The sequence below is a fragment of the Gossypium hirsutum genome, chromosome A02 (genome assembly GCF_007990345.1).
Source record: "Gossypium hirsutum isolate 1008001.06 chromosome A02, Gossypium_hirsutum_v2.1, whole genome shotgun sequence".
Classification (NCBI taxonomy): domain Eukaryota; kingdom Viridiplantae; phylum Streptophyta; class Magnoliopsida; order Malvales; family Malvaceae; genus Gossypium; species Gossypium hirsutum.
Genome location: NC_053425.1, coordinates 9,022,789 through 9,157,955, shown reverse-complemented (window position 1 = coordinate 9,157,955; position 135,167 = coordinate 9,022,789). Strand labels below are relative to the sequence as shown.

Sequence of the window (135,167 nt, the reverse complement as noted above, 5' to 3'; positions counted from 1 at the left end):
TCGATTAAGGGAAAAATAGTGCAATGCGTATTTACTTCCCCTCATGAAAACATCACATATTTTCTCATATTCTACGTATTCAATCTTGAATACTAGTTTTTCAAATGATTATTTGAATGTATTTGTTAAGCCTTTATATTATCATTTTTTTAAAAGTCATGAGTGAAGGAAATTTGGGGGTATATAATTTGATCTCTTTAGGAGATTCAACAATAATTATAACAAACTTTAATCATGATTATTTTATAAAAACACAAATAGATATTTTGGATCATTTTGTAATATTCATTCAACTACTATTCACTAAGTCAAATTTACCACATATGTTCAAATTATTTCAATTCATATAAATGAACAATTTCTCGAGGATTTCAATATGCTTCTAGCATCCTAAATCCTTCAAGGATTTTAATATAAACTTTACTATATAGTGATTCATAAAAAGTTGTAATAATAACCATTAGACGCAAGTTAAATCTTTTATGAATTGTTAAAATAATATACCTAAAGGTTATTGCATCAACCAAAAAAGAATATTATACCTTTTCATAATCAATGCTAAGACTTAGCGAAATACGTCATATTTTTATTCCGTTTTTTGCAAAACTACTTCAATTGCACCCTCATTGGCTTTATACCTTTAGATATTTTGACTACTGGTCCAAAAACTCCACGAATTTAATTATACTTAAGTTGCGTCTTTCTATTTTGATCAATTTATTTCATATCTATATTTCTCAATAGATTTATTCTAGATCCTTCTTTTATTTCATTATTTCAATAATAATATTACAAGCAAAATCATTTTTAACCATTTTTATTATTCGGTTCCACATTTTCTCGAATTGATATAACTTATCGAGATATCTTATTTCATTATTTTAAAATTCAGTTTCAGATACCTGAATCTCTTCTGGAGTTTTACTTATTAGTTATGTCTTGAGTCTCTTCTAGAACTCCCGCCTCCATTATATGACCATCTTGAATGTTTACTCTTTTACTTTTACGAGGATTTTTATTTTTAAAACTGACTGATCTTCTACGCTTCATCCATGGATTACTTTCTTTTGCATTAATAGTTTACCCTATTAGGACATCAATTCATATTGGAGCATTTTCAGCTGGTGTGTGAGATTTAATGAATATGGCAGTTGATTTGTAAAATGAATTATCTGTTGAACTTCTGGTTCACATTGCTTTATAAAAGGATCTTAGACATTGATAATTCATTTCAAGTACTTTATTAACCCAGCTTTTTATTCTCTCCCCCTAATATTGGGAAAACTGACAACTCTTGTCATAACTAAATATCGAATTAATAGCTCAAAAATATTATAAAGAGACTCATATAAATAAAGATTCTCAATCTCTTATAATGACCCATCTTTGTGCATTATGGTGAAGCAGTAGGAACATATACTGCACATCCAAAAAATTGTAAGATAGGAAATATTTAGCTCTTAACTAAAAATCAATTGTAATGAGGAGTATTTATAATTTATTGGCTTGATGCATACAACATGTAAATCAATACAATCTCATGCTGAAATAGAAAGTTTTGTTCTCATAAGTAATGATTTAGTTATTAGTTGGAGGCATTTGATAAATAATTCAGCTAAATCATTTTGTGTGTGAACATGAGCTCCAAGATGTTCAACTTTTATCCCAATTGACATGCAATAATCATTGAAAAGTTGGGATGTAAACTCACCAACATTAGCAAGATGAATTGTTTTAGTTGTATAATCTGAAATTAATCATTTAAATAAGCAATCTCTCAAACAACAGGTTGCGAGTTGATAACGCATGTGATTATTTTATAGATGCATCTACCAAAATCATATAATATCAAAACCATCCACATGGTGAATGAATGGACCCATATTCATTTCAGAAATGCAAGACATTAAATCTCAACTTTAGCCAATGAATTTCTAAGAACCAATTTTTATTGAGAACAAGTAACAAATGATAATTCTTTAAAATAAAGAATCTTCTAGTTCTTTAATGAATGTCCATATGAATTTTTAATTAATTTTCGCATCATATATGATCCAGTATGGTCTAATTGGTCACGCCAAATAGTAAATACATTTGTATCAATAAACTTCTGGTTTACTTTAACATGTGTTTCAATTGTACTAGATTGTAACAAATTAATAATTTTACTATCATTCCTTTTACTTTGTATCCACATATAAGTGCTATTGTGACATTTAATAATTTTACTATAATAGTTCTTTAATGAATGTCCATATGAATTTTTAATTAATTTTCGCATCATATATGATCCAGTATGGTCTAATTGGTCACGCCAAATAGTAAATACATTTGTATCAATAAACTTCTGGTTTACTTTAACATGTGTTTCAATTGTACTAGATTGTAACAAATTAATAATTTTACTATCATTCCTTTTACTTTGTATCCACATATAAGTGCTATTGTGACATTTACTACTGGAAATGTCTAAATCAATGTGAATATTATAATGTCACTAAGTCAACAAAATAAATATAATTTTCAAACAATTATATGCAATATTCACTTCAAGGAATATGCTAAAATCTTCAAATATCTAAAATAAATAAATTTGCAACTTCAGATGCATCTAACCATAACGAGCTTTAGATAGAATTATCATATTTTATTACTCATAAATAGATATTTCACAATCAAATATTTTACTTCTAACCCCTTAACAACGATGATGACAAATGAAGATCACAGAGATTATAAAATAAATATAAATTAATAACACAATCCTCTCTTTTTCATCTTTTCAAAATAGATATTTATAGAAATAGTGATTCATATGAAATATAATATTTTCCTCATTCACAATCTCAATATAAGATCCATTATAAATATCTTTTAAAACCAATGGATTAACCATCACAATATATTAATATATTAACTCTTATAGAGCTTTCGACTAATTTTGTACTATCAAATATTGGAATAATATTTGTTTGTTTTAGTACCAAATAAGATAAATACTTTCTATCTATAATGATAGAATTTATTACTACATTCTCATATCATTCATTAAAGAATATTAATAGAAACAAAATATTAACAGAAACAAAATATTTAGGCATATGCCACATATGTGGTCAATAATCTTTCATATCACATTGATAACATAAATTATCTTTACCCTTTGAAGAGTTATCTTGAGAACTCTCATTGTTCTCTTATTTATTACTATGTTCCCACTTTTAGTGGTCCATTATTATATCTTTTATTTTCTTTATGTTTGCATTCACTTCAGGGAATGCAATAAATCTAGTAGGATAAATTTCTAAACGCCTCCATTGATTCTTTATTTTATAATCACTATTGCAAAACATGCGTGGATTTCAAATCAAAATCTATCTATTCATGTTGTCACGATTAGTCTCCAATAACATTCTCAATTGCAACAACAATTATGATCTATATATTTTCATTTTTTTCATAATTATAATGTACTGCTACATTCACTTCAGGGAATGAAGCAAAACTAGTGGGAAGAATTTCATAGTTTTTCATTAATAACTTATTATTTTGCTTAGCCATTAGAAGTTATTAGATCGTTCAAAAATATTGTTAAAGTGATTTTTACAATATTGCTACTGCAGGAGCACATTAGATATTTCAATCATATAGTGTAATGTATTCCTTTGGGGAATATATATAATACAAATACGTGAGTATCTCATGTTATTTATATATATAGTTTTAATGTAAAACACATGAAGGTTTTATTCAACATATATCTTTTTTATCTGAAAAATAATATTATATTTTATAAAATTTTGCATCATAAGGAGCTAAAATATAGGGTCTTAAAGAGCTTTTTACAGTTTGATGCAATATTAGCTCTTTAGGAGCATATAATCATTTTATTGTATAACCTTAATGAATGCTTAATTTATTTTAAATAAATTTTTATTTATTCATATAAAAATAAAATGAATAGGTATAAATAAAACATATATTAAATGTAGCAAATAATAAATTCATGTCATTAAGAAATCATTATGGTTAGATAATATATATTATATATCATACCACAACAAAATACAGAATATTATAATGTCAAATTAAAATAATTTTATAGCTATAAAAGTTTAAACATAAACATTTTTTAACCTCTACCTCTTATGACATAATTTCATCTCAAATTTTACAATGATATGAAATTATCATAGACTGGGTGAATATCCCAAAGTTCATGACAAGTATTTTTACTCACATTCGCAATAATCATATATCTTAATCAAAATCAAAATTAAACTAATCAATTCTATTAAAAAATATTTATCTCCACATAAAAATCCCAATAACTAAATGTGTGAAAGGTTTTATAAATTCATAGATATACAAATAGTGAATTATATAAATTTAATTTTTTAATAGAAATCAAATCAAATTTCAAAATAAGTTGATTAAATTAACTTACGTTTCCATGGATGAGAAATAGTGATTATAAATATCTTTGTAATAAAGAGAAAGAGATCATCCCCAAGCAAATATCAAAAAACAAACTTTGAGAGTGAATCTTACTTCTCGATTTCATATAGATAATGACATCAAATCTTTCACCCTCCTTAAGAACAAAAAGTAAAATAAGTTATTTAAAACAATGATAATGTATAATGAAAGAAGAATGAAAAATAATAATCAAATATGAAACATTAAATAAAAAAAACTTCCTGTAAAAATTTTGCATCTTGCCGTAAAAAATATTAAAAATCATGAAGGATAATTTTGATCATCAATAAAATGAACTATCACTTTCAGTAAGATCGTGCTGATAACGTGTTATAAAATAAAAAGAAATGGGGAGAATAAAGAACAAAGAAAACATGAAAGTAATATAGAATGTACTTTATTGATCAAAATGAATGATTACAATTTTCATCAGAGTCTTTATTTATATGCATAAGAAATATTAAAGAAGTAGAGATTTAATTCTAATAACTATTAGAATTTAAAGTACATTAAAACTTTATCTTAATAATGATGAACATCTACTTAATAAGATATTCATAACAATTTTTACAATTTAAAATCAATATTTATCAAACAATTTAGTTATAGTCGATAATTAATTTTAAGTAATATATCGAATAGATTTTTTAACTTAAATTAAGTACTTAAACTTTCAATGACATTGTTGTTAGAAGGATGTAGATTCTAGTGTATGAGTATTTTTTTCAATTTATCAATTAGCGTCGTAAATTAAATAAACAACACAATAAGTTTACAAAATGAATAAAATATATTTATTATAAAATATGTGAGAATATATATTTAAAATTATGCAACTTATATATTTTATTTAACAACAAATTATTAAATATTTACTTCCCATTATTTTATTTTAAAGTTTAATTTTTTTGACTTGAGAAATTTGATTTTAATTTGAAGAATGCATTTCACATGCGTCAAAATCTAGTTACTATTATACCAACCCCACTTTGAATTCAAACTCAACGATACACTTTTCTTCATCTTACTAGCCAATTTGAAAATGACTTCAATATCATATTTTAAAATTATATATTATTACAGCACCATTTTATCTTTTATGATTTTTTATATAAAAAAAGCACTAATTATAATAACTTAAATTGTAGCACCCTAAACCCGGCCTAAACGTTATGGCCGAATCTAGCGATGTCACATAAAAGGGATTTCGAAAATGGAGCTATCTCATTAAAAACCTTAGTTATATAAATCTTTAACTTCTTTCTTAAATTTTCAAACATACATTTTATTAGTCGACTTACCTTAAAACATATCAATTTAGCGGAAGCTTAGGAAAACCATCGTGTTTAAGAAAAACAATTCACATTTTTAGAAAACCCGTGCTTTTGGTAAAATTCGAGTTATGTCACATTTTGTAGTTATAAAATCATAAAATCGCAGTCCAACCCAACTTAGAGTAAAGCAGTCCATAAAGTCCAAATTACATAAAACAAACCCAGAATAAACCATAACATACAAAATTAGTTAAAACTATAACCAGTTCGAACATGTGATCACTGAGGGACTCCGCAGCACCGAATCGCCTAAGACTGTGGATTACCTGTACAGTATAAATAAAAAAGGGGATGAGTTTACGTAAACTCAGTGTGTAACCCAGCAGAGTTAAACATGTATACATACAGAATATAACAAATCAAACAGATTCACATTCGGGCCTGAGCCCATGTCAGATACAGATACAGTTATGGATACGGGCTAGAGCCCATTTCAGATACAGATATAGTTACAGATATGCAATCAGATAACAGAATCCTACCCCCAGCCTCTACACACCATCTCCGACCATCCCTACACACCATGTGGGGTTTAAAACACCCATCTAGCCCTACACACAACGCTGTACCGATGCGGCACATATTAGATATAATGCAGCTGTACTGCCAGATATTAGTCATGATCTACCTTTCAGAACACTTTCTCCAACATATATATATCATCCTACCTGAATCACATTAACAGACATGCATATAGATTTAACTCATAAACCATGCTTCTACAAACAGATAACAGATAACAAATATAGGCATGCTCACAATAGTATATCAGTCTAACAAAACACATAGATTTAGGGTTTAGTAAACCTTTACCAACCCTATGGTAGGTCCACAGTCGATTAGGACGACCCGTGCGACCCTACAAAAAATTTCAGTATAATAGGCCCACATGCCATTGTGGACTGCACGTGTGGGCCCACACGCCCAAATTAGCCTTGCCCGTGTGGACTAGATATTATACGCTCGTGTGGGCCCTCACGCTCAATTTGGCGTAGCCCGTGTAGTTCACACAGCCACACCCTAGTCATCACACGGTCGTCTCCTGCGCACGGCCTGGCCTTCATCGATCACACGACTGTGTTGACGCACACAGCCTACCACACGGGTGACCACATGCCCGTGTGGCGTCGACAATGGCCTTTTTCAGATTTTACTGAAAGTTCGATTTCTGCGTTTCGAGTAGACACCAGGTACTATTTCGATGCAGAATCATTCCCAAGCAACCCAACACCTAAGATTGACCCACAAAGCACTTGATTAGTCACTAAAAATTGAACTAAAACCAAACCCAAATAGCGCAAGTAACTTACCGAAGTAAAAATTGACCCTAGTGCAATAAAGGTTATCAGAATACGACTTCACTGTTCACTACTTCCTCTTAATCCACAAAAATACAGAATTAAACCCCCCACATTACTCACCCAAATGCCAACCAAAGAAGATTATAATTCCAATTTTTATATAGATAACGCCAATCACAAAATGTCCGAGAGTCACTTACCAAAGTCGCACCACGAGTACTGAAATCTTGATAATAAAGGGCTACGACAGCAGTAAAGAAGAAAATAAAAAAAAAGGGAAAAAGAAATGGCAGGGAAAAATAGAAGCTAATGTCAATTAATTGGAAGAATGAGAAAATTTTGGAAAAGGAATAAAAATGAAAATAAAACAAAATCCTGGATAAACCACTTATCCCTTGATTTTCTCCCACTAATCAGTAATCTCAAACTCCTCAGACTTTCAGTACAACTGGAACTCTATCAGATAACCGAACAAAAATATACCACTCTTGCCGACGCAGAGATTCGAATACAAGACCTCTAACATACCAACCCCCTTACACTTGAACCAACAGGCTCATTTTGATATGAAATTACAGACAATCAAACATAAGCCCACTGAATAGAGGTAGGGCTTAATTTCTAAAAGAAACAAAATTTGCCTAAGCTAGTGCTTGAATTTGGGACCTCACACACACACCCAGCACACTTAACTACTGAAGCAGATACACACTTGTGTCACATTTTCACAAAAGCTGAAATAAGAATTTTGGGGCGTTACAACTCTACCCCCTAAAAGAAATTTTGACCTCGAAATTTACCTGATTAGAACAGATGAGGATACTACTGTCGCATTGAGTCCTCAGGTTCCCAAGTGGCCTCCTCAGTACTATGATTCCGTTACAGAACCTTCACTAAAGGAATGGACTTCCTCATTAGAACCTTAGCGTCTCGTTCCAAAATCTGAACCGGCCTCTCCTCAAAGGTCAAATCTGGCCTAACCTCAATATCCTCAATGGCGACTATGTGAGATGAATCGGATTGGTACCACTTCAACATCGAGACTTGAAACACAACATGAATACGGTCTAGCTCAGGGTGTAGCTCCAACTGATAAGCAACTGGTGCCACACGCTTTAGAATTTAATACTGTCCAATAAACCTAGGGCTCAGCTTGCCCTTCCGACCGAACCTTAGAACTTTCTTCTACGGAAAGACCTTAAAAAACAAAAAATCCCCCACAAAATACTCAATCTCACGTCTCTCATATCTGCATAAGACTTCTACTTGTCAGAAGTCGTTTTCAGACGATCCCGAATCAACCTAACCTTATCCTCGGTCTCAAAAACCAATTCAGGACCCAAAACTTGACGTTCACCCATCTCAATCCAACATAAAGGAGTACGACACTTACAACCATACAGAGCCTCGTAAGGTGCCATCTGAATACTAGCTTGGAAACTGTTGTTGTAGGCGAACTCAACTAGAGGCAGATAATCCTCTCAACTACTTCAGAAATCAATCACGCAACTCCGAAGCATATCATCTAGTATCTAAATCACCCTCTCAGATTGACCATCGGTCTGAGGATGGAACGCAATATTAAAGTCCAACATTGAACCCAAAGCTTCATGCAATTTCTTCCAGAACCGAGACGTGAAACAAGAATCTCTATAAAAAAATCGATACTGAAACCCCATGTAGTCTAACTATATCAGAGATATACAACTTCGCTAACTTCTGCAGATAATAATCAATCCAAATTGGAATGAAGTGAGCAGACTTGGTCAATCGATCCATGATGACCCAAACATAATCCTTCTTAGTGGGTGTCAAGGGCAACCCACTAATGAAATCCATCGTTACTCGCTCCTATTTCCACAAAGGAATATTAACTGGCTGCAACAAACCTGAAGGCAACTGATGCTCAGCCTTAACCTACTGACAAGTCAAACAGCAAGCAATGAAATCGATAACCTCATGCTTCAATCCTGGCCACCAGTATAACTCACGAAGGTCACGATATATCTTATTACTGTCGAGATGCATAGCATAAGGGCTATTATGCGCCTCTCTAGTAATAGACTACCTTAGATCATCATCGTTTGGTACACAAATTCGACCACGGAAATAGAGTACCCCCTCATTATTCAATCTAAAATTTGAAGTACTGCCACTCTCAACCTGATGGAACCGAGAACCCAGTGACTTATCCTCCAATTGCTTATCTCGAAACTGCTCAATCCAAGTCAGCTTAACTTACAACTCAGACAACAAACTCCCATCATCAAATAGACTAAAGCGTGCAAACATTGCCTTCAAATCAAACATCACCCTACAACTTAGAGCATCAGCCACCACATTATCCTTTCGAGGATGATACTCTATTATGCAGCCGTAATCCTTGAGTAGCTCAATACATCTATGCTGTCTAGGGTCCAACTCCTTTTGAGTAATGAGGTACTTGAGACTCTTGTGATCGGTGTAAATGATACACCTCTCACCATACAGATAATGTATCCAGATTTTCAATGCAAAGACTACTGCAACCAACTCAAGATCATTCGTCAGATAGTTCCCCTCGTGTGTCTTAAGCTGACGGGACGCATAAGCTATAACCTTACCATCCTGCATCAAAACGCAACCCAAATCAACATGCGATGCATCACTGTATACTACAAACTCCTTTCCAGATTCAAGTTGTATCAGAATTGGAGCCTGAGTCAGAATAAACTTGAACTTCTCAAAGCTCTCTTACAGTGCACCCGTCCAAACAAAAGGGACACCCTTACGTAGAAGCTTAGTAAGAGGAGCTGCAATCAAGGAGAATCCCTCAACAAAACGACGATAATAACCCAACAAACCTAGAAAGCTACATATCTCAGATACAATTTTGGGTTGTTTCCAATCCAACATAGTCTCAATCTTATTGGGATCGACTCAGATCCCCTCAGCAGAAACTACGTGCCCCAGAAAAGTCACTTCCTGAAGCTAGAACTCACACTTGTTAGCTTAGCATAAAGTTGTTTCTCACGCAGAATCTGAAGCACTACTCTAAGATGCTTATCATACTCCTCTTCAGTCTTAGAGTAAACCAGAGTGTCGTCGATGAATACCACAATGAACTGATCTAGATAAGGCTGAAATATTCGATTCCTCAAATCCACGAATGCAGCCAGTGCATTCGTCAACCCAGAAGGTATAACTAGGAACTCGTAATGTTCATAACGAGTTCTAAATGTCGTTTTATGCACATCCACCTTCTTAACCCTCAACTGATGATACCCCGAACGGAGATCGATCTTAGAGAACACAGAAGCCCCTCGGAACTGATTAAACAAGTCGTCTATCATCAAAAGTGGATACTTATTCTTCACAGTTAACTTATTCAATTACTGGTAATTAATGCACATCCTTATGGTTTCATTCTTGTTAATAAATAGAACTGGTACTCCCCATGGAGACACACTAGAACGAATGAAACCACGGTCCAACAACTCTTCCAGTTGAGCCTTAAAGCTCTGTAAGCTTTTTCGGTGTCATACGATAGGGAGCGATAGACACCGGTATGTAGACCCGATAACTCCTTAGAAAAGACGTCTGAAAAATCCCTTACTGTTCTGATATTCCTAACAGAAGAGTCCTCAGAACTAAAACACTTACATATGCTAAATACGCTTTATATCCTTTCTAGATCAGTTTCTCAGCTACTATAGTGGAGATCACATATGACAGATAATCTCGACGCTCACCAATCATAACCATCTCCACATTATCCTTAGTCCTCAGAACGACCTTCTTAGATGTGCTGTGCAAACTGACTCGGTACTCCACCAACCAGTCCATACCCAAAATCAGGTTGAACTTCCTAAATGAAAGCTCTATCAAATTAGCTAGAAATATCTCCCCTTGCACCTCTAACTGAACATCCTTATACAGTTCACTAACTTGAACAGACTGCCCCAACAGACTCAATATAGCAACCTTACTCGTAGTGTTTTCAACTAAGATCCCCAGGTTTCCAGATACAGTGCTAGCTATGTATGAGTGAGTAGACCCTATATCTATCAAAACCAAATAAGGTACATTAAATATAAAGAACGTACCGGTGATGATGTCAGGAGCATCTCTGTCCTCTCGGCGATGTACAGCATAAACCAAAGCAGGCTGTCTTGCCTTAATCTAACCAGCACATTTTCCCGGTACTCTTTATCCTCGGCCTATACCATTACCACCCCTAGCCTAACCATGGCCCTTAGGTGGCTGCTGAACTACTCTCTGCGACTACACGAGACTTGATGCCGGAGCTTGTACCTGATTAGCTCTCAGCGAACACTCCCGAATGCGGTGCTCAAGAGTCCCACATCTCAAACAGGCCCCAATACTCCTCCAACACTTGCCCGGATGGCACCTACCATAATCACTGCACGGTTGTAACCCAACAGGGGCAACAGAAGAAACAGGGACCCCCACTCTAACTGGCCTATTAGATCTGGCATTTTTCTTAAGCCTCTGTACAGAATTCTAGGGCTCTGAATCCCTCTTGTTCTTAGCTCTCTCACGGTCTTTGTTTTGGCGCTCTGCGCGCTTAACATCCTCAGTAATCTTTGCCTTCTCTACCAAAATCACGAACTCACACTCCCTTTGCGGAGCTATCAGAACCCTTAAATTATCTCTTAGGCCGTTCTCAAACCTAACACATCACTCATACTCTGATGCCACCATACCTCGAGCAAAGCGGCTCAGCCTCATAAATTGAGCTTCATATTCGGCCACAGATTGATCACTTTATGTGAGGTTCAGAAACTCACGTCTACGAGCATTAACATAGCTAGCTACCACATATTTGCTCTGAAATGTAGTCTTAAAAAACTTTCAAGTCAGACGGTCAGGCTGAATGCCCTCCTTAACTGTCAACCACCACTGATATGCTTTGTCGCGAAGCAAAGAGACTGCACCCTTTAATTTCTGCTCAGAGGTACAGTCCAGATTATCCATGATCCTCTCAGTGGCCTCAAACCAATATTCAGCCACATTAGGGGCGACTCCTGCGACACCATTAAATAATTCAGCTTCATTAGACTGGAGTCGCTCAGTTACCGACCCTCGACCCCCAGATCTAGAATTGAGCCCAGCAACCCTATCTAAAATCCTCAGCATGGCTTAGGACAGTGCGTCGTCCCTAGCTGATCGACTTTGAGACCTATTCTAAGTAGCAAGTGACACTGGTGTCTCACTCGTGTCCAGATTTGGCATGCTGCTCAGAGATTAGGACTCAGCTCAAGCCCTCTTACGGCCTCTTAGCCTCGAATACCACGTCCACGGATACCTCATGCGTTCATTGTGACTTAAAAGTTTTATCTACATTAAAATTTTATATATCAGTTTCAATATTTATTAACAAATATTTTATGCATAAAGTATAAAAAATTCAGAGTTGTTTTCAAAAGTTTTAGTCTCAATCAGTTTCACTACAGTTTCAGAGTATACTAGCTATAGTCTTTTCAAGTAGAAAATCAATAACTTTTTTAAAATTTTGTATCAAAAATCAGAAATACTTACAGGATCGGCGCCGGAGACTCAGTATACCACATACGTACTTTAGGATGTCTAAAATAATTTGAAAACCAATTTAAAATCAAATTTTGAAATCTAAAATCCACAGCCGAGTTTTGTAACTTGACTCTGATACCACTAAATGTAACATCCCAAACCCAGCCTAAACGTTATGGCTGAATCTGGTGATGTCATATGGAAGGGATTTCGAAAACGGAGCTATCTCGATAAAAACCTTAGTCATATAAACCTTTAATTTCTTTCGTAAATTTTCAAACATACATTTTATTAGTCAACTTACCTTAAAACATATCGATTTAGCGAAAGCTTAGGAAAATCATCATGTTTAAGAAAAACAGTTCACATTTTTAGAAAACCCTTACTTTTGGTAAAATTCGAGTTATGTCATGTTTTGTAGTTATAAAATCATAAAATTGAAGTCCAACCTAACTTAGAGTAAAGCGGTCCATAAAGTCCAAATTACATAAAACAAACCCAGAATAAACCATAACATACAAAATTAGTTAAAACTATAACCAGTTCGAACATGTAATCACCGAGGGACTCCGCAGCACTAAATCACCTAAGACTGTGGATTACCTGTATAGTATAAACAGAAAGGGGGTGAGTTTACGTAAACCCAGTGTGTAACCCATCAGAGTTAAACATGTATACATACAGAATATAACAAATCAAACAGATTCACATTCGGGCCTGAGCCCATGTCAGATACAGATACAGTTATGGATACGGGCCAGAGCCCATTTCAGATACAGATATAGCTACAGATATGCAAACAGATAATAGAATCCTACACCCAGCCTCTACACACCATCTCTGACCATCTCTACACACCATGTAGAGTTTAAAACAACCACCTAGCCCTACACACAACGCTGTACCGATGCGACACATATCAGATATAATGCAGCTGTATTGCCAGATATTAGGTATGATCTACCTTTCAGAACACTTTCTCAAATATATATATATCATCCTACCCGAATCACATTAACAGACATGTATATAGATTTAACTCATAAACCATGCTTCTACAAATAGATAACAGATAACAGATAACAAATATAGGCATGCTCACAATAGTACATCAGTTTAACAGAACACATAAATTCAAGGTTTAGCAAACTTTTACCGACCCTACGGTAGGTCCACAGTCGATTAGGAAGACCCGTGCGACCCTACAAAAAATTTCAGTATAATGGGCCTACATACCTGTGTGGATTGCACGTGTAGGCCCACACGCCCAGATTGGCCTTGCCCATGTGGATCACACAGCCTGGACCAGATATCACACGTCTGTGTGGGCTCACACGCCCAATTTGGCGTAGCCCGTGTGGCCCACACGGCCACACCCTAGTCATCACACGGTCGTGTCTTATGCACGGCCTGGCCTTCGTTGATCACATGACTGTGTTGACACACACGGCCTACCGTACGGGTGACCATATGCCCGTGTGGCATCGACAGTGGCCTTTTTTGAATTTGACCGAAAGCTCGATTTCTGCATTTCGAGTACACACCTGGTACTATTTCGATGCAGAATCATTCCCAAGCAACCCAGCACCTAAGATTGACCCACAAAGCACTTGATTAGTCACTAAAAATTGAACTAAAACTGAACCCAAAATAGCGAAGTAACTTACCGAAGTAAAGATCGACCCTAGTGCGATAAAGGCTATCAGCACGCGACTTCACTGTTTACCATTTCCTTCTACTCTACAAAAATATAGAATTAAACACCCACATTACTCATTCGAATGCCAATCGAAGAAGATTATAATTCCAATTCGCATATAGATAACACCAATCACAAAACGTCCTAGATTCATTTACAAGAGTTGCACCAAGAGTACCGAAATCTTGATAATAAAGGGGTACGATAGCAGTAAAGAATAAAACAAAATCGAAGAAAAGAGCAGAAAAGAAAACGACAGGGAAAAATAGAAGCTAATGTCAGTTGATTGGAAGAATGAGAAAATTTTGGAAAAGGAATAAAAATGAAAATAAAACAAAATTCTGGATAAACCACTCATCCCTTGATTTCCTCCCATTAATTCACTATCTTAACCTCCTCAAACTTTCAGTACAACTAGAATTCTATCAGATAACGAACAAAAATATACCACCCTTATTAATGCAAAGATTTGAACACAAGACCTCCAACACACCAACCCCTTACCACTTGAACCAGCAAGCTTATTCTAATATAAAATTACAGACAATCAAATATAAGCCCACTAAATAGAGGTAGGGCTTAATTTCCAAAAGAAACAAAATTTACCCAAGCTAAGGCTTAAACTTGGGACCTCACACACACCCAGAACACTTAACCACTGAAGCAAATACACATTTGTGTCACATTTTCACAAAAGCCAAAATAAGAATTTTGGGGCGTTACATAAAGATAATTGATTCAATTCAACATATCTTTTATAAATATAATTTTATATAAGATAAACTACAAAAAGAATTATTTATATTTGAAATGCTACATTTTAGCCACTTAAGTTATCGTTTTATTACAAAGTGATTACTCTACAATTAAACTTCGTTATCTCCCTAATGACATTCCTATGTGGCAGTCCAAATGGCTTTTAAATGCCAACTTGGATTTCCAATTGCTAGGATGGAAATAAATTTTTAATTAAATAATTTTAATTTGGGCTACCACGTAGGACATCCAAGTTGGCATTTAAAACTCATTTGGACTGCTACGTAGGACTGGCGTTAGGGAGGTAACGGAGCTCAACGGTAGAGTGATCACTTTGTAACAAAACAATAATATAAGTAACTAAAATGTAACATTTCAAACATAAGTAACTAAAATATAATTTGAAAAAAAATGATTATTTTTATAGTTTACCTTTTTATATAATATATATTTCCTTTCTTCTGTCACATGCATTTTGCATAATATGGAATTATTAATGGGTTGAAGTTTTTTTTAATTTATTATTAATAAAAATCACATATTCATTTTTGAAAATATAATTTAAGAATATAAGATAGTTTTGTAATTCTTTTAGTGTAATTTAAAAAAAAAATCAGTAACAATAAATCTATCTATATTAATTTAAATGGTTCAATTTTGGATCAATAAAATTATAAAACAAAAAATATTTAATACATTATTGCTACACAAATTTATTGCACAATTGGTAAATAATAACATGACAGCTCATCATTAAATATAATAAAAATAGTAAAACACTTATAAATAAATATTAATAACTTTGTTTAAACATATTTAAATAATAATTAATTATAAATAAATATTAAAAGCCTAAACCCTAAACTCAAGAATCTCAACTTTTTACTCGAGACTTAAAATCCTAAACCCTTAAATTTAATATACTAAATTTGAGTGTTGTTAATATTTTTTATAATAGTTACATTTAATGTTTAATTATGTTTAAATGAAATTAGTAATATTTATTTATAAATTCTCCATAATTTTTATTTAATTTAATAATAATATATATTATTATTATTCATTGATGATGCATAATACTTATACATCAACGATGCATCAAATATTATTTATTTTACATTCTAAATAATAAAACTTTTATTCCAATTTCAATTTTCATGAACTTTATATACCTCTGTCGGTTTTTGTTTTTATTTTTATTTTTTATTTATATATTTTAAGTTTTTTAATAATATAAAATAATTTTAAATTAAATAATAATGATGATGCACCAAGGCATGGGTTAAAAAAAAAAAACCTTTTGTGCAATGAATAGGTTGGTTTAGGTATGGCATGGTGGGTTGGTGAGAGATAATGACAGCAGTTTTAATTTTCTCTAAGAATCAGGTCACATTCCAATACCTCTCTGGAAATTCTAACAACCATATCACTTACAATATCAAAACTCATCATATAGTTGGTTTTATTAATATAAACAAACACACACGTAGATACATTCATGGATTACTCCTAACTTTAATTTGTGTTACTTTTTATTTAGTTCCATTTTATATCTAAAATATGATCAATTTAATTAATATTTAAATACTAATTTAAAAGATAAAAAAAAACTATCAAATAGGAAACTATCGAATTTTCTTGACAAATAGAGATTCCATACAACACTTTTCTCATTTCAGCTTTTTGCATCAAATAATTGAATTATTTAATGCATAAAATAAATAAATAAGGCGAAAGCTCTCATGAGTGCTTCCTAATCAATCGACAATACCAAATTGAAATGTAGTAATCTAAAATATTTAAGACATGATATATAAATTTACCATTTTGATTGAAAAACTTTAAGGTGCGGCAGCCTTGCTAAAGAAAAAAAAAAGTTGGTAGGTATGGTAAACAAAAAGACTTGACATTAGATAAATAAACATATCTTACCTGATTTGACACATTATCTTATTTTAAATCATTAAAAAAACATTGAAAGGAGGGAGAGAGATTATTTTGTTTATTTTGACACATCAACTTCAAATTTTTTTTAAATTATTAGATTTAATTTGTTGTTGAAGGCAAACATAAACATGTATAAACTCCAACTTATTTCAATTCCCTCTTACTCTCTCCTATCATTCCTAATAAATAATATTAATTAATGGAATTCAATCAATATTGCCATTACTAATTATGTTAATATTTGACGTAGTATAATGCATTTTCAACCAATCAAATGATGGTATATTATTAAAAATAAAGATAAATGAATTTAGTTTTAATTTTTTTACTAAAAGATTCGACCAAAATTTTATTAATAAAATAAACAAGCTAAACAAAAATGTGTTAAGTCCATAAATAAAAGCCCAAATAAAATGCAACGCTTGCACATATAGCAAAGACGACCTAATAAAATTAAATGGTCTATGAAGCTAAAAAATTAAAAAAACAAAACAGGAAACCTAATAAGTCTTGTCTAGTCGTATCGACAACTGGATCTTCAGTGTGTCGTCTTTTCACGCCCTTTCCAACATTATGACGGTAGCAGTTTCCAAGGGAAGCAATTAATTTTTCCTACTACCTCTTCCAAACAGTTATTCATCTTCATTTTCTTTCAATCCGGTTCTCTAGGCTTCCATTCCTTCGATGCTTGGCCAACAAATTCTAGAAGTCCTCCTACCAGGTAATAGCTATCTCCTTTCTTTAGCGCTGCTTTCGCCAGAGTATGAGCGTAGAAATTTTCTGTTTTGGGTATGAAATGAAACTTTATCTCTTGAAATCTGCCTTTTTTATGCTGAATATCTCTGATGATCGCACCGATGTTCGATTTGTCTATCTCTGTGTTCTGGCATTTTTTAATTACAGTCTTTGAATCTCCCAAAATTTCCAGTTTATTAAGACCCATGAATAACCCTAACTTGACTGCTTGTAACCCTACATGCGCCTCTGCCACAAATGGATTTGCGATTTCGGAGTGGATGGTCGTCTTTGATGCTAGAATTCTTCCTTCCGTGTCTCATACTAACAGTCCTGAGGCCGATCTAAAGGCTTGTTGGTCAAAGGCCACGTCGAAATAAATTGTGACCCCTGATCTTCTTCTTTCCTGTACCGCACCTCCATTAGACTGAACAATAAGTCTCTTCCCTTTGATCCCGTTCAACTCAAAAATATAATTGTAAGTTTGCTTCGTAATGTCCCTCCCTGACACATTTATTTTATCATATATTAACCGATTCCTGCTGAACCAGACTAGCCAAAGTCCGCAGTAAAAACAATGAATCTGTTCAGTCGTTCCCTGATTAAAAACCTAGGTAAGCCATTCCCACACATTCTGGTAATTACAGTTAAGTACCCATGAGAGCTTTAAATGATTCCAAACCTCTCTTGTTGTAGGACACTGCTGAAAAATATGATAACTGTCTTCCTCATTTTGTTGGCATCGAGGGCAAAGAGCGTTATCTACTGTTTTCTTCTGCTTAAGATTGACTAATGAAGGGATAAAATTCCAAGATATTCTCCATATTGTTAATGTAACTTTTGAAGGGATGTATAGCTTCCACAATTTTCTGTAAAAGTTATTAGTCTCGATCTGTAAATTAAGATTACTAGGATCCTCGCTAATATCTTGTAATAGTTTATAGGCACTCCTTACCGAGAACTCACCAGACAACTCTCCCTCCAAACTTGAAAGTCCTCGTGTGCTAACTCTTCCAGTGGGATCTACAAAATTTTCCTCACAATTTTTGGCTGAAAAGTAGTCATTACAACATCTGTGTTCCAAGTTCTATTATTGGTTTCTATTAGATCCAATACTAACTTGATGTTTTCTTGATTTCCATGATGTTGCAAACGGTCTGTTTCGTTTCCTGATATCCACAAATCTCCCAATACAGAAATTTTATCACCTGTTCCAACCCTCCAGCATAAGCCTTTCTCCAGGAGACCTCTTGCCACCCAAACGCTTCTCCAGGTAAGCGAATGTAAATTCCCTAACCGAGCTTTATAAAAATCTGAATTGGGATAATATTTTGCTTTCAAGACACGTGCTAATAATGAATCTGGAAAATTAACAAGACTCTAACCTTGTTTTGCTAACAGCGCTATATTAAATTTTGCAATATCATGAAAACCAAGTCCACTATCTTCTTTTAACAAACATAATTCCTTCCAAACGCACCAATTAATGCCTTTTTTATTTCGACCTTTTTGCCACTAAAATTTAGCTATAATTCCCTCTAACTCGGTACACAAGTATTTAAGGAGTAAAAAACAAGCCATAGTGTAGATAGGGATAGATTGTAGAATGACTTTCATGAAAATTTCTTTTCCTCATTTTGAAAAATGTCTTATACTCCAATTGTTGATCCTTTGTTAGAATCTATCTTTCAAAGCTTGGAAAGACGATCTTTTCTTCCTTCCCACCAAATTCGAAAGCCCTAAATACCGTTCTGGATCTGTTGATCTTCGTACCCCAAGGATGCTTGACTCTGATATTTTGACCCCATCTTGTGTATTTGAACTAAAGCAAACCGTTGACTTTTCATAATTAACACACTGTCCTGAGCATATTTTATATTCTTTTAAAATCGATTTGAGAGATTGTACTCCTCCTTCAGTAGCTTCTGTAAACAGAATGCAATCGTTTGCAAAAAGTAAGAAATAGATGGCCCACTTCGACTTGCTTTCACTCCTTTAAGAATTTTCCTCTTAGTTGCTATCCTCATCAGGCTAGAAAGACCTTCCACACAGAATAAAAATAAAAATAGACTTAAGCGATCTTCTTACCGTAAACCTCTAGAAGGATAAAAATTCTTCCTTATATTTCCATTAAGAACAACAGAATACAAAACTGTGGACACACTTTTCATTAGAGACTCGACCCATCCTGCATGAAACCCCATTTTCTTCATAATCTCTTCCACAAAATTCTATTCAACTCTGTCATATGTCTTGCTCATATCTAACTTTACCGCCATTAGATCCTTTCTTCCCAACTTCTTTTGCTTTAAGGTATGCTGTATTTCATATGAAAGTAATACATTGTCAAAAATCGACCTCCCCGGTACAAAAGTACTTTATGCTAAATCAATACATTTTCCAACCACTACCCGAAACCAATTGGCAATCACCTTAGCTATCAATTTATACAGCACATTGCATAAACTTATAAGTCTAAATTGAGTAATACTGGTAGGGATAGAAATTTTTGGTATGTGCACAATGTTTGTTTTATTGATCAAGCCTAAGTCCATATCTCTGTTCAGTTTCTGAAGGCAAAATTATGAAACATCCTTTCCAATAATGGGCAAACACTTTTGATAAAATAAGGTTGGAAATCCATCATTTCCTAGTGCTTTTGTGGGACCTAATTCTGATAAAACTTCCCGTATCTCCTCATTTGTATACCTTGATGTTAATCTTCGATTGTCTTCTTCGGAAACACAACAATCAATGCCAGATAGAATTTGATCCAAATTTCCTTATGCAACCATCGAGAATAATTTTTGAAAATACGCTCTCGAGATTTCCCCCATCTCCTTATCTTCTTCTGTTATCTTGCCATCTTCAAATTGCATTTTTTGAATCAGATTTCTCCTTTTCCTCTGAGTTGCTTGTTTATGGAAAAATGCAGTATTTTTGTCTCCAAGTTTCAACTAATTTATCTGAGCCCTCTATTACCAGTAACATTCATCTTTCTCAATTTCAAAATTTAACTGAATTTTAGTATCTATTACGTCTGCCAGATTTTCGTCGTTTCTATCAGCTTCCAATAAAGTTGACAATTTAAAGGTTAATATCTCATTTTTAAACTTTCTACTTCTTCCAATCTGCTTTGCCCATCCCTCTAAATCTTTCCTTATATTCTCCAGCTTGTGTAAAAGATCTCCAGTTGAATTTTCCCAAATACTTCGGACCTCCTCTAAAACCATATCTTCCAAAATCCACCAAGCTTCAAACTTAAAACTCTTAACAATCTATCTTCTCTTTCCCCTATCTGTAGAGATGAGTAAAGGACAATAATCTGAAAATGAATGAGTAAAGTGTTGAATTGACGATTCAGGAAACAAAGACATCCATTTTTCAGTCACTACACCCCTATCTAATCTCTTCTGAATATTCGTTTCTGGCAAGTTACCCCTCTCCCAAGTAAACCATCTTCCTAAGTATCCTACATCAATCAAGTTACTATCTTCTAACACTTTACGGAAAGCTTCCATCATTCTCTCATTTCTAGGTAATCCACCTTTCTTTTCAACCCCATATAGAATCTCATTAAAGTCCCCACAAACCAGCCAAGGGTAATCACCATTATTCCGTAAACGTCTCAAAAGATGCCATGATTCATCCCTATCATATGTGTAAGGAGAGCCATAGAACCCTGCAAATCTCTATTTTTCCCATCATCTGTATCATCAATTAACACCTCAATATATCGAATTGAATAACTTTGAAGCATTATATCAACAGCCCCTCGCCATGCTAAATGTAATCCTCCTTTGGAACCAACCGCATCTACTTCCACTCCTTAATGAAAACCATAACTACGTCGAACTTTCTCCATCTGAATACTATTTAATTTTGTCTCTATAAATAAGACTATATGGGGACTTTGTAACCTCAGTGTATGTTGAAGTCTTCGAATTGTTCGTGGATTCCCCAGTCCACGGATATTTCAACTCAATATTTTTATTTCATCCGATCAGCTTGCCTTTTGGAAGCCGTCGATGATAAGTGGTTGATTTTCGGTATCCTCCTATTTATGTTTGCCATAGTGCCAGTCTCTTCAATATCTCCTCTAGCCCCCTTTTTTTGTGTTCTTCCCCCATTAACACATTATCTTCTAAGTCATGATCCATAACATTTTGGATTTGACTAGATACGAAGTTTCACCCCAAGCTGTGGAGATGGCATTCTTCCTTCTAAACTGAAGCCCAGTATAGGGTCAATCGCCTTTATGCTTTCATCTACTTTAGCGATTCCCCCACTGTAAATCCTTGGTGTTGTCCTCCACCATTTACCCTACCAAACACTCTCCCTTCCTCTCTTAGCCAAACACTGTTAATTGCTTAAGCTCTCCTTGATTGGGCATGTAGAGTTAGGTCCCAGCCTATCTCAACAGCTTCCATCCCTAACATCATCGTTGCTTCACAAAAGAAATCACTATGCCCTAACTTGCCACAATAAAAACAGAATAAAGACAATATTTCATATTTAAATCTGACATAAGAACATTTACCACGAACCATGATTTGTTTCTTTCTTTTAAGAGGCCTTCGAACATCAACTTGAACACGTATCCTCATAAAATTTCTATTTTCCTTTCCTAAACTTGAACACTCGTATTTTATAAAGTTTCTTATGAAATTTCCTAATTACACAGCCAAATTTTCAGAATAAAATCCTATGGGAACGTCATGAACTTGTACCCAAAAGGGTGTAGAAATTAAAGGGACTGTTAATGGATCCTCCCCCCATTGCAACTTGTGTAAAATCAATAAATGATTATTAAAAGATCATGGTGATCCCTTTAAAACCTTTTCTATATCCATGAATGATAAATTGGAATAAATACCTTTTCTCCTCCATATCACAAATCTGAACCCCTCGAATGGGATGCCATAAATTAGCCATGGTGCTCTTCATTGCTGGAAAACGTATGATATTGGCTGTTAAAAAACACCCCACCAAGTAGAAATCCTCCTCTTCCCTTTCTCGAACCCGGATCTGCTTGTAATTGCAAAACTGCTTCTTCCTCTTCATCAAGGGATAGTCCGGCAAACTGCTTTTCCATTGATTCGAATAAACAATCTATGCCTTGATAACTTTTGCTAATAACTTAATAAATCTGCACCAACTATCGCTGCCAACATAAGAGAAACGAAATAACAAAGAAAAAACTAGAAAAAATCGTGCCAAGAGGGCAAACATAGTTTAAAATTTTTTAGTTGGTGATATTATTTAGTTTATTAATATTGTTATTATATTAAATATAAATACTTAAAAATTAAGTTATATTAAAATTCTAACTATTCTTTTTCACACTAAAATTTTTTTATGCATTTCTTACTTTTTTGCATTCCCAACTAAATATAATACGACAAAACACCTTTTTAATGTTTGAAAATCGAACGGATAATTCAATCAATTTAATAGATTACAAATGAATAAAATAAAATGAGTATGGCATAAAACCACTTTCAACACGTATTAAAATAAAATTAATTAAAATAACATAAAAATATCAAAAATAAAAATTATGCATCCTATATAATGAATAAATCTATAAATAAAAGATAATTATTTCTTACATCGATGGTATAATTTTTTAATTTCACAAATCACTTGGGATTTTATTATATATTCTTAATTTGTATTTAAAAAAAAGTAATATATAAATATAATATGAAATGAATTAATACTAATTCACTAAGATATTATATGAAGAATCATCAACTACCAAGTTGAGATATTTTAATAGCGGGATCTGAATATCTAATCTCTCCTGCTGCCCACATCGAAATGGTAACCCACATGAGAGTCATAAACTTTAACGGGGTACCTCATACAAGCTCTCATCCAGTTCTATGATCATTGTGGGCTGATCCAAACCGTTGTTGCCTTGCCAAGGGATTTCCGCAAACCTATAGGACACATTTGGCAAAATTAAACCTAGTTAGAGATAAATGTTGAATGGCCTTCCTTAACAGAGATTTAGAAGAAGAAGAGAGGCTTTAATCAGCCACAAACTCATGAAACATTGCCATTTTAATCGTCTATGCTAATGACATGAAGGAGCTACTAAAGGAAGCCGGAATTATGCCGCCCATACATCTCACCATCACCCAACCGTTTCTTTTATTGTCTTTTTTATACATCAATCAGACAACCAGGCAAAATGGTTCTAACTACTTCTTTAGTCGAATAATTCTTTTATACTTTATTTACCATTGTTTCTTTTGGGTACCGACATTAATAACATCCTCAAAACTAACGTCTTAACAGCTTGGTTGAAACAGGTCTCAAAAACACAATGAGACAGGTCCTCTCTTAGGTTGAAATGTCTACCTAAAAAGGCCACATTTTCTCCTTTGGTTTCTTTTTTTTGTTGTTGTTGTCTTACTCAGAAAAAACTCTGGTTTATCAAAAGATATAATAACAATGGTGAAGCGTCAGCCTTTTCTAAAGGAGCAATCACTAGGTAAATATTTTGAGTACCTTTTTCTTTACCTTTAGATTATGATTATGATTATGGTTTTTTGTTTTTGTTTTTGTTTTGTTTTTGTTTTTGCAGAGCAACGACTGGAAGAATCAAAAACTATATTAGCCAAATACCCAGATCGAATTCCTGTAAGTTTAATCACCAGCATCTCTAATTTCATTGATTTTTTTATTATTTTATTTATATAGGAGAAATTTTTATGTTGAGGCTGACATAAAATGATAAAATTTTGGATGATAAAAGTTTTAAAAAAATTTGTTAAAAAAACTTCAATTAAATTATTAAATTTTTGGAGTAGTAATTTTACCATTTAATTAAGGGGCTAAAGGGCTTAAATTAAGTTAATAATTTTTGGAAGAGGCTAGGAGCGTAGTTTGCCTATACTAAGCTGGCCAAGGTTCCTAATTGTTATTAAAAAATATTAGGCATATGAATTGCAATATGATCTTTTCTATTACAGTATCTGATTAATCGAATTTTGGTCTGAGAAGGGTTTTCTTGGATGTAATAATTTTTGGTCACTTTATTTTTGAGTTATTAACCTGCTAACTACAGCTATAGGCTCAAACATTGTGTCAGCCTCAACCATAAATGATGGTTATTGATCACTTTTTTTGTTTGTCTATTATATGTTTGTTTATATTCCAGGTGATCATTGAAAGGTATTCAAGGACAGACCTCCCAGTTATAGAGAAGAATAAGTATTGTTTTCTTTTTCCTTTTATTCTCATTATATATATATAAAGTTAATAAAACTTGGTAAATATTATTAATTGGTTTCTTTTAACTCTCCTGTTTTCTTGGCTCTCAAGGATCCTGGTTCCTCGAGACATGTTGGTGGGTCAGTTCATTCACATTTTAAGTAGCAGGCTACATTTGAGTCCTGGAAAAGCTCTCTTTGTTTTTGTGCACAATACATTACCTCAAACAGGTTAAAAAACCATCTGCATTTCTCTCATTGATGATTCTTACTAATTGATTCATTAAACAAGAACTTGCTGACCCATTTTTTCTTTTTATCTCAACTACGCAGCAAGTCTCATGGGGTGTGTCTATAATTCTTTCAAAGATGATGATGGGTTTCTCTACATGTGTTACAGCACTGAGAAAACTTTTGGCTAAACTCTCCTCTGCATCTTTAATCTTCAATGTAAAACATTGGCAAATATATATACATATCTATGTATGTATTGTTGTAATTGTTTATAGCTCAATTCACCCTATTGATCTGTAAATGATGTAACTATATTTAACTAAAAAAATGTTTATATGACTTGTATTTGCATATTTATGTTTCCTTTTTTATGTAACATATTGGCACTGCACATTGTGTCTAGATATACCTTTTACTCGTGTCTAGATATGCATCGGTCACGAGTGTCTAATGCGAGCCCCGAGTTTAATTATAGCAAAACATTAGTTACAATGTATTGGAAACGGCGTGGACAGTCACCTCAGCTTCCACCATGCATATATCTTTCACTAGGCACCCACTACTTGCATGATAGAAATAAGCCAGAGAAACAAATTTTTCCCACCCACTTTCTTGGCTTGAGCTACTAAACCAGTGACTAACTGCAACAGAAATGAAAATATTATGCTTTTTAATGTACATTCGATTTTCATTTTTGTAAGGATGTTTAGTGAATGTTATTTACAGATGATTTGAGCTTTTTATACCTTTTCCAGCAATGTGCCTGCTCTGCTGTTGGTTCAGAATACGCAAGGTGAACTCTGCAAATATTTTAGAACCGTCCAAAAGTGTGGCAGAATCTGCCAAAGCCAAATACATCGATATATGAGTGCCTAATCCATGCCGTCTTCCTCTGGGAAAAAGATGTATTTTCCTGCATCATAAAGGTGAACAAAATCCCCTTGAAATTGCAATTAAAATCTTAGAATATCGTTACAGCATATCTCACAGTCACAGATAATATGAAGGTATCGTCCTCTTTGGGTGCTGTTGAAGAACCGGCACACCCTCAAGGTTTTGTCCTCATGTGATTGCTTTTCTTTAGTCATGGTTTTGCCTGTTCAAGCATCAAGAGACACCCTTAAGCTCTCTTTAGAGCCGAGAGAGACAAAACCTTGAAGGTGCTCCTGTTATCACCACGATATGCTCTAACAAATATCATAGAGGAGTAGGAGATAAAGTGGATATATACCATTTATGGTTGGCAGCAAAGAATTGTTGTGATTCCTTGTACTCTGAATCTAAATTGGAAAAGTTTTCGATCTTCCAAACATGCTTGGAACTTAAGGCATCCTTTATCATTGATAAGCATTCTCCTTTCCCTGAGGTCATTTCCTTGGTAACAAACACTTCAGCTCCAAACACACAACTGTCATCCAGTAGGTATCCATTGCCAACATCATTAAAACTTCTAATTGGTATCAACTGATCAAATCCCCACTGATGCATTGATCTATGAAACGGCCTTCCTTTTCCCGTGGCATCTAGGCATCAAAATCAGAGGTAAAAAATTCTCTTTTAAAGCATCTCCATTCCACCTATATATCTGAAGTAGTTGTTCATTGCAAATATCAATAAAAACAGTAATGTTGTTTGCAGGGAAATTATAATACCATGAACTACCAAGTAATTGTCCTTGGTCTGATCAAGCAGGAAAAACCGGAAAACAGCGTGGACTTCCGAATCAAGACGAATCAGAGAAGCAACATCTGCAAAAACCAAGTAGAGAGAAAGGTGCTCTTTTACATTTCTACTCTTGTTTCCATGTGGGTACAGCACCAGTTTCCTGTGACCATACACAAATTAAAAGAAGGCTAATTAAGCTAATAAACATACACGGTGTTGAAGAAATTAATGATACCATTTGTATCCACCAGCTTCAAACTCTCCAGATTCATACTTGTCTATGCCAGTCTTTGCAAGTAAAGAAAAGGACATGATCTTTAATATGTAATGTCTAGGTGCTGCTTCTGATATACATCTTCCAACTTCTGCAATGAGAACAAGCTTATAATTAGCTCATAAAAACACTAAACCAGGCATGCACAAAAGGATACCTACCTTCTAGGTTACTATAGACCAAGTTTGCCATGGCAACAAATTTTTGGACACAACTTTCTTTAGAAATATAGCTAATTTGCTATGTATCTGTATGTATATATGTAAAACAGAATCTCATCCTTAGCTTAGAGAGGAATGTTGTGATAAATCAACAAGCTGTTATTATTCTCAACTTGCTTAATGAAAGATGGAGTATCAAGCAATTGAAATTTATTTTCCAAAACCAAAGAAGCAATTAAAATTTGAAGTAAAAGCTTTTAGAGAATATACCATGACCATTGTTCCTTTATTTTACTTGCAGGTTCTGCAATCCATTGAAATGAGAGCAGGGAAAAAATGGTTGTTTGAAAATTCTTACGTGCATATATGTCTAATGACTTGCTTTTTTACAACTACAAGTTTAATACATACTCGATTTCATTTTAAATATCAATTTTTTATTTGAGCCAACAGGTGTTTGTTGTTCCCAGTCACATCCTTCACCCCCCCCCCCTTTCTACGGTTAATATAACAGGCATTCCATTTTGAACTACCGTTTGCTTTTATTTTCGGCTATTATGATGCTCCTCTTTGGGCTTTTTGGCTTTTGCCTCGTAAAAGGATCAGAAACCATTTATGGTATTGTTTGCTTACATGTTATTTCTCAAAATCCTTTAATTGATTCTATCTATGGGACTTTAATGCTCCTTCAAAACCTGAAGATTTAAGGGTTCAAAACCAACTTTAAGGGCTTACTTATTTAGTTTATAGGCTATAAGAAAGAGCTCACTTGTTTTCTCAACTTTTATTCCAATATCATTTTTATTTTATTTTGTCACGATCTAACTTGACCCGCAAAACATAAGTCTTGTCCTAAGAACATGAGCAAAAATTGTCTTCTTTGGGCACCTACAAGTTAAGCTAGATCAATTGTCATCCATTCTGTAGAGTGAATTTATTTATTTGTTGTGATTGAGTTAGAATATCTAAAAATACACTTAAATGTAGTTTGAATGTAACAAACTTCAAGAGACTTATGGGTACAAAAGAAAAAGACAATTCCAATTTATGTTCGCCGGGTCTGCTGACATATTCTGCCGACGTACATACATACATATAGCAGGTTATGCAACTAAACTTCAATGGTTATTGACACTGTGCTTTACAAGAACGAAATATTCATAGCATATATTTTATCCCTGTCTGTTTTTTTTTTCCCTATCATAAAAACATGGTGAAGCAAAAAAAGCCTGTTGTGATTCTCACAAGCACACGACCAAAATGTTAGTTCAAGACAATGAATAAAAAAGATTATTAATAATAATTATGATTAAATAACCCTTAATAAGTTCCTAATCGGGTGGATTAAAACAAACACACGTGTTGGTAAGAGAGAGATACATAGTACTTTGGTGTTTGATGATAAACATGGCTAAATCCCAACAAAAGAAAAAGCTCCACACGGTGTACCTGCGAGACAACCTGATTTATTTCACCAACTCCGAAACTGCCAACATTTTTTTGCAATAAAATCCATAACCCAAATCTCATTACAGTTCAACAAACATATATCATAAACCGAGTTGCAGAAAAAAAGAAGAAGATGACCTTGGGTACACCATCATCTCAAGCATACGGTGAGCCATGGTACTGGGATAACCGCTATGCCCATGAATCAGCTCCTTTTGATTGGTACCAAAAATACCCTGCCTTAGCATCTCTTATTCACCTTTATGTGCCTCACCGCCATGAACGTATTCTCGTTGTCGGCTGTGGCAACTCAGGTACCTACTCCTCTCCAAAATCAATGCATACCCTTTTTCAGATCTCTTAGTTTTATGTACCAAATCTCTATATTTTTTTTTGTTGTTGTAGTGTTTAGTGAAGACATGGTGAACGATGGTTACGAGGATGTTGTTAACGTTGATATATCTTCTGTGGTTATTGAAGCTATGCAAACCAAGTACTCTAATTGTCAGCAGCTAAAATGTATTCATAGCTTGAGTTCTTTATTCAAATCAAAATAAAATACGAGGAAATGATTTTTTTTTTGACAATTTTTTCTTTCTTTTTCTGTTTTTTGTAGATATTAAATTGGATGTACGAGATATGAGTCCTTTTCAAGCTGGTTCCTTTGCAGCAGTTATTGATAAAGGTGTTGGCTTTTTGTTTTTATTTCGTTAATTAAATTATTTTTGGCCTTAATCATTACTGATTTTCATTTGTAAAATGGTGAATTTTTTCAGGGACCCTTGATTCTATCTTGGTGAGTGTTTATGAATTTGTGGCTTATATATGTTCTTGTTGAGATCTGATTTGACAATAATAAGCTGATGCGAAACTTTTTTGTGCAGTGTGGGAATAATTCTAGACAGAATGCTACTCAAATGCTTGGGGAAGTCTGGAGGTATAATAATCATTAAAAGTAACTAGCTATGATAATTGGACTCGGGTGTTAGTGTCAGATATGGTTAGATATTTCCAAGTCTTTCCAAGGAACCTCCCATATCCATGTTTTGGATATGGTGCTTCGAGTCTGAGCAACATAGTTTATTAGACTTGCCTACATTAGAAATTTCTTTTTATGGGTTTTCTTGATCTGTTCACCATATATTGAAGCAGTTGATAACACACTATAGGGTCCTCAAGGATAAAGGAGTCTATATTCTGGTAACTTTACTCACCTTTTATTCCTTTTGCATAAAATATTTGTTCTGCTTGTGTGGCATGGATTTTGAGTTATTTGCATTTTCCCCCATTCAGATTGCAATCTCTCTGTATGTACAGTTATTTTTTTCCCTAACTGTTCTTGCAAGTGCTGCAGATTACATATGGAGCTCCGGTATATCGCCTTGGCTTGCTGAAAGAATCGTGCATGTGGAGCATAAAACTGCATGTGATAGGTTGATTGAATTCCCATTCTGGTTACTATGTTGTCAATACGTTATACTTTTCATTTTTTTATGTGGAATACTTTGTATGCTTGCCATAATCCTTTTGTTATGGGGTTAGGTGGTACTGACTTGTGACAGCTGAATGATCACATCTTGCCTAGAATTGATATAATGTCATTTGCAATCACTTGAATATTATAGAGCATGTAAAGTAATTACTTCAGATATATAACAGATGGCCTAGGTAGGCATCGGGTTTCTTATTGTAGGTAACCATCTCCCATCCCATAATCTTCACCTCTCTGCCTGAGGTTTGAACTTGAGACCCCAAATCGAGAATCTTGGGTGCTGACCATATACTGCTGAGTTGTCACAAGATGTAACGAGCTTATTAAGGAATGATGATGCTTAGACAAATAAAAGAAAATGCCGTAGAATTACTTAGTTGATCTGAACGAAAAGGAAGAGTGACTTTTGTATCTAGTTAACCATTAAGATGCATAAGATCGCATATTCCCTTATGCTTCCTATGAAATGAATGTTTTAGAAGAGTGCTGTGTTTATTTTCTCTCTTGACATAAGTAGAACAGCAAATATTTCTATTTATCTTACTTTACAGCATAAATCACTCCAGAATAAGAACCTGATTCGTGAGAGTAACTAGATTCTTGAAGCCTGTGAAACTAGTTTCATCCTCCATGTATAGTAGCCTGGCACGAATGACATAGTTTTAATCTAGCTCTTTATCATGCAGCGAAATTTGGAGCAGAGGGAAGTTCCGAACAGCCAACAAGGGCATTGACAGACCCAATTCTGTTGGATGAGAGTGGAAGCTCAGTGGAAGATGTACTTGGAAAAAACCCTGACGTCCATTACATCTATGTTTGTACCAAGGTTAGAAAATTTTCTACTCAACGTTTCTTTTGGGTATACTCCAACGGCTAAAACTCAGAACCGGTTTGGATGAAAAGTCTTGCTTTTAAGTGCATCTAGGAGTTGCTTGCCTTGTCTATGATGTGAAACTGTGAATCATTTGCTTTGATTTATAAAGGAACCCAAGACTAAGGACTGAAGCAAACAGCGATCAAAGAAGACGAGGATGTCGAACCTTTTGTGCAATTCTTTTTGCTGTACCTGATTGTAGCAGGCTTTAGTTTCTGTGTTGTTTGTGTCATGATACCATGAGCTATTCAGATTTAATCTGGCCGTAACATGTTAAAAAGCACTTTGTAATAACTGAACCAATTACAGCAGTTGTTTTTGTTATTATTGCTTTCAGGCATTGCCTATAATATTACCTGCTATACCCTTATCTAGGCCTTACATGTTGATATGATGCATGGCCTTTATTGTTGTTCTATAAATTAAGGTGACAAAGAGGGCAGATTATTTTCCTTGCAGCACTTACTAGCTCAATCAATATTCATGTTAGTAAAAGGACTCTTGAGGAAGAGATCTCTAGTTCGAACCAAATGAGATGCACCTTGAGGGTCTATAGGTGCTCAAAAAGGACAATTCTTATTATCGTGTTTGTTGCTCATTCAACTATGGATTAGTTCAATAATGATACCAAAACTGCAGCTTTGTGTTGAACTTGTTTATTTCTTCTCTTTATTTGTATGTCTTTAAACTAAAATGCAGCCTTGCAAGGCTTAATATTTTGAAGTATACTTATCTTCTATTTTGATACTTAAACTATCATCCCATCGCATTTTATTTCGAAAAGTTAATAGTGTCCAGTAATAATGTGCCATATGTGACGTTTTGCCTTACCCTATTGAAGGCCTTGTTGAGTGTTCACCTTGTCAAGACCAACTATTAAATGATAAACAAATCGCATGTAAAGTTGGTTAATCCATTATCATGGAGGTTGAATTAGTTTAACAAGATAACATGTGGCTTAGTAGCGCATACTAGTATACGTGTTCGTAGGAGTCCAAAACTCATCCCTCGAACATATAAAAAGATGGCACTTGTCTAAATAGGAGTGGCTCTCGACATTATTAATGTGAAGCTCACCCCTTTCTCTCTCCAACCTTCTAATTCCCTTTTTCCTTATCCCACTCCTTGATACACATCAACAATATATCAAGCTAAGACAACTATAAAAGTGTTTTGCGACTCAATGCAACTGAATTGAAAAGGAAACATGGGCTTCTAATGCTAATTATTTTGACCATTCTGTTGCCTGTTAGCCATAAAAAAAACCTTCCATGATTCAAAATTGAATTATTTGACACTGCACCACTTACCTGTATTCTGCTTCCAAGCTTCATGTTTTATCCATGGTAGTTAGTACCAGTCATTTCAATCCGTAGGTTCTGTTTTGATAATATATCAGAACTCCAAATTACATTTTCGTTCTGGTAAAAGTTTTGACTGTTGCTAATGATATCGGTGTGTTTCGCCTAGTCGTGTCGACCGGAATAATGTTTACCTGCTACATAACTAATGAATTTGAACAAGGCTAAATAAATACATTATTTTAATTAAATTAAATTACAAGTATATGTAAATATTTATATAAAAACTAATATCTAAATAAGTAAAGAAGTTTATAAAAAATATGTGATATCAATTTATATACATAAACTATCAAGAAAACTCCTAAATAAGAAGAGTTAATTCAAATAAATTTGAAGTTTAAAGTTCGAACAAAAAGTCTAGGTGCCACATGACTTGGAACAACACCTAACTTGTTGAGGTTAGATATGAAGACAGCTTTGGGGAGTGCTTTTGTAAGTGGGTTAACAATTTGATTGGCCATAGAATGTGAGTGATTATAAATGAAATGTAAATCCACCTCAAGATGCTTCATTTTGTTATGCAAAACCAAATGCTAGCTATGAGATGTTGTACCTCGACTGTAAAAAAGATTTTTAGAAGATGAGACGGTGGAAGTCTGAGCTTTTTTACCAGATTCATAACCCAAAGAGTTTTAAAGGTAGTGGTTGCAATTGCTTGATATTTAGCTTCATTGGAGGAGCGAGCAATGGTAGGTTGTTTCTTTGAGGACTAACTTATTGGATTTGATCAAAATAAAGAATAAAATCAATTGTCAGACCGCAATTGGTGTGATCACTTACCCATTCTGTGTTTGAGTATATATAAAGATTTGGATCCAAATGACGAGTGAATCAAAGACCATAGTTGGAGGTTTTTTTTCAAATATTGAAGAATGTGTTTCACTGCTTTTCAATATATGGACAGTGGAGCATGCATAAACTGAGAAAGTTTATTCACAACAAATAAAATATGAAGACTCGTAAAGAAAGATATTAGAGTTTCCCAATAGTTGTATCGGTCACCAGCCACCTCTATACATTGTTATTAAACATGATTAAGCTAAATTTTTAACAAGACAAATTAAAATAAAAACTATACAACAAAAAAAAAACTCGGCCAAGAAGTTTAGACCGAATTTTGGAGGTTACATTGATCACTAAAGTGATCTAAAAGCCATTTACTCGGTCGAAAAACAGTTTGCTAAATCCGAATTTAACTGCTTGACAAATTAAGTTTTGAAATAATAATCAAGCGTCGTTATAAACAATTAGGAACAAAAACCCACGGTTTTTATAATCTCATCTAAAATGGTAGTTTACGAAAAACTAAAAGTAAACTTATACCACAGTTCTTATAATTATTTACAGTCCATAACAACTTATCAAAATAGGAGTTAAAAAGAAATTCTATTGGCTTGTTTTCAAACATGTCTATCCGAGACCTCCGTCTTGCCAAGTCCAGCTTCAGAAACAAGAGTACCTGAAAAAGGAAATTAAGGGGGTGAGCTATGCAAACTCAGTGTGAGTTCGAACTGGAAGAGAACTACAAAAGAAAACCTTTCAAAACATATATTTAACTAAAAGAGAACTCAGACAGAGTACGAAACAACCTATTTCAACAACCAGGTAAATGGCAAAACGTAACACAAAGTTGTCACCCAAAACATACTGGTACAGAACATATCGAACAACACAACCCTTATGCAATTAATTACACAATCTTACGGACAGACTGAATGTGAAATGTATGCACAATACAAAACCTACCCAACCAATCGAACACCACTTAAATCCTCGTCACACCACGAATGAGCTATATCAAGCCTAACCAACCCTGCACACCACATAGGACCTTGAAAGGCCCATCCACCCTACACATCACACTTGTGAAGCTGAGCCACATTAATTTCAATATGTAGTTGAGCTGACATATGTTCAGTACATTATGGTAAACCGTTGTACGAATGCATTGCAGTTAAAACTGCCAAAACGAACAAACTTCATTCTCTTCGTAACCAAACCCAGAGTTTTATGCAAATGTATGCATACAAACAAATCACTAATAGACTCACAGAAATAATGTAAATAACTCACAGAAAAACACACATCAGTCAAACAGAATCAAATGTGCACATATTCATTCGACCAGATACGAAGTCAAGTATGTTCGTAGCTATTTACTAGTAACATCACATAACACATAATTAAACTGATAAATTCACACTCCAATTGCACACAGACGTACAAATCTGAGCTCATCAAAGTCTCTATCAACTTTACTAAGACATAACTGAGAGTTGGAACACTCAGAAACACCAACAAGTCAAAATCCGTCACAAAACAAAAATCTACAAATCAGAGCCACACGACCGTGTGCCTCGGTCGTGTGAACGTGTCTAGGCTGTGTGGAAGCCTTCATGCCAATGTGAAGGAGCACACACCCATGTGAAAGGAGGCACACGGTTATGTAGGCAGTCTATGTAACTCTTTGTCCAAAATGGCTAAAATAAAGTGCAGGGCAGACACTGCTGTGTGGAAACCTCTCACGCCTATGTGCCCAAGGGACATGTCCGTGTGTCCAGAACACACGTCTGTATGAATATCGACTAAGAATCCCCAAATTAGCCACACGGTTGTGTGACCAGGCCGTGTGGCACCAAAATTGGCCCTAAAACCCTAATTTCCATTCTACACGACCGTGCAAACCGCCCGTGTAGAGCACACGCCTTTGTGGCCACCCGTGTGGTCATGAAACCACACCAAAATAGAATGTACAATGTGCCTTTCTTCCTTGAAACGTATTCCCAATAATAGTAGCTCTAAAACCCACCTTGAAATTGATTATAAACCATCATAAAAAACGGTTCACATCCGCTTTAATCCCAAAAACATACAGTTTAATTACAGTAACCTACAAGAAATAGCTAAACTCCATAAAATCCAATATCGAAACTATACAATTTAGAAACACACCTGTAATTGCTGAATTTCATGTAGCCAGATCAGAATTCAACAATGGAAAGGAAAAGTTTTCGAACCCACACCTTAATTTGCGATTAAAATGCCCAAAACAATCGACGCCTCAAATCCACCAATTCTGGAACCCCTGTCGATGAAATTGCAAAACAAAGCAAAAGAAATGGAGTAGAATAAAAAAACAAAAATAAAAATAAAATTTAAGCAAAAGAATTTGACTTCTTTCAAAATAAAAATAAAATTTAAAATAATAAATATTTAAACAAAACAAAATAAAAAATAGTCTCTCAAAACGCACCTAAAGACTTGAACCCAGGAACCCAAGCTAAACTAACACACAACCAACCACCAGACCTGCTGAGCCATTTTGACATTAAAATATAACAACAAACCCAATTGTCTGATCTAGCCACTGACCCTACCTATAAATCTCAGAACTTCTAACCCTAGAAACTGGGATGTTACACTATCTAATTTCATTGTCTTTTAACTAATACTACTTCAAAAGCAACTAACTTGACTACACATTTACACCGTTACAATCCCTAACAATGGCTTAATAACTTGACCACACCCTAACGTGCATGCACTAAGGCTATGAATAAACACAAATACAATCAGAAATATAGTGGTATACTGCAAATGTGACAAGTTAGTTGTAATATTTATAAGTGTTACAATGAAACACTTTAAGTATTTCAATGATCGAAACCAAGAGATTGCTAAATTGGTAAATGTGTTTATCAAGATAATTGCAAGTTAAGTAATTACTAATCTAATTGACTCGGACATTATTGGTGCAAATTCAAATATAAATTGTTTATAAACTAAATGTAAATCATCAACTAAATAAACAAAATGTAAATAGTTTTAAATAATGTAAATGATGAAATGATGGTCGATTGATCAGTCGATTACCCATTAAACTAATGAACCTATACCGATTATATTATTTGCCACTCTTACTTAGGAATCTCCTCTCGGTCTTATCTTAGACTAAAACATACCACCTAAGTTCTCCTCTCGGTCTCACCTATGCATATAGATCTCCTCTTGGTTTCATTATTCGGTACAATTATATTAAACTATCTAATGATAAACTCTCATTTTGATCTCCTTTATCTAAATTTTTCACTAGATGTATCAATTCTAGCGTATGAAGCATTTCGATGTAAAAGAACAACCAAACAATCAAGTATAGACATGGACTTAATCCAACAATCAATTCATCAATTAACTAGCAAACAATATTAGCACATAATAAAGCCTAACACCCAAATAGACATTTCATCGAATAGTTAATATGTGTAACATAAAGGTAAGGGTAAGAAATGCTCATTTAAATGTGAAACCAATGGCACCCAAAAGCTTGATCCATCTCTATTTACAAAAGTCTTCAACAAGAAAAAAAAAGAAAACAACAAAAAAGGAAATCTATTTTAAAAAAATAAAAAAGAAATCCTAATCTGAAAATAAAAAGAAAAGAAACCTAACAAAAAAAATCAAAAGTAAAGAAAGATGATCAGCCACCAAAATCTACTTTCACAAGCTTATAAAGTAGTATTTGTAGTCTACTAACATTTAACCTAACATCAACAATTATGCCCTTAAATGAAAAGTGACTTAAGCTTGTTTAGACACAAAATTGCCCCTACAATTTTTCACCTTGACAAGCTTTAATGCCGCAACACCAAAGCTTGGGTGTCGCAACATCCTCTACAGTAGGCACAATCTTGGCTTGGGGATTCTCGATGTCGCGACCTTGACTAGCTGGTGTTACGACACCCTCGGTAGTGGTCATGATTTCATCACTTCAACAACCACTAGTGATGTTGTGACCTTGGAGGCTTGGTGTTGTGACTTTAGGCTTAATGTCATGACACAACACCCTTAGTGTCATGACACTCTTAACAATCAGCTTCAGGTTAATTTATTATTGAAGTCTTGCACCCTCAAGATAATAGAGGTTCCGTGTCGCAAGATCCTAACACCAATGTTGCGACACCTATGTCAAATGTAGTTTTCCTCAAGGTTTGATCATCGTTGTCTCCTTACACAAGCTCAAATCAATAATTAGACTCCCAATGATATAGTTTTACCAATTTGAGTCTCAAAATAAGTAAAATATAAGTAAAGCTATCATTAACACTAAAATCTAAGAATCGTTAAAAACATTAAAAAAACTCGTAAACTACTTGAAAACAAGCCCGTTAAGTACTTGAGATTGTTTAATTTGACATATCAAATTATGACATATTAGCATGGCAAGAGCTGATAGAGTCTAATATCTTGTTGAAGTTTGTGTGCTTGAAGGAATGAGGATGAATTTCGAATATATAGTGAAACAGGTTAAGAGGAATCGACATTTGAGCTAGATATTATTGACAAGAGATTTTTAGATAAGGAATTAAAATCGCACTCAATATTTGAGCATTTTTTTTCTTAATTTTAGATAAAACTATTTTCAAAAAGAAAAATATCTTAAAAATGTTGACATCTCTAGAAAAAATTATGTCTTTAGATGGAAACCCTGATGATAGTGGTAAATAATGTGGTTTAAGTTTGTTTTGAGTATATGGTTTAAGCCATAGGTAACAAAGGAAACCAAAAACTTTTAATGCTTTGTAATTTGGTTCATCACCAAACAATTTCTGATAGGGGAGTCATTTTGAAGAAGTTTTGTAGGTAGGCAATTTATAAGATAAACTGCTTAATGACAAATGGAGCTCCAAAAAATAGATGGGACAAATGCTTGGTGTAATAAAGTTTTGGATGTTTTAATTATGTGTCTATGGCGACGTTCAACAATAAGACGCGTTGTGGGGTGTAGGGTGAGGGTTTGAGATGTTCTATACCTTAAGAAGCAAGATAAAGTTCTAAACTTTGAAATTCACCACCACCATTTATATAAAATGAAATTTTTTTCCTATTGAAAAAAATTTCTACTAAAGGGTGAAAATTTGAAAATATTAATTGGATCTTATTTTTAGATTTCAAGGTTTATAGCAAATATATATGGTGTTTTGATCAACAAAAAAATAATAGTATAACTTTTTTTTAATTGATAATATTATAAATGGTCCCTAAATCACTAAAAAGTCTTTTTAGGCGTATGTCACTTGACAATGTATTTTGGTAGAAAGGAAATTGATGAATTTTATTACTTGACCAAGCATTACAAAAAAGAAAATATTCAATTTTGGATACTGATAATTTTCTACAAGTTAGAGATTTCGAGGATCACCTATGATATGATGGGATGCACCAGTGACAAGGATCCATAATGATGCTGAAGCACATTGTCAGGATACAAAGTTAACCTTTGCTTCTTGATAGTTGTAAGATCTAAATTTGTAAACACGAGCAATGTAGCTGTAACACCCTCTAACCCCAAACCGTCGCCGAAACAGGGTTATAAAGCATTACTGGACCTATCAGACAATTTACAATTACTACAAAATAAATGACATACATATCTTGATTTAATTATAAAGTCCCTATAATGGACCATCGAGGTCCAAATCACACGTTAGAATCGAATCGAGACTCGTTCGGATACTCCGAATTTTTTTTTTGCGAACTCAATATAACCCCTTCTATAAATATCTAACCTTCCCTGCAAATTCAAATCGAGACCAATCTAAACAAATCAATTCATGAATTTATACATCTCTACTTATAACAAACTAATAATATAAAGTTCTAACATTTTTATGTTTATAACAATCTAACATAAGATGTCTAATTGATTCATTTAAATTACCATTCAACAAAATTGCCCAAAGCTATGATATAAACTATGTTTAAGACATATGTAATTGTATGGAACAACCTTTACCATCATTTATCATTAATATTTATGTATCAAAATAACAACAAATTACAACCTAGGTACATGTCATTTTCAAAAGAGAAAAGTACATCACCACATATTACAGTTCGGGATTGACTTGGATGCCGAGTCGTTAGTCACTTTTGTACCTAACTTGCACACAGAAATAAACTGTACGCTGAGTATGCACTCAGTGGTATTTCTATAAACCAACACTTAAATAATTATAAAATAAATATATAACACTACTCAAATTCAATAACTATTCAAATATTAACCTTTCAATCTAGTACTCTATTTTATTTCAAACTCAGTATCAATCATTATTTTTCAATAACAATTATTTGTTTATTGTTATTCAATAATAATCAGTTATTCAGTATCAAACAATTAATAACAATCAGTTATTCAGTATAGTCATTTAGGCATTCAGTAACTATCAAATATTCAATGCAGTAGTTTAGTTATTCAATAACTATCAATTATTCAATACAGTAATTTAGTTATTCTGTAACTATCAATTATTCAGTACAGTAGTTTTGTAACGACCCGAACTTTAAGGTTATAGGAAAAGTGTATTTTCGGGTCTCTGTTTCTGAAAAATGGATTAGAAAATATTTATTAACAATAATTACGAAGTTAAGTGAGTGATTAATTAAAGTTTAATTAAGTAAATTTAGCTTAATTAAGGATAATTGGATAAAAGATTAAATCGAATATAATGTGAAAGTTTAGTTTTAAAGTAATAGAAAATAAAAAGGATCAAAATGGCAATTAAGCCATACCCATGAAATGAGGCGGTGAATAGAAGAAAAATCAAGATTTTTCTTGAATTATGTATATTATTAAATTATTAAATATATATATATAAAAGAAAAGAAAAACAAGTGTATAAAAATGATTGGTACAAGTGTTAAATAAATATTTGTTAGTAAATATATTTTTATTATAGTTATTATTGTCATTATATATATAAAAGAAACAAAAGAATAAAAAGAAGGAAAGAAACAGAATAGCAGGGGATGAAACAGAGAAGAGAGAAAGGAAGAAAAGAAAAAGGGAAAAATAAGGTTTTAAAGGTTCCAAGTTAATTTGGTAAGTCAATTTAGCCCATTTTCTTATGATTTTTGAGTTTTTGGAATCCTAGAGATAAATACTACTTGTTTTAAGTGGAAATTCTGAAAGTTATTAGATTTTTAAGTATGGTTCATGTTGAAGAAAAAGATGAATTAGGGATGGAATTGAATAAAATTTAAGTTAGAATTAATAAAGGATTAAATTGTAAGTTAAGCTATAAGTTTTGTATAAGAGGGACTAGATTAAAAGAAATTTTAAATTAGAGTTATATTATTAATACTTGATAGTTAGGATGAATATGGAAGAAAAATGAATAGAATTGAAGTATGAAATAAATATATATATATATGAATTTTCAACTAGCAAGAGTTTTATTGGGTTTTTCACACAGGAAGAAAAAACAGAAGTAAGTTATCCGGATGAAATATGAAGCTCTTGTTGAAACTAGAGCAATAAAGTAATAATTTCGGATAAAGTATGAAGAAAATTTGGGAGTTGCAACCAAACGAACATTAGCCATAAATTGAGATAGAAAAAGTAAGTAAATTTAGTTAAGATTAAATTGAAATTAAAGTAGAAATTGAATAAAAATTTGTATTCATTAGATATAAATTAGTAGTGAATTAATGAATATGAATTATTTTAATTCCCGTAGCTAATGTTGTCTCGAAAAATCTCGGCTAAGCAAGGAAAAATGGCAAAGACAAAGGGAGTTAGCTCGAGAAAATACAGTTTGTATTTCTATAATCTGAACTTAGTCATTATTTGTTACATTTAAATACATATGGCAATTGTTAGTGATTGAATTATGATGTTTTACAATTGAAATGGATTGATTTTAGTATGCAATGAATTTATTGAATTTATATTGATTGAAATTATTTTGATTGAATTTATATTGATTGAATTATATAATATATATGATTTATGTAAAAATTTGAATATTGAATGAATGTTATATTGAAAAATATATTGATTGGAAATATGAGGAAATTGATATGAATATATGAGATTGTGATATTTGAATATTTGATATTGAAAAGTGAATTGAATTGTATTGAATTATGAATTAATGTGAATAATTGAAATATATTGTTGAATTGAATGAAATTGTATGAATTGTGAAAATGGGTAAATATATGTGATTATCAGGATGGTATATTGATGAAAGAATTATTAAATTGAGAAAGTGAATGAAATACCCTATTAACTAGTTGGGCTGAGTCGGATGTAATTGGCATGCCATAGGATCTGGAAGTGTACGGGATTTGCCGGCTTTACCGATCAGGCATTTTATGTGTCATATTTCAGGCACCTCGTGTGTCATATCAGGCACCTCGTGTGTCGTTTTAGGCACTTTATGTGTCGTACTGGTATGTTTGGGTTAGAATCCGTGTATCCGTCAAAGTCCGGGTTTGTTAATAGGGGTAAATAAATGAAAAGATAAATCGAGTGAATTTGACTGATTGAGCTATTGGAATGAAATGAGAAATTGAATTGAGAATTGAAATTTAGATATGAGATTGAAAATATGAACCAAAGGTTCATGAAATGATTGGAGTTTGAATTGATGATATATGATGTCACTTGATGAATTGAAATGTGATTTGAGATATATGAATCATATGTATATAGTGAAAGCTATCAAAGATAGTAAGTTGATATGATATAAATGAAATTGACTATTATTGAAATTAATTAAAATGGAATATGATTGATTAGTGCATAGTTGAATATAGTTTATTGATATTGAATTGTGAATAAATTATAGTTTATTGATATTGAATTGTGAATAAATTAAGGAAAGCTATACCGAATAGTAAGAGAAGAATGGAGTAAGTAATAATGGATTTATTTAAGAATTGAACAATTATGTTATTGTGTTTATTATGTGATTTGTATAAAATTTATATGGTAAGTAGTTGAAATTTATCTATGAAATAAATAATTGAATAATTGTAATTGTTATTATGATCTTAAGTATTTGTTATATTATTAAATGTTCGAATTATAGAAATACCACTGAGTATACCTATACTCAGCGTACGGTTTGTTTCCGTGCGCAGGTTAAGTAAAGATAGAACGTTGAATCAGCATTCCAGGCCGATCTCGAATTCAATGAGGTAAAGTGTGTTAATTATGGGTGATGGCATGTACCTAGGGTGTCTTATGTGTGTGTCATTATTAAATTGTAAATGTAAGGATGAAATAAATAAATTTAGGTTGGTTATGATATAAAATAAGATTTGACTAATTTGGTATGAATTTGAATTTGTGTGAGACAATGTCAGATTGATTTCAGAATTCCCTATTCTAAATTGGGAAAATTATTAAAAATTGTATAAAAATAATTATGGGCTATAATTTATATGCTTAGAATCTTTAATGAGTCTATTTTCACGAAAAATAAATGGGAACATCATCCGAGTCCTGTGTTATGAGATAATTAAATTTTAGTAAAGAAAGGTCAAAGCTGTCAGACAGCAGACCAGGGGTAACTTTGAAGAATAAACTGTACTAATGGGCTAAACCAAAAAAAATCTGAAAATTTTATAGTAGAAAGGTAAATGAGTCTAGTTTCAAGGAAAATTAACCGAACTTAATTTGGAGTTTTTTAGCTCCAGATATAAATATTTTAGTGACTGTTGCTCAAGAAGACAGCTTTGACATGAACATAAAAAAATAATGGAATTGTGTGTAATTATTCTGTAAACTCCGGTAATGCTCCATAACCCTCTTCCGGTGACGGTTTGGGGTTAGGGGGTGTTACAAGTTTACCCCTATTAACATAACTCGGACCTAGACGGATAGACGGATCCAACCAACACACCAGTACGGCACATTGTGCCTCATCGGCTTTGCCGAAGTAAACAGTAATAGTGCGGTACTTCGTACCTCATCGGATTAAACCGAAGTAACAGTAACAGTACGACACACAAGGTGCCTCATCGACTCGAAGTCGAAGTAACAGTACGACATTTATAATGCCTCATCGACTCAAGGTCGAAGTATCCCTGAACACTTCCAATCTTATGGCATGCCAATTATATCTGACTCAGTCCGATACAGTTAATAGAGTATTCAATTCATTTCTCAATTCACAGTAATTAATCATTTCAATATCCATTTCACAATAATCACAAATTCACATACATTCAATTCAATATCAAAACACTAATACTTCCCTTAATATCTTTCCATACACATATAATAATAAAAACAACAATTTAAATGTTAAGTTCGGTTTATAGAAATACAAACCGTAATTCTCGAATTACTCTTCGTCAACTTTCTTATTTCCTTTCTTTGTCGAGGTCTCCGGTATTACGTTAGCTATGGAAATTAAAATAATTATACCATTAATTACAGCATTAATTTATAATAATAATTGAATTTCTATCCAATTTATATTTTAGTTCCAATTTAGTCCTAACTAGATTTATCTACTTTTCTAATTTAATTCACACTCTATTTCTATTCAAATTTCATTCAAACTCAAAATTAACTACTAAATTTTCAGCATATTTCACTAATTTCGAATTTTCCTAAATTTAGTCCCTACAACATAAAACTTATAGCTTACTTCACAATTTAATCCCATTATTAATTCTAACTTAAAATTTTTTCAATTAAATCCCTAATTCATCTTTTTGTCCAACATAAATTATACTTGAAAACCTATAAACTTCTAAACTATCAATTAATTTTATCAAAACCTTGTTTTAAAACTTCTAAAACATCAAAATTAAGATGAAAATGACTTAATTAATCTTACCAATTAAACTCCAAGCTTCAAATTCTCTATTTCCCCTTTTCCTTCTTTCTTTCTTCTTTCCCTGCTCTGTTTCGAATTTTGTTTCTTTTGTCTTTCTTTTTATTCTTTTATTATTTCATTTGTTTTATTTATTTTATTAACTTAATATATTATAATTTAATTATTATAAATATCTATCATATAATTAATAATATAATACAAATGTATACATTTACTTTTCTACATTTGTACATGATCAATACCATACATTTATCATGATTTTCATAAAAATCTTATAGATAATTATTTAATTAATAACTATCTTTTTAATTTAATAAAAATAATAAATATCTATTTACTTTGATATTAAGTAAATACATATGTAAATTACAAATGTATATATTTTCTTTAGTACACTTGGATTCATCATCACCTTACACTTGTCACCATTTAATTTATTTGTCATATAAAAAATCTTATAATATTATATAATTATAATAAATATCTATTTAAATAATTATAAATAATAATAAATATCTTTTTACTTTAATAAAAAGTAATTAAATAAATATGTTACAATTGTATATATATTATTATTACATTTGTATATTTTTATCACCATCCATTTGTCAAAATCATATTTTATTTCATAATAATATTAAAAATAATAATATAATTCAATTTAAAAACAATAATATAATAAGATATGCTAACACATAAAATCTTGGATTTTTATTACTTTTATGCCGCCTCATTCCTCTTTAGTAGTTTAATTGCCATTTTGGTCCTCATTATTTTCTTTTAATCTATTATTAAACTTTTACCCTTTATTCAATTTAGTCCTTTTTCCTAACTACTATAAAATAAGCTAAATTCACTTAATTAAAACCAAATTAAACACACCACTAGACTCATAAATATTTCTAATAATTATTTACGAACCCATTTTGTTAAGACGGAGGCCCGATAATTTACTTTTCCGATATCCATGAATTTTGGGTAATTAAAGTAGCTATAGCAATCCTATTGTAATGGGAGGCAGTTCAACTAGGAACCCTATGGATATTGTTGTTGCGATTGGTTTCTTCTACTATTAGGGCTAAGAAAAGATGAATTGGAAGTGGACCTTTAAGCAATGGTGACAACAATAGAAGCTTTTGGTTTATGAAAAGCTATTCGACAAGCTTCTTAATCGTGAGATATTCCTTCAAAATTTTGTTTTGATACCATAAAGAAGTAAAGAAGTTTATGTAAAAGATGAAAGTTAGTTGTGATTTATTCATGGAATGAGCATCTATTTATACACATAAATTATTAACAAAACTCCTAAACAAGAGGAGTTAATTCAAATAAATTTAAAGTTAGAATTTCAAATAAGAAATTTAGGTGCCACATGACTTGGCCAACCAATAATATCTTTTTAATTTTTAATTGGTAAAACAAATTACCTTAATCATTTATGGATGACCTTGTTTTTTAATGTCCGAGATATTTTTTTTGCCGATTATGCCACTGACTCGATGACAAAACTTGCTAAATATGGCAATTATATGACTTTCGTAGTGCCAAGAGCAATGGGTGTTAATTGTGGCACTGCGTGCGGCACTGGAAACACGAAAATATACACACTTTTTCATGTCCTTTTTAACTCAAATTCATGTAGTTTCGGTAAAATTCTTGTCGAAAAATATATAACAATTATAAAATAATTAAATTGCACCCAAATTATGAATATGTTGAATTTTAATTAATTTTATATCAAAATTTGATTAATTTTAATTATTTTCGACAGATTTGCATAAATGGCGAAAAACTGCTTGGCAGATACTACTAGAAGCGTAAAATCGAAAAGCAATTTTGAAGCATCAAGGTGAATTAAATTTTTAGCCTAAGACAGTCCAAATTATGTATATTAATTCATAATATAATTAATTTTATTTTTAATCCAATTTAATTTGGGTTAAATAAATTATTATTAATCAGTTATGAAGCCTAGTTGAGCTGAACCGAGAAAGCCGATCCAACCAAGCACTGGGCAGCCCAAAACTGTCCCACATGCTGACCCAATCAGCTTGTTTGTTTGATTATTTGACTTGCAAAATGGCCCTTAAAGACTCTTTCAATTTGCATTCAAACCCTTCACTATTCATGCCTTTCAAGATTTACCCCTACCTAAAAATAGCATGTTTGAAATCTTCAAACATGCCACATGTGTGGCCGGCCATGGGGGGAGTCTTTGGCTGCTGATTTTGCCTATTTTTAGCAGCCTTCTCAACCTATAAATACCCCATTGGTTGCTCACTTCAAACAAATCTCAACCTTTCTCATCTCTTTACTTCTTTCTCATTTTTCTCTTTTCATTCCCTTGCATTTTTCCTCATTTCCTTTCCCTATTCCCTTGCCGATTTCACCTCTTGAAAAAGAGTCAATCAACCACCATTTGGAGTGGCATTCAAGTGTTCGTGGACGCCTCGGAGCAAACTAGTCAAACCTCGGAGGATCACCGGATTTGATTCTTGTTCCCTATCCTTTTAATTTTGTTGTTATGATGAACATGTCTATGAATATTTATGATGTTGATATGTTTAATTTAATTAATATGGCTTAAATTTACTCCGTGTTAGGTTAATTGCATTTCGTCTACTTAATTTATTAAAATTGTGTTTGTGTTGTTATAGGCCTCGTTAAGATGTTTGATTAAGTAAAACCATGATTAAGTTATTATTGCATTACAATTGTAATGTAACTAATGAATTAATTATTTAAACGGATTGAAATTGTAATTAATTGACACGGTACTTAATTAGTGCATGTTTAATTATTTAAGGTAGCTGAGGGTTAAATTAGCAACGGTATCTAACGATACATTAGCCTTGCATACCTTGCAAGATTATTGTGATTAAACTGTTTCAAGGTAGAAATACATTGTTATCTCATGTAATCTTTTATGTGGTTATGAGATTGAATTAATTATTTGAATTGGCATAGAGATATGTACAAGAGATTATTTTGATTTCATAAGTATGTATGTGCATTAACACATTTGGTTATTAAAATTTGTTTAACCGGTTGAATTGACATAGAGATATAGTCAAGAAATAAATGGATTTTGGTAAGTAAGTATGTTCATAAGTTAGCAAATTACCGAGTTGCCATGAATTTATTCGTAACAACATAAACATGAGTTTAGTAATTCTAAGTTAAGAAATGTATTAATCTAACACAACTATGTCATCTTGATTAAAATCATCTTTTAAAATCGTGCATTGGAACTTTATTATTTTTATTTATTTTACTTAGTTAAAATCCTAGTTTTTAATAACCTCCTCAAATCAATCTTCACCAAAGTGTTTTTAAAATTGCATTCAAAAGTAATTATTTTCACAGTCGCTATGGGTATGATAACTCGACATTTACTTGTCACTTTATTACTTGTTGCGATTGTGTACACTTGCACATTTCTGTCGTTCTAGGCACATTGCTCACGTAATTGCCTCAACAAAAAAACCACCTCTCTCGATGTGGTAGCCTTTAGGATGGCCACCATTGTTGGCCTTATTCAACCTCTACGATCGATTTTGCTTGATCACCCATGAAAGTTGTTGGTTTTAACTTAGTGTCTCTTTGTTTTAATGGTGCTCTACCTTTTTCCTTCTTTGGGTTTGATAATTTTGTCGGGGAGAACACTACTTTCACTATCGAGATTCAAGGCAGAAACAAAGGGTATTCCAAGTTGGCTAGTGATGCGTTATGTTTGAAGGGCTTTGATTCCTCTGTTAGCCTTGATGTCATTGGTTAATGCCAACCTTTGCCACCATTGATCATGAATAGAGTTGCTTTACCTAGTTTTGGTTGAATTTAGTTAAAATTTGATTGCCTTATCTCTTATTGTATTTTAGGGATTTTTGAACATTTGATTGGTACCATTTGTGAAAATAAGTCAAAGTTTATTTGAAATATGAAAAAAAAACTTAATTAATTTATTACCAAATAAAAAAAAAGTTAGGGTAAACTACACTCAAGGTCACTAAACTATTAATAAGTTTACGTTTTGATCACTCAACTTCAAAAAAATATAAAATGATCACTGGACTATTCAAAAGTTTTTATTTAAACCACTGAAATGTGCAAAAATTTTTTATTTAAGTCACTAAAATGTTAAGTGTTTTTTTTTTAATGTTAAGCTAGTGAGCTCCAATGGACAGTTCAACTATTAGTACAGTGGATCAGTACCCATCAATGAGTAGATGTGCATATCTTAGATCCAAATCGATTCGATGCTCAGATCGATAAAGGAAGCTATTTGAATTTTAATTTGTAAATTTATGATATTCAAAAATATTGCATGAAAAAAACTGAATTATAAAAGAGAAGGGGGATAAGAGATTTCATTTGGTGTGAATAGAGAATGCCATACAACAATAATTAACAGTTTAGTGATTTATATAAAAATTTTCAAATAATTTAATGACTATTTTATAATTTTTTAAGGTTGAAGGATTAAAACATAAACTTACAATTTAGGGTATTAACCAAATATTTATTATTAAATGCAAAATTTATTTAAAAAATGTTAATTACAAGAAACGCTCACATGGCTATTGCTACAAAAGAACTCTAAATCTACGCCATTTCTTTCATAAGAGGGAGTAGGAGAGCAAGGGCAAGAGCCGACTCAGCTGATTAGACAGTGGAAACCCCTTATCCATCTTACCCTCCAAAACTAAACTTTTCCCGCCTTATTCTTTTCCGCACCTCTTTAGCAACTTTTTAGGGTTTTGAAGAACTCAAACGAAAATCCAAACAGTCAGCCATGGACCTCACTCAGATTGCTCAGCTACTCGACCAGACGCTCAGCCCCGATGGCCACGTTGTCCGTGCATCAACTGAAGCGCTCGATTGCCTCTCTTCGCTACCACAGTTCCCTTTTGCTCTCCTCTCCATTGCCGCTGGTAAGCCAAATTCCCTCTTCTTCATCTTCTGCTTCCAATCAGTGTACCGTTGATTTCACTCCAAATTATCTCACTTCCTATCAATTTCAATTTTGCGAATCATTTCACATTGGCGTAATCCTTTTTAATGATTCTTGTAGGAGGTCAAAATCAAGGTCAAAGAGTCGCTGCTTCAACTTATCTTAAAAACTTTGCTAGGCGAAACATTGAGGTCAGTAATGGATCGTCTTCAAGAGTCAGCCAGGAGTTCAAGTCCCAGCTGATGCGAACTTTGCTTCAAGCCGAAGCGTCAGTTCTAAAAATTCTAGTGGAAGCGGTACCGATTTTCTTCAATCTTTATATTATATATATTACTTAATGTTAAAATAAATTATAATAGTATATGAATACCTTTGTCTTCCTCGCGGCAGTTTCGGATCATTGTAGTTGCTGAGTTTGTTAAGCAGAATTCTTGGCCGGAACTTGTGCCTGATCTCAGATCTGCTATTCAAAGCAGTAATGTCATAAGCAATGGTGCAAGCAGTGAATTGAGTACCATCAATACCCTTACGGTTCTTCATGCCCTCGTTAGACCTTTCCAGGTGCTTTTTTGTTACTTTTTATTTTTCCACTACTACGTAAATTTAGTACAAATATGATTTGATGCTTAAGGTTTCTAATCGTGAGTCTGTTCTTTATTGAAGTAAATGTGACGTCAACTCAAAAATAGCTTAAAGTAACATATATTTGGAGTTTAAGCTATTTTTGTTTCTTTTTTATGGCAGTACTTTTTGAATCCTAAAGTTGCTAAGGAGCCAGTACCACCACAGCTGGAACTAATTGCAAAAGAAATTCTTGCCCCTTTGCTGACGGTGTTTCATCATCTTGTTGAAAAGGTTGTTGTCTTCAAACTCTCTCTTTTTTTTTTGACTTAATTCTCCTTATCTGTTCAAGAAAAGATATTTGAATCTCCATCATAAAGTATAATGTGGTCTGTAATACAGGCTAGAGCTAACCATGGTAGAAAAGATCTGGAAACAGAGAAGATCCTTCTCCTTATATGCAAATGCTTATATTTTGCGGTGAGTAATATCTTTTATTTCATTAATTCAAACAGCATTGGATGAATTTGTTAGTCTATTAAAAAAAATTTCATTACCATGTAGCTGTACAGACTTCAGAAGTTTAATGGCCTGATTAAGAATTTGCATACAATTTAACCCGGTTTGCCCCTTGTCATGTTAGTTATAGCACCTGTGGTAGCTGTAAGCCCCCAAATGGTAGCAGTTACTTTTGGTTGCTACTTAATCGAAAAGGCCCCATGAGTTTATTTTGCATGTTATGCTATTTTCCTCCTACTGGAACCTCTTTTGAAATTTTGGTTAGCTTTATAGGTGAGGTCGTTTATGCCGTCTGCCGTGGCTCCTCTTTTGTCTTCCTTCTGCCATGATCTAATTTTCATTCTGGGTTCATTGAGTTTGGATCATGGTGATACTTCAGAAGATGAGTACTTGCTAAGGTTGAAGACTGGAAAGAGGGCTTTGCTAATTTTCTGTTCTTTGACAACACGGCACCGCAAGTATTGTGATAAGTAATAATCGGATTTTTCTTGTCTAGTTTTCTACTGTTAATCTATCTGCTGCATTGTGTGATGCCATGCCCTTAATTTTTCAGGCTAATGCAAGACATTATAAACTGTGTTTTGAAGATAGGCAAATGTAGCTCAAATATCAGTGTAAGTTTCATATGTAATTCTTCAGCTATTATTTCCTTGGCTGTCTGGGTACCATTCGCGTGGTAACATAGAAAAGTGTATCGCCTATAAGCTAGTTGCTGTAGAGCTATATTGTAGCATAGCTCCATGATACTACTTAATTTACATAGATTTGTGCTTCTATATAATTTGATGCTTTTATGGTTGTGTTAACACTAAAAGAATGGATTTTCCTTTTTTAGAAGCTTGATTTTCTATCTGAGAGGATTGTTTCACTAGCTTTCGATGTGATTTCACATGTCCTGGAGACAGGCCCTGTAAGTTCTTTCAAAATTTGTTGCTTTCACCAGTCACCATCAGTTTCAGTGCCTTCTTTGTTGCTTTTTTTACTTTCAAATGCTTACTCAATGTGTGTCTACCATTTTTCATTTTTTAGGAAGTTACATGCTAGGTGCTCCGAATTTTATATCCAATAATTTATTTCTTTAACATAACATCATTTTTGTCCTTTGGAAACAGGGATGGAGATTAGTTTCACCTCACTTTTCATTTTTGTTGGAATCTGCAATCTTACCAGCATTGATGTTGAATGAGAAGGTTTTTTTTTTTTTAAATTGAGGAAATGCATCTTCATCAACTATTTGTAAATTGAATTTAGAATAGAAGTTGAGTTAATTGACGGATTTTTGGTGTTTGATTTCTCCCAAGTAGGATATGTCAGAGTGGGAAGATGATCCAGAAGAGTACATCCGGAAGAATCTTCCATCTGAACTTGTTTGTACATTAATAGTTTTTTCTATCTGTCATTGCCTCTTATCTATCATGGTCATACCGAATGATATATTTACCAATTTGTTGGCTTTTATATCAACACTTTTAATTTGTATCTAGGAAGAAATTTCTGGATGGAGGGAGGATTTATTTACAGCCAGAAAAAGTGCAATAAACTTACTTGGTGTTGTTTCAATGTCAAAGGTCGGTGATAGATAGTCCTTGATAAATAATCTCGAGATACTTTTATCTTGATAGAATTACTATTTGTTTAATGCATACAGGGGCCTCCAACTGTGAGTTCTAATAATGGATCTTCAGCTTCATCCAAGCGCAAGAAAGGTGAAAAGAATAAGAAAAATAATCAGCGTTCTATTGGAGAGTTATTGGTGCTTCCATGTCTATCAAAATTTCCCATTCCTTCAGATGCTACTGCTTCTGATCCAAAAATTTTGAAAGAGTGAGTTAATAAACATATTTCACATATTTGTCTCGTTAATAATGAAATTTTGTAGTTGAATGGCTGTTTTCCTTTAAAACATCATGTTCTCTTTCCCTCTCTCATTTATCTGATATCTATTGCCTTTTCTTTGTCTTCTCAGCGAGAGAAGTGGAGGGATTTGTGATAAATTTCTTATTTTCTGACCAGTTGCCTTTCCTTTCTGGAAGTTACTATTTAATTTTCTTCTACTTACCCATCCTTCCCCATCAGTAGTTCTTGACATGCATTTAAATCTTTCTTATTGTATTCTGTTCGTCAACTGTGGCAGTTATTTTGGCGTTCTGATGGCATATGGTGGCCTGCAAGATGTAAGCAAATCTGGCCCCTCTGTTGCATTATTGAAAAATTTTACCCTTAAATCTTTTTTATAATGAAATCTACCATTAATTTTTGTAATCGCTCATTCTAAAAAACAGTTTCTGAAGGAGAAAAAACCTGCATTTACAACATCTTTGGTTAAAACCCGGGTGCTACCATTGTACTCATTTTCCTTCTGTCCACCATACTTGGTTGCTGCCGCGAGTTGGGTGCTTGGGGAGCTTGCTTCATGTCTTCCTGAAGTGAGTCATTTTTGCACTAGTTTCATCTCTTGTTCTTTCATCAGACCAAAGTTTTTTGTTAGTTTAAGCATTCAATTATTCTACTGATTTGCTTACCCTATTATGCTGCTTTTCAATTTGCTTGAACACCATTCATAAAACGCAGTGACTAAATAAATCTCCTTTTCTGTGTTTGTATCCTTTTCAGGAGATGAGCGTAGACATCTATTCTTCCTTGCTCAAGGCATTGGCAATGCCTGATAAAAAGGATACTTCTTGTTACCCTGTGCGAGTCGCTGCTGCAGGGGCAATCGCGGGGCTTCTTGAAGTAGGTCCCCTAATTAATCCGTGGTGTTGGAAGTCATTCTCATTTTGGTTATAATGTCTCACTCACCTATCTTTTATGTTTGTTCTTTTCAGAATGAGTATCTGCCACCAGAGTGGTTAGCTCTTCTTCAAGTTGTAATTAGTAGGATTGGTAATGAAGATGAAGAAAACATTATTCTATTTCAGCTTCTCAATTCTATTGTAGAGGCTGGAAATGAGAATACAGCAATTCATATTCCTCATATTATTTCATCATTGGTTGATGTGATCTCAAAGTCCATACATCCTAGCGTGGAGCCATGGCCCCATGTAAGTATGAATCCCTGTAGCTAGGCTGGTACATTTTACTCTCTTAAAATTTATAGTTTCTGCAAGTTTCGCATTTGCATCTATGATTGCGAAAAAACAGCATGTCATGTTAAACATTTGGGTTTCTGTCAGTTCAATGCCTAAAGTGTTTGCTTTAATTTTGGAACATTATTGTGGTTGAAAATGGACTGTTAAATGTCACTGGGCAATCCCGATTTAGTTGATTAAGTGAATTGCATTTGTAATAGGTGGTTGTACGGGGTTTTGAAGCATTAGCAGTGATGGCTCAATCTTGGGAAGACTTCATGCTCGAAAAGGTTGAACAGAATGACTCAAGTGAAAAGAAGGCATCTGGTCAGGGTGCCATTGCTAGAGCTTTATCAGCTCTTTTGCAACAGGCTTGGCTCACAGTTCCATTGGTTAGTATTCTTCTCATTGTAATATTTGCGTTTTTTAAGAATTGCTCTGGTGCTTGAGCAGTTGAGCATATTGTGTCTCTAAATGGGTTATAGAATGAACATGTTTGACTGCTGATGGTAAAATTTGTATGCAATCATATAAAATTTCTAAATTTTATTAGAACAGAAAATATATTGATTTATAGCGTCTTTAATGCTTTGGATTTTGCTCTTTATATATATTCAAACCATCATCTAGCCTATGTACCTGGTGCAAACTTGGCATTGAATTGAAAATTTTTTGTTATCTGCTTCATAGTTTACATTATCTGTTGCTTTACTTATGCTTTTTATTCATCAGATGATGATATCCTGCTACTGAAAGTTATCTGATTACCATTTTACTTGTGTAAATTCGTGACATATTTACTTTCTCCTTAAATTATTGTAATGATCAGGAAGCTGAGGCATCACCCCCTGCATCATGTATAGATCATTCATCAACATTGCTTCGATCCATTATACTCTCTGTTACTGGAAGCAGCGTAATCGTAGAGCTTAAACTATCAGAATTACTACTAGTTTGGGCTGACATGATTTTAGATTGGCATGCTTGGGAAGAATCAGAGGATATGGCTGTCTTTGACTGCATCAAAGAAGTAGTTAGTTTGCACAGTAAATATGGACTGGAGAGTTTTATTGTTAGACAGATTCCACCTGCTCCTGCTCCACCTGTGCCACAGAGATCCATTATTGAAGCAATAAGTGTATTTGTCAGTGAGGCCATTTTACAATACCCGTCTGCGATATGGAGAGCTTTTTCATGTGTTCACATACTATTACATGTCCCAAAGTATTCAAGTGAAACAGAAGGTGTGCGGCTATCATTAGCAGCGGTTTTCTGTCGGGCAGCATTTTTTCATTTGAAAGGAGTGAGAAGCAAGCCTTCTTCACTATGGAAGCCTCTCTTGCTTGCTATTGCATCATGCTATTTATGTCATCCTGATACCGTGGAGGCAATACTGGAGAAGGAGGGTGATGGAGGCTTTGCAACCTGGGCATCTGCAATGGCTTTTGCCTGCACTCACTCTTCTGAAGTCGGTCTGTCTGCAAAGTCTGAGATAAAGTTGATGGGTAAGTATCTATCTTATGACTCCTGTAGAACTTGGAAAATTCTCACTTTATTTTATATTCATTAGTAAGTATGATCTATATAGTTGCTTTCACCTATTTGTTCCTCATCTCTAGTGTGATAGAGAAATGGTAGGTCTTATATACGACTTTAGCAAAATATTTGTTGGCCTTAATCAGTCACTCCCCTCCCTCGCATCTGCTCCAGTATCTACTTCCTCCACTCCTTGTCCTGTTTTCCCCCCAGTAAATTTAACTGACATCAATTCTAATTATTTTTTTGTGCTCAGTGATGACACTGCTAAAGATGACTGAAAGGTTGTTGGGAGTAGGTAATCCAAGTGGTGGCTTGTTACGAGATTGCTTTACTTCACTGATTAAGACATCAATACAATTGAAAGAACTGGATGAAGAAATGGAAGAGGAAGAAAATGATGAAGAATCTGAAGATGATGATAATGATGATGAGGATGAAGATGATGATGAAATCGAAATTGATGATGAGGTCCAACTCTTAGGATACATGGATTTTATTTAGTCCATACAATTGCATCTTTTTATCATGATCTAATGGATGACAGCTAACTAAATGACAGATAGAGCTGGAAAGTTGGGAGTTGTGTAGGAATTCAGCATACATTAATTTGAAAGCAAATATATGTTTTTTCATTTTTTTGAACAGGAATCTGAGAGTGAGCATGAAGAAACTGAAGAACAGTTTCTGGAAAGGTACGCGCAAGCGGCTTCTGCACTGGAGAATGGTACTGTTGAAGAAGGGGATGCCGAAGATCAAGAGGTTGAGATCGAGTTAGGTAAGCCTTTGGGTTGAACTGTTGTTCTCTATAAATGCTTACTTAACATTTTGGTAACCATGATTGTTAGAAAGGCAGTTTGCCTTACGGAATTTAGGTCTAATTCTGAATTTTATCTCTTTACTTAAAACTGAGAAGTTAATCACTCTACTTTAATTTGTTAGACTTTGGGCTTCATACTTCATGAAAATTGAGAATTTAGTCCAATTGTTGGTAAACACATAAACTTAAAGTGTTGAATTTTGCTAATTTGTTGCATATAAATTGGACCATCTATTTTCAAGTCAGCGATGTAACGATAAGGTATAACAATGTTATCCAATTGGACAACTTTTCAGTTTCCATGATGGATGATCAAATTTTGATAAATTAAAGTAGGACTAACTTTTCAGTTTTAGAGGGATGAAATCATAATTAGACCATTGAATTAATTTGCTTTGGTAAACATGTGATATGGTGGGGGTGACAACAGGTAGTTTGGAAGAAGCTGATGAGCAGAAAATGGTGATATCATTGATAGAGAGATACCACCATGTTCTTATTAAAGGCCAAGCGTTATCTCCTGGGCTTGTTTCAAGTTTCATTAATGCCTTCCCCGACTCTACTTCCTTCTTCCACCAATACATGTAGGCTTCTTTTACTTTATATAAAACATGATATGGTGTTTGTATGGGGTGGAAATTTGTAATTTTTAATATATTCTTTTTACTGGGTGTGGCGTGTGCATGAGTTTTGATTTGTGGTGTTATTGAGATTTGAGAGGGAAGTAATTGCTATACAAATTGCAATCATGGCGTTCTTAACAATTACTCTATTTGTTTTTCCCCGTTTTATACCCAATGCGTCTTGGGACCTTGATTGATGATTTCTCTGATTTGATTGAGGCGTCGGAAATTATAGTTATACGCGCACCGTGCCTTCGGGGTGTTGTTAAAAGAAGTTAATTAGCTTCAGTATTTATACACGGTAAATTTCTATAAATCATAATTACTGAAATCTAGAAAATGTTAACAAGAGAATCCTAAGAAATAAACACCAAAGACTAATTCAGAATAAAACAATCTTGTAACTAGAAGATCGAGTCAATAGAGAATCAATAATAAATCACTTTAATATGTCCCTTCAAATTTGGGTTAATTAACAAACACCTAACTTGAAAATATTAAGAGTAAAGGCTGTTTTAGGAAGTGTCTTAGGGAGTATATCAACAACTTGATCAGCGGCATAAACATGATGAACATTAAGTTCCTTATGATCAGTATAGTAGTCAACAAAGTGAACAAAAACTTTTAAATGCTGGTTCTTCTTGTGAACAAAGTGAGATCATAAAATAAAATATATACATGATCATTGAGTTCAACCCAATCAACATCACTATTCGTGTAGATATTAGAATCACAACAACCAAAATATCTGAAGACCAAAATTTTTTGTATGTTGAAAGTATCGCAAGTCATTTAACTGCTCTTCATTGTAATCCAGATGAATTGTGCGTAAATTGTGATAACTTATTGATAGAGTAACAAATATTGTAGTTTGCCAAGCACTTTTTGAAACTTTGTAGCATCAATGGAACTAGTTCCATCAATTGAGACCAAAACTTTTGAAAAACTCATGGGTGGTTGAACACCTTTGCTCTCATGCATATTTGTCTCACAAATACATTTGGATTGAGATAATAATAAGCCATTAGGAGTATGAATCACTTTAACTCACCAAAATTTTTAATCAGAAATTTTATAGATAGATAAAATGAGATTTTTTGTGAGGAATGTGATGTTTATGGTTGTAATGGCCAATTTTTGGCCCAAGCAAACAAGCAAAAAATAAAATCCACATAACCAAATTCTAAGTCCATTTACAATGTTAGACAGCCCAAAAATCAAAACTACCAAATTACAATAACTAAACCTACCCAAACCCAATACCCAAAACCAGCCCAAATTAGAACTACCCAAACCTAAGCAATTTTCAGCAAAGAAAAGTGGTGATGAACCCTAGCCGTCACCCCACCTTGGCCACCTACGCCACTACCAGTTGTCTGCCACCAGCACACCCACTTGCCTCCACCACTCTATACCTGCAAAAGAAGACAAAAAAAAGGACAGCAAAGAAAAACACCAAAAAATAAAATTCTTTGTATTTTTTCTTTGGATTTTGGGCTATATAAAAGCCCTATGTTCCTTGTGCCAAGGGGCGGAATCGATTGTATTTTGGAGAGAAGAGATTGTATTAGAGGGGGTTGTATTACAGAGATTTTTGGGAGAAATCAAAAGGAGAAAACAAGTTAAAAGGGGTTTGTCCTTATTTTTATTTATTTATTTTTGATCTTCTTTCTATTCGTTCGTTTTATTTATTTTACAAATATTTTTAACAAAAAAAAACTTGCAAAAAAAATATAAAAAAAGGAAAGAGGGAAGGAACTTACCGGTGTTCAGTTTTCCAACATCGTGGACGACTGAGGAAGCCACCGCCGAAGATCGGTGGCCGGAAACTGAATAGATTATTGAGTTCTAGGGTGCTTCTCATAAATTTTTGAAGGTTTTTAGGTCGTTTTAACCCCAAATTCAGGCTCTACTCGAGAAGAGAAGTGAAAAAAGGCCTCAGAAGATTTTCCGGCCACCGTGGACGGCGGCGCCACCGTCGGTGGCCGGTGACCGACGTGACGGTTGATGGCCGGTCCGATAACCGGAGGAGGGGAAGGGTTGAGAGAGTTGAGAGCCTTCTCTCTATTTTGAAAAATGAATGTAGGGTGGTAGGGTAATGTTTTAACTCTTTTTTTGTTGTTTTTAAAAAAAAAAGGTTTTTTTTACGACAAAAAAGAAAAGAAAAGAAAGTATGGTTTTAATTAATAATAAAACAAAATAGTATGAGGAGGTAGTTTTAATTAACAATAAAACAAAATAGTATGGGGAAATAGTTTTAATTAATAATAAAACAAAATAGCATGGGGAGTGTTTTTGATTAATAATAAAACAAAGTAGCATGGGGGGAGTGGAATCAGCTTTTTGCTTGGGACCATGCATGTTACCTTTAATTGGGTAATTTACGCAATTGATCCCCTCCTTTGTGCTAGCCTTCAGTCGGGCCATATTTAAGTTTTTTATATTATTTTAAATTGGCCCTGCAGTCTGTGTGCTATTTCGATTTGCCCCATTTGCGCGGTATTTTAAGATTTGGGGCATTTTTAATTTTAGATCTCGGACATTTATACGCAATTAATTTTAGCCCAAAATTCTGTTTCAATAATTTGTTTTACTTGTAAGTTATCTCTTGGATTTTGTTTCTTCTCTCAATTAAGTCCAGTTATTCTTTTTAGAATAAACATGTTTCTACATATTATTTTGATTTCATACTTTTGTAATTATTATTTTTCTCTTTTCTTTTTTTTACGTGCATACCTGTTTATATGAAATACCTTTATATTATTATTACTACTATATGTATATATTTATAATATTACTAATAGTTTATTTTTTACATTATTATGTATATACCATGTAAATATTTTAATATTATATTATGTATACATTATATATATATATGTATATCTTTTAATATTGTATTTTTATTGTTTTGCATATGCCCTAATATTATATCGTTTATATATTTTTTTTATTTCCCATATTATCTTACTTTATATATTTTTTAACTATATCATGTATATGCTACTACTATATGTCTATTTATGTAGTATTATTAATAGTTGTTTCTAATATTATGATTATTTCTAATATGTATATATTATGTATTTACCTTCAATATTATATATCGTATATTTCTAATACTATTACGTTATTACTACTATTATATTATTATTATATTTTTACCCATTACTCTTTAAATACACTTATTTTACCTTTTCCTCTTCACTCACTATATATATTGTTTACTTATCTATATATTCACATACATAATTTCACACATCATTCCAAAATTTTTACTTGTAATATTACTATTAATATTATTATTATCTTCACTATACTATCGTTCTTTAGTCTTACATAATGATTGTTTATTTATTACTAGTTTTTTTTAATCTCGAATATTTCCTAGCTTATTCGTTATTGTCTTTTTATTCGTTTTATTCATTTATTTGTTACCTCGAAATAAGATTTTTTGCAAATAAGGCAATGCTTGGTGTTTGGAAATTTCGAGAAAGCAGTGCCCTAACTTATTGGGTTGCCACTTTTCTCGTTGAATTCGAATAATTAAGTACTCTTCTAAGTTTTTTTTAGAGGTTTTCTAAATGCAAGCCACTATCTTGGAATTTCAAAGCAGTATGTCCTAACTTATTGGATATAGCATTTTGCTGTTTCGAGATAGAAATTTCAAAAAAGGGATAACTTAATGTCAATACTTTGACGCTAGTGAATCCTAATTTTCAAAGTTAAAATATTTTAAAGAGGACTACATCTTAAATTTTTTTCTTTCGACATTAAAGGCATTTGATAATCAATTAGGTACCAATTTTTGGGCGTTACGAGGGTGCTAATCCTTCCTCGTACGTAACCGACTCCCGAACCCGTTCTTTTATTTCGTGGACCAAAACTAATGATTTTAAAATAAAATGTTTTAAAGGTGAGCCAATCACACCTAAAAAGATTGGTGGCGACTCCCGTTTTCGTTTTTAAAATCGATTCTCATTTTCCAAAACTCGATTTGAAAATGGTTTTGACAGCTTGGCGACTCCACTGGGGAAAAATAAGAGAGTCAGGCCATGTAATTGATTATCTCTTGTCTTAATGTCAGAAATTAAAAATTTTAAAATTTAATCCTCTTTGCATTACATGTGGTTGTATTATTGCATGCTATATTTTGATCGCATTGCATTTGCATGACCGTTGTGGTCACACCCTTAAGTGGGAGTGAGAAGCTACGCCTTCGTAAGGTTTTCGCCTCTGTGCAGGATAGTGGATCACTTTCGGGATACATCCGTACCTATGGTTTCGTGAGATTTTCATCTCCGTGTAGCCATAGGGAAATGTATTCCCCTGAACTGAACTCGATTCAAATGAGCCTATAATGGGTGAGGATCGATGAATCTGCTGGTTCGGGTACCTCAAACTTTAGAACCAACCCCATGTCGAAGGACCATATAAGCCCAACTTAGACATTACCCTTATAAGTTATCGTTGAAATTTATTGATATCATGTGATACTGACTATCTCTTTTCTTTTGCTTGCATGTCATTTTGCATTTACAAAAATATCGGTTCACGGTCAGTTTCTAAGTTAGGAAGTTTTATTATAGAGAACTGACTTCTTGATAAAGTGGAAGGCAACGTTAACGTCCACAGATGGTCCGAGCAAACTCAACTAGAAAAGGGAGATAGTATAGCTGAGGGATACATATAGGAGTTTTCAGATTACACTCGTATTAGCATCACGCAGAATAATCTCCAGGAGCTTAAGGCAATTTGGGATCAGTGGGGCAAAGAGACTAAGCAATTATTCTACGGTAACTATGGAGACTTACCTTACTTGCTTGATGTTCAGATAGACGAGCACTTATTCAGAGCCCTTGCTCAGTTTTAGAACCCGGCGTACAGTTGCTTTACTTTTGGGGAGGTAGACATGGTACCTACTGTGGAAAAGTACACTGCTTTACTTCGTTGTCCCCGGTTTCAAAATGATAGGATCTATTCCTGAGCTCTTTGTGTCCCTACCTTTTGGAAGAAATTGATGATTATTACGGGGATGAGCGAGCAGTGGGTCACGGCCAGAATTAAAGAGAAAGGTGAGTGCAAGTGCATCTCGTGGGGCGCTTTGAAAATTTTGATTTTGACACAGCCTGATGAGACAAAGAAGATAGATGTTTTTGCCCTAAGTTTATATGGATTGATGGTCTTCCCTAGGGCTTTGGGATATGTGGATGAGGTAACCACGGATCTTTTTCATTGACTCAGTAAAAAGGTCACTTCTGTCCCTGCAATTTTGGCGGAAACATTTAGGTCTTTAGGTGTATGTAGGAGGGCTGGTGCTGGTAGGTTTATAGGGTGTGCTCAATTGCTTTTGGCTTGGTTCTACAGTCATTTTCGGTTGATAGATAGGGTGGTTTGTCGGGTTTACTTTGAGGATTATTCACCGTTGAAAGATATAGTAGCTTCAACCAGGAGAGTTGATATTCCAGAAAAGAATTGGATAGCGTTACTTCAGAACCTTCAGTCGAAAGATGTCGAATGGAGGGCTCCGTGGATGATGTGTGGTGAGGTTCTTTACCGATGCGTTAGTTTTGATTGGGTACCCCTATTGGGGATTTGGGGTGTCATTGGCTATGCCCCTTTGCTCGTACTGAGGCAACATGGATTGAGACAGTTCATACCAACGACTCAGGGGTTGGCTCAAAGTGAGTTTGTATATAGAGGAGTCGATTACAAGAGGAGAGTTAGTGAAGTTTCTAGTGCTTGGAAGAAGACTTGTCGATTGAGAGGAAAAGCTATTAGCCCCGCTACGACACCGGAATACATAGAATGGAGAGGTGATAATATCCCTAAGCCAAGTATGGAAGGAGCTCGACCAATGGAGGAAGATTTTCAAGTAAGACCCTCAGAGTTAGAAATTATGAAACAGGAGTTCGAGAGACAAAGCTTGGAGTTCGAGAGGAGGATAGCAAAGCTCGAAGAAAAAAAGATGTACTTGAGTTTGGACGTTGATGTTCAAAAGATGGAAGTCAAGAAAGAGAGGAAAGAAAAAAAGAAGAATGAGGAAGATCGATATGATCTAAGGGAACATTACAAAATGGCACAAGTAGCCTTGAGGAGGGCGAAAGTAGGAGGATCTTCGAATCAGTGGCAGAAGGAGGTCCAAGAAGAAAAGGCTAGAGCCGAGTACTGGGAGAGAAAATTCCAAGAAATGCAGGTGCAGAATTTGGCATTAGAGGAAGAGGATAAAGGATTGAAGACCAAGGTAATTGAACTTGGAAAATCCCTGCGTTGGCACCAAAACCATAATTCTACGGTCGAGTTAAAGGAGCTAAGAAGCAAGGTTGAAGATTTGGAGCTGGCATTATATGACGGTGAACTTCGGGTTGAGCAGCTCAAGGCGCAAGAGGATTATCTGAGGGGAGAGCTACATCAGGCTAAAGAACAGGTCAGAAAAAAGGATCATGTCATTGGTGAAGCCATAGCTCAGATTTGAGAGGTTGCTGAGTATGTGCAAGATTTGGCAATTCGAGCTGACGTATTGAGTCTGATGTATTCATCATCGTCGGATGTAGGACGAAAGTTAGCCCTTTTATTAGATAGAGTTAAAGCTTTGAGCCTTAGGGCGAAATCGTATTTGTAATCCTCTTATATGTAAAGATATTCTTTTTCTAAATAAAATTTTCTAAATCAAGTTGAACCAGAATCGATATTCTTTTTGCATTCATGCATTTGCATCTCATAACATTTCATCAAATTATTTGCATTCAAGGTTATAGAAAGACCCTGATTAGTTAAAGTTTACTTTCCAAATAGGTAGAAAAGAGAGGTAGAAAAGAAAATCTGGAAATCACACACCCCTACGGCACTTGTGCTAAAACTAAGAACATGGATCAAAGGTTCGAGCAATTACAAAAAGATATGCAAGATCAAATGCAAGAGCAGTTGGCCAAAATACAGAATGAAATGAGGGAGCAGATGCTAGAAGCTCAGAGAAACATGATGGCTGAAATGGCTCAGCTGCTAAGAGCCACTGATAAAGGAAAAACTCCCATGGCGATCACTAAGGAGGAGAATGAAGGTCCTCCTCTGGGTTTTACTCCGCCTCATGTGCCCCCGCAAACCGAGGTACCTCCTAGAAGGCCATCTGTCACAGTAAGGCCTCAATATGGGCCAGTAAATGCTGGAATCCCCATAAATTTCCCATCTGGGTTGGGAAATAATTTGGGTGATAGCTCGATCCTATTACTCCTGATCTGGATTTAATGGAGAAGGAAAGAATGGCCACTAAATCCTCAAAACAATTGGAAGATCGTTGCAGGTGGTTAGATGAGAAGTTTAGGGTTTTAAAAGGCGCTGGCAATCATCATGAGATTGATGCCAAAGACTTAATTTTGGTTCCAGATTTGGTGCTTCCTCATAAATTTAAGATGCCAGAGTTTGAAAAGCAAAATGGGACTACTTGCCCAGAGGTATACATAACAATGTTTTGTAGAAGAATGACTGGTTATGTGAACAACGATCAACTATTGGTCCATTGTTTTCAGGACAGCCTAGTGGGAGCGGCGGCTAGGTGGTACAATCAGTTGAGCCGTGCAAGAATCAGTTCATGGAGAGATCTTGCACAGGCTTTCATGCAACAGTATAACCATGTACTGATATGACGCCAGATAGGATCACACTTCAAAACATGAAGAAAAAACCTAATGAGAGTTTTAGGCAATATGCACAACGATGGAGGGAGGTGGCAATGCAAGTACAACCACTATTGTTGGAAAAGGAAACCACTATGTTATTTATTAATACTTTGAAGGCGCCATTCATCACACATATGATTGGAAGTACCACAAAAAGTTTCAAGAATATAGTTATGGCGGGTGAGATGATTGAGAATGCCATGAGAGGCGGTAAAATCGAGGGGGAAATGGCTAAAAGATCAGCCCCAAGGAGAAAAGACAATGAGGTAAACAACATGAATAGCTTCAATTCCAGGGCAATCACAGTTGGACAACCTAAAACAGCTACGGGTGAGCAACAAAATACTCAAAGACAGGAATCGGGTACGAGACAGAATTCGGAGAAGATGCAATTCACTCCTATCCCTGTGACATATCGTAAGCTTTATCAAAGCTTATACGATGCACATGCCGTTGCTCTGTTTCACTTGAAACCGCTGCAGCCACCTTACCCCAAATGGTATAATGCAAATGCTAAATGTGAATATCACGCGGGAATATCGGGGCATTCAATTGAAAATTGCACTAGGTTCAAGAAGGTCGTGGAGAAGCTCATCAAAATTGGGGTTGTAAAATTTGATAGTACCCCTGATACTGAAAGCCCGTTACTGGATCATGGCAATCAAGGAGTGAATGCCATTGATGAAACAAAGAAAAGAAAAATCAAGGAAGACATTGCTGAGGTGAAGACACCTATGAAGGTAATATGAGAGGAGATGGTGAAGAGAGGTATACTGACCTCTAGAAAAGGAGGAGAATGAATAGAAAACCATTGTGAGTTCCATGGGGAGGTGGGTCATATGATCCAAAATTGTGAAGAGTTCAAGGTCATGGTACAAGGCCTTATAGTTAACAAAGAGTTGTAGGTTTCTGAGGGTAGTTCTTATGAAGGACAAATATGTGTGTTGGAGAATGAACAACAAAGAACCAACCAACCGAGAATTATTATTTCCTTTCCAGGGAATAATGAGGAGGGGTCGCAAACTAGGCCCAAAATAGTCATCCGTAAACCCAATCCTTTCCCTTATAAGGATGACAGGAGGGTGCCATGGAGCTATGACTGCAATATAACAATACTTGAGGGGGGGAGTATAGCTAGCGCGCCCAGGGGCACGCAAAATGAAGGTTCTCATACACGAAGTGGGAAACGTTATGACGGGGGGAATATTAGAGTAGAGCCCGCAAAGACAAAAAATGTCAAGGCTAAAAGGGAAAAGGAAACTGAAGTACTCATCAATGAGCCGGTAAATGAGGAAGAGGCTAAGGAGTTTCTAAAATTCCTGAAACATAGCGAGTATAGTGTGGTCGAGCAGTTGCGCAAGCAGCCGACGCGTATATCAGTGTTAGCCCTACTCTTGAGCTCTGAGGTACATCGAGATGCATTGTTAAAGGTGCTTAACGAAACATATGTTACCCATGACATATCCGTTAACAAGCTAGACCGATTAGTAAACAACATCAGTGCTGACAATTTCATTTATTTTAACGATGATGAAATTCCACCTGGGGGCATAGGGTCAACCAAAGCCCTACACATCACTACTCGGTGCAAAGGATACACACTTCCAAGTGTACTCGTGGATAATGAGTCTGCTTTGAACGTCCTGCCGCTATCCACCTTGAACAGATTGCCCATTGACAGTTTGCATATGAAAACGTGTCATAGTGTGGTAAGAGCCTTTGATGGAACTGAAAGAAAAGTAATGGGGCGAATCGACATCCCTTTAGAGATTGGGCCGAATACGTATGAAGTTGATTTCCTAGTGATGGATATCAAGCCCTCATACAATTGTTTATTAGGGAGACCATGGATACACTCAATAGGAGCAGTGCCCTCTTCATTGCACCAAAAATTAAAGTTAGTGATAGATGGTCGCTTAATAACCATCAATGCGGAAGAGGACATCATAGCGGCAGTTACCAGCAAGACCCCTTATGTTGAGGCAAATGAAGAGCTATTGAATGTTCTTTCCACTCTTTAGAGGTCATTAATGCCACCTTTATTTTGGAGGGAAGCAAAGTGCCGGTACCCAAAATGTCTAGAGCCATGAGGATGACCCTACAAATGATGATGGGGAAAGGAGCATTGCCAGGAAAAAGGCTAGGAAGACAGTTGCAAGGAGAGGTTCAAATCCCAAAACTGATTGAGAAGAAGGACCGCTTTGGCTTGGGCTTCACGCCAGACCACAAACACAAGAGGCAAGAAATAAAGAAGCGCCAAGCGAGAAGAAAGACGCGTTTGAATGGAAGAGAAGTGGAGTGGGAACCGATGACATTCCCACCTATATCCAAATCCTTCAAATCAGGAGGAAAGTCATCAAGTTAATGCTGTACACAATGAAGGATTAGAGCAAGGAAGCCTCGAGGGCATTCCCCCTTACGAACCAGGGAGCTCTCTAAATAATTGGATTGCGGAAGACCTTCCTGTAGTCTTTAGGAATTTTTCAGAGTAATTCTCAAAACATGTATGTTACTCTAGAGCCCAGGAGTAGTAAGATTATATTCGTGAAATAGGCTTATGTTCATCTATAATTATTTAAATAAAACATAACTTTTTATCAATTTAAACGAGTATCGTTCTATTTTTATCGACCAATATTCCTTCAAATTCTAGCAATTCTTATTCTTTTATTCATAGCACATAAACAATCATTCTTTGATTCATTCATTCTTTTATATTCTTTCATACCCCCACAGGTCTCTAGATATCAATGATATGAGCGTTGATACTACAGCTCTTAATTTCTCTGGCGAGCAAGACGTGTGTTTAGAGGAACCTCAGGATTTTGAAGATGTTCAAGATTGTGACGTATCCCTCGATCTGTTAAGAATGGTTAAGTAGGAGAAGAAACAAATCATGCCATATGAGAAAGAGGCAATAGAGAATATAGCTTCGAGAGTTCAAGGATATCTTCGCCTGGTCATATCAGGATATGCCTGGATTGAGTACTGACATTGTGGTACATCGTCTTCCGATAAGACAAGATTGTAAACCAGTCCAACCGAAGTTGCGAAGAATGAGGCCAGATATCGTTTTGAAGATAAAGGATGAAGTCAAGAAGCAGTTTGATGCAGGATTCTTGCAATAAGTGAAGTACTCCGATGGGTAGCTAACTTGTGCCAGTCCTCAAGAAGGATAGAAAAGTACGAATGTGTGTTGATTACAGAGACTTGAACAAAGCAAGCCCAAAAGATAATTTTCCTTTACCCCACATTGACACTTTAGTAGATAACACAGCGGGATATTTATTGTTCTCCTTTATGGATGGTTTCTCAGGATACAACTAGATAAAGATGCATCCAGAGGACATGAATAAAACCACTTTTATAACCTTGTGGGGCACCTTTTGCTACAAAGTAATACCATTTGGACTAAAAAACGCAGGGGCAACGTACCAATAGGCCATGGTGAACTTGTTCCACGACATGATGCATAAGGATATCGAGGTATACGTTGATGATATGATTGCCAAGTCGCGTACGAAAAAAGAGCATATTGAGGTCTTGAGGAGATTGTTTGTAAGGTTGAGAAAATTTCAGCTGAAGCTTAATCCAGCAAAGTGTACCTTTGGAGCCAGATCCGGAAAGTTGTTAGGCTTCGTAGTCAGTGAAAAAGGAATTGAAGTCGACTCAGACAAGGTCAAAGCCATACGAGAATTACCTCCACCACGTACTCAGAAAGAAGTTCGAGGATTCCTAGGAAGGTTGAATTACATTGCTCGGTTCATTTCACAACTAATCGAGAAATGTGATCCTATCTTTCGCCTCCTCAGAAAGAACAATCAAGGTATTTGGGATAGGGAATGCCAGAGTGCTTTTGAAAAGGTCAAGCAGTATTTGTTGAATGCTCCAGTATTGTCTCTACCCAGCCCAGATAAACCATTAATACTGTACTTATTAGTGTTCAGTAATTCTATGGGATGTGTGCTTGGCCAGCATGATAAGTCAGGGAAAAGAAGAAGGCAATTTATTATCTCAGTAAGAAGTTCACTGACTGTGAGATGAGATATTCACCAATCGAAAAGTTGTGTTGTGCGCTGATTTGGACAACTCGGAGATTAAGACAGTACATGCTATACCATACCACTTGGCTCATCTCAAAACTGGATCCGTTGAAATACATGATGGAGTCAACAGCTCTAAATGGGAAAATGGCGAGATGGAAAATTTTACTTTCGGAGTTTGATATAGTCTACATAAGTCAGAAGGCTATAAAAGGAAGTGCGGTAGCGGACTTCTTGCTAGTAGGGCTCTAGAGGATTATGAGCCACTAAACTTCGATTTTCTAAATGAGGAGTTGATGTGTATAGCAATGACTGAAAATTCTTCTTGGAGGCTCAATTTTGATGGGGCTTCTAATGCAGTCGGAAATGGAATTGAGGCAGTCTTGGTATCTCCGAATGGCGATCATTATCCTTTTATGTACAAGTTGGACTTTGATTACACAAACAATATGGCTGAATATGAAGCATGCATCATGGGACTTCAAGCAGCTATAGAGCGAGGTATAAAAACTCTAGAAGTATATGGGGATTCGGCGTTGGTTGTTTATCAGCTTAGAGGTGAATGGGAGACAAGGGACCCTAAATTGATTAGTTATCGAAAGGTAGTTTTGGGGTTACTTGAGGAATTTGATAGCATCACCTTCAATTATCTCCCACGAGACAAAAATCAGATGACAGATGCTTTAGCAACCTTGGCCTCAATGATCAAGGCAAATAAAGAAGAAGAAATGAAGCCAATTTAAATAGGTGTTTACGAGGCTCCAGCTCATTGTTGTAACATTGAGAGGGAGGGAAATGACAATAACCCCTAGTATCAAGATATATTGCGATACGTGAGAGATCGTAAATACCCTGAATAGGCCAGTGAAAATGACAAACGAACCTTGAGGAGGTTAGCTTGCGACTATGTTTTAGATAGAGATATCCTGTACAAAAGACGAAAAGACCAAGTACTTTTGAGATGTGTCGATGCTGTGGAAGCTAAGTTAATTCTAGAAGAAGTTCACGAAGGTGTATGCGGGACGCATGCAAATGGGTTCATGATGGCAAGGCAAATCATGAGGTTTGGCTATTATTGGGCCACTATGGAAGGGGATTGCATCAGTTACACCAAGAAATGCCATAAGTGCCAGATTTATGGAGATAAAATTCATGTACCACATTCACCTTTGCATATTATGACTTCTCCATGGCCCTTTTCCATGTGGGGCATGGATGTTATTGGACCAATATCACCGAGAGCTTCGAATGGACATCGGTTTATCTTTGTAGTAATTGACTACTTCACAAAATGGGTAGAGGCTGCTTCTTATGCGAATGTTACTAAGTCAGCTGTGAGTCGATTCTTGAAGAAGGAGATCATTTGTCGGTATAGAATGCCTGAGAAGATCATATCCGACAATGCATTGAACCTAAACAACAAAACGATAGCAGAGGTCTGCGACCAGTTCAAGATCAAGCATCACAATTCTTCCCCTTATCGTCCAAAAATGAATGGGGCAGTGGAGGCCGCCAACAAGAATATTAAGAAAATAGTAGGGAAGATGACTGAAACGTATAGAGATTGGCATGAGAAGTTGCCATTTGCACTCTTAGCCTACCGAACATCTGTCAGAACCTCTACTGGGCCAATTCCATTCTCGTTAGTCTGTGAGATGGAAGCAGTATTACCTATTGAAGTAGAAATACCTTCTCTTTGAATTTTGACAGAAGTAAAGTTAGATGAAGTTGAGTGGGCTCAATCTCGGTATGACCAGTTGAACTTGATTGAAGAAAAGAGGTTAAAAGCCATTCAACATGGTCAGATGTATTAGAAACGAATGATGCGAGCTTATGACAAGAAAGTTCGACCAAGAGAATTCCATGAGGGAGACCTTGTACTGAAAAAGATCCTTCCTATTGAAAAGGATTTTAGAGGAAAATGGATGCCGAATTGAGAAGGGTCGTATGTCGTGAAGAAAGCTTTCTCCGGTGGTGCATTGATCTTAGCAGAAATGGATGGGAAAAGTTTACCTAATCCAGTGAACTCAGACTCAGTTGAAAAATACTTTGTCTAAAGAAGAAGAGAATCTAAGGTGAAAACCCGCAAAGGGCGCCTTGAAAAAAAATCAAAAACGGAGAGGCCAAGGTGAAAACCCGCAAAAGGCACCTTGTGACCAAAAGGGTTTTGAGTTGAAAACCTGAAAGGACAGCTCAAATTTTGAAGAGTACACAGTGATCTTGTTACAAAGAGCGAAGAATGCTACAAACTGGGGCATCAACAGAGTACTTGGGATCTTTTAAACACATTTTGAACTCAAGAAAGACTTCATGGAGCTGGTGTATAGGCACTCAAGCGGTGATATCTAGAGGATCTAACTTCTATCTTGTTTTCCATCTTTAGATTCTACTCCTTCCAAAAGATAGGCCTTCAGATTAATTTCCTTTGTATTCTTTCTTCTTAATTCATTCAAATCCAATTATTCTTAAAGATTTATTCATCTTCCATGTTGCATTGAAATAATGATAAATGAACTAAATATGTTTACAAACGAAGTTTTGCGTATTACTCTAAAATTTCTAGACAATACAAGAAACTAAAATAGGACAATTGTTCGAGAAATTCACGTAAGTAAAGAATGAAAGAACTCGAGGAATTTCTTTTGTCCAGTCTAAAGGGAAAATGAACAAAATCAATGATTCAATTTTAAGAAAAGATTGTTTTACAAACATTCTCAGTGGATCGTAGCATTGGAGGAAGGGTACAGGCCTACAGGCTGAGCGTGAATGAAGCTTTGAAAAAAGAAAGGCAAATGAAAGAATAAATGATGACGTCTAGGATAGGGTTCATATTCATGAAATTTTGCATCATAACATGTTTAATTAGGAACATTTGACTCACTTCGAGCATAGCATCCTAAATTATCAAGCATAATCATTTTTACAGGTTATCGGAGACGACGCACTTTAAAACCCAAAACAGTAGGGTAATAGGCTACGGCATAGCAGATCTGACCTTCATCGAGGCAGATCTAAGATGACAGATCTTATCTCTCTGTATTCGGCGGGGAGCATATCGAAGATATAGTTGATTTGGCTTTCACGTGTTTACGATGAAGCAAATCTAAGATGATTTGTCGTCTCTGTAATGTCAGAGAACGAATCGAAATTTGGCATCTTCACTTTGATGGAGAGCAGACACATAGCAGATCTGACCTTCAGATGTTTATGCTGAAGTGGATACAAGATGGTTTGGCATCCTTGTGTTTACAAGGAATAAATCGAAGACATAGCTGATTTGGCTTTCACGTGTTTACGTTAAAGCAAATCTAAGATGATTGTCGTCTCTGTATTGTCAGAGAACAAATCGAAGTCTGGCATTTCCACTTTGATGGAAGGCAGACACATAGCAGATCTTACTTTCAGATGTTTACGCTGAAGCAGATCCAAGATGACAGATCTTATCTCTCTGTATTCGACAGGGAGCAAATCGAAGATATAGCTGATTTGGCTTTTACGTGTTTACGATGAAGCAAATATAAGATGATTTGTCGTCTCTGTATTGTCAGAGAACAAATCGAAGTCTGGCATTTCCACTTTGATGGAAGGCAGACACATAACAGATCTTACCTTCAGATGTTTACGCTGAAGCAGATCCAAGATGGCAGATCTTATCTCTCTGTATTCGGCAGGGAACAGATCGAAGATATAGCTGATTTGGCTTTCACGTGTTTTCGATGAAGCAAATCTAAGATGATTTGTCGTCTCTGTATTGTCAGAGAACGAATCAAAGTTTGGCATCTTCACTTTGATGGAGAGCAGACACATAGCAGATCTCGCCTTCGGATGTTTATGCTGAAGCGGATCCAAGATGGTTTGGCATCCTTATGCTTACAAGAAGCAAATCGAATCATAGTTGATTTGGCTTTCACGTGCTTACGTCAAAGCAAATCTAAGATGATTTGGCATCTCTGTATTGTCAGGGAACAAATCGAAGAAGCAGATTAAGCGTTTCTGTGTTCAACGGAGAGCAGATCGAAGATATCAACATAACAGTCATGAGTTTGCAATGAGCAGATTGAAGAATCAAATTTGGCGTCTCTGTATTAGACGGGGAGCAGATCGAAGATAATAGATTTAGCGTCTTTGTAGTAGACGGGGGGCAGATCAAAGATGGCAGATATCGCCTTCCTGAGTTGCAGTGAAGCAAATTGAAGCCGTCAAGAGGCCATTTAAAGAAGATCAAGTACCAAGAAATTAAAATTCGGCGAGACTAAGAAAAATTGGCCATTTTGGAGTCTTTGCTCCATTCTCATTACACGACAATGAGCAAAGAGGGGCAGCTGTAATGGCCAATTTTTGGCCCAAGCAAACAAGCAAAAAATAAAATCCACATAACCAAATTCCAAGTCCATTTACAATGTTAAACATCCCAAAAATCAAAACTACCCAATTACAATAACTAAACCTACCCAAACCCAATACCCAAAACCAGCCCAAATTAGAACTACCCAAACCTAAGCAATTTTCAGCAAAGAAAAGTGGTGATGAACCCTAGCCGTCACCCCACCTTGGCTACCTACGCCACTACCAGTTGTCTGCCACCAGCACACCCACTTGCCTCCACCACTCTATACCTGCAAAAGAAGACAAAAAAAAAGGACAGCAAAGAAAAAAACCAAAAAATAAATTTCTTTGTATTTTTTCTTTGGATTTTGGGCTATATAAAAGCCCTATGTTCCTTGTGCCAGGAGGGGAATCGATTGTATTTTGGAGAGAAGAGATTGTATTAGGGGGGTTGTATTACAGAGATTTTTGGGAGAAATCAAAAGGAGAAAACAAGTTCAAAAGGTGTTTGTCCTTATTTTTATTTATTTATTTATTTTTTGATCTTCTTTCTATTCGTTCGTTTTATCTATTTTACAAATATTTTTAACAAAAAAAAACTTGCAAAAAAAATATAAAAAAGGGAAAGAGGGAAGGAACTTACCAGTGTTCAGTTTTCCAACATCGTGGACGACCGAGGAAGCCACCGCATAAAGATCGGTGGCCGAAAACCGAATGGATTCTTGAGTTCTAGGGTGCTTCTCATTAATTTTTAAAGGTTTTTGGGTCGTTTTAACCCCAAATCCGGGCTCTACTCGAGAAGAGAAGCGAAAAAAGGCCTTGGAAGATTTTCCTGCCACCGTGGACGGCGGCGCCGCCGTCGGTGGCCGGTGATCGGCGTGATTGTTGATGGCCGGTCCGATGACCGGAGGAGGGGAAGGGTTGAGAGAGTTGAGAGCCTTCTCTTTATTTTGAAAAATGAATGTAGGGTGGTAGGGTGATGTTTTAACTCTTTTTTTTGTTGTTTTTTTTTAAAAAAAAGGTTTTTTTTATGATAAAAAAAGTTTTTTTATGATAAAAAAAAGAAAATAAAGTATGGTTTTAATTAATAATAAAACAAAATAGTATGAGGAAGTAGTTTTAATTAACAATAAAACAAAATAGTATGGGGAAATAGTTTTAATTAACAATAAAACAAAATAGCATGGGGAGTGTTTTTGATTAATAATAAAACAAAGTAGCATGGGGGAGTGGAATCAGCTTTTTGCTTGGGACCATGAATGTTACCTTTAATTGGGTAATTTACGCAATTGATCCCCTCATTTGTGCTAGCTTTCAATCGGGCCATATTTAAGTTTTTTATATTATTTTAAATTGGCCCTGCAGTCTGTGTGCTATTTCGATTTGCCCCATTTGCGCGGTATTTTAAGATTTGGGGCATTTTTAATTTTAGATCTCGGACATTTATACGCAATTAATTTTAGCCCAAAATTCTGTTTCAATAATTTGTTTTACTTGTAAGTTATCTCTTGGATTTTGTTTCTTCTCTCAATTAAGTTTCAGTTATTCTTTTTAGAATAAACATGTTTCTACATATTATTTTGATTTCATACTTTTGTAATTATTATTTTTCTCTTTTCTTTTTTTTACGTGCATACCTGTTTATATGAAATACCTTTATATTGTTATTACTACTATATGTATATATTTATAATATTACTAATAATTTATTTTTTACATTATTATGTATATACCATGTAAATATTTTAATATTATATTATGTATACATTTTATATATATATCTTTTAATATTATATTTTTATTGTTTTGCATATGCCCTAATATTATATCGTTTATATATATATTTTTATTTCCCATATTATCTTACTTTATATATTTTTAACTATATCATGTATATGCTACTACTATATATCTATTTATGTAGGATTATTAATAGTTGTTTCTAATATTATGATTATTTCTAATATGTATATATTATGTATTTACCTTCAATATTATATATCGTATATTTCTAATACTATTACGTTATTACTACTATTATATTATTATTATATTTTTACCCATTACTCTTTAAATACACTTATTTTACCTTTTCCTCTTCACTCACTATATATATTGTTTACTTATCTATATATTCACATACATATATATAATTTCACACATCATTCCAAAATTTTTACTTGTAATATTACTATTAATATTATTATTATCTTCACTATACTATCGTTCTTTAGTCTTACATAATGATTGTTTATTTATTACTAGTTTTTTTTAATCTCGAATATTTCCTAGCTTATTCGTTATTGTCTTTTTATTCGTTTTATTCATCTATTTGTTACCTCGAAATAAGATTTTTTGCAAATAAGGCAATGCTTGGTGTTTGGAAATTTCGAGAAAGCAGTGCCCTAACTTATTGGGTTGCCACTTTTCTCGTTGAATTCGAATAATTAAGTACCCTTCTAAGTTTTTTTTAGAGGTTTTCTAAATGCAAGCCACTATCTTGGAATTTCAAAGCAATATGTCCTAACTTATTGGATATAGCGTTTTACTGTTTCGAGATAGGAATTTCAAAAAAGGGATAACTTAATGTCAATACTTTGACGCTAGTGAATCCTAATTTTCAAAGTTAAAATATTTTAAAGAGGACTACATCTTAAATTTTTTTCTTTCGACATTAAAGACATTTGATAATCAATTAGGTACCAATTTTTGGGCGTTACGAGGGTGCTAATCCTTCCTCATACGTAACTGACTCCCGAACCCGTTCTTTTATTTCGTGGACCAAAACTAATGATTTTAAAACAAAATGTTTTAAAGGTGATCCAATCACACCTAAAAAGATTGGTGGCGACTCCCGTTTTCGTTTTTAAAATCGATTCTCATTTTCCAAAACTCGATTTGAAAATAGTTTCGACAATGGTTATAACAATATCATTGGCATAAACTAAGAAGTAGATGCAGTTGCCATTGATGTATTTGATGAACAAGGAGGCATATGACAGAGAGTGTTGAAACCCCATTTGCAAGAGAACTTTGGTGAGGTCTTTATGCCATTGTTGCGGGGTTTGTTTGAGCCCATAGATGATCTTAGATAATTTGCATATATAATTTGGATGGATTGAGTCCTCAAATATTAATTGTTGTCTCATAAAGATTTATTCATTAAAAGAATCTCGAAGAAAATCGGTTTATGAAGTTTTCAACGATTTGGCATAGCTATAAAAAGAACCAAATGGATCATAGTAGATTTAACAATTGAGTTGAATATAAAATAATAATCTATTCTTGCGATATCGCTTTATAGCGATTAATAGAGTTATCAGGTTTTTGTTTAACTAGAAATATCTCCTTCCAATTAAGTTAGATTAGGTGGAACCAATTCCCAAGTTCCATTTATTTTAATGCATCAAACTCTGCTTGCATTGACGCTTTCTAAATAGGAATTTTTAAACCATGTTTATACGTCCAGGGAGGGATGAGGTAACATTCTCAGTGTAGTGAACCATTTTTATGGGTTTGAATAAGTTGTTTTGGGATATAGTGATTGTGAGATGAAAGGGAGATTTGGGATCGTGGAGGAAGGTAGAGAGTAGTAGATTATGTTTCAGTTGAAGGAAGGTTGATTCGAGAAGATGTGAACTTTAAATTTTAGATTGGTTTGGGATAAAATTAGATGATTAAAATGAGTGTTAATGATAAATTAACGTAAATTGATTAAAATTATAAAATATGTGAGGACCATGATTAAAAATAAAAAATATATATAATGATAAGGCTTAACTTATATATATATATTATTTTTTATATTTAAAATAAAAATTTATAAAAATTGAAGTCAAAATTTTAAACTTCTATTTATCCAAATAATTTTTTTAAAAAAATCTTTCTAAATCTTCACCCAAAACACATTAAGTTAAAAACTTCTGCTCACTATTATTCTTTTAATTCCTCTTCCATTTTCTTTTCTCTTTAACGAAAACATTCGTTTTCAACCAGCAAGTCGTAGGCCGTTGACTTTAAGGAAAAAAAGCTCTCAAATTAGTACATCCAGATTGCTGTACCGATTACCTGCGTAATAATAAACTATTTATGCTATTGAGTATAACGTGTTCGACAGTTTGTCTCAAAGGAACTCAGCCTATCTACACAGCTTACTGTTTTTAGTATCTTATTACTGAATTTATTGAATCTGCAAATTATGATAAAGGAGTTGAAAGAAGCTTTTCGCTTTGCTGCGTCAATTAGTTTTTGGAGAATGGCCGTGTTTTGGACAATCTCACTCTTCATCTCATACTTCCACTTACACACAAACTGGATCTTTTCTCGCCGACTCCAATCCTACCCACGATGTCATCCTCCAATCTCTGAGTCTCTGACGCCTGTTTGCATCATTACAGGCGTAAGTCTTCTTTCTTTTCACCTCACTAGCCTGAATTATTATTACTAGTTTGTGGTTTCTTTCCTTTTTGTTTCATTCCCTCATTGCTGCAGGCTGCATCAGGACTGGGAGCTGCGGCTGCGCACGCTCTTTCACGGGAAGGCTTCTTTGTTGTTCTTGGTACCCTGCTCTGCCCACAACTTATTTCATTTGCTTTTAATTTTCTGGATGCATCTCGTTCTATTTTGGCTCGTGAGACACGAACTGGAATTGCCTTGCTTGAATGCCCATTGCTAGCCTCTCAAGGTTTGTTTTCACCCTTAAGCGTGCCACCACATATTCGAACCCATATACTTACATATAATAATAGTTTTGTAGAAGGGATACAAATTGAACTAGCTAGATAAGAGGTATATGTTCTGCAGAGTGCACACAAAGCGGTGGCAAAACCTTGAGGACCTGCCAGTAACTAAACCAGGCAATTTTGATTTGTGTCTCACACGTGGTCTAGCAGGCTGGGTCGGGTCATGACATAAACTATCCAGTGATAAACTATCCAGTGACGGCTCTTTACCTGCTTGTGTCTTTAAATTGAGCATCTCACTTGACATCTATTTACGTTTTGTTTCTGCAGTTGGACGATCATCGCATTTGTTATCAAAGGTATATAGATATATACACAGTAAATTTATTGTTGCATGTGTCCTCTCGTTTTATGATGCTGTTTATCCTATTTTTCTTTTTGGTTCTTGTTGTTTATAGATTATGACAGAGATAAAAACCCAGAATAAAGGTGCCCATGTCAAAGCTTTTGTGGTTAACCTGGCATCATTCCAATCAATTTTGGAGTTCAAAAGCTCACTTCAGCAGTGGCTTTTGGATTGCAAACTGCATTGTTCTTTGCAGCTCTTGATTAATAATGCTGGGATACTGGCAACATCATCGCGAACCACACCTGAAGGCTATGATCAGTAATTAACTACTCTAGCTTTGATGCTGCATATTGGTACAACTGTATAATATTCTTTAGTGGTTGGAAAATGTGTAACCTGTGTTAGTGTATACTGTCAGTTACAAGCTGTTAGGTACTTAGGTTGCTACAATGATGGTTACGATGTTAGTTAAGGTTGTTACATGTGCATACAGCTGCATGGTTGTTATTAACAAATAGTCTTTTTAGAATCATCAATATACGATTCTTGTTATCTTCATTTTCTTGGTATATTTTCTCAGCTACCAAACAGGTTGTCATGATCCATTCTTGAATCTTAACAACCCAAATCTCCCAACTGCGAAAAGGTTTAATATGCTACATTTTCTTCGAGTGAATTTTAACCTTACCTAGAAATTCTTACCACTTGCTAGTGCAGATTAACCACAAACTGCCGTTGGTTTTGAGTATTTCCTGTCCTTCGCACCATTTGTTCTTGTGGTCACAATGTCCCTTTTCTGTCCTCAAATTCCTTCTTACAAGTTCACTCGTGTTCCTCAGGATGATGGGTACAAATTACATAGGACCGTTCTGTCTGACCAAATTACTACTACCTCTTCTTAAAAGAAGCCCTGTTCCTTCTCGGATTGTAAATGTCACGTCCTTTACACATCGAAGTGGTGAGTATCTTTCTAGATGCCGTGTATTATATATTCTTCAGGTAATTCATATATATATATATAATAGATATATATATGTACATATGTATATTCTTCGGGGCAAGCATAGTGTTTGAGAAATAGGGGGGAAAGACCCTCATATAACTACATTAGTGCACTTTCCTTCAGTTTTTGATGTACAGGTTGACAAGGAATCTGTTTCTGGGACACGTTTCTTGAGATCAGAACAATATCCATTTGCCCGTCTCTATGAGTACTCGAAATGTAATTCATTTAACATGAAAGATTATTGTGATTGACTTTCATTTCCATTCTATCCATGACATGTAATTTTGTTTCAACAGTATTCTTGATTCTCTTCTCATATGAGCTCCACCGGCAACTTGGCTTGATGGATCAACCTTATCATGTCTCTGTAAAGTATATTTTAAGTGGTTTTTGTTAAACTTTTTCTCTTAAAGAAAAGAGCAACATTCATTTTAACTTTGATGGTCTTATAACGGCTATGGAACATCTTTATTATTTTTCATCTTGAAAAGCATTTGTAATAGGCATCTCTCCACTTTATGGTATGTAATATGGTTTGTTTTGCTTTTGAAGTGCTGCGGATCCTGGAAGTGTAAGAACCAACATCATGAGGGAAGTCCCTTCATGTCTTTCGAGTTTGGCATTTCAAGTTTTGAAGTCTTTGGGCCTTTTGCAGTCACCAAAGAATGGGGTTAGCTCTCTTATTGATGCAGCCCTTGCCCCACCTGTAAGTTCATCTGAGATATATGATTATAGTTTCTTCTTACCAAAGTCTTAACATTAACTAGTCATAAATGATGAATCCAATTATACTGTTAGTCTCCAACGCTGAAATTTGCAACTTAGTTTGAGTAATGAACCTTCTCCATTCTTGTCTGATGGTAATATTGCATCATATCTAGAGGGAAAAAAAATATCTCTGGTGATTTAGTGAACCTATTGATTTCTGACTTTGGTATTTCAGGAAGCCTCTGGGGTATACTTTTTTGGTGGAAAGGGTAGGACTGTGGATTCATCAGTGCTATCACACAATACCAAACTTGCAAAAGAACTTTGGGACATATCTGATAATTTGTTCATGGAAGCAAGCCTTGATTTCAAAGAAACAGCTAGCTCCTAGTCAGATAATTGGTTGTAAAATAAAGGAAGTCAAGACCATGAGGAAGAAATGTGAAGGTGATTTCCAGGAAAAAGGTTTCCCCCTCGTCTACTTTGACTGATATTTGAACCAGAAAACATACTTGTGGCCATTTGTCATGGCATTTGTTGTTTCGGTTTACTCGATCAATGGATTAGAAAGGGTTTCAACCTTAGTAAAATTGTCATTAATTCATATTCAAATGAATTTTATCAAAATTCAGTTTTCTACGATTCACTGAACTACATTTGGAGCGGTAAAGCACTCGTGTTCAAATCTTCAGTTACATTAGTTCTAGATTCATCCCCAAGACATTTTTACTCCCTGTCTCTTATCAAAAAACTTAATTGTCAATCATGGTTTTTTTTTTTAATGATTAAGTTATACTTCATATTTGTTTTACGGTATGATTATACTCAACTCTTATCGGCTATATCTTAATGGTTCCAATGGATGATCAAACTCTAAAAAGCACATATTTTCATATGAAATTGTGAATATTTGACAAATTCAGTAATCATCATTTATGGTAGAATGGGCAGTATTATCTCTTTGAGTTCCATTCATCATCAAACCGTCAAAATGAGCTAGCCATTTCAAGCTATAGTCAATTTGAAAATGTAATGAACGCAGTGTGGGTTGTTAAATGAAGAACGGCTAAAATACTGAATAGGCCATTAATCTTTGTTATTTTGTTGAGATAAACCCTTATTTTTATTTATTTCACTCAAATAAAGTCTTAAATTTTATTTCTATCCAAATGAGCCAATACCCCCCTAACATAAAATCAGCATTTGAAATTAGGTTAAGCCATGGATGTTTCAAATTTCATATTTTTGTCTGATTGTGAGTTTTTAGTTCATATATATTTTGTTTAAATCTTATCATTTTAAGTCCGGAATATATTTTAATTAACAATCTAGTTATACTTATTTTGATTATAATTATTTGAATATATATATTTTTTATAATTGTAATTATATTTTTAATTTAGTTTTAACTTTTAAAAAAATACTTTTGAAATAATGGCTGTATTAAGTACAAAGCTTATTAATTTAACAATTCAACAACTTGTTTAGTAGTTTAGCTATATAGTATTACATAGATTCTGATGTATTTTTATAAGTGCACTAAACCAAATCGAAATTATTTTGTATTTCTCTTATATTTGGAATTTGTATTTTTACTTTTATTTTTATAAATTTAATTTCTTATTTTTCAAATATTAAAATTTAGATATAACTGTTATCAACTTAAAATTCTTGTATTAAATTTATTGTTGTGGAAATTTGAAATTAAAAAAATACTCATTTGATAGTCATAAAACCAAAAAAATTAATGTTTTAATGAATCTAAATTTAATAAGAGAACAATGTTAATAATCAAACTTGTATTTTAAAATCCTAAAAGTAGAGGACTAAATTTCAAATGTATAAAAAGTACAAAGACTTCTAACATATTTTGACCTTATAATTTTATATTTGTAACATGTATGAGTAACCATTGTAATTAATAAATCTCGTTAAATACGGTACTCTCTATTTTTATGAAGGTGTTGAGAATTGGGATAATATGCAAGTACTCCCAAATCAATTTACCTTATAACTTTCAAAAAATATTGGTACATTATTTATGTTTAAGAAGTGGCTTCAATACAATAATAGTAGAATATTTTAATTTTAAGACATATATGTTTTATTTCTTAAAATATAAGTATATGTTATTTTACTAATGAAAATTTTATGGGTAAGAGATAATTTGTTATACATTTTGACCTACTAAATATTTTTCATATTAACAACATATAGCGTACAAAAAAGGTTAGATCGTGCTAGCATGTTGCATATTTCATAATTTCATCTGTGGGTGGAATTGGGATGATCTATACTTTAAAAAAGACATGGAAGAAATAGATTTTGATAATTTTAATAATACAGATTTAGATTCAAATGATGAAAAATTTGGCCAAAGACTAACAGGTGTTGACAATAAGTATGTGTTTAATGTAAAAGAGAGTATGAGTCAATAAATATGGAACACAAGAGCAATTAGATAGAATTGTACAAAATATTAATTTTTCTTCTTATTTTGGTTACTAGTTATATTGTCGAATTTTTTTAAATAAACATATTATATAAGATGATTTGATTATAAGTTTTGTTACTTACTTATAAATTTTCATTATCAAGTATTATTGATAATTTTTTACAATATATTTTTTTAAAATTTAAAATTATATAATTATTTAATTACAATTTATGCTATCAAATATGACATAAAGAATTATAATGTAATTATATTTTGTCAAATACATTCTTTAATATACTCTCAAATTTTCAAATATTTATTTATCAGAATTTTATTATACTATTATTGTATCTCCCTGTGTAGATAATTTTAATTTTCTATAAATTTTATTTAATAATTAATTTCAAAATAAATTTTAATAAACTATAATTACTTGATTTTTCAAAATTATGAAATTTTAATTTATTATTTATTTAGGGTTGGATAAGGAATTTCAATTAACTAGTTAAATTTTAAATATATCATTTAAAATTTAAAAAAATATATCTTTGGTCAAATGTAAATAGTTAATGTTCTTAATTGAGCCAAAAGTGAAATATAAATTAATCATTTTAAGAAAAAATATTAGATATACTGTCAATGAAGTTTTACTCCACAAGTAATGTAGTATAATATTAAAAAAAAGACATGTGACAATTTTTTAAAACTGCTTGTGGAATAAAAAAAATGAGAAGAGATTCTATGAAACTGATCTCTTTCCAATAGGCAATAGGATAATGACAAATCAACTTTTTTCTCTTGATTTTTAGCTTTTTTTCTCTTAAAAAAATTTAAATTCAACTAAAAATATTAAAAATTAGGAGGAAAATTTTGATTTACTATTTTCCTATTGAAAAGAGATAGGGAGTGGAATCACAGTTTTATACAATCATTTCTCGAACAAAAACACATTGCTAATGTACGAAATACTAATCCCATTTTAAATACATCATTTCAAATAAACAAAAAATATAAGTAAATCAAGAACAAATCCTAAATGGAAAGGATATGCCTATCAAATCTTTTAAATATATAATTAAAAATTAAAAAAATAATTATTCAAATTATTTTATTTTTAACTTTTTTTTTATAATTGATCAACTGTAAAATTTAAATTTATTTACGAGTCAAACTTGGAACGAATCAATCTAAAAATTTCATTTGAGAATAAAATAACATTAAATAAATTATTAAATAAATTTTTAGACAAGATAAATTATTTAAATAATTTTTCTATAATGTTATGTCTTAGAAAATAAATTAAATTAAGATATAAGACAAAAAAGAGAAAACAAAAAATAATAAAAATACATTAAAAAATTTTAATATGTAAAAATATATATAAATATGAAAAGCCACTCTTTCTTTCCACTTTAGTTCCTTCTCTTTTCATCTCTCTTTTTGTTCTCCCTGCCCCTACTCAATCAAGTAATTACCAACACACGTTATCATCTCCCACTTTGTGTTTCTCTACTTCTATTCTTCCATCATTTTCCTCCCACCTGACAAAGTCAAAAAAAGAAGCCCAACGTTGACGGCCTCTAGATTTGATAACGGTCAGGTCGGACCGAGGGGATGGTAAAATTTAGATATTTTTAAGGTTTAGGTAGCATCTAAAAATTAGATTAAAATTTTACCTAAATTTGATTTAGATAAAAAAATTAAACTTGAGTCCGATCTATTCGTATTAAATTTTTATATTAATTTTTATATAAAAATAAATTTAAAATTATATAATACATCAAATATATTAAAAATATTAATATAAATGTCTCTCAACAAATTAAAAATATATTAAAAAAATATTTATACTTAAATAACATTAAGATAGTTACAACTTAGTAAGTAAATGTCTCTAAAATGGTAACGAAATTAACAATAAAACAAGAGTTATATGATATCCAAATAATAATAACAAAATAGTAATAATATAATAGCAAAATGTCAACAAAATAGCAACATGAAAAAAAAGAGATAATTTTAGGCCAGGCCTAAGCCAAAAAATCTTATACAATGCCCGACCCATTTAGAAAATGAGCATTATTTTTTTTATTTAAATTCATTTTTCGAGTCTATATTTTTGTCCAAACCCTCCTCCGAGCTTAGACAAATGGTTCAGCTCATGATCAGGTCTAATTGCCTCCATGTAGCTTTTTCGAGCTTTGCATTAGTTGTTGAATAATTGTGTAATTATAAATTATTAAAAAATATATAAATATGATATTGTTAATACAAAATAAAATTTTAAAAAACAATAGAAACTGTGGAGTTAATTATGTTGCAAAATATGAAATAATTGCTCACCTAAATTTCCACTTCCAATATCTGTTTGCAATGGCCAAGCTCTAACCACGGCCACTTACCATGACCGCAAACACAAAATGGATGACATAGATTGATCATTTTCAAGATATTTGCAATATTATGTTCTTTAACACATGCTTTTAACGCATCAAGTTTGCCTTTCTTTCTTTCGTTTTGGTAAATTTTTTTTTATTTTTTAAATTTTCATGTTATGAATTTGAGAGGATTTTTTAAATATTTATTTTGAAAGAGTCGAAAGAGATTTAATATTTAAAGTCAATTAGTTAAACAAGGATTAAAAACAGGTGAAACTCTAAGGGTGCGTTTGGTTCGCTGTATTGGATTAGAGGTGATTGGATTAGAGGTGTAATAGCTAATCCACTGTTTGGTTGAATGTAATGGAATAGAGGCGTAATAGTAATCTTGTGTTTGGTTGAATGGAATAGAGGTGTAATAGCATAATGGAAAAAACTAAAATGACTAGAATACCCTTAGCATAAAATTGTTTTGGTAAATGATTATTGTTATTGTTATTTAAATTTTAATAAGATTATTATTATCAGTAATAAATAATTTAATCATATTTTAACATAATTATTATTAAATATATTTTAATTAAAATATATAATTTATAATAAAATTCTTAATAATCAATATTCTTATATGAATTTACTCAAATCATAATATATGATACTATAAAATATAATTTGAAATAATTAATATTAAATATATTTTAATTAAAATATATGATTTAATAAAATTCTTAATATTAAATATTCTTATATGAATTTTTTAAAATCATAATATATAATACTATAAAATATAATTTAACATAATTATTATTAAATATAAGTTAATAAAAATATATAATTTATCATCATACTATAGATAAATACTGAAATTTGTCACTGTACTTTATTTTTATTTATATTTGCCGTTATTTTTTAAAAAATGAGTAAATTTGTAACTTAATTTTTATGTTATTGAATTTTACCACTAAAATTTAAATTTTATTAATTTTTGCCACTAACTCTTATTTTTTAGTTAAACTCTTATTTTAAATTTATATTGAATTTTTATTTTTTTAAATTACAAATATCTTCATTTAACTTAACGAGTAAATATAATTCTTGACTTTCCTTTCTCATCATCTAAACAAAAGCACAATAAACAAATTGTCAAAAAGAAACCCAAATCCAATAGTTGGGAGATTCAAAAGCTTTCTCCAATAATGTGTTTCTTCTATAAGAAACAATGCTTATAAGCAGCTTGTCAAAGCTCAAAATCTATTTAGTCCTATGTCATACATCCAATGTCATTTGTATATATGCTCCCTCACATCAGCACAAAACACAAGACTCAATATGAAGCATACATGAGAAGAAAACAGTTGGATTGAGTTAATGAAGTACATGCATCTTATGTGTTTTTCTTTCTCAGGGAAAACCTTTCGAGAAAAAAGAAAGTAGAAAAGGAATTAAAAAAATGTTGGTGAAACATTTGAGGAACATGCAAACAAGGTATCCTACAGCTAGTAGTGGTGATGAAATACTCTGCAACAAAATCAGCGCATCTTATAGAATTGAACTCTCGAAACCACACAACGTCGTCCGCTCAATGAATATTTAACCATTATATCAACGTCTCGGGGATTCTTCTTGTTTGGTGCAACAGTCATGCTCCCAATTATTGTCTCCCCTTCACAGATGGTTAACACATCCTCTAGATATAGGACTGTTTGCTTCCAATGGGTAGCTCGCGATCTTGGTCCTGCATTTTGTATTTGCCATTAGCCAAGGCAAAGTTCTTTTAGGCTGGCTTGCTGATTTCTATTCGTAGATAAAATGGAAATGACAAAGGATGGAGAATTTTGATGTAGATACAAACCTGTAGAGAAACCCATCAATTTGTGGCATTTGGTAAACGAAACATCAAAATATGCAACGAAAGCATGGATGTAATCATCACGCTCTGCAATATAGAGATATCAAAAGACTTTATAGATCCTGATACTATGTAGGCCTCAAGACCGAGGCAAGGAAAATAGCAAAACCACAAGTGCATTACCTCCAGAAAATTGTCTTGCCTGAAGTATTTGCATGTAACAGCTTTCCCAAGTAGGCAAGCTTTTGTTCCAACTGCACGCTTGACCATCCAATACCCCTTTGAACATTTAGAAACAACTGAGCTTTTCACTAGCATTAGAGCAATAGATAACAACTAGGTGAGATGTTTACAATATACAATTTCATACCTCAACAATGCTTGGTATCAGTTTAAATCTTGCATCACGAAATTGATCCGTTCCATCTGCAAACTTTTCCAGTAAAGAATCTTTCCTCACTGGCCTTTCAGCAGCATAGTAGAGGACCAAACTATAGTTTGGTTTCGCAGGAATCTGGAAAAAAGAAACCAAAACATATATCCTCTTTGAAAAACCAAGGTAAAATTTGTTGCAACCTAAAAATTAATTCCACAAAAATTCTCCCCATGCTAAAAATATTCCCATTGTATCCTCCAAGGTCGGTATGTTTGGGAGAAAAGTGGAAACTAGAAGTGAATCTGAAGGTCAGAGCATGATCTGCATTGACCATCCAGAACAATAAAATTTGTTAAAAATTTTCAACTTTAATCTTCGTATCATCCACTTAATTACATGGCTATTTCAGGATTAGAATTTCTTCATATGAAAACATCATTTTGTGTTCAGAAATATGGCTTAAGTGTCATTACCAATAACGATCCCAAACCTATTTGTCCTAAGCAAACAACTTTGAGCTTTTAATAGTTAGTTTTCTGCAGGACTAAGCTTTTAAAATAGAAATCATTTTTCATAACCATCTTATGCAATTGTAAAAATTTCCAATGTATTGACAGTTTTGTTTAAATAAATATGCAGATAAAGGAGGTAGAAATGCATCCACATGCGTACCTCGAGATTAATCACAAGGATAAATGGAAGATTTTTTCCGGCATCAGACTGAAAATGAAAATAGCAGTTAGGTCATAATTCATAAAAATGTTTTTCCATCAAGCAAAATCATTCACGATGCCTCCAATATTCTCGAATCAGCCTTTTCCAACAGTGAAGGAACATTTTTGTTCAGTGTGATAGAGAATATGATGTGCTATTTGTCTGCAACATTAGGAGTACATAGATGCAAGAATAGATAGTGTGGTTGTCCCAAAACAAATGATAAAGTCCCTAGCAGCTTGTAGGAGTAGCAAACCATTTGCTAAATTGTCCTATGTAGAAACAGTCCATTCTCGAATTAAAATCTGCAAACTGAAAGAAAATTCTTACATCTATGGATCCGCCAGACATTTCAATAGCTATTTAGCTAAGTCTCATAATACATAGAAGATGTTTGCAGTTCAGATGATGATGCTGCAATGGCTGTGTGGATATACCAGAAAGACGGGACAAGAAACAGACGATTTGGGAAATATGGGGTTAACGAAATCAAGGAAAAGGTAAGGGAGATGCGTTGAAAGTTGGTAATCGCCTTGTTTCTTATTGTTAGATAAAGAAATATAAATGGTTTGAGAAATGGAAATTGAAGGAACTAAATACTGTTGAGATAACCAAAAAGTTCGATAGTTGTTTCATCCAGTCTAAAATACTAATCGAGTTCGGGGAAAATTAATAAAAGCACTACTGAAGGCATCTTTTTATTTCACGTAAAAAAGGAGTAACAAGCATGCAAATTGACTTCCTGATACATGAATCTCTATTCATTCAAACATAAGCAAGGCTAAAGGGGACTTTCTAGGAACAAGATGCATCTTATAAACAAAACCAAGAAAATACATAATGTTTTGCTTAAAATAAAAAAATGAGAGTATTCTTTTAGCATAACAATGGCTAAGCCATAGCATGAAAAACAGTGAAACCAGGAAAGCCATAAGTTCATTTTATAGGTTTTAGCACTCAAAATTGAGACTGTAAAATGCACATAGTAAGATTTCATAAAATTATATTAGCATGGCTAATCTGCAAAGAAATTACTGGAAAGAATTTGAAAAATGTAAATAACAAAAAGAAACCAATCCTAGCAGAAAATTTGCTAAGAATGAAGCAACTTTCACATGACTTTCATAACATTGACACCTTCAAAGAAAGGGAAACAGTACGAAGCCGGTTTAATACCTGAGCTAGACTCTTTGGATGCAATGCAATTTTATCTGTTGCTTTATCGACTTTGAACCAATCAACAGCTATGAGCTTGAGAAGGGGATTTCCACCCATTATCTGCGAAAAGACTTGTAGGTTACTCAATTGATTCTCTACAGAATATTGGCAAGAACAAGGAATGCGAGGAAGAAATTACAGATATAATAAAACCATGGAAGAGGACTGTCAGCTATAAAGTAAAAGGAAAATTTTCATCATAGGAAAAATCATGCTTCCTCATTTTCTGTATTTGAAACTTTACTTGTCCAGCAGAGAATTCATTAAGCAAGATAAATATAGTTAAAAGCAATCAAAGAACTCATACATTAAGAAATCTAAAATTAATAAATGGGCCAAATACAATAATGATTCAAACAAAGAACTTCCAACTACTGAACTGAATGAGAGGGTCTCAACCTTGAAACCAAACAAAGAATACAAGGTAAGACAGAAATACCAGTAAAACTATAAATGTAAAGTCGATTTTGGTTTCTTAATCCAATTTAGAAACCAGACCTGGCAAGATTAGGTAAATGAAACTGCATCACACCAATAGCTAACAGAATCAATATGAACTGACCAATAGAAACATATGTATCAACTCAGGATGAGAGCATAATGAATGAGTAGAACTACACACGAAGCAGACAACTGTCATTCCAATTTGTATCTCAATTTTCCATTATAATAAACCAGATACTCTTAATTTCATGCTTTGATGATATAAGATGATAAGAGTGCACTCAGAACAAATAAAAACAATGAAAAATGCATGTCAAATGATTAACAAGGGTAGGAAAACCTCACCTTGGCACTATTTTTTAAGTATGTCTGTCCTCTTATCATAAATCCCGCACCACCAGGAGAAGTCCAACAATTTGTGTCAGCATCATCCTTTCCTTTATGGAGAACACTGTTGAATTGACTTGGATCAACATGAATAGGAGGTACACTAAGATCTAATTCCTTACTTGCATTTTCAGCTGCATCTGCAGTGACTTAATTCTTAGTATACTTAATAGCTCACAAAAGGATCAAGGATAGAATATCTTTTAAGCTATAAGATATTATTGTTACCAAAAAAGAAAAGAAAAAGAAAAAGAAAAGGCATAAATATAAAAAATATTTCCTGGATAGAATCTCCTTTTTTCAAATAAAAGATAAAAGCAGGTTGATCTTTCCAAATACAGAACTAAGAAAATAAAGAACCTGAAGCTTGCTTCAAAGCTGTGCTTGAGATGGCCGCAGGTGCAGGCTTCGGCTTGACTGGTTTTTCCTGATAAAGTTGAGAGCAGATTATCAATAATAGAGTTTTTCAAGAAAACGATAATGAATAGGTTACATCAGTCCACAAATAGAGCAATCGAGTTCCAATTTCCACCAGCAACAAAAACCTTTAAGAAATAGAAATCTACTCGGAACTTAAGCTAATTAAAATACAGGAATCCATATAAATTTGAGAGCAAAAGAGAGTTAGAAATATGAATTTACCTTTCCAGTTGTAGTAAACTCCGAAAATAAAAGGTTGAGAAGGCCAAGCGTCGATTCTATTGTAATCTTCAGCAAAAGAAAGACAGAAGGAAGAAACAGAAGACGAAAAGGGGAAGCAGGAGGGTAAAACAGGGTCTAAAACTCAAGCAGCACCTAATCTGAGAAAGAGGAACGTAATAGAAATCGGTGGATTTTGGGGATTAGGGGTGTAATGTAATAGACGGGTATTAGCCAATACCCTGAACCAAACAGAGGATTGAAGTGGGATTAAATGGGGTCCACCGATTAGGGGTGTATTGGCATAGCCAATACACCCAACCAAACATGGTGTAAATGTAAACTTTTGAATATTAATTTATTTTTCTGAAGTTAATTGGTGATATCTATTTGTTTGTTGTATTGACTGTGATGTATTGAATTGGAATTTAAGCTTCTACTCTTTTGGCTTCATTTGGAAAATCATCCCTTCCTTACCTTAGAGTTGCACTTTCTATACAACCTGAAAGGTGCACCCACAATATGAACCATTAGCTACAAGTAGGAATTGTGGATTATGCTTGTGACACTGTTATCTCAAATTTTAGTATGATATTATTAATTTTAAATCTTAATTTTAATATTTGTCTTTTTATCGAACACATCATACAATTTATGAAGTAGTCCATTTACTTGTGATGGTAGCTTTATCTTATACGAACATACTTAATAGGATGATCCATTTACTAAACTCTCTTATTTTAACACATAATATTTTATTTGATTGTATCAATGAAGATGAAGGACGTAGGAACGGGTTTATAGAGTAAGCTCATTAGTTTAGGTTAATTTTATGACTTTTTTTCTTGGTTTCTTGGTTTCTTCATGATTACGATTTTTTTTTATTTTATGCTAAATTTTTTTTTCAAAAAGAACATAAATTGATATATAACACAAAATAATATGAATACAATTAAAATACACAAAAATATTATTATTATGTAAAATATATATAAACACAAAAAGCATAATTTTTCCTCCCTTTCTTTCTTTCTTTCCGTTTAGTTTCATTGTCTTTTTTTCCCCATCTTTTCTTATCCCTCTTTTTCTCTTTCTACTTTTTTTCTTCCCTCCCTCCCAGTCGCATCAATGTATTTTCCCAAACTTTGCAGTCATCTTTCAACAATTTTGTATAATTATAAAATTATTTAAAAACTTATAAATATAGAAAAAATTAGTGGTAAATGCTATTTTATTAAAAAAAAAGAAACAAACTATTTTTAACGTTATTTTATACTTAGAGTTTTATTTAAGTAATAATTTTATTTTTAAAATTGTACAATTTTTTAAATTAATAATTCTAAATTAAATTATAATTATTTTTAAAATTAATTTAATAATATGATGAGAAGTAAAGAGTATTCTGATTGGTTCAATTTTTTTTCCAAACGCTGCTCTTATATATTATATTTATAGATAAAAAAAAGTTTAGTTGGTGTTAACGGAAAATGTATAGCAATTTACAGGTTAAAAAATAAAAGTGGGAGAGGTAGAGGTAGAGGCCTTTCATGGACGATTAGTGGGCCCAATTCTTTAGCGCGTAAGCATGGCGAGACCCAATCTCATTTACTAAAAAAGTCTATAAAAGGAGGTCTACTTCTTGTATATGGAAAAGGAAAAGGAAAAGGAAAAGGAAAAGGAAATTTTTACTTACTAAAATCCCAGCAAATTCGATAATATGAAGAGCATGATTTATTTAATAACGAAGGCGAAATGGAAGAAATCATCAAAAAGGAAGGAAAAGGTAAGTATCATTTCCTATTTTGATCTATGCCTTTATTATTTTAGTTGAATGATTAATTCATGAATTTTTTTTTTCAAAGAGATTCCGCGAACGCATGAGAGCGGAGATGGGAATGATTAGAGTCAGACAACAAACACGGTTCGTTTAATATTTAAGAAAAAATTACATACTAATTATTATTAAAAAAGAATTAAATGCTAAATTATGTACGGTCTTCTGAAAAAAAATAACTTGATGGATCTCCTCCAGTTCAAAAACTGCTGCTAGGATGCAGCGTAGCTCAATTGTGGCTGAAATGGAAAGGCTTCAAGAAGAGGTAGCATTGAAGAGGGAAGAGACAAGCGCCCTGAGACAACAGCAGTTAAGGGAAGAAACTATGGCGGAAGCTATCTTACAAAATCTCAATCAACAAAGGCTGCTCAACGCCTGCCTCTTATTCCAACATTCATGTAACCAACATCTTCTTGACCTTCTGATACCCCATTTTCTAGGTTGAAATTCTTCTACGGAGATTGAATCTGTACATAATATGATAAATGTTCGGGTATGTATCATTGCCTAAAGCTTAGGCTTTGAAGTTGGCAAAGCAGCTTTTTTTTTTTTATGATAAATGTTGTTGTTGTTATTAGGAATATTTTTTTATATAAATTTTTATTTATAACCATATTTTAATTATATTCATTTTAATATGTATATACAACCATTATTTACTATTTTGTAGAATATTAAAATGATCAAATGGGCTACCTTTTTAATATTTTAGTAGATAGTATAAAACTATAAAACTACAGTTATTCTTTCAAAATAAAATAAAATAGTCCAATCGATGTCTTTCATTATTCATGCAAAAATCAAATGAAATTTGTTCTCTCACTCTTCAATATGCATGATTTATTATACATATATATACACATTTACATCTTACATGTAAGAAAAATGAAATAACAAAGAAACTGTTAACATTAATTTTTAATTAATAAGAGTAATCAGGTAAATTAAACATTATTTATGTTATAAAAAGTAAATTAAAATACATTAATTTATCATATATTTAAAACTTCTAAACTAAATTGAACAAATATTTTTATAATATTATAAATTTAAATATTCCATTATTTCAAAATCAGATGAATGTTTTAACTACATAAATATATAATATCAAATTACAAAACAAAACATACATGGCATATAATAAACATAGATAATATTGATATTCTTGATTTTACAGTATTTAAACTATTTTGAAAGGTAATAAAGATGGGGAAATATGGTAAAATAATTGTCATGAAACTATATTATATTACAAACAAGAAATGCTAAGTAAAATGTGAAAGATCATTTAAGCAGAGGCAAGGCTCGCTAATTACGCCACTGTTCTAGGCCCTGCGTCCAAACCTGATGATGAGGCCATTATATGGGTACGATTCTTTCGAAATGACAAAAAAGTAATAATAAAATACAACAGCGCGCGACGACAGAAGCCTTCGTCCGATTGGAATGATTAGTGGGCGCGATCTTTAAACCATCCCGCTTGAAACGATAAACAACGCGAGACACACTCTCTCTCTCTTACTCAAATCAATCATGATGATTTTATAATAAAAAGGGCAAAGTTCATGAAGTGGATGGGATGAAACCGAGGCATAAAGTGTAATTAGCGCAATTTAAATTTAAATTATATTTAAAAAGATAAATATTCTAGTCATCAAGTTAATTTACGAGATTTTTCACATTTTATAATTATTTTATTATATTTTCTTTTACTTTTCAATTCTACTTAGTAATAGAGAGAAATAAAATTAATTATTTTTTTTATTTTTTTACCTAGTACACTTATAAAAAAAACTTATATCTTTCATTCTACTAATTTTTTACTTTTCAATTTTTTATCTTTCTTTTTCTTTCCATACTGTCGAAACTATTTTTATTTTGAAATCGGAGGTTGACTTTAAAATGAAAATGGAGTTGTCACCAATCTTTTTTGTTTAGGTGTAATCGGGTCACCCTATGGTCGATCATTTTAATAAAGCATTTTTGGTTTATTAAAACAACGTTTTTTGGTCTATGAAAAAAAACTAGAAGACGGATTTGGAAGTCGGCTACGCACGAGGAAGGATTAGCACCCTCGCAATGCCCAAAATTGGTATTGATCAATTATTGTCCTAATGCCGAAAATTTGAAAAAGATTTTGAAATTCAATTCCTTTAAAATATTTAGATAACTTGAATTGGATGCCGAGATTCTCTCGTTCAAAAGGAATAAAATATCATGTCCAGCACGATTGGACACAATATTTCAAATCCTCAATACAAGATCATTTCGTAATTTCCAAAACTCATGCATTTGAAATTTCAAAAGGATATTTGGTTATTTGACCAAGCGGTAAATCGCAACCCAGCACGATTGGGCACAATTTATCAAATTTCTAAATACGAAATATTGCCTCATTTTAATTTAATAAAACATGGATGAAATGTCGAAAGGGTATTTCGTATCTTAGTCGAATGAAAAATCGAAACCATGCACGATTGGGCACGATCTCCCAAACTTCTAAACGCGAAATATTGCCTCATTTTAGTTTAAAAAGCGTGGATGAAATTTCAAAAAAGGATATTCCATATTTTAGTTAAATGAAAAAACGAAACCCAACACGATTGGGCATGACCTCTCAAACTCCCCAAATATGAAATATTGCTTCATTTTAATTTTTTTTTAAAAACATGGACGAAATTTCCAAAGGATATTCTGTATTTTAGCTGAACGAAAAATCGAAACCCAGCACGATTGGGCACGATTTCTCAGACCTTCAAACACGAAATAATTCATTAAGTTGGGAGGGTTTGAATTAACGATGGTATAAGCCGAGTCAAAATATACTTGTTTAGGTTTGTTTGGAGAAGAAATGAAACCACTAATGCTGGCTACATAGATTGGAGTTTAAATCTCAATGATAGCAGGAGATAAAAACATAATCACGAACATGCATAATATTACATGGTAAAAGTTCTAGACAAATAAATCATAATCATATGACAAGAAGGTATATGCAATGGCTACATACCTTATGCAAAGACTAATATTAACACACAAAAGCCAATGAATTACAAGGCAATTTTTAGAAAAGTATCAAGCAAATCAACACAAATGAAATGTAGCAAGTTTTAAAATAAAGAAGAATTAATAATGTGAGAAATGAAAAATGTGAAATTATCGATATACAAACAACAAATTTCGTGTAAGAATAAAAACGAGTAATATATGAAGGAGTCTTGAAAAAAGTACTAAAAAACAAAATACATAATATACAAAATATAAATCCCTCTAGGTAAATAATATGCATATAAATAAATAATTCACATGAAATGAAAAAAAATATTAATATGTAAAATAATAATATATAAACTAATTTTAGAACAAATGTCACGTGAGAAGTAAGTTAAAATGAATTATACAAAACAATATATATATATGTATATCAATCTAAAACAGATAATATATATAATACAAGTAATTTAATAAAAATAATAGCGCAATATTAAAACAAAGAATATTTATAACAAAAAAAATTCAAGAAAAGTGTGTTATAAGATAAAATATAAAAATATTCAAATGAAAATAAAAAAACAGTGTGAAATAAAATAATTCAAAATAATATGTTAAAATAGTATTGTTTTTAAAAAAAATGAATAACCAAAAAAAATTTAATTGAAATAAAAGTAAAATTAAAAGGATAATTCATAAACAAAGCAAATTATTAGAACAGGATCGGGGACCAACAAAATGTGCCCAAATATTCAGGGATTTAAAACGGAAAATATCCCAAAACCCCAAACACTGTGTTTAGGCGAGGATTAAAACAAAACTGATATAAAGTTCCTGGGCAAAATTTAAAGAAAATAAAAGAGAAAACATTTGCCCAATCAAACAGCAACGCATAAAAGGGGGACTAACTGCGAAAATAACCCCTTAAAGGGGAGAATGCGCAAATCCAACCTATGGATCAACGCGCAGACTGCTTTCCCCCCTTCTCACAATACTGCTGTTTTAAAGTTTAATAAAAACCTTTATTTTATATTTTTTGAAACATAAAAAAAAAACTTTAGAAAACCCAAAGCCTTTTCCTTTTTCTTTTTGAGACCTTTGATTTAAAAAACAAAAACCCTAAACTTTTCTCCTTTCCTTCCCTATTCGGTCGGTGCCTCCTTCATCAGAGATTCGGCGAGCCCAGGCCGCCGACGACACGAGCTCGACCCCGGTAAGTCTCCCCTCTCTCTCTCTCTTGTGTTATTTAAAATCGTTTGTAAAGAAAAGAACGAAAAGAAGTAATAAGGGAATAACTGTGAAAACGAAGGAAAAAGTGGAAAACAACCTTTTAAGCTTTGAATCTGATTTCTGATTGCTATTGATTTTCTTTGTTTTTTTCTGTTGTATTCGTATCTATTAAAAAAAAGATCCCTTTACATTCGGTTTGATTCAGTTTTATAGCCGAATGGAAAAACAAAAAAACTTCTTTACTGCTCCTTTTGCACTTGTTTGCAGGTTCGTGACTAAGCACGTTTCTGACGTGGCTTAATGGAGGAGCGTATGACACGGAGTTAGTGTTTGGTGCGCGAGGGAGGCGTGCGGTGGCTGAGACCTTTAGGTATACTAGGGTTTTTCAAAAATGTTAAAGTTTTAGGCTGGAATTTTGGGCTAGAGCTAGGTGTTTGGATTGGGTTTCAGGTTTGGGCCTATTGTAATTGGGTTTGAGGGTTTGGGTTGGTTTTGGTTGATTAAATTGGGTTTTATTTTAGTTTTTGTGTTGGGTATGTAATTTGGACTTTGTTTTTTTTTTATTTGGTCTGCTTTTATTTTGGTTTTGGTAGTGTTCTGGGCCCCGGGCGAAATGGGCCATCTACAGCTGCCCCTCTTTGCTCATTGTCATGTAACGAGAATGGAGCAAAGACCCTAAAAGGGTCATTTTGCCCGTTCTTCTCATATCTCGACCTCTTTATGCTCATCTTTTTCAAGTAGCCCCGCTCCAACCCACTGCATCTTCAGGGATATAAGAATTGTGCTTTCAATCCACTCCGCGTCCTCAACCTACTTCATTACGACTTCTGGAAGATAAAATTTGCAATTTTCAGCCTGTCACCCTACTACTTAGGGGGTTAAGGCTCATATCTTCAAACTGCTCTCTTGCTACCTTAGAGAGATAAGGTCGGTGACTAAATCTGCTCTATAGTCGATTCATAGAGATAAGACTCACCATTTTCGATCTGCTCCGTAGTTGATACATGGAGATAAGATCTGTAATTTGCAGCCTGTTACCCTAATACTTAGAGGGTTAAGGCTCGTATCTTCAATCTGCTCTCTTGCTACCTTAGAGAGATAAGGTCGATGGCTAAAATCTACTCCATAGCCGATGCATGGAGATAAGATCTGTAATTTGCAGCCTGTTACCTACTGCTTAGGGGGGTCAAGGCTCGTATCTTCAACCTGCTCTCTTGCTACCTCAGAGAGATAAGGTCGATGGCTAAAATCTGCTCCATAGCCGATATATAGATATAAGACTTGCCATTTTCGATCTGCTCTATAGCCGATACATGGAGATAAGATTTGTAATTTGTAGCATGTTACCCTACTGCTTAAGAGGTTAAGGCTCGTATCTTCAATCTGCTCTCTTGCTACCTCAGAGAGATAAGGTCGATGGCTAAAATCTGCTCCATAGCCGATACATGGAGATAAGATCTGTAATTTTTAGCATGTTACCCTACTGCTTAGGGGGTTAAGGCTCGTATCTTTAACCTGCTCTCTTGTTACCTCAGAAAGATAAGGTCGATGGCTAAAATCTGCTCCACAGCCGATACATGGAGATAAGACTCGCCATTTTCGATCTGCTCCATAGCCGATACATGGAGATAAAAGCTTTAATTTGCAGCCTATTACCCTACTGCTTAGGGGGTTAAGGCTCGCTACCTTTGATCTGTTCTCCTACTGTTTAGAGGAGATCTATATCTTCCACCGATGTCGCTACACCATCCTCTGAGGAACATGTCTTATAAACTTGGTTTTATATGCCTATAGTTATGCCAAAAGACTAGGATGCTATGATCAAAATGAATCAAATGCTCCTAACTAGATGTATTATGGATGCCATTTGTATGAATGCAGAATGTCATGAAAATGCCCTTTTTTACGTTTAGGCTATTATTGCTCACCGCTTGTCATTGACGTATTTCTTCTTGTTCAACTGATTTCTTTAACAACTATCTAAAACAATAGTCTTAACCAAAACTTTTTACTTCTCAAGTAACTCTAACCCTTAAGGTTGGTAAGTTCTGAATAATTGACCTGTTTCGGGTTCTTGCACTACTTAGAAACTTCTAGAGTAATATACAGGACACCTTTTATGAATGTGTTATTAGTCTATTAATAATAGGAAATGCTTGAAAAATATTGCCAAGATGGACAAGGTGAAACTTTATTGAGAGCGAAGCTCGAGGTAAAAAGTTTATCATGATAATAAATTTTGTTAAGGTACAAAAAAATGTATAAGATGGAAAATAGGTGCCCCAGATATCGCAGTGTGAGCTTCACTATTCGGACGGCTCGAAAACCATTGGGAGCCAGATGTGCGTTTAGGAGGTCTGAAGTATTTCGTCGATACCCCAAGATGTAATGTTCCCCCTTCTTGTTAATTCCGGTAGAAACAAGGCCGCAACATGCCCCATCCTTGATCACAATTTGAGTTTCCCTTTTCTGGGTTTTCAACTCAAAGCGCCCTTTGTGGGTTTTCGCCTTGGCCTCTCCATTTTTTTTAAAGCGCCCTTTTCGAGTTTTCGCCTTGGCCTTTCCTTTTTCAGGTGAAGTACTTCTTGACCGAATTTGAATTTACCGGGTTGGGAAGGCTTTTACTATCCATTTCTATTAATATCAGTGGCCCTCTAGAAAAAACCTTCTTCACTACATAAGGTCCTTTCCAGTTTGGCATCCATTTCCCCCTGAGATCCTTTTGCATAGGGAGAATCTTTTTCAATACCAAATCCCTTTCCTGGAATACTCTTGGGCGAACTTTCTTGTTGTAAGCTTACATCATTCGTTTCTGGTACATTTGACCATTACGGATAGCCTTCAGCCTCTTTTCTTCAATCAAGTTTAGCTGATCATACCGGGATTGGACCCATTCTGCTTCATCTAGCTTCAATTCCAATAAAACCCGGAGAGAAGGAATCTTGACTTCAATAGGCAAAACTGTCTCCATCCCATAAACCAACGAGAAAGGTTTCGCCCCGGTGGAAGTTCTGACCGATGTTCGATAGGCATAGAGAGCAAATGGTAGCTTTTCATGCCAATCTTTATAGGTCTCAACCATTTTCCTCACGATCTTCTTTATATTTTTATTAGCCGCCTCAACTGCCCCATTCATTTTTGGGCGATACAGTGATGAGTTGTGGTGTTTAATTTTGAATTGACTGTAGACTTCCACTATCATGTTGTTATTTAAATTTAACGCATTTTCAGATATGATCCTCTCTAGCATGCCATATCGACATATAATTTCCTTTTTCAAGAATTTACTGACTGCCGACTTCGTGACGTTGGCGTATGTAGCAACCTCGACCCACTTGGTGAAATAATCAATTACTACAAAGATGAAACGATATCCGTTAGAAGCCTTCGGCGAAATCGACCCAATAACGTCTATGCCTCACATTGAGAAAGGCCATGGGGAGGTCATAACATGAAGAGGTGAAGGAGACACATGAATCTTGTCACCATAAATTTGGCACTTATGGCATTTCTTGGCATAGTTTATGCGATCTCCCTCCATTATAGACTAGTAATACCCGAATCTCATGATTTGCCTGGCCATTGTGAACCCATTGGCATGCGTCTCGCAGACACCTTCATGGATTTCTTCTAGGATTTTCTTTGCTTTAACAGCATTAACACATCTTAGCAGTACTTTTTCTTTCCTTCTTTTATACAGGATTTCTCCGTCTAAGACATAGTCACCGGCCAGCCTCCTCAATGTTCTTTTATCATTTTCAGTTGTCTGATCAGAATATACACGATTTTTTACATATCGTAGAACATCCTGATACCAAAGATGATTATCCCTCTCCTCCTCTTCGTCGATATTGCAGCAATGTGCTGGAGCATCACAAATACTCATCTGGATCGGCTTTATATCCTCTTGGTTATTTGCTTTGATCATGGAAGCTAACGTAGCCAAGGCATCAGCCATCTGATTTTCATCGCATGGAAGGTAATGAAAAGTGATATCGTCAAACACCTTGATTAAATCCATAACCAGCTCTCGGTAATTGATCAATTTGGAGTCTCTTGTTTCCCATTCACTCTTGAGCTGATAGATTACTAGTGTGGAATCCCCATATACCTCTAACACCTTGATTTGGCGCTCTGCGGTAGCATGGATGCCCATGATACATCCTCGTACTCTACCATACTATTTGTACAATCAAAATCCAATTTACAAGTGAATAGATAGTGATCTCCCTTTGGGGATATCAAGACTGCCCCAATTCCATTACCAACGGCGTTTGACGCTTCGTCGAAATTCAATTTCTAAGGATGATCTTCTAGAGTATCTTCTTGGGCGGCTGCCACATACATTAGATATTCATTAAAAAAATTGAAGTTTAAATACTCGTAATCCTCTAAAGCTCTACTGGCTAGAAAATCTGCTATTGCACTTCCTTTTACAGCCTTCTAGTTCATATAAACTATGTCGAATTTAGAGAGCAGGATTTGCCATCGGGTCATCCTTCCATTCAAAGCGGCTAACTCTATCATGTACTTAAGAGGATCCAATTTCGAGATTAACCAAATCGTATGGTACAACATGTAATGCCTTAATCTCCGGGTTGTCCAGACCAAAGCGCAACGTAGCTTCTCAATTGGCGAATATCCCATCTCACACCCAGTGAATTTCTTACTGAGGTAGTATATTGTCTTTTCTTTCTTTCCTGTCTCATCGTGTTGCCCAAACACACATCCTATTGAGCAGTCAAATACTATCAAATACAATATCAATGGTCTACTCGGGTTGGGTGGTATTAACACTGGGGGATTGAACAGATATTATTTAACCCTGTCAAAGGTCTTCTGGCACTTTTCATTCCACACGTCTGGGTTGTGTTTCTTGAAAAGACAAAATATGGGGTCGCATTTCCCGGTTAATTGCGAAATAAATCGGGCGATGTAGTTTAGTCTTCCCAGAAAACCTCGAACTTCTTTCTGAGTGCATGGCGGAGGTAATTGTTGTATGGCCTTGAATTTGTCGGGTTCGACCTCGATTCCTTTTTCTCTGACGACAAAACTGAACAGCTTTCCTGATCTAGCTCCGAAAGTACATTTTGTTGGATTGAGTTTTAGCTGGAACTTTCTCAGCCTCAAGAAAAATTTCCTCAAAACATGTATGTGCTATTTTTCAGTTTGGGATTTTGTAATCATATCGTTGATGTAAACCTCAATCTCCTTGTGTATCCTGTCGTGAAACAAGGTTATCATGGCTTTTTGATACGTTGCTCCTGCATTTTTTAACCTAAATGGTATCACCTTATAGCAAAATATTCCCCACAAGGTTATGAACGTGATCTTTTCCATGTCTGCAAGATGCATCTTTATCTGATTGTATCCCGAGAAACTGTCCATGAAAGAGAACAATGAGTAACCCACCGTATTATCCACTAGAGTGTCTTTATGGGGTAGTAAGAAGTTGTCCTTTGGGCTAGCCTTGTTTAGGTCTCTGTAATCCACACACATCCGCACTATTCCATCTTTCTTAGGGACGGGGACCACATTGGCTACCCATTCTGAGTAATTCACCACTTGTAAGAACCCAGCATCAAATTGCTTCCTTACCTCTTCCCTTATTTTTACTGTAACATCGGGTCTCATCTTTCGCAGCTTCTGTTGAACAGCCTTGCACTCTTCTTTTTTGGGGACTTAATGTACCGCAATATCAACGCTTAACCCAGGCATGTCTTGATACGACCATGCGAAGACATCTTTGAACTCTTGCAGTAGTTTAACGAGGTCTCCCTTTGTTTCCTCAGTTAGGCAAGTTTCAATTTTTACTTCTTTCCCTTCCTCTAAAGCCACATTCTCGGTTGTCTCTTTATAAGGTAGAATTTGTTTCTCTTCTCGTTCTACTATCCTTAACAAATCCAGAGATAACCCATAATCTTCGTCAACTTCGAAATCCTGAGATCCCTCTAGACACATATCTTGCTCAACAGGAAGTTCTGGGTCCGTAACAGTGACGTTTGTGTCGTTGATATCCGGAAACTTATTGAAACATGAAAGAAATATCCAAAGAATGAATCTAAGAGTGGCTTATTTGTACGGCATGATTATGAATGTAATGAGAATGTGAGAGAAAAAAGAAAAAAAATATTTGTCCAGAATGAGACTTAAAAATGCATTTCTTATTAAAAATAAAGATGTTTGAACATGAACCTATTTGACAAACGATTCTTATTGTTTCTAGGCTTAAAATAGGCTTAAAACAATAAGTTTATTCTGAACATTACTCTGCTTAGCTTTAAGAACTACAGGAATTTCTTCCACAATCCAATTGTTTAGAACACTGCCAGGCTCATAAGGGCGAATGCCTGATAAATCTTCTTCCATCATTCCTTCCTCGAATAAGGCATTGATGCTCAAATTGCCCATCAAATCTTTAGCTGTCTTTTCTCTTGTCATCTCTTATTCCAGATGAATAATTCCTCCTAACACGAATGTATTGGATATGTGGAGAAAGGTCATTGACTCCCACCTGACCTCTGTCTCACTCAATCGTGCCCTTCGTCTATCATGTTTTCTCTCTAACTCTTTCTTTCTTTATCTAGCGTCTGGCCTATATCCCAAATTGAAACGATCCTGCTTGCCAGCTAAACTCGGCACTTCAATCTATCCGTGGAGGTATTTTCCAAGTCCCCTTCCAGGCAATGCCCATTTTCCTACCATCAGTCGTAAGCTCATCCTCGTAGCTTTGAATATTTTCAGCATTGGGATTTGCCTCATTTGATAATGAAAGTCGCTTTGACAAATTGCAATGATTGAAAGGAACACTCAATTGCTTTATCATCATTCTCGATGTACGGCGCGTCACTAGTAATAGAGGCGATAATGTCCTCCTCTGTATTTATGGTTATCAGCCGACCCTCCGTTACCAACTTCAGCTTCTGGTGCAATGATGATGGTACCACTCCCGCTGAGGGAATCTAAGGCCTCCCTGGTAAACAATTATAAGAGGTTCTAATGTCCATCATGAGAAAGTCTACCTCGTACGTGTTGGATCCGATCGGAAGGGAAATCTTAATTCTACCCATTACTTTTCTCTCGGTGCCATCAAATGCTCTCACTATGTTCTAGCATGTCTTCATATGAGAGCTATCTATAGGTAACCTATTCAATGTAGGCAGCGGCAAGACATTTAGTGCTGGCCCATTGTCAATCAATACCCTTTGCACCGGGTGGTGATGTGCAGAGCTTTGGTGGACCTCATGCCACCTGGCGGTATCTCATCATCGCTGAAAGAAATGAAGTTATCGGCACTTATATTGCTGACAAGACGGTCTAGCTTGTTCACCAAAATGTCTTCAGCAACATAAGTTTTATTCAACACCTTCATCAACGCATTACGGTGTACCTTCAAATTTTGGAGCAAAGCTAGTACCGAGGTGCGTGCTGGCTGCTTGTGCAACTGTTCCATAACACTATATTCACTGTGTTTTAGGAACTTCAAAAATTCTTTTGCTTCATTCGCGGTTACTGATTTATTAACCAGTGGTTTTGTCCTCTCTTTCCTCTGTTCAAACATCAAATATTTCTCTTTTACAGGCTCGGCTTTTGTATTTGGCTTGCTGACCAGGCTCCCCTCTCCTAATGACGTCACATTATAGTTATAATTCTAAGGCATCCTTTTGTTATCCTTGTAAGGAAAAGCCACGGGTTTCTGAATCACCACTCTTAGTGTCGTTCTGGCTCAGCTTCATCGACTTTCGATCGTGAAATAATCACCCAGTAACAGTATGATTAGGTAACGGGTTTCCTACACCAAGTGCATCATCGAACTTCACAACACCCATGTTGATGAGCCTTTCGACTACTCTTTTGAAAAAGGTGCAGTTCTCTATCGAGTGCCCCGTGATGCCTGTATGATATTCGTATTAGGCAATTGCATCGTACCACTTGGGGGATGGGGGTCGTAATAGTTTTAAGTAGAACGGGGATACGTGTGCATCGAATAAATTTTTGTAAAACTCCCGATACATTATCAGAATGGGTGTAAACTGGGGTTTCTCCATATTCTACTTTGTATTGGGCTCTTACCTTGTCAAAGCTTACTGGCCCGTGACCATTGTTTTTGGTTGATTAACTGTGATTGGTTTTACATGACCCATGCTCACATTACCGACTTCATTTTCACTCTTCTTTGGGGCTGACCTCCTAGCGCTCTCCCCCGCCTCTATCTTTTCGCACCTTATTGCATTATCTATCATTTCATCGGACATCACTATGTCCGTGAAACTATTTATCGCGCCTCCCAGCATGTGGTTAATAAAAGGTGCCTTCAAAGTATTAATGAAAAACATAGTTGTTTCTTTTTCTAACAGTGGAGGTTGAACTTGCGTAGCGACTTCCCTCCACCTCTGAGCATACTGCCTGAAACTCTCATTTGACTTCTTCTCCATATTCTCTAACGTGATCCGATCAAGCGCTATGTCCGTCACATGGAAATACTGCTTCATGAAGGCCAGTGCTAAGTCCCTCCACGATTTAATTTGGGTGCGACTCAGTTGATAGTACCATTTGGCTGCAGCCCCACTCAGACTATCCTGGAAACAGTGAACTAGCAACTGATCATTATTGACATGATCAATCATCCTCTGACAAAACATCGTGATGTGGGCCTTAGGGCAGTTGGTTCCGTTATATTTCTCAAACTCCGACATTTTGAACTTCGGATGGAGCACTAGATCTGGAACCAAACTCAACTCTTTAGCATTCATACCATATTGATAATCTGTGCTTTCCAGCACATTGAATTTCTCCTCTAGCCATTTGTATCGGACTTCCAGCTGCCTTGGGAGTTCTCCTTTTGCCTTCTTCACCTCTGTCATCTCATCAAAGTCGGGGACCGAAGGATTTACCCAATCGTCCTAAGGTTTAGAACACGAGCCTGTCGGTAAATTCATCGGTGCCAAAATACCAGCCTAATACTGAAGTTTGATATTGACAGACACCCTTTGTGGTGGTATTGGGGTATTCACTAGGGTGAAACCTGGAAGGTAAACAAGGATCTCGCTATCACCCTCTGGGTTGACCACATGGCTCTTCCCTTTTCCTGGCCCTCCGAGCAACAACTGAGTTAGCTGATCCATCATGTCCTTCTGTGATTCTTGCATCTGATCTTTCATATCCTACTAAATCTTGGCCAGTTGCTCTTGCATCTGTGCCTGTAGCTGCTCCTGTATTTCTTTCTACATTTGTTCCAGTCTTTCTAGCTTTTGATTCATAATTTTAGTATTTTTCCATGTGTAGTATTGATGTTCTAGGGTAACTATAATATAATTACTTTTAATTAGGGTTCCTTTGTGAAGTTTAGTGCACATAATGTGATGTAATGCAAATAAATGAGATGTATGCAAGACTAAAGAGATGTCGATTCTGATTTAATTTCAATTAGAAAATTTTATTGGAAAAAAAAATCTTTACATAAAATAGATCATATATACAGCTTTGTTCTAATGCTCAGAGTTTTAACTCTCTTAAGAAGGCAAGCCAGCTCACGATCCCGATCTGACTCTAACTCGTACTTCACACTTAACACATCAGCTTGAACTGCCAAGGTCTGTAAATGATCAGCCACTTCTCGAATCTGAGCCACAGCTTTGCCCATGATATGATCTCTATCCCTGACCTGGTCCTATGATCGACGGAGCAGCTCCTTCCCCTGCTCATTATTCGACTTAAGGAATTCAATTTGAAGTTCACAATTCCGTAACGCAGTCTCAAGTTCTTCTACCTTTCCTTTCAAATCCTCGATCCTGCTCAGGCTTGCCCTTAGTTCAATGTCCGAGTTATGACCATGACTCTGATGTGGTGTCTTTTCTAACTCTGCTACCCGAGCCGCTAACATTCGCATCTCATCTTGGCCCTCAGCCAAACTCTTCTTCAAGGTGCTTTCACGTACTCGAGCATCATGGAACCTCTTCTTCCATTGATCAGCTCTGGCCTTTTCCGCTTGAATTTCTTGTCACCATTGCTCCGATGTCTTTCCCAATCCGACTGTTCTCATTGACATATGTAGTTTCTTGTAATCAGTCTTCAAACTGTCCAAGTCTTCTTCGGCCTTCTTTTTTCCCTTTCTTAACTTCTCGGCCTCGAGTTTCTAAACATCGACATCTAACCTCAAATGCATCTTTTCCTCCTCCAATTATTCTATCTTTTTCCCTAACTCCAAATTTCTCTTTTCAAAGTCCTGTTTTATTGTTTCTAACTCGGAGAGAACTACTTGCAGGTATTCTTTCATCGGTCGAGTGCCTTCTTGCTTTGGTCTGGGGATATTATCATTAACTCTTCTACCTCACCAACTGTCATATTCGGGGGTTGCCATTGGTCCTACAGTAACTCTTTTCACTCGACGAATCTGGCTCCAAGCACTAGAAATCTCCTTAATCTTTTCCTTGTAGTTAACTCCCCTATACGTGAATTCAGATTAAGCTAGCCCGTGTATTACCGTTATGAACTGTCTCGATCTATATTGCCTTAGTACGAGCAAAGGAACATATCCCACGGCTCCCTAAATTTCAGGTAGAGGTACCCAATTAAAACTCCCACACCGATAGAAGATCTCATCGAGAACAAACCAAAGAGCTCTCCACTCAACATCCTCCTCTTAGAGACTTCGAAGGAGTGTGATCCAATTTTCTTCTAATATGTCATCTCTTCTAGGTGTAACCGCTATCTCTCTTAACAGGGAGTAATTCTCGGAGAAAACCCGATAAGAAACTTTATCCACCTTCTAGAAATGGCCATGGAACCAAGCCAACAATAATTGCGCACACCCTATAAATCTGCCTTCTCCAGCTCTCCTACATGCATTCAAAAATCTAAATATCTCAGCCAAGATTGCCTGAACAGGTGTAACTTCTTTGTCAAGTCAGTCAAAGAGATCCAAGACCATCTCGTCTACATACCCTAATGCCCTAGGGAAAATTATTAAACCATAGATGCTCAAGGCAAATACGTCAACTCTCTTTTTCGCATCAGGATGCACTAGAATCAGATCTCTCAAACTCCTCCATGGGATGTAATTATATTCCCCTTTTTGCTTGACCATTGCTGCAATCTACTACTCACTCATCCCCGAAACATTCATCAATTTTTTTACAAAAGGTGGGGCATTAGCAGCCTTGGAATAAGCTCTATCGACCTGAACCTTCGGACAATGAAGTAAAGCTGTATATTCTTCTACGGTAGGTACCAAATCTACCTTCCCAAAGGTAAAACAACTGTAGGCAGGATTCCAATACTGAGCGAGAGCCCGGCATAAGTGTTCGTCTACCTTGATGTCAAATAAGTAAGGCAAATCTCCATAACTACCATAGAACAACCGCTTGGTCTCTTCATCCCACTGGTCCCATATCTCTTTTAATTCTTAAAGATCATTTTGCGTCACACTAATGCGGGTGTAATCACACAATTCTAATGTATACCCCTCGGCAAGACTATCCCCTTTCTCTAATTCTGTTTTCTCTGACCATATACGGACAGTCGTATTATCTTCTATTTTATCAAGAAATTCATTCTCTATGAAAAGCTCCCTAAATGAGTAATCGAACGTGAATCGACACCTCTTTTGAATGAAATGACATGCAATTATGGCCACAATAAAACATAACAAGTCAATATAATATACCAAATATAATAGTCAAAGTAAATGAAAAAAATAACCAAGCACCAATTTGGGTGATTGCTAGGGTTTGGAGTAATACTGCCTAGGGTTGGGCTCTTAAGGCTCATTATATACGGTTTGGTACTAAAGAAAATGGTACCTGAACTAACAGATTCCTAGATCATCACCCATTATAGGCTCATATGGACCGAGTTCAGTTTAGGGGAATACATTTGCCTATGGCTACACGGAGGTGAAAACCTCACGAAGACATAGGTACGGATGTATCCCGAAAGCGATCCACTATCCTACACGGAGATGAAAACCTCACGAAGGAAATAGTTTCTCACTCCCACTTAAGGCTGCGGCCACAATGGTCATGCAAGATGATGCAATGGGATATAAAAATCAAAGTACAAAACATGAATAAAATGATGAACCATAAAACCCATGAAATGCGATGAAAGAATCGTATGTTAAAAACCAAATTTTAAATTTTCGACAAAAAGATAGAAAATGATCAATTTTACGGCTTGACTCTCTTATGATCCCAGCAGAGTCGCCAAGCTGTCGAAACCATTTTTATTTTTAAAAACGAAGGTCGACTTTAAAACAGAAATGGAGTCGCCATCAATCTTTTTTGTTTAGGTGTGATCGGGTCACCCTATGGTCGATCATTTTAATAAAGCATTTTTGGTTTATTAAAACAACATTTTTTGGTCTACGAAAAAAACTAGAAGACAGATTCGAAAATCGGCTACGCGCGAGGAAGGATTAGCACCCTCGCAACGCCCAAAATTGGTACGGTATTGATCAATTATTGTCCTAATGCTGAAAATTTGAAATTCAATTACTTTAAAACATTTAGATAACTTGAATTGGATACCGAGATTCTCTCGTTCAAAAGGAATAAAATATTATGTCCAGCACGATTGGACACAATATTTCAAATCCTCAATACAAGATTATTTTATAACTTCCAAAACTCATGCATTTGAAATTTCAAAAAGATATTTGGTTATTTGACCAAGCGGTAAATCACAACCCAACACGATTGGGCACGATTTATCGAATTTCTAAATACAAAATATTGCCTCATTTTAATTCAAGAAAATATGGATGAAATGTCGAAAGGATATTCCGTATCTTAGTCGAATGAAAAATCAAAACCCACGATTGGGCACGATCTCCCAAACTTCTAAACATGAAATATTGCCTCGTTTTAGTTTAAGAAAGCGTGGATGAAATTTCAAAAAAGGATATTCCATATTTTAGTCGAATGAAAAAACGAAACCCAGCACAATTGGGCATGATCTCTCAAACTCCCCAAATACGAAATATTGCCTCATTTTAATTCTTTTTAAAAACAGGGACGAAATTTCCAAAGGATATTCCGTATTTTAGCTGAACGAAAAATCGAAACCCAGCACGATTGGGCACGATTTCTCAGACCTTCAAACACGAAATAATTCCTTAAGTTGGGAGGGTTCGAATTAACGATGGTATAAGCCGAGTCAAAATATACTTATTTAGGTTTGTTTGGAGAAGAAATGAAACCACTAATGTTGACTACATAGATTGGAGTTTAAATCTCAATGATAGCAGGAGATAAAAACATAATCATGAACATGCATAATATTACATGGCAAAAGTTCTAGACAAATAAATCATAATCATATGACAAGAAGGTATATGCAATGGCTACATACCTTATGCAAAGACTAATATTAACACACAAAAGCCAATGAATTACAAGGCAATTTTTAGAAAAGTACCAAGCAAATCAACACAAATGAAATGTAGCAAGTTTTAAAATAAAGAAGAATTAATAATGTGAGAAATGAAAAATGTGAAATCATCGATATACAAACAACAAATTTCGTGTAAGAATAAAACGAGTAATATATGAAGGAGTCTTGAAAAAAGTACTAAAAAACAAAATACATAATATACAAAATATAAATCCCTCTAGGTAAATAATATGCATATAAATAAATAATTCACATGAAATGAAAAAATATTAATATGTAAAATAATAATATATAAACTAATTTTAGAATAAATGTCACGTGAGAAGTAAGTTAAAATGAATTATACAAAACAATATATATATATATATCAATCTAAAACAGATAATATATATAATACAAGTAATTTAATAAAAATAATAGCGCAATATTAAAACAAAGAATATTTATAACAAAAAAAATTCAAGAAAAGTGTGTTATAAGATAAAATATAAAAATATTCAAATGAAAATAAAAAAACAGTGTGAAATAAAATAATTCAAAATAATATGTTAAAATAGTATTGTTTTTTTAAAAAAAATGAATAACCAAAAAAAATTAATTGAAATAAAAGTAACCAAAAAAAATTAATTGAAATAAAAGTAAAATTAAAAGGATAATTCATAAACAAAGCAAATTATTAGAACAGGATCGGGGACCAACAAAATGCGCCCAAATATTTGGGGATTTAAAATAAAAAATGTCCCGAAACCCCAAAACACTGTGTTTAGGCGAGGATTAAAACAAAACTGATATAAAGTTCCTAGGCAAAATTTAAAGAAAATAAAAGAGAAAACATTGGCCCAATCGAACAGCAACACAGAAAAGGGGGACTAACTGCGAAATAACCCCTTAAACCCCCCCCCCCCCCCACAATACTGTTGTTTTAAAGTTTAATAAAACCTTTATTTTATATTTTTTGAAACATAAAAAAAACTTTAGAAAATCTAAAGCCTTTCCTTTTTCTTTTTGAGACCTTTAATTTAAAAAACAAAAACCCTAAACTTTTCTCCTTTCCTCCACTATTTGGCCGGCGCCTCCTTCATCGGAGATCTAGTGCGCCCAGGCCACCGACGAAACGAGCTCGACCCCAGTAAGTCTCCCCTCTCTCTCTCTCTTGTGTTATTTAAAATCGTTTGTAAAGAAAAGAACGAAAAGAAGTAATAAGGGAATAACTGTGAAAACGAAGGAAAAAGTGGAAAACAACCTTTTAAGCTTTGAATCAGATTTCTGATTGCTATTGATTTTCTTTGTGTTTTTCTGATTGCTATTGATTTTCTTTGTGTTTTTCTGTTGTATTCGTATCTATCAAAAAAAAGATCCCTTTACATTCGGTTTGATTCGGTTTTATAGCCGAATGGAAAAACAAAAAAACTTCTTTACTGTTCATTTTGCACTTGTTTGCAGGTTCGTGACTGAGCACGTTTCTGACGTGGCTTAGTGGAGGAGCGTACGACACGGAAGTGGTGTTTGGTGCGCGAGGGAGGCGTGCGGCGGCTGAGACCTTTAGGTATACTAGGGTTTTTCAAAAAAGTTAAAGTTTTGGGTTGGAATTTTGGGCTAGTGTTAGGTGTTTGGATTGGGTTTCAGGTTTGGGCCTATTGTAATTGGGTTTAAGGCTTTGGGTTGGTTTTGGTTGATTAAATTGGGTTTTATTTTCGTTTTTGTGTTGGGTATGTAATTTGGACTTTGTTTTTTTTATTAGGTCTGCTTTTGTTTTGGTTTTGGTAGTGTTCTGGGCCCCGGGCGAAATGGGCTGTCTACACACACTATCAATTAAAACTTAAAAATTTGAGTGAGAAATGATAATAATTAGAAAGCAAACACGGTTAATTTAATTTATAAAATTTTCATTAAAAATTATATATTAAAAATTAATATAAATTTTTTATTTTTAAAAGTTAAAGTGTTTTCATTCTTAAACAATTTAATAAATTTCATTCATTCGTTTATTATTATTCAATTTATAAATGCATGTAATCTTGCTTTTACAAATAATTTTAGAGATAGTTTTCTTGTCGTTCTTTACGGTCTAGTGGATGCTCAATTTTTTGTCAATTTTATTCGCCGCTTTGGAGCATTTGGGTTTGATTTACTTATCATGTTTAGTGCTTGCAATCAATTCAAATATATTGCACTTAAGTTGTGACAATTCTAGTTGTCAACATGTCATAATGTTCTATTGATGCTGAAGTTAAAACTTTTATTATATTAATGAAGCTTGTCTTTTACGGTCTACAATAGGTGATGGTTATTTTTTTCTCTCAAATTATATAATTCCAGTAATGGAATGAATTAATTATTTTTTTAAAAAGTACTCTTATGAATAAGTCAAATTTCAACAAGGAATTCAAATATCTAAAAATAATTAAAATCAAAGCGAATTTGAGTGATATATATTCCTTGATTCATATAAGTACTATAAACCGATACTAAACAATAGATTTAATACTCAAAAATGTAATATATATATATATCCTTAAAATAAAAAATCGAAGACTGTTGAATATTTAACTTTTTTATCATACATTCAATGACTAGATATTTATATAAATAAAGGGATAGGTTGTCTTTGGATTATTGTGTAAGATATAAATTATTTTAGGTTATTATGTTTAAATTTGGGATTAATTTTTATATTTTAATTTGATATAATTTAGTTCCTTAATTTTTATAATACCATTGGTTGGTATAAATAGTTAACACCTTTAATTATTTTGGTTAAATTGTCTAAGTGAATTAAAAACACACACACAAATTCTAACTCATTATGTCAAAATAGATTTTATTTGTGTGTTAGAATGATATTTTAAGAAAATTCATGTAGTATTTTAATCAAAATAGTTAATGATATTAATTATTTGAACTAATTAATGATTTATAAAATAAGAGAACTAAATTATGTCAAAACAAAGTATAGAGACTAAAATTTAAATTTAAATATAATAGAAGTACCGGAATAAAATATTGACCATTATTTTGTAATCGAAAAAAGGGACTGTTTGTAGTTGATTTAAATAAATATGCTGAATTCTTTTAAAAAAATTAAAGATATATGCTGAATTTTTTTTATATTGATTGATATATGCTGTTTTTGGAGAGAGAGAAAGTGAAAACACGTTTTGCAGGTGCGTCTTCATTGAAAATGGGTCCTTTAGCCACGTCAGTTAAAAACGTGCCCTATAGAATGCGTTTTCACTAAAAATTAAAAACTTAGCTCTTTTGCTCAGATAGTTAAATATTAGTATGTTTCTCCTTAAATTTTGGGTTTGATTCCTCTCTTTCACATTTATATTTTTTTATTTCATATTATTTCAAATTTTTTTATTTTTTATTAATATTTTTAACATGTTACTTTTTTGGTTAGATGGTTAGATAATTGCAATTTCAGCTTTAAGTCCCAAGTTTAATTCTTCTTATAAGCATTTTAATATGTATTTTTTCTTTCATGTTGTTTTAAACTTTTTTTAATTAATGTTTATGATTAATAAATATTTTGTTTTTAAATTTTTTATTTTTATTTCATATTTTTAATTAATAACTCTTTTATTTATAAAATCAAATAATTATTGCAAATATCATTAATTTTAGTAAATATAATTTTTATATATGTAATATTTATTTTTCGATCCATATTAGAAATCACCATACCCACAATATAGGTGGAGAAAATAAATATTTAACATATAAATATTATATATAAAGAAAAACATATCAAAAAAATTAGTTGATGTTTTTAAAAAATAATTACATATTTATTATTTGATTTTATAAATACTATAATTATTAATTAATGTTAGAGTGATTTGACCTGAGTCCCATAACTTGTTAAAGAAACAAAATACAGTGGCAAAATAAAGGGATCTGTGAGGGTGAAAAGTCAAGGGTCACCATAGATCCCCATTAAGCATAATACTCGACTGGGGTTGTGAACGGAAGTGCAGGGGCCGAAGGCCTTCGCAGTATGAACCATGCCGCACAAGTAGAATCCGTATAAAACTACACTTCTTTTGACATTGATTAAAATAGGGTTTTTCAACTTTTTTAATCGAAATTTCTCTTCTATCATTCGGTTTTCAATATTAGTGAATTTCTCCTCATCTGCCTGTGGTTTTTTCTCGAAAGGATTTCCATGTAAAATTTGTATTTTATTTTTCTTTTCTTTTCTTATTGCTTTGCGACCATTCTATTGCCATTATCGACATCTATTATAACAATAAAAAAAACCTTAAAAACAATATATTTACTAATTATAAACATTAATTAAAAATGAAAAATCTTTAAATAAATGAAATAAAAATACAAAAAATGCTTATAAGAGGAATTGAGTTTGGTACTCGAGAATGAAATCACAATTATCTAACTATCTAACAAAAAAATATAATATGTTAAAAATATTAATTAAAAATAAAAAATCTTAAAATAACATGGAATAAAAAATATAAATGTGAATAAGAGAGGAATCAAACCTGACACTCAATGACAAAAATATTAACATTTAACTGTCTGACCAAAAAAACTAAATTGTCAATTTTTAGTGAAAACATGTCCTATAGGGCGCATTTTCACTTTCTCTCTTCAGAAACAGTATATATCGATAAATATATAAAAAAACAGCACAAATCCTTAAATTTAAAATTATTTCTATATATTTATTTAAATCAATGGACTGTTTTCGCTATTTCCTCTTTTAATAATAGTTTTTATATAGTTTAAATATGACAAAGATCTCTCTACTCATATAAAATTTAAATTTAAATTTTATATTTTAATTTTGAGACATTAAATTTTTGTATTTTTTTATTTAAAAATTTTGGTCCCCCTGTCTAATTTTGCCGTTAGTGAATGTTATATATAAGACGGAATAACTTTTTTAGCCCTCAAGATTTACAACATTTTGTCAATTTGGTCCTTACCATTTAAAAGTAAATAATTTTTAAAAAAATTAAAATTATTATTTTTCCATATTTTAAATAAAAAATAAAAAAAAGTAAAAAATAATAATTAAAATTCAAAAAATAAAAAAGGATTTAAATATATAAAAAAATTTCTAAAATTCAATATTATAAAATGACTTTAAATATATATAACTTTTTTTCTAAATTTAAAATTATTATTTCTTGTGAACTAGTACAAGCTAGTTGAATCGAACTAAAAAATCGGTTAAATAGGTAGTTGAATCGATTTTTATAAAATTTTAAATATTTTGATTTTTGAATTTTTTAAATAATTTAATTGTTTTGAACTGGTCAAACTATTTGAATTAGTCAAACTATTTGAACTAAGAATCGATTGGTCTAACTAGTTTGACCACTGATCTAATCCCAAAAACATTACCAAAATTTCAAAAGAAATGCTATTTACTCCTCAAAATTTTTTGAATCTTTTTTTTGAAATTTTGGCAATGCTTACGGAACCAGACCAGTTTGACCAATCGATTCTCAGTTTGAACAATCCAACCGGTTCAAAGCAAAGAAATTATTCAAAATAAAAACTAAAAAATATTAAAAAGTATAAAAATCGATTCAACTACTGATTCAACCAATTTTTTAGCCCAATTCAACCAGTTGATTCATAGTCCAATTGGCCAATCAAGTTTGATTTATACAAAATTAAATTGTGAATCTTTTTATATTTAAAATGAATTTTGTTTTTATTTGTAATTAGTTTTTATTTTTCAAAATATTCTATGTTTTTATTTAAAATATGGAAAAATAGTTTTTTGAAAACTTATTTACTTTTAAAGAGTAAAGATCAAATTGATAAAAAATTGTAAATGTTGAGAGTTAAAAAATTTATTTCACCTTTTCTATAACCCCTAAGTGCAAAATTAAACGGAGGGGTTAAAATTTTTAAATAAAAAAAAGCACCGAGACTTAGTGTTTCAAAATTAAAGCGTAGAAATTAAAATTTAAAATTTTAAAGAGTTTTTAATATATTTAAACATTTTTATACATAGGTATAAGTTTTAATCAATCTGTTACTTACTAAAAAACTAAAGTTGCATAAGCAAAAAGTGAAGAAAAATAATGGCAAACTCATCTGGGTCTCATTAATTTAATTAGAATTTTAATTAATATCATATTTAAAAAATTGGGATTAATTAATATCATATTAATTAACAATAATTAACAACAAAAGAAAAGAAAGAAAAAAGTAAAAGAAAAGAAGGTTAGGGAAATGATTATTTTTGTTTTGATTGTTAAAATTAATAAGGAAAATGAAATGAAAGTAAATTTAACTATTTTTGTTAGGATAAACTGTGGAAAGAAAATGAAGTAATTAAATATAGTGATTTTTTTACAACCATAGTTTTTTTATAATATAATTATGTAAAAATTAAGGAGGATAAAAATCATATTTTACATTTTAAAAATCTATTTACTTTCCTTTTCCAAATTTTTCCCTGCCTTGGGGTAATTAAAATCATAATTAAGTGCATTAAACCAAATCGAAATGATTTTGTATTTCTCTTATATTTGGAATTTGTTTTTTTACTTTTATTTTTATTTTTAGAAATTTAATTTCTTAATTTTCAAAATTTAAAATTTCGATATAATTGTTAACAACTTAAAAATCTTGTATTAAATTTACTAGTGTGGAACTTTGAAATAAAAAAAATATTTACTTGATAGCCATAAAACAAAAAAATTAATGTTGTAATAAATCTAAATTTAATAAAAGAACAATGTTAATAATCAGACTTGTATTTTAAAATCCTAAAAGTAGAAGGACTAAATTTCAAATATATAAAAATTAAAAAGACTTCCAATATATTTTAACCTTATAATTTTATATTTATAACATGTCTAAGAGTAATCATTGTAATTAATAAACCTCGTTGAATTGAGCCTTCCAATTACAATACTCTCTATTTCTCTATTTCTTATGATGGGGTTGAGAATTGGGATAATATGCAAGTACAAGCAATTACTCTCAAATCAATTTACCTTAAAATTTTCAAAACATATCGGTACATTATTTATGTTCAATAAGTTACTTTAATACAATAATAGTAGAACGAATATTTTAATTTTAAGACATATGTTTTATTTCTTAAAATATAATTATATGTTATTTTACTAATGAAAATTTTATTGATAAGAGATAATTTCTTATACATTTTGACCTACACAAGATTTCTCATATTAACGATACTACATTCATATAGCGTATAAAAAAAAGTTAGATCGTGCTAGCATGTTGCATATTTCATAATTTTTTCTGTAAGTGGAATTGTGATAATCCATACTTTGAAGAAGACATGAAAGAAACAAATTCTGATAATTTTAATGATTCAGATTTAGATTCAAATGATGAATAATTTGGCCAAAGACCAACAGGTGATGACAATAGTATGTGTTTAATGTTAAAAGAGAGTATGAGTCAATAAATATGGAACACGAGCAATTAAATAGAATTGTACGAGATATTAATTTTTCTTCTTATTTTGGTTACTAATTATATTGTCGAATTTTTTTGAATTAACATATTATATAAGATGACTTGATTGTAAGTTTTGTTACTTGCTTATAAATTTTTATTATCAAGTATTATTGATAATTTTTATAATATATTTTTTAAAAATTTTAAAATTATATAATTGTTTAATTACAATATATACTATCAAATATGACATAAAGAATTATAATGTAATTACATTTTGTCAAATGCTTTCTTTAATATACTATCGAATTTTCAAATATTTATTTATTAGAATTTTTAATTTTCTATAAATTTTATTTAATAATTAATTTCAAAATAAATTTTAATAAACTATAATTACTTGATTTTTCAAAATTATGAAATTTTAATTTATTATTTATTTAGGGGTGGATAAGGATTTTCAATTAACTAGTTAAATAAAAAAATTATTTTTGGGCAAATATGAATACTTAATATTCTTAATTGAGCCAAAAGTGAAATATAAATTAATCATTTTAAGAAAAAATATTTGATACACTGCCAATAAAGTTTTACTCCATAAGTAAGGTTAGGTGATTATCAAATGTCTTATAAGGGTATAGTATAATATTAAAAAAATAGACACGTGACAATTTTTTAAAATTGCTTGTAGAATAAAAAAATGAGAAGGGATTGTATAAAACTATGATTCTACGTCATTTCTATCCCTTTCTAATAGGATAATGACAAATGAGATTTTTTCTCATGATTTTCAGCTTTTTCCTCCTTAAAAAAAATCAAATTGAACTAAAAATGCTAAAAATCAGGAGGAAAAAATTGATTTACCATTCTCCTATTGAAAATGGATAGGGATGATGTAGAATCACAATTTCATATAACATTTTCTCGAAAAAAATACACAGTTAATGTACGAAATACTAATCCCATTTTAAATACATCATTTCAAATAAAAAAAATATAAGTAAATCAAGAATAAATCCTAACTCGACTAGCTATCAAGTTTTAAACTTTTTTTATGTTTATGATTAATAAATATATTGTTTTCAAGTTTTTTATTTTAATTTGTATTTTTAATTAATAACTCTTTTTTTATAAAATCAAATAATTGCAAATATCATTATTTTTAGTAAATATAATTTATATATGTGTAATATTTATTTTTTGATCCATATTTGAAATCACCATACCCACAATATAGATGGTGAAAATAAATATTTAACATATAAACATTATATATAAAGAAAAACATATCAAAAGAATTAATTGATGTTTTCTAAAAAATAATTACATATTTATTATTTAATTTTATAAGTACAAGAATTATTAATTAATGTTAGACTCGTTTGACCTGAATCCCATAATTTGTTAAATAAATAAACTACAGTGGCAAAATAAGGGGATATGTGAGGGCGAAAGGCCAATGGCCGCCATAGATCCCCATTAAGCATAAAATTGGACTAGGGTTGCAAACGGAGGTGCGGGGGCCGAAGGCCTTTGCAGTACGGACCATGCCGCATAAGTAGAATCTGTATAGAACTATACTTCTTTTGACGTTGATTAAAATAGGGTTTTTCAACTTTTATAGTCAAAATTCCTCTTGTATCATTCGGTTTTCAACATTAGTGAATTTTTCCTCCTCTGCTTGTGGTTTTTTCCCGAAAGATTTTCCACGTAAAATTTGTGTGTTTTATTTTTCTTTTTTTTTCTTATTGCTTTGCTACCATTCTATTGATATTATCGACGTCTATTATAACAATTAAAAAAAACCTTAAAAGCAATATATTTACTAATTATAAACATTAATTAAAAATGAAAAAGCTTTAAATAAATGAAATAAAAAATACAAAAAATGCTTAGAAGAGGAATTGAATTTGGTGCTTAAGAATGAAATCACAATTATCTAACCATCCAACAAAAAAATATAATATGTTAAAAATATTAATTAAAAATAAAAAAAATCTTAAAACAACATGAAATAAAAAATATAAAGCTCCATTTGTTTCACTGAAAATAACTTCCAAAAAATGATTTCTGGAAAATGATTTACTTTTCTGGAAAAGCTAATATTTTCTGGTGTAGATGAATCTGTGTAAAATATTTTCTGTTGTTTTGTAGATTTCTTAAAAATATTTCATAAAAGTTGTTTTCAATTAAACAAACATACATTTGAGGTTTTCTTATTTTTTCATTTTTTAATTGAATTTATTTTTTATCTATAATTTTATATTTTACATTGTTTTTACATATATTAAAAATATTATGTTAAATTCAAATTCATTACAATGTCATTTTTTAATTACATGACTACTAAGTGAGAATTTTTTATTTAAAAATGTGATTGACAAAAAAATTAACGATGTTAACAATTGGACTTGATTTTTAAATTTGAAAAGTAAATGGACTAAGTTCTTGAAAATAAAAGTACAAAGACTAAATTACAAATTTGTGAAGTGTACATAGACTTATGACATATTTTAACCTTTATACTACAAAATTTTATTATTTATATATTTATAATTGTAATAAATATTTATTATTAAGATATTAATATTGAAAATTTTCAATAATATGTGAATAATATTATTTAAAATTATTTTTAAAAAATTATTATTAAAATAAAATTTAAATATTAAATAATTTATTAAAATAATAAATTATATTTATTATATTAATAATTTATTATATAAATAAATATAAATATATATAAATATTTAAATAAGTATATTTAATAATATTGAAAAATATAATATTTTAAATATTTTTAAAAATAAAAATAAAATTTATTATCAATATAATAATATTAAGCTTGATTTAAGTTAATTTTTATAATAAAAATTATCTATAGATGAGCTCTTTTCCGGAAAATGACTTACGCTTTTTAAAATGGTAAGTCATTTTACAATAAAAAAGGGCTTATTTTACCTTGACCTGTAAGTCATTTTCTATTGACTAAACTATTTTCTGTGAAACAAACACAGGAAGATGCAGACAACATTTTCCGTAAAACTTTTTAAATGTAAACAAATAGACCTTAAATGTAAATAAGAGAGGAATCAAACCTGACATTCAAGGACAAAAATATTAATATTTAACTATCTGACCAAAAAAACTAAGTTGTCAATTTTTAGTGAAAACGCGTCTATAGGGCGCATTTTCACTTTCTCTCTCTAAAAATAGTATATATATAAATATAAAAAAATAACACAAATCCTTAAATTTAAAATAATTTCGGCATATTTATTTAAATCAATGCACTATTGGCGCTACTTCCTCTTTTAAGGATAGTTTTTATATAGTTTAAATATGACAAAAATCTTTGTACACATATAAATTTTAAATTTATATTTTAAATTTTAATTTTGATACATTAAATTTTTGTATTTTTATTTAAAAATTTTGGTCCCTTTGTCTAATTTTTCCGTTAGTGATTGTTATATATAAGATGGAATAACTTCTTTAGCCTTCAAGATTTACATTTTGTCAATTTGATCCTTACTATTAAAAGCAAATAATTTTTTAAAAAAATTAAAATTATTATTTTTCCATATTTTAAATAAAAAACATAAAAATAAAATATGAAAAAAGTAAAAAAATAATAATTAAAAATAAAAATAAAAATAAAAAAGACTTTAAATATTAAAAAAATTCTAAAATTCAATGCTGTCTAAACTGGACCGGACCGACCAATCGGACTAATTAAAACCAGGAATCGACTGGGTATTGGTTTGATGAGAAGTAAAAAAACCGATTTTTCACCAACCGGTATGAACTGGTTGAATCAAACTAATAAATCAGTTGAATTGGTAGTTAGACCAGTTTTTATAAAGTTTTAAAATTTTTTATTTTTTATTTTTTTAATAATTTATTTGTTTTGAATTGAACAGTTCAAATTAAGAATCAAGTGGTCTAATTAGTTCAACCACTTATCTAATTCCAAAAACATTGCCAAAATTTCAAAAGAAATGTTATTTACTCCTTAAATTTTTTATTTTTATTTTTTAAATTTTGGCAATGCTTATGGAACCAGACCAGTGGTTGAAATTAGCTTCACTAATTCTCAGTTCGAATGATCCAACCAATTCAAAGCAAATACATTATTAAAAAAAAATAAAAAGTATAAAAATTAATTCAACTACTGATTCAACCAATTTTTTAGCTTGATTCAACCAGTCAATTCATAGTCCAACTGGCCAATCAAGTTTGATATGGACAAAATTAAATTGTGAACTTTTTATATTTAAAATGATTTTTATTTTTATGTTTTTAATTAGTTTTTATTTTTCATAATTTTATTTTAAAAAAATTATGTTTTTATTTAAAATATGAAAAAAACAATTTTTAAAAAAAGTATTTACTTTTAAAAGGTAATGACTAAATTAATAAAAAAAACTGTAAATGTTTGAGAGTTAAAAAAATTATTTCACCTTTTCTATCTATGAACTAGCCGTTTGACTAGCCAAACAGATAAATGACCTTGCATCTTTTTATCTCTCCTGCACTTTTCTTTTTTATTTGTCATTTTTATAAGATAAGTATTTCGCATTTATGATGAAATCAAATTTATGAAGATTAATTCGTTGTCTGTTTCTGTAAAAAAAATCCTACCTAATTTACTAATTCGTGGGAAGATAGTGAACCCTTGTAGTTGAAAAATGTTTCAGGTAACTCTTTGATTGCAAAATTAAATGAAAGGACTAAGATTTTCAAAATCTAAAAAATGATTGGGACTCAATATAATTATAAAATTATTTTAAAACTTATAAATATAGGAAAAATTAGTGGTAAATGTCATTTAAAAAAATAGAGAAATAGACCGTTTTTAATGCTATTTTATGTTTAGAGTTTTATCCAAGTAATAATTTTATTTTTGAAATTATACAACTTTTTAAACTAATAATTTTAAATTAAATTATAATTATTCTTAAAGTTAATTTAGTAATATGATAAAAAGTAAAAAGTATTCTTGTCGATTCAAATTTCTAAATTCATGTTGATATATATTATATTATAGATAAAAATAATAATTAGTTTGAATCTCATGTGATGTGATAGTTTAATGATCAAAGTGTTTACCGTTCCAAATATGGCCTAGGTTCTAATCATGCTAGTCGCGTTTGTTATTTCATGCTTTGCCTGTTCTTGTAATTTACTAAAAAAAATTTAATTGATGTTAGAAGGAAAATGAATAGCAATTTATAGGTTAAGCAAAAAAGTAAAAATAAAAAATAAAGGTGGAAGAGGTAAAGCCCTTTCATGGTAATGATTAGTGGGCCCACTTCTTTAGTGCGTAAGCATCGCGAGACCCAATCTCGTTTACTCGATAATATGAAGACCATGATGTATTTAATAACGAAGGCGAAATGGAAGAAAGCATCAAAAAGAAAGGAAACGGTAATTATCATTCCCTATTTTGATCTATGCCTTTATTAGTTTAGTTGATAAATTAATTCATTAATTTTCTTTTTCAAAGAGATCATTTGAACGATTGAAAGCGGAAACGAAAAAGATTCGAAAAGAGTCAGTAAGACTGAAGAGGGAAGAGACAAGAAACGGTATTTTATCATTTCCCATTTTGATCTATGCCTTTATTTGTTTAGTGGAAAGATTAATTCATTAATTTTGTTTTCTCGAAGAGACTGAGAGCGGAAATGAAAAAGCTTCGAGAAGAAATAACATTGAAGAGGGAAGAGACGAGTGCCCAGAGACACTGCTAAGGGAAGATAAAACTAAGTTGGAAGCTGTCTTACAAAATCTCAATCAACAAAGGCTGCTCAACGCCCTCCTCTTATTCCAACGTTCTTGTCACCAACAGCTTCTTTAATGTGATCTGGCCCGGGTAGATGAGTCGAATTCATGTAGTTTCCCGATTGTAGTTCGAGAGAGTCGTTCGTGCCTCGGATTTTAGTAATAAAAGTAAAATAATGGATTAGAATAAGCGGAAGGTTTCAAGAATGGTAAGTTTAGTAATAGGTTCGGTTATGTGTAGCAAAGATGGGTGATGGATAAATGGGTCGGTTTGGTTACAAGAAAATAATTCGAAGGATGGGAATGGAAAACGAACTTAACGTCAGGAATGATTCAACACTAAGAAGTGTCACCCCGGTTCCTATATTGTTAAGGTGAAAAGATGGATAGATGGATAGGTGAACGCCACACCAAGATTGGTGATAAGTTCAAACAAGACAATTGACGCCACTAGCACAAGCCAGATAAGTCTTTCGAAACTTGTACGAGATATGAGAGGAAGCAACCTCACAAGAACAAATGTTCATTAACAAATTTGGCAAAAGGTCCCTCTACAATGAAATGTGCAAACTATTTATAGGCTAATAAGTAGTAGCCGAATGGTCAAACTAATAACTTAAAGACTAATTAAATTCAGCTATCAATGCACCAGAATAATCTAGAACAAGTCTTTAATGTGCTAGGACTAAATTCGGCTGATAGGAACTCCATTGGACAACTTCATGTGTAAGCAAAGCATCTTGGATGAATGTGTAACAGCCCGATTTTGGGCCTAGTCGGAATAGTGGTTTCGGGACCACAAATCCGACGAGGGAAAATATGGTTATTATTATATTTTTATGGTCTACAATTTCACGGAAAATTTTCGTAAAAATTTCGTTCGAAAATTTCGACGTTTGGGCACTCAATTTAGTCAAAAGGACTAGATTGTAAATAGTGCAAAAGTTGAGTTCTATATGTAGAAGTATCTAATTGATATGAAATTTTAAATTGGAGGTCTTTATGTGGTAATTAGACCATTAGTTAGTTGATGGACAAAAATAGACATAAGAAATGAGAGAAATAGATTTTTTTAAGTGGGGGCATATTAGTCATTTGGTAATAAAAAAAATAAAATGGGAAAAAGATGACAAAAATCATCATCTTCCTCATTAGTTGCTGCCGAAATTTGAAGGAAGCCATAGCTAAGGTTTCTTTGCTTTCTCAAGCTCATAGTAAGTGCATCCTAGCCCCGTTTTTAATGTTCTTCGCATTTTTGGAATCCTCGTAACTCGGTTTAGCTTATTCTAGCAATAATTCGTGTTAGGGCTCATATTTGGAAAAATACCCATAGGTGAAATGTGTTTATTTTGCTGTTTTATGGTGGAATATGAAGCTATAAATTATGTTAAACAACTTTTGCTAAGCGATTTTAAGCGAAAACGGGTAAATAGGCATAATCGGTAAAAATAATTATTGTTCATAAGTGTATGTTAGAGTGAGAATTTGATGTTGCCATAGAAGGGAAAAATGTTCAGCATGTCATAAAACCTAAGAATAAGTGATGAAGTTTAATTTCCGAGCTTGGGGACAAAAGTGTAATTATGCAAAAGTTTGGGGGCAAAATTGTAATTTTTTAAAAAGTTGGGTGGTGGATTATTTTAATGAATGTGAACATTAAATGAGTTAAATTTGCTATTATAGATCAAGAAAGACGTGAAGATTATCTCAAACGAGGAAAAGAAAAGATAGTGGAGTGAAATGCAAAATTACGATATTTTGCACCGAGGTAAGTAAACACGTGACTTGATGTATTATTTTGACATTAATTGATATATGTTGAGATTTATTTGGAATTAAAATAAATGTTTGGCCATATCCTAAAAATGTTGTTAAATCGGGAAAGGTGGTAAAGGGTTGCAATATATGATTTATGGGTTGAACACTCGGAATAAGCCGAAGTATGTTGTACATAAAGGGGTTGCTGTGTGCTGATTCCCCGATTCATTGGTGGTGCTATGTGCGATATCCACCGTATCTTTGAAATGTGAAAGGGGGTTGCTATGTGCTGATTCCCCCGAGGGGTTGCTAAGTGCTGATTCCCCAGTTCATTGGTGGTGCTAAGTGCGATATCCACCGTATCTCTGAAGTAAAAAGGGGGTTGCTATGTGCTGATTCCCCCAAGGGGTTGCTAAGTGCTGATTCCCCGATTAAGTGGTGGTGCTAAGTGCGAGATCCACTAATAACGGTTAACATTCCGAGTGCTCAACGAAAAAGTGTGGAAGGTGAATATTGCCATATGGTGGAAATTTTTATGGGGCAAATATTGAGTTGGATACTAAATCGATCCATGTATGAGATGGGAGAAAATATCAAAAACGAAAAAAAAAACGATTTAGTTATAAACTGTGTTGAACAACAGCAGATGGGTAACTTTGAAAAATCACCATAAATGGTGGAAAATGAATGGGAAGCTGAATAATATATGAAATTGAAGCTGAATGTGTCTATTTTCATATGAAATAAATAGAATAAGCAAAAGAGTTGTATTTTTGGAGATATCTGAATTTTACTGAAACAGGGCTGGATTGATTTCGGGATCCCCTGTTCTAACTTTAGAAAATCACCAAAAATTGTACAAAAATAATTATGGTGTGAAATTTATATTCCTGGATTCCTTATTGACTCTATTTTTAATAGAAACAAGCGAAACCATTTTTAAAATTTTGTACAGAGAGTTAAGTGAATTTTTTTGAGGAAGGGTCAGAACCGTTGGGCAGTGAAACAGGGGAAGTTTTAATGAATAAACTGTACTAATTGGCTGGGTAAAAAAAATTCTGAAATTTTTATGGTGAAATGGTATATGAGTCTAGTTTCAGGGAAAATTTACGAAACTCAATTTGGAGCCCTGTAGCTCCGGATAAAAATAAATTAGCGACTATGACGCAGAAAAACAGTTTGCTGGAAATTGCCTAAACAATGAAGTTATTCATGAATAAGTTTATATTTTGGTGTAGTTATGTGAGTAATTACTTATTTATCATGTGTTTACTTACTAAGCTATATGCTTACTCGATTTTATTTTTTCCCTTGATTATAGTGACTTCCGACAACTCGGAAATTTGGAACGAAGTCAGACAATCATCCACACTATCCTTCACACTTGGGGTATTTTGCTACTATCGTTCCGGAAAATTATGGCATGTATAGACGACCTATGAAATATGGAATCATCATGTAAATATATGTTATGGTTTGATTTAAAATGTGGTGTTCATTAATAGTTAAATTGTGAGTATTATTATAAATGAGTTTGGTTGATATATATATATATATTGGATTGTGATTTAAATTTGCAGGAGGTTTAAGCAAAATTAAGCAGAAATGCTGTCGAATTTTTTTAAAAAAAACTTAGTAATACCTCATACTCTGTTCCGAGTCGGAATACGAGTAAGGGGTGTTACATTTTAGTGGTATCAGAGCTACGGTTTAGTCGGTTCTCGGACCAATAAAATAAGTGTGAAAGTCAGTCTATACATGCCATCAATATATTGTGATAGTGTGATGATTTCTGACAATTTAAAATTTTGTTTTATATAGTAAATGGATCCTAATCGAAGTATGGCAGATGATGTTGAAAGTAACACGCCGGTTCCCGCACAAGGGACCGCGCATGAAGAGAGTAGACATGAGACACATGGACAGGATGAGGCTCGAGAAGCCTTCCTCCGAATGATGAGTGATTGGTATACAGAATATGTCCGTGTAAATCCGAATGTTCCACCTCCTCCACCCCCTCCTATTCCTCCGCCGGTCCCCGTAGCTCCACGAAGTGCTGAATTGGTGAGATCAAGTAAACCACCCGTTGATAGAATTCGAAAGCATGGGGCTGAAGATTTCAGGGCCAATGTTGATGATGATCCGGAAAAAGCCGAGTTTTGGCTTGAAAATACTATCCAGGTATTTGATGAATTATCTTGTACTCCTGAGGAATGTTTGAAATGTGCTGTGTCTTTATTGAAGGATTCGGCACACCGTTGGTGGAAAACATTAATAACGGTGGTTCCAAAAGAAAGAGTTACTTGGGACTTCTTTCAGGAAGAATTCAGAAAGAAATATGTAAGCCAACGGTTTATTGATCAGAAGCGCAAAGAGTTTCTCGGATTGAAACAGGGCCGAATGTCAGTAGCAGAATATGAACGGGAGTTTGTCCGGCTTAGTAAATATGCCCAGGAATGTGTGCCTACGGAGGCTATTATGTGTAAAAGATTTGAAGAGGGGCTAAATGAAGACATCAGATTACATGTTGGAATTTTAGAGTTAAAAGAATTTGTGGTATTAGTTGATCGTGCTTGCAAAGCTGAAGAGCTGAGTAGAGAAAAGAGAAGGGCAGAGATGGAAGCTCGAGATGTAAGGAAGAGGTCAATGGGCAGAACATTTCAATCTCACCCGAAGAAGTTTAAAGGGATGGATCCACGACCAACCGGTTCAGTTGGGTATTCACGCAGAGACCGAGGGAGGTCATATTCCGGAACTACAACTCGAGCTACCTCAGTGGCAAGTGTGGGTAATGTAGGAAACACCAGACCTGAATGTCAACAGTGTGGCAGGCGACATACTGGTGAGTGTTGGGGATTTAAACGAGCTTGTTTCAGATGTGGTTCCCAAGAGCATTATGTAAAAGACTGCCCTGAGAGAATAGAAGAAGAAAGATTACAAAGAGCTGGATCGGGTGATGTTGTCAGTAGAGGCAGACCACCGAGAAATGTGGGAAGCAAAGCCAGTGGTAAGAGTGTGATAAAAGATGCAGCTGGAGGATCAGAAACTAGAGCGCCTGCCAGGACTTATGCTATACGCGCTCGAGAGGATGCCTCATTTCCCGATGTGATTACTGGTACATTTTCTCTTCATGATATTGATGTTATTGCTTTGATTGATCCCGGCTCTACTCATTCATATATATGCATGAATTTGGTGTCTAGTAAGAAATTGCCTGTTGAAAACACTGAATTTGTAATTAAAGTATCAAATCCTTTAGGCAAATATGTCTTAGTCGATAAGGTTTGCAAGAATTGTCCCCTGATGATTCAAGGTCACTGTTTCCCGGCTAATTTGATGTTGTTACCATTTGATGAGTTTGATGTTATTTTGGGGATGGATTGGTTGATATTGCATGATGCCAAGGTAAATTGTAGACAGAAAATTCTTGAATTAAATTGTGAAAACGGTAAAATTCTCCGGGTTGAAACAAAGGAGCCGAATAAGTTGCCTATGGTGATTTCGCACATGTCTGCTCAGAAATACTTGAGAAAGGGATGTGAAGTTTATCTTGCTTATGTGCTGAACACGGATATTACTGGGTCGAAGCTTGAATCAGTGCCGGTAGTTTGTGAATTTCCAGATGTATTTCCAGAGGAATTGCCTGGGTTACCTCCGATTAGAGAAGTTGAGTTTTCTATTGATCTGTTACCTGGTACTGCACCGATTTCTATTGCACCGTATCGAATGGCTCCGACTGAGTTGAAGGAATTAAAAGCTCAGTTACAAGAGTTGACAGATAAAGGATTTGTGAGACCGAGTTTTTCTCCTTGGGGTGCTCCTGTGTTATTTGTGAAAAAAAAGGACGGCTCTATGAGACTTTGTATTGACTATTGTCAGCTCAACAAGGTGACTATAAAGAACAAGTATCCTTTGCCGAGAATTGATGATTTATTTGATCAATTAAAAGGGGCAACAGTGTTTTCTAAGATTGATTTGAGGTCTGGTTACTATCAGTTAAGAGTTAAAGAGTCTGATGTGCCGAAAACCGCCTTTAGAACAAGGTATGGACACTATGAATTTCTGGTAATGCCTTTTGGGTTAACAAATGCTCCAGCTATTTTTATGGACTTGATGAACCGAATTTTTCGGCCGTACTTGGATAAGTTCGTGGTGGTGTTCATAGATGATATTTTAATCTATTCTCGGGATGAATCTGAGCATGCAGAACATTTAAGAACTGTGTTGCAGATTCTGAGAGAAAAGAAATTGTATGCTAAATTCAGCAAAAGTGAGTTTTGGCTTCGTGAGGTTGGATTCTTGGGACATATAGTTTCAAGTGAAGGTATTCGGGTTGATCCAAGCAAAATTTCAGCAATTGTTGATTGGGAGCCACCAAAGAATGTGACAGAAGTTAGAAGCTTTCTGGGCTTAGCTGGGTATTACAGACGCTTTGTCAAGGGATATTCGATGATTGCTTCTCCTATGACTAAGTTACTGCAGAAGAATGTCAAGTTTGAATGGACCAATAAATGTCAACAGAGTTTTGAAAAGTTGAAGGCATTATTGACTGAGGCGCCAGTGTTGGTGCAACCTGAGTCCGGGAAGGAGTTTGTAATTTACAGTGATGCATCGTTGAATGGTCTTGGGTGTGTGTTAATGCAAGAGGGCAAAGTAATAGCTTATGCTTCGAGACAATTGAAACCGCATGAGAAGAATTATCCGACGCATGATTTAGAATTGGCTGCCATTGTTGTTGCTTTAAAAATTTGGCGTCATTATTTGTATGGTGAAAAGTGTCGAATCTTCACTGATCATAAGAGTTTGAAGTATTTGATGAGCCAAAAAGATTTGAATTTGCGGCAACGAAGATGGCTCGAGCTAATCAAAGACTATGAGCTAGTGATTGATTATCACCCCGGGAAAGCTAATGTGGTTGCTGATGCCTTGAGCAGAAAATCTTTATTTGCTTTGAGAGCTATGGGTACGATGTTAACTTTATCTGATGATGGCTTAATATTGGTTGAATTGAGAGCTAGACCATTATTTCTTCAGCAAATTTGGGAATCTCAAAAGAATGACAGTAAATTGCAAGCCAAGAGAGCTCAGTGTGAAGCAGGTGTTGACTCAGATTTTCAAATTGGTTCAGATGATTGCTTGATGTTCCGGGATAGAGTATGTGTACCAAGAAATGATGAGTTAATTCAGACCATTTTATGTGAGGCACATAGTGGTGACTTGTCAGTTCATCCGGGTAGTGTGAAAATGTATAATGATTTGAAGAAGTTGTATTGGTGGCCAGGCATGAAAAAGGATATCTCGAAATTTGTATCAAAGTGTTTAATCTGTCAACAAGTGAAGGCTGAGCATCAAGTACCATCGGGTTTACTTCAACCGATAACGATTCCAGAGTGGAAGTGGGATAGTATTACGATGGATTTTGTGACAGGATTGCCTTTAACTCCAAAGAAGAAAGATGCTATTTGGGTAATTGTTGATAGATTGACAAAGTCGGCTCATTTTATTCCGATACGCATTGATTACTCACTTGACAGGTTGGCAGAATTATATGTTGCTGAAATAGTGAGATTACATGGGGTGCCTAAATCTATTATATCGGATAGAGATCCGAGATTTACTTCGAGGTTTTGGATAAAGTTGCAGGAAGCCTTGGGTACAAAATTGAATTTCAGTACTGCGTTTCATCCGCAAACTGACGGGCAATCGGAAAGAGTGATTCAAATTCTTGAAGATATGCTCCGGTGTTGTATTTTAGAATTGAAAGGCAGTTGGGAGAAATATCTACCATTGGTTGAATTTGCTTATAACAATAGCTATCAGTCAAGTATACGAATGGCACCGTATGAAGCATTATATGGGCGTAAGTATAGAACTCCTTTATATTGGACTGAGCTCGGTGAGAACCGGATTCATGGAGTCGACTTGGTGAAAGAAACTGAAGAAAAGGTGAAAATAATTCGTGACTGTTTAAAGGCTGCCTCAGATCGGCAAAAGTCGTATGCGGATTTAAAGAGAAAAGAAATTGAGTTTCAAGTAGGTGATAAGATGTTCTTGAAGGTGTCTCCATGGAAGAAGATTCTGAGATTTGGTCGTAAAGGCAAACTAAGTCCACGATTTATTGGACCATATGAAGTTACCGAGAGAGTTGGCCCTGTAGCATATCGGTTAGCTTTACCACCGGAGTTGGAAAAGATACATAATGTGTTTCATGTGTCGATGTTGCGACGTTACCGTTCGGATCCTTCACATATAGTTTCCCCTACAGAGATTGAGGTCAAACCAGATATGACTTATGAGGAAGAACCAATAAAGATTTTGGCTCGGGAAGTCAAGCAGTTAAGGAATAAAAGTGTATCCTTAGTAAAAGTACTGTGGCAAAAACATGGGATGGAGGAAGCTACGTGGGAACCGGAGGAAATTATGAGGAAACAGTACCCAAATCTCTTTTCCGGTAAGATTTTCGGGGACGAAAATCCTTAAGGGGGGAGAGTTGTAACAGCCCGATTTTGGGCCTAGTCGGAATAGTGGTTTCGGGACCACAAATCCGACGAGGGAAAATATGGTTATTATTATATTTTTATGGTCTACAATTTCACGGAAAATTTTCGTAAAAATTTCGTTCGAAAATTTCGACGTTTGGGCACTCAATTTAGTCAAAAGGACTAGATTGTAAATAGTGCAAAAGTTGAGTTCTATATGTAGAAGTATCTAATTGATATGAAATTTTAAATTGGAGGTCTTTATGTGGTAATTAGACCATTAGTTAGTTGATGGACAAAAATAGACATAAGAAATGAGAGAAATAGATTTTTTTAAGTGGGGGCATATTAGTCATTTGGTAATAAAAAAAATAAAATGGGAAAAAGATGACAAAAATCATCATCTTCCTCATTAGTTGCTGCCGAAATTTGAAGGAAGCCATAGCTAAGGTTTATTTGCTTTCTCAAGCTCATAGTAAGTGCATCCTAGCCCCGTTTTTAATGTTCTTCGCATTTTTGGAATCCTCGTAACTCGGTTTAGCTTATTCTAGCAATAATTCGTGTTAGGGCTCATATTTGGAAAAATACCCATATGTGAAATGTGTTTATTTTGCTGTTTTATGGTGGAATATGAAGCTATAAATTATGTTAAACAACTTTTGCTAAGCGATTTTAAGCGAAAACGGGTAAATAGGCATAATCGGTAAAAATAATTATTGTTCATAAGTGTATGTTAGAGTGAGAATTTGATGTTGCCATAGAAGGGAAAAATGTTCAGCATGTCATAAAACCTAAGAATAAGTGATGAAGTTTAATTTCCGAGCTTGGGGACAAAAGTGTAATTATGCAAAAGTTTGGGGGCAAAATTGTAATTTTTTAAAAAGTTGGGTGGTGGATTATTTTAATGAATGTGAACATTAAATGAGTTAAATTTGCTATTATAGATCAAGAAAGACGTGAAGATTATCTCAAACGAGGAAAAGAAAAGATAGTGGAGTGAAATGCAAAATTACGATATTTTGCACCGAGGTAAGTAAACACGTGACTTGATGTATTATTTTGACATTAATTGATATATGTTGAGATTTATTTGGAATTAAAATAAATGTTTGGCCATATCCTAAAAATGTTGTTAAATCGGGAAAGGTGGTAAAGGGTTGCAATATATGATTTATGGGTTGAACACTCGGAATAAGCCGAAGTATGTTGTACATAAAGGGGTTGCTGTGTGCTGATTCCCCGATTCATTGGTGGTGCTATGTGCGATATCCACCGTATCTTTGAAATGTGAAAGGGGGTTGCTATGTGCTGATTCCCCCGAGGGGTTGCTAAGTGCTGATTCCCCAGTTCATTGGTGGTGCTAAGTGCGATATCCACCGTATCTCTGAAGTAAAAAGGGGGTTGCTATGTGCTGATTCCCCCAAGGGGTTGCTAAGTGCTGATTCCCCGATTAAGTGGTGGTGCTAAGTGCGAGATCCACTAATAACGGTTAACATTCCGAGTGCTCAACGAAAAAGTGTGGAAGGTGAATATTGCCATATGGTGGAAATTTTTATGGGGCAAATATTGAGTTGGATACTAAATCGATCCATGTATGAGATGGGAGAAAATATCAAAAACGAAAAAAAAAACGATTTAGTTATAAACTGTGTTGAACAACAGCAGATGGGTAACTTTGAAAAATCACCATAAATGGTGGAAAATGAATGGGAAGCTGAATAATATATGAAATTGAAGCTGAATGTGTCTATTTTCATATGAAATAAATAGAATAAGCAAAAGAGTTGTATTTTTGGAGATATCTGAATTTTACTGAAACAGGGCTGGATTGATTTCGGGATCCCCTGTTCTAACTTTGGAAAATCACCAAAAATTGTACAAAAATAATTATGGTGTGAAATTTATATTCCTGGATTCCTTATTGACTCTATTTTTAATAGAAACAAGCGAAACCATTTTTAAAATTTTGTACAGAGAGTTAAGTGAATTTTTTTGAGGAAGGGTCAGAACCGTTGGGCAGTGAAACAGGGGAAGTTTTAATGAATAAACTGTACTAATTGGCTGGGTAAAAAAATTCTGAAATTTTTATGGTGAAATGGTATATGAGTCTAGTTTCAGGGAAAATTTACGAAACTCAATTTGGAGCCCTGTAGCTCCGGATAAAAATAAATTAGCGACTATGACGCAGAAAAACAGTTTGCTGGAAATTGCCTAAACAATGAAGTTATTCATGAATAAGTTTATATTTTGGTGTAGTTATGTGAGTAATTACTTATTTATCATGTGTTTACTTACTAAGCTATATGCTTACTCGATTTTATTTTTTCCCTTGATTATAGTGACTTCCGACAACTCGGAAATTTGGAACGAAGTCAGACAATCATCCACACTATCCTTCACACTTGGGGTATTTTGCTACTATCGTTCCGGAAAATTATGGCATGTATAGACGACCTATGAAATATGGAATCATCATGTAAATATATGTTATGGTTTGATTTAAAATGTGGTGTTCATTAATAGTTAAATTGTGAGTATTATTATAAATGAGTTTGGTTGATATATATATATATTGGATTGTGATTTAAATTTGCAGGAGGTTTAAGCAAAATTAAGCAGAAATGCTGTCGAATTTTTTTAAAAAAAACTTAGTAATACCTCATACTCTGTTCCGAGTCGGAATACGAGTAAGGGGTGTTACAGAATGTGTAGTCTTAGGAACTCAATAGCTTGTCTAGATTCGGCCATGGAAGGAATGAATCAATCAAAAAGTGTCTCTTGGCCGAATAGGTGCTTAGGGAAGTCATTTGGACAGCAAACAATTCATGTATTTCACCCACATACATTCGGCCATGCATGAACTAGAAGGGAGCTTGAATCTGGCCGTACATGAACATACAATAAATGCCTTCATTCATGCATGTGTACCGTCCAAAGTGAATGTATCTTCTTAATCCACATGCATGTAATTAACCTTTCATGTACATGAACTTAATTCCCTCCAAGCATTGAACCAGGCTGTGCATGAATCTTCTCATTCGTTGAACTTTCCCGTTCATGCATCTCTTCATGAATGTATCTTCCACATTCGACTAACCTACATGAATTAACACACAATTAATTAAAATATAACTATTCATAAAAATCATAATAATTAATAATTAAACAATTTAATGAAATTAACTAAATTCAAACATAATAATTATAAGTCAACTTATGAAGTAAATTCGGCTAGCTCAAAAATAGTCAAAACACTTAATGAGCTGAAATTGAGCTAGGGGTTTCGGCATGAGCTGTAGCAAACTTAATTATAAACTAAATTAAGACTTTGTTTATTGAAAGGAAGAAAGAAGGAGCTGAAAGTAAGCTCGGTTGAGCTCAAACAAGCTCAAATGAGCTGAGTTGAGCTGGACGGAGCTTGAGGAGCTGGAAATGAGCTAGGATCAGCTTGCCAACAATGCACGGGTCCTTTGGATAGTTGCTTTGAGCTGATTTTGTGAGCATTGGCCCTTGTTTCGAACCAAGGTTTTGCATTAAAAGCTAAAATAGCTTCTAGGAAATGTTTAGCATGAGCTTGAGTTATAGGTCCTTTAGGCAGCTCGTTTACATCTTGGTTTGCACTCGAAGATGCCCCAGGCGTGCTCACATCATTCTTGACCTTCTGATACGCCATTTTCTGGGAGATTGAATCTATACGAATTGAAATCTTTTTTTTTCCGTTTCTTCATGTGTAAGGATATGTATCATTGCCTAAAGCTTAGGTTTTCAACAAATATATAATACACTATTCATGCAAAAATCAAATGAAATTTGTTCTCTCACTCTTCAATATGCATGATTTAAATATATAAATACATTTACAAATTACATGCAAGAAAAATGAAATAACAAAAGAAACTGTTAAAATTAGTTTTTAATTAATAAGAGTAATCCAGTAAATTAAACATTATTTATGTTATAAAAAATAAATTATGTTTTCTTCTTAAATATTTAATAAATTCAAACTTCATATTTTTCTTGAAGAAGATTCTCCAGCCATTGCAAATTGATGAAATAAAAAATACAACAACCTTATTAGTAAAAATCCTAAACTTCATTTTTTGGATTTCTTTTTTCAATCTATACTAAGAATTTACTCTTTTGATTCCATAATTTTCAACTAGTTTTTTTTTTCTTTAGAGTTAAAGATGTTATAGATATAAGATTCTATTTTGTGTAACTCTATATGGGCAGTAAATTTTTTGATATATTCCTATATTTAAGTTAGACATAAATTTTAAATTCATAATAAATTGATCCAAAAATTTAAAAGAAAAAAAAATCCTAGACTTAATTTTCTGAAAAGATGGGAAAATAATTGCCATGAAAGTATATTATATTACAAACAAGAAAAGCTAAGTAAAATGTGAAAGATCATTTAAGCAAAAGAAGTGGAGGCAAGGCCCACTAATTACGTCATTGTTCTAGGCCCTGCCTCCGAACCTGATGATCGGGCCATTTTGTCGTACGATTCTTTCGAAATAAACAAAAAAGTAATAATAAAAAATAACAGCGCGCGACCACAGAAGCCTTCGTCCGATCGGAATGATTAGTGGGCCGGTTCTTTAAACCATTCCGCTAGAAACGATAAACAACGCGAGACACACACACACATACACTCTCTTACTCAACTATTTTATAAAATTTTCATTAAAAATATATATTAAAAAATAATTTAAAATTTAAAGCATTTTCACTTTTAAATGATTTAACAAATTTCATTCATTCATTCTTTTTATTATTGTTATTCAATTTATAAATGCACTAATC

At 33.4% G+C, this 135,167-nt stretch overlaps 9 protein-coding genes and 2 long non-coding RNA genes across 32 annotated transcripts; 8 read left to right on the top strand and 3 right to left on the bottom strand.

Annotated features, from left to right (window-relative positions):
* The first annotated feature begins 17,494 nt into the window (after positions 1-17,494).
* Positions 17,495-25,591, top strand: LOC107951534 (autophagy-related protein 8i). Of its 8 annotated transcripts, none has more exons than XM_041090341.1 (8): positions 17,495-18,261; positions 18,335-18,397; positions 18,480-19,056; positions 24,104-24,285; positions 24,379-24,434; positions 24,955-25,007; positions 25,119-25,237; positions 25,340-25,591. In XM_041090341.1, exons 4-8 carry the CDS (start codon positions 24,246-24,248, stop codon positions 25,426-25,428), a joined length of 357 nt encoding a protein of 118 aa, XP_040946275.1. In that variant the 5' UTR covers positions 17,495-18,261; positions 18,335-18,397; positions 18,480-19,056; positions 24,104-24,245; the 3' UTR covers positions 25,429-25,591. The 8 variants fall into 8 exon arrangements, with proteins under 8 accessions (XP_040946275.1, XP_040946271.1, XP_040946277.1 ...); XM_041090337.1 differs by having other exon boundaries at positions 24,090-24,285; XM_041090343.1 differs by having other exon boundaries at positions 18,480-24,285.
* LOC107951532 (BTB/POZ and MATH domain-containing protein 6) lies at positions 25,561-27,712 on the bottom strand. Of its 2 annotated transcripts, none has more exons than XM_041090321.1 (6): positions 27,611-27,712; positions 27,141-27,270; positions 26,893-27,065; positions 26,472-26,763; positions 25,987-26,153; positions 25,561-25,881 (listed from the first exon to the last, which is right to left on the bottom strand). In XM_041090321.1, exons 2-6 carry the CDS (start codon positions 27,215-27,217, stop codon positions 25,727-25,729), a joined length of 864 nt encoding a protein of 287 aa, XP_040946255.1. In that variant the 5' UTR covers positions 27,218-27,270; positions 27,611-27,712; the 3' UTR covers positions 25,561-25,726. The 2 variants fall into 2 exon arrangements, with proteins under 2 accessions (XP_040946255.1, XP_016742087.1); XM_016886598.2 differs by lacking the exon at positions 27,611-27,712 and adding an exon at positions 27,341-27,460.
* On the top strand, positions 26,007-27,520 carry LOC121215575 (uncharacterized). 2 transcript variants are annotated; one of them, XR_005911491.1, is made up of 4 exons: positions 26,007-26,166; positions 26,248-26,782; positions 26,879-27,013; positions 27,241-27,520. It is a non-coding gene; the product is annotated as an uncharacterized lncRNA (long non-coding RNA). The 2 variants fall into 2 exon arrangements; XR_005911490.1 differs by lacking the exon at positions 27,241-27,520 and having other exon boundaries at positions 26,864-27,002.
* An 84-nt stretch (positions 27,713-27,796) lies between the features above and the next one.
* LOC107951533 (EEF1A lysine methyltransferase 4) lies at positions 27,797-31,479 on the top strand. The gene is made up of 9 exons (XM_016886599.2): positions 27,797-29,103; positions 29,195-29,308; positions 29,406-29,474; positions 29,566-29,585; positions 29,674-29,726; positions 29,959-29,989; positions 30,144-30,222; positions 30,968-31,107; positions 31,265-31,479. The coding sequence occupies exons 1-9, from the start codon at positions 28,923-28,925 to the stop codon at positions 31,283-31,285; spliced, it is 708 nt and encodes a 235-aa protein (XP_016742088.1). The 5' UTR covers positions 27,797-28,922; the 3' UTR covers positions 31,286-31,479.
* A 17,233-nt stretch (positions 31,480-48,712) lies between these two features.
* Positions 48,713-56,377, top strand: LOC107951531 (importin beta-like SAD2 homolog). 2 transcript variants are annotated; one of them, XM_016886596.2, is made up of 21 exons: positions 48,713-49,089; positions 49,230-49,405; positions 49,500-49,670; positions 49,854-49,964; positions 50,073-50,150; positions 50,463-50,659; positions 50,743-50,803; positions 51,025-51,099; positions 51,302-51,379; positions 51,494-51,556; positions 51,674-51,757; positions 51,838-52,013; positions 52,324-52,363; positions 52,472-52,615; positions 52,803-52,922; positions 53,015-53,230; positions 53,479-53,649; positions 54,087-54,762; positions 55,050-55,264; positions 55,442-55,571; positions 56,044-56,377. In XM_016886596.2, exons 1-21 carry the CDS (start codon positions 48,951-48,953, stop codon positions 56,199-56,201), a joined length of 3,279 nt encoding a protein of 1,092 aa, XP_016742085.1. In that variant the 5' UTR covers positions 48,713-48,950; the 3' UTR covers positions 56,202-56,377. The 2 variants fall into 2 exon arrangements, with proteins under 2 accessions (XP_016742085.1, XP_016742086.1); XM_016886597.2 differs by having other exon boundaries at positions 48,763-49,089; positions 51,028-51,099.
* A 5,935-nt stretch (positions 56,378-62,312) lies between these two features.
* On the top strand, positions 62,313-63,481 carry LOC121211027 (uncharacterized). The gene is made up of 2 exons (XM_041083200.1): positions 62,313-62,663; positions 63,032-63,481. The coding sequence occupies exons 1-2, from the start codon at positions 62,313-62,315 to the stop codon at positions 63,479-63,481; spliced, it is 801 nt and encodes a 266-aa protein (XP_040939134.1).
* A 12,290-nt stretch (positions 63,482-75,771) lies between these two features.
* Positions 75,772-79,668, top strand: LOC107910537 (dehydrogenase/reductase SDR family member on chromosome X). Of its 2 annotated transcripts, XM_016838392.2 has the most exons (9): positions 75,772-76,680; positions 76,773-76,839; positions 77,294-77,322; positions 77,422-77,630; positions 78,152-78,270; positions 78,439-78,534; positions 78,615-78,690; positions 78,871-79,024; positions 79,262-79,668. In XM_016838392.2, exons 1-9 carry the CDS (start codon positions 76,480-76,482, stop codon positions 79,415-79,417), a joined length of 1,107 nt encoding a protein of 368 aa, XP_016693881.2. In that variant the 5' UTR covers positions 75,772-76,479; the 3' UTR covers positions 79,418-79,668. The 2 variants fall into 2 exon arrangements, with proteins under 2 accessions (XP_016693881.2, XP_016693882.2); XM_016838393.2 differs by lacking the exon at positions 79,262-79,668 and having other exon boundaries at positions 78,615-78,685.
* A 5,313-nt stretch (positions 79,669-84,981) lies between these two features.
* LOC121215537 (protein ENHANCED DISEASE RESISTANCE 2) lies at positions 84,982-89,869 on the bottom strand. 11 transcript variants are annotated; one of them, XM_041090296.1, is made up of 9 exons: positions 89,472-89,753; positions 89,190-89,256; positions 88,952-88,969; positions 88,788-88,879; positions 87,957-88,058; positions 86,739-86,786; positions 86,061-86,204; positions 85,874-85,969; positions 84,982-85,693 (listed from the first exon to the last, which is right to left on the bottom strand). In XM_041090296.1, exons 4-9 carry the CDS (start codon positions 88,824-88,826, stop codon positions 85,616-85,618), a joined length of 507 nt encoding a protein of 168 aa, XP_040946230.1. In that variant the 5' UTR covers positions 88,827-88,879; positions 88,952-88,969; positions 89,190-89,256; positions 89,472-89,753; the 3' UTR covers positions 84,982-85,615. The 11 variants fall into 11 exon arrangements, with proteins under 11 accessions (XP_040946230.1, XP_040946239.1, XP_040946217.1 ...); XM_041090298.1 differs by adding an exon at positions 85,694-85,777 and having other exon boundaries at positions 85,361-85,576; positions 88,788-88,969; positions 89,472-89,748; XM_041090305.1 differs by having other exon boundaries at positions 84,982-85,576; positions 88,788-88,969; positions 89,472-89,869.
* Positions 89,870-91,116: 1,247 nt separating this feature from the next.
* LOC121215535 (uncharacterized) lies at positions 91,117-91,987 on the top strand. The gene is made up of 3 exons (XM_041090277.1): positions 91,117-91,251; positions 91,331-91,389; positions 91,501-91,987. The coding sequence occupies exons 1-3, from the start codon at positions 91,186-91,188 to the stop codon at positions 91,745-91,747; spliced, it is 372 nt and encodes a 123-aa protein (XP_040946211.1). The 5' UTR covers positions 91,117-91,185; the 3' UTR covers positions 91,748-91,987.
* A 7,083-nt stretch (positions 91,988-99,070) lies between these two features.
* Positions 99,071-99,679, bottom strand: LOC121211024 (uncharacterized). The gene has a single exon (XM_041083195.1). It carries the CDS (start codon positions 99,677-99,679, stop codon positions 99,071-99,073), a length of 609 nt encoding a protein of 202 aa, XP_040939129.1.
* Positions 99,680-109,867: 10,188 nt separating this feature from the next.
* Positions 109,868-110,789, top strand: LOC121215533 (uncharacterized). The gene is made up of 2 exons (XR_005911439.1): positions 109,868-110,044; positions 110,359-110,789. It is a non-coding gene; the product is annotated as an uncharacterized lncRNA (long non-coding RNA).
* Positions 110,790-135,167: the final 24,378 nt, after the last annotated feature.

Coding starts and splice junctions, on each gene's coding strand:
- LOC107951534 (XM_041090341.1), top strand. CDS start 24,246: ATGGTGAAGCGTCAGCCTTTTCTAAAGGAGCAATCACTAG. Junction 24,286..24,378: donor TCTAAAGGAGCAATCACTAG/GTAAATATTTTG, acceptor TTGTTTTTGCAG/AGCAACGACTGGAAGAATCA. Junction 24,435..24,954: donor AATACCCAGATCGAATTCCT/GTAAGTTTAATC, acceptor TTTATATTCCAG/GTGATCATTGAAAGGTATTC.
- LOC121215535 (XM_041090277.1), top strand. CDS start 91,186: ATGAAGAGCATGATTTATTTAATAACGAAGGCGAAATGGAAGAAATCA. Junction 91,252..91,330: donor CATCAAAAAGGAAGGAAAAG/GTAAGTATCATT, acceptor TTTTTTTCAAAG/AGATTCCGCGAACGCATGAG. Junction 91,390..91,500: donor AGAGTCAGACAACAAACACG/GTTCGTTTAATA, acceptor GATCTCCTCCAG/TTCAAAAACTGCTGCTAGGA.
- LOC107951533 (XM_016886599.2), top strand. CDS start 28,923: ATGACCTTGGGTACACCATCATCTCAAGCATACGGTGAGCCATGGTAC. Junction 29,309..29,405: donor TAATTGTCAGCAGCTAAAAT/GTATTCATAGCT, acceptor TGTTTTTTGTAG/ATATTAAATTGGATGTACGA. Junction 30,223..30,967: donor CATAAAACTGCATGTGATAG/GTTGATTGAATT, acceptor TTTATCATGCAG/CGAAATTTGGAGCAGAGGGA.
- LOC107910537 (XM_016838392.2), top strand. CDS start 76,480: ATGATAAAGGAGTTGAAAGAAGCTTTTCGCTTTGCTGCGTCAATTAGT. Junction 78,535..78,614: donor TCTCTATGAGTACTCGAAAT/GTAATTCATTTA, acceptor TTGTTTCAACAG/TATTCTTGATTCTCTTCTCA. Junction 78,691..78,870: donor CCTTATCATGTCTCTGTAAA/GTATATTTTAAG, acceptor TTGCTTTTGAAG/TGCTGCGGATCCTGGAAGTG.
- LOC121215537 (XM_041090296.1), bottom strand. CDS start 88,826: ATGATAAGAGGACAGACATACTTAAAAAATAGTGCCAAG. Junction 86,205..86,738: donor TCCTTGTGATTAATCTCGAG/GTACGCATGTGG, acceptor TCTTTTTTCCAG/ATTCCTGCGAAACCAAACTA. Junction 85,970..86,060: donor TGATACCAAGCATTGTTGAG/GTATGAAATTGT, acceptor AAATGTTCAAAG/GGGTATTGGATGGTCAAGCG.
- LOC107951532 (XM_016886598.2), bottom strand. CDS start 27,371: ATGGCAAACTTGGTCTATAGTAACCTAGAAG. Junction 26,154..26,471: donor TTTGCTGCCAACCATAAATG/GTATATATCCAC, acceptor TTTATGATGCAG/GAAAATACATCTTTTTCCCA. Junction 25,882..25,986: donor CAGGCACATTGCTGGAAAAG/GTATAAAAAGCT, acceptor TTTCTGTTGCAG/TTAGTCACTGGTTTAGTAGC.
- LOC121211024 (XM_041083195.1), bottom strand. CDS start 99,679: ATGGGCATCCATGCTACCGCAGAGCGCCAAATCAAGGTGTTAGAGGTA.
- LOC121211027 (XM_041083200.1), top strand. CDS start 62,313: ATGGCACAAGTAGCCTTGAGGAGGGCGAAAGTAGGAGGATCTTCGAAT. Junction 62,664..63,031: donor TACATCAGGCTAAAGAACAG/GTCAGAAAAAAG, acceptor CTTTCCAAATAG/GTAGAAAAGAGAGGTAGAAA.
- LOC107951531 (XM_016886596.2), top strand. CDS start 48,951: ATGGACCTCACTCAGATTGCTCAGCTACTCGACCAGACGCTCAGCCCC. Junction 49,090..49,229: donor TCTCCTCTCCATTGCCGCTG/GTAAGCCAAATT, acceptor TGATTCTTGTAG/GAGGTCAAAATCAAGGTCAA. Junction 51,557..51,673: donor AGAATCTTCCATCTGAACTT/GTTTGTACATTA, acceptor ATTTGTATCTAG/GAAGAAATTTCTGGATGGAG.